This window comes from Bufo bufo, chromosome 1 (assembly GCF_905171765.1).
Source record: "Bufo bufo chromosome 1, aBufBuf1.1, whole genome shotgun sequence".
NCBI lineage: Eukaryota > Metazoa > Chordata > Amphibia > Anura > Bufonidae > Bufo > Bufo bufo.
Window position 1 is genome coordinate 536,165,559 of NC_053389.1, and position 144,179 is coordinate 536,309,737.

General features: G+C 44.6%; 2 protein-coding genes across 2 annotated transcripts; one reads left to right on the plus strand and one right to left on the minus strand.

Annotated features, from left to right (window-relative positions):
* Positions 1-52,050: 52,050 nt before the first annotated feature.
* Positions 52,051-79,228, minus strand: CRELD2 (cysteine rich with EGF like domains 2). The gene is made up of 10 exons (XM_040412156.1): positions 78,978-79,228; positions 75,899-75,981; positions 73,852-73,962; positions 63,305-63,396; positions 62,986-63,162; positions 61,698-61,793; positions 59,746-59,829; positions 56,118-56,213; positions 54,549-54,689; positions 52,051-52,349 (listed from the first exon to the last, which is right to left on the minus strand). The coding sequence occupies exons 1-10, from the start codon at positions 79,107-79,109 to the stop codon at positions 52,273-52,275; spliced, it is 1,089 nt and encodes a 362-aa protein (XP_040268090.1). The 5' UTR covers positions 79,110-79,228; the 3' UTR covers positions 52,051-52,272.
* A 144-nt stretch (positions 79,229-79,372) lies between these two features.
* Positions 79,373-115,093, plus strand: ALG12 (ALG12 alpha-1,6-mannosyltransferase). The gene is made up of 10 exons (XM_040412169.1): positions 79,373-79,795; positions 79,875-80,007; positions 98,269-98,442; positions 99,898-100,092; positions 102,275-102,378; positions 107,705-107,928; positions 109,228-109,397; positions 109,522-109,597; positions 113,314-114,332; positions 114,612-115,093. The coding sequence occupies exons 1-9, from the start codon at positions 79,634-79,636 to the stop codon at positions 113,537-113,539; spliced, it is 1,464 nt and encodes a 487-aa protein (XP_040268103.1). The 5' UTR covers positions 79,373-79,633; the 3' UTR covers positions 113,540-114,332; positions 114,612-115,093.
* The last annotated feature ends 29,086 nt before the right edge of the window (positions 115,094-144,179 follow it).

Consider the following 144,179-nt stretch of genomic DNA (forward strand, 5'->3'; position numbering starts at 1 on the left):
AAAAATTAAAAGACGCGCTGGCGGTATACGAGGTCCCTGGGTCTCTGGAGGCTGCTATGTCTCTGTCCATAAGAATCGACAGACGACTCAGGGAGAGACTATTAAATTTTACGAAGGCCTCTATAGGGCAGGGATCGGTCTGTTATGGTCCAGTCGAACCAATGCAAATAGGGGGCGCCACTAGACGGGTGAATCCTCCTAAGTTCCGCCGTAGGTCAGAGGTTTGTTTTCGTTGTGGGGGGAGGGGTCATTTTGTAAAGGTTTGTCCCTCAGAACCCAAGAGACCACAAACAAAGGAGCCGCCGGAAAACTAGAGTCCCCAGATTGTGCGGAGGAGAACAGTCTGGGCGTATTCGTTTCCTCCATACGCATGTCTCGGTTTTTGTTGTCCGCTACCGTTGAGGCGGGCAATAAAACTGAGATCTGTTCCGTCTTTTTGGACAGTGGGGCGGGGGTCAACTTGGTGGATTCACGGTTTACTCAGGCTCTGGGTTTTACTCCGGAACCGGTATGCAGAACTATTCCTGTGTTTGCCATCGACTCCTCCCCTCTTACTCAGAGAGAGTTAACTCAGATCATCCATAATATCCATCTGCAGGTAGGGGACCTCCATAAAGAGCATATCTCTTGTTATGTCCTGAACGGTCTTCCGGCTCCTATGGTATTGGGGCTTCCCTGGCTGGTGACTCACAATCCAGTGGTGGATTGGCAGGCCGGGGAGATTGTGGAGTGAACATTGTAAGGACAACTGCTTGAGTAGTAGGTGCTCTAACACTCTCTGTAACATCTTTACCTGCTTTTCTGTCAGATTTTATGGATGTGTTCTCTGAGAAGGGTTGTCAGGGGTTACCACCTCATCGTCCATATGATTGCCCGATTAATCTACTACCTGGGGCCAAACTACCTAAAACCCGGTTATACAATCTTTCCGGCCCGGAGAGGAAGGCTATGAAAGATTATATTTCGGAGAGTTTGGCTAAGGGACACATCAGACCCTCTTCTTCAACTGTGGCTGCAGGGTTCTTTTTCGTTAAAAAGAAAGATGGGGGCCTACGTCCTTGCCTGGATTTCCGGGAATTAAACCGGATAACTATCCGAGATCCCTATCCTCTTCCTCTCATTCCTGACCTCTTTAATCAGGTTGCTGGTGCTAAATGGTTCTCCAAAATGGATCTCAGAGGAGCCTATAACCTGGTTCGCATCAAAGAGGGGGATGAGTGGAAGACGGCTTTTAATACTCCGGAAGGGCATTATGAAAATCTGGTCATGCCATTTGGTCTTACTAATGCGCCTGCGGTATTCCAACATTTTGTCAACAATATTTTTAGTCACCTTATCGGGAGATTTGTTGTGATATATCTTGATGACATCCTGGTCTATTCCCCGGATCTGGATACACATAAGATCCATGTGAGACAAGTGCTGCAGATATTAAGGGCCAACAAATTGTTTGCTAAGTTAGAAAAATGTGTGTTCGCCGTAAAAGAACTGCCATTTCTGGGGTATGTGTTGTCAGATTCAGGTTTCCGCATGGATCCAGAGAAAGTCCGGGCGATTATAGACTGGGATCTGCCTGAGAACCTGAAGGCATTGCAACGCTTCCTGGGGTTTGCCAATTTTTATAGAAAGTTTATAAAAAACTATTCCTTGGTGGTCAAACCACTGACGGACATGACCCGAAAGGGATCCGATTTTTCCAAATGGTCACATGCAGCCAAAACTGCCTTTGCATCTCTGAAGGAGAGATTCACCTCGGCCCCTATTCTCGTACAGCCAGATGTCTCGCTTCCTTTTATTGTAGAGGTTGACGCATCAGAGGTGGGGGTGGGAGCGGTACTATCTCAGGGCCCGTCCCCTGGTGAATGGCGTCCGTGTGCTTTCTTTTCGAAGAAATTGTCTACTGCAGAAAGGAACTATGATATTGGCAACAGGGAACTTTTGGCTATTAAGTTGGCTTTTGAGGAGTGGCGTCATTTTTTGGAGGGGGCGGTTCATCCCGTCACGGTGATTACTGATCACAAAAACTTATTATATCTGGAGTCTGCTAAACGTCTCACCCCTAGACAGGCTCGGTGGTCGTTATTTTTTACTAGGTTTAATTTTGTAATAACCTATCGCCAGGGGCAAAAAATACTAAGGCGGATGCATTGTCTCGAAGTTTTCCTAGAGGGGGTGATGTTAAGGTACCAGAGCCCATTTTCCAAAAGGGGGTGGTGGTCTCTGCATTACACTCAGGTTTGGAGGGGAGGGTGTTGGAAGCTCAGGGGGACGACCCGGCCTCCTGCCCCTCGGGTAAACTGTTTGTGCCAGAAAATTTACGACTGGAGATACTAAAAGAACACCATAACTCCACACTGGCAGGACACCCAGGTAGTAGGGCAACCTCTGAGTTGGTGTCTCGTCGGTTCTGGTGGCCTAAATGGCGCCAGGAGGTGTTGAATTTTGTGTCTGCATGTGCTACCTGTGCTCGTTCTAAGATAGATCCTACTCGTCCGGCAGGGCGTCTTTTACCTCTGGCCATCCCCAACAGGCCTTGGACGCACCTGTCAATGGATTTCATTACGGATCTACCAGTATCAGCGGGGAAGACTGTTATTCTTGTAGTTGTTGACAGATTCAGTAAAATGGTGCACTTTATTGCTCTTGCCGCATTGCCTAATGCTAACACACTGGCTCAGGTTTTTATTGACCACATCGTGAAGCTTCACGGGGTCCCTTCCGATATTGTTTCGGATCGTGGTACCCAATTCGTTTCTAAATTTTGGAAAGCTTTTTGTTCTCGTTTAGGGGTTCATCTGTCGTTTTCTTCATCTTTCCATCCACAGTCCAACGGTCAGACTGAACGTACCAATCAAAACCTAGAGACATATTTGAGATGCTTTGTTTCCGAAAATCAGGAGGAATGGTCATCTTATTTACCGTTAGCCGAGTTTGCCATTAATAATCGTCGTCAAGAATCCACCGATAAGTCACCATTTTTTGGTGCGTATGGTTTCCATCCTCAGTTTTGTACGTTTAGTGAGGGGGGGGCCGTCTGGGATTCCCGAGGAGGAACGATTTGCGTCTTCACTTTCTTCAGTGTGGCAGAGTGTGCAAGAAAGTTTGAAGAGAATTGGTGGTAGATACAAACGTGCGGCTGATAGGAAGTGCTCTGAAGGTCCGGACCTTGGGGTAATTGACTTGGTGTGGTTGTCTACCAGAAATATCAAGTTGAAGGTTCCCTCGTGGAAATTAGGTCCAAGATTTATTGGTCCTTATAGGGTAATTAAGATCATTAACCCGGTGGCTTTTCGTCTGGAGCTACCTCAGACTCTAAGGATCCATAATGTCTTCCACAGATCTCTGCTTAAGAGATATGTAGAACCTCCTGAACCATTGCCACTACCGCCTTCACCGGTGGTTGTTGATGGCAGTCTTGAGTTTCAGTTAGAAAAGATTGTTGATTCACGATATGTTCGCCGCTCTCTTCAGTACCTGGTGCACTGGAAAGGTTATGGTTCCGAAGAGAGAATGTGGGTTCCAGCATCAGAGATAAAAGCGGACAGACTCATTCGGGCTTTTCATAGCTCCCATCCGGAGAGGCCTGGTCTTGAGGGTCCAGGGGCCCCTCGTAGAAAGGGGGGTACTGTCACGACTGTGATTGATCCAGACAGGTCTGGGAGGAGAAGGTCGCAGCGACTTGCTACTCGCGATAGCTTGTGAGTTTGCTCCGTGGTTCAGGGTATGTCATCTGGGTTTTGCCTTGTGAACCTTTTTGTCCTGACTGGGAGTTTGTAGGCATCCTTCTCAGGTGAGTCCTGTCTGCCACTCCCAGCTACTATATTAGTTTCACTTTCACTTGCAGTCATTGCCAGATATAGTCCTTACTTCCAGTTCTATTCTGACCTTTGAAGGAGATCGTTTGATGGTGTTGCTGTGGAGCTCTTGTCCGGCGTGGACTGTCGTGATTGGGATCGCCTTCTCTGCTCGTGACTGGATAAGTCTATCTCTGATATAGTTTGTTTGTTGCTGTCTTCCCCTGCTGTTCTCCTAGACATGAGTGATGGTGACTAGTGCTCCCATCGGCCTTTTCCCACTCTAGGCTTTAGGGTGACTGAGGGTTTAGGCATCCTGCTCGCCGCACGGGTTCAAACCCCGTCTAGGGTATCAGGGCAGACAGGTGCTTAGGGTTAGTCAGGGGTGGCCATACTATTCCCATCCGTAGATAAGGGTCCCCCTACCCCTCCGTCTGGTGCGACACGACTGCTGCTGGGGTAGCGGTCGTGACATCGGCCAAGACGAGTGTCGAGGACAATGCCTAGGAATTCCATCCTCTGGCTGGGAACAAGGGGCGACTTGGAGTTATTCACCAGCCAGCCGAACTGGGACAGCATAGACAGGGTGATGTGGAGGCTGGACAGGTTGTCCTCCCGGGACAGAGCCTTCACCAGAAGATGGTCCAGGTAGGGTATTATGGCAACTCCCCTGGCACGGAGAAGTGCGATAAGGGGAGCCAGCACCTTGGTAAAGACCCTCGGGGCGGACGCCAGGCCGAAGGGCAACTCCACGAATTGAAAATGCAGAGCGTGGGAAACCCGTCATGCAGATAACTGCTTTGCAGACTGGGGTTTGTAAGGCGTAGAGCGGGTGTGCCAGGAGGGCTTGGCCTTGAAGGAAGGCCGAACCGTCTTTTAGTCCTGACGGGAAGAGAAATTTCGAAAGGAGCAAAAGCACTTAGATTGCGATGCAGACATAGGACGGCGGCGGCGGGGACGGCTCTGGGGCAGGAAAGAACTTTTCCCACCCATGGCCTCACAGATAAGCTCCTCCAAGCGTTTTCAGAAAAGCCTATCACTCAGGAAAGGGAGAGATATGAGCACCTTTTTGGAGGCGGCATCCACTGCCCAGGAACGAAGGCAAACAGTGCAGCGGATGGCCACAGAGTTGGCAGCCGCCCTGCTAGAGCGGAGTGCCGATTCCAGGGAATCATCACAAAGGTACCGGGATGCCTGGAGAAGATGAGAAGCGAGGAGATGGAGCTCTCACTGAGTAGAATCCGGGGATAAGTACCAAACAAGATGTTTGGCCCATACCACACAGGCCTTAGTCACTCATGACGCAGCAAAGGCGGGACGGATGGCGGAACCCGCTGTCACAAATGCAGACTTGCACAATGAGTCTGTCTTCTTGTCCAACGGATCGTGTCGGCCAAAGAAAGGGTGGTATCCTTAGCAAGTCAGGCCACTTGTGGGTCTACCTGAGGAGGGACAGACCAGATAGTAATGGACTCCTCGGAAAAGGGAAAGAGGACGTCCGAGCTTTTGGCGGGCTGAAGAAGCCTATCCGGATGACGTCACTCCCTGGCCAGGAGTGCATCTAGATCTGCATGGCTAGGTAAAACCAAAGCGGGGCACCGGAAACGTCGGAAAGATACGGATTCCTGAGCCGAAGAGGAGGGGTCTTCCTGCACGTGGAGAGCCTCCCTAACTGCCCTGATGAGATCCTGCATGGCCGCAGACAGGGATATGCTCTACTCTGATCCGGAATCAGAGCCAGAGGTGTCCCCCAAGGCGGCGGAAGGTGCGGCAGGGAGGATTCGTCGCCAGCCTCAGACATGTCCTGGGAGTGACCCGAGGATGAGCGGGACATGGTTGCGTCAACCCGAGGTCATTTGCGGGACCTGGTGTCTGAACGGGAGCGTGCCTCTTCCGCTGAGGAGTCCCTGGGAGGGACCGAGGTGGCTGCAATTTGGGCAGGCAAGCGGTCCAACGACTCAACCATGGTTTGGGAGAGTCGGGCAAGGTTCCGCCATGGCTCGGGACAGAGAGGCAGCCCATTCAGGAGGAACCGATTTAGAAGGGGTAGTCAGGGCGTCCTGAGAGGGTCTGGGGGCAAGGCACTGTGCAGAAACAGGCTCAGGTTGACTGCATGGCAACTTTTTATTACAACGGGCGCACAAATAAAATGTGGTGACCCCGAGGGAGGGCTGGGGATGGAAGTTTTCTCTGGAAGAGGACATGAGGACTGGTTGGGAGCCTGAAAAAAAAAGGGAAAGCAGCCAGCCAGAGGGGGCCCGAGGACAGGGCAGGGAACATGCGGCCCGGGAGATAGAGCACCAAGGGCCCGAGAGGCAGGGGGTTGCCAGGGATGATGCTAATAAAGAGGGGGGAGAGACGGGGAAGGGAACATGGGAACCAGACAGGCCCCCCGAATAAGGACTCCCACCCCCAGACCAAAGGAGGGGAACTAACCTTAAACCCCAAGGGGTAGGGACACAGAAAAAAGGTGGGGAGATACTCACTGTCCGGCGTCTTCAGGCGCTGCAGGGTCACCCCTTCGGCAAACTCGTCACTAGAGTTGAGCGAACCCGAACTGTAAAGTTAGGGTTCGTACCGAACTTTAGGGTTTTCGGCACCCGGACCCGAACATTTACGTAAAAGATCGGGTTCGGGTTCAATGATTTTTATGGCGCTTTTTGAAAGGCTGCAAAGCAGCCAATCAACAAGCGTCACACTACTTGCCCCAAAAGGCCATCACAGCCATGCCTGTGATTGGCCAACTGCAACATGTGACCCAGCCTCTATTTAAGCTGGAGTCACGTAGCGCCGCCCATCTCTCTGCTCGGATTAGTGTAGGGAGAGGCTGCAGCTGCTGTGAGGGAGAGATCAGGGAGAAATCTTATCAAGAACAGTTTTTTGTACTCAGCGATCTACAGCAAATGTGTTTTGTGGGTGCAGTGCACAATTTTTTTAAGCCTGCCCTGAGCCAACTACTACTGAAAACGAACTTTTTTTTCTTCAGTTAGTCAATATCAATACATAATCGGCAGCCATTTTATGCAACGATAGTGCACCAGCACAGGCTATCTGCATGTCTGCAAGTCCAGAAATACAGCTTTTTGCTTACTGGGGTTAAAAAAATACATCTGTTAAATATAGTGCACATCTGGGATTACACGTGCATAAGTGATTGTCACATTTAGGCTAGAAATACGGCTTTGGCATACTGGGGTGAAAAAAGCCTCTGATATACTGCACATCTGGGATTACACGTACATAAGTGATTGTCACATTTAGGCCAGAAATACGGCTTTGGCATACTGTGGTGAAAAAAGCCTCTAATATATTGCACATCTGGGATTACACGTGCAAAAGGGAATGTCACATTTAGGCCAGAAATATGGCTTTTTGGTTAGTGGGGTGAAAAAACCCTCTAATATACTGCACATCTGGGATTAGCCAAGCATAAGTGACTGCCACATTTAGGCCAGAAATACGGCTTTTTGGTTACTGGGGTGAAAAAAACCTCTAATATACTGCACATCTGGGATTACACGTGCAAAAGGGAATGTCACATTTAGGCCAGAAATACATCTTTTTGCTTACTGGGGTGAAAAAACCCTCTAATATACTGCACATCTGGGATAAGACGTGCATAAGTGACTGTCACATTTAGGCCAGAAATACGTTTTTTTGGTTACTGGGGTGAAAAAACCCTCTAATATACTGTGTCACATTTAGGCCACAAATACCGCTGTCATATAGAGTTTAAAAAAAATTTAGTCCAATATCGTACATCAGGGTTTTTATTGGCGGTTAATTATTTTTAACAGACTTAACCACTTTTTAATTTGCTTTCTAAACGCTAACTATGAGGCAAACATCTAATAAGGGACGCGGTCATGGTCATGGTGGTGGTGTTGGTGGAGCCTCTGGTGCAGGGAGAGGACGTGGCCGTTCTGCCACAGCTACACGTCCTACTGAACCTACTACCTCAGGTCCCAGTAGCCGCCAGAATCGACAGCGATATTTGGTAGGGCCTAATGCCGTTCTAAGGATGGTAAGGCCTGAGCAAGTACAGGCACTAGTCAATTGGGTGGCCGACAGTGGATCCAGCACGTTCACATTATCTCCCACCCAGTCTTCTGCAGAAAGCGCGCAGGTGGCGCCTGAAACCCATGCCCATCAGTCTGTCACATCACCCCCGTGCATATCGGGGAACCTGTCTGAGCCTCAAGTCATGCAGCAGTCTCTTATGCTGTTTGAAGACTCTGCTGGCAGGGTTTCCCAAGGCCATCCACCTAACCCTTCCCCAGGGGTGGAAGACATAGAATGCACTGACGCACAACCACTTATGTTTCCTGATGAGGACATGGGAATACCACCTCAGCACGTCTCTGATGATGACGAAACACAGGTGCCAACTGCTGCGTCTTTCTGCAGTGTGCAGACCGAAAAGGAGGTCAGGGAGGAAGACTGGGTGGAAGACGATGCAGGGGATGATGAGGTCCTAGACCCCCCATGGAATGAAGGTCGTGCCACTGACTTTCAGAGTTCGGAGGAAGAGGCATTGGTGAGACCGAGCCAACAGCCTAACAAAAGCGGGAGCAGGGTGCAAAAGCAGAGCAGCCATCGCCAAAACAGTTCGCCTGCTACTGGCCACCGTCACCAGGAACCGAGCACACCAAAGGCAGCTTCAAGGAGTTCCCTGGCATGGCACTTCTTCACACAATGTGCTGACGACAAGACCTGAGTGGTTTGCACGCTGTGCCATCAGAGCCTGAAGTGAGGCATTAACGTTCTGAACCTTAGCACAACCTGCATGACCAGGCATCTACATGCAAGACACGGGCTGCAGTGGAGTATGCACCTTCAAAACCAAGAAAGGGCTCAGGCCCCTCCTGCTCCCTCTTCTGCTGCTGCCTCGGCCTCTTCCTCCGCCTCTGGAGGAATGTTGGCACCTGCCGCCCAGCAAATAGAGGATGTGCCACCAACAACACCACCTCCGTCGCCAAGCATCTCCACCATGTCACACGGAAGCGTTCAGCTCTCCATCTCACAAACCTTTGAGAGAAAGCGTAAATTCCAACCTAGCCACCCTCGATCCCTGGCCCTGAATGCCAGCATTTCTAAACTGCTGGCCTTTGAAATGCTGTCATTCAGGCTGGTGGAGACGGACAGCTTCAAACAGCTCATGTCGCTTGCTGTCCCACAGTACGTCGTTCCCAGCCGCCACTTCTTCTCCAGGAGAGCCGTGCCCTCCCTGCACAACCAAGTATCGGATAAAATCAAGTGTGCACTGCGCAACGCCATCTGTGGCAAGGTCCACCTAACCACAGATACGTGGACCAGTAAGCACGGCCAGGTACGCTATATCTCCCTAACTGCACACTGGGTAAATGTAGTGGCGGCTGGGCCCCAGGCGGAGAGCTGTTTGGCGCACGTCCTTCCGCCACCAAGAATCGCAGGGCATCATTCTTTGCCTCCTGTTGCCTCCTCTTCCTACTCAGCTTCCTCCTCCTCTTCTACCACCTCCTAATCCGGTCAGCAACAGACCTTCACCACCAACTTCAGCACAGCCAGTGGTAAACGTCAGCAGGCCGTTCTGAAACGAATGTGTTTGGGGGACAGGCCCCACACCGTGCAGGAGTTGTGGCGGGGTATAGAACAACAGACCGACGAGTGGTTGCTGCCAGTGAGCCTCAAGCCTGGCCTGGTGGTGTGCGATAATGGGCGAAATCTCGTTGCAGCTCTGGGACTAGCCGGTTTGACGCACATCCCTTGCCTGGCGCATGTGCTGAATTTGGTGGTGCAGAAATTCATTCACAACTACCCCATGTCTGAGCTGCTGAATAAAGTGCGGGCCGTCTGTGCGCGCTTCCGGCGTTCTCATCCTGCCGCCCAGGGGAGGGCTGGCAGCCTTAGTCCTGGGGGGCAAATCCAGTCAAGTGGCCCATTTTAGCCCCGCCCTTTATTAAAAGCCCCTCCTACATATAATAGGCCACTCCCAACAAACACTGTACAGCTGACATTCTATGGTTGAGGCCTGTCTCTACACATCATACGGAGAGGGGGGGGTCTGTCCTGGCTGCACTGCCTGCTTCACATTATACAATAGACAGCAGGCTACAGCCAGGAAGCTCCTCCCCTCTCCTCCCTCCCCAGATCCTGCTCAAGGCCTGTGGTTCCCCTACCATCTGTCACCCGCCCGTGGCCGCTGCCGCCGTCCTCACCCAGCTCTGAATCCTTCTGTAAATGGCAGGGGGAGGAGCCGAGCATCTCCTCTCCTACATAGCGCCCCATACCTCTTACATCCAGTGATGTCACCTTTGTTGTAGACGTTCTCTTTCTTTATCTTCTCCATTCATACCAGACCGCCATGATGATTTTTCTGCCATCTCCCGTCTCTGCAGAGATTGAGAAACAGACATTAGTTTCCCACATTTCCATCATCTTCACATCTTCTGAACACCCCATCCTGCCACCCCAATACTATACTGCAGAAACAGTCCCCCTGGAAATACTACTACCACACAGATAGTGCCCCCAATACTGTGCCCGCTATGCCCCCAATACTATACTGCAGATACAGTCCCCCTGGAAATACTACTACCACACAGATAGTGCCCCCTTCAACAATTATTGGCACACAGTGCTCTAAAAAATAACTGCGCCCAGACACTAATAGTATAAAGATAATGTCCCCCAAAAATAATTGTGCTAAGCTGATACTGTGGCAGGGTGCCCCCAAAGTAACAGTGCTCCCCAAAATCCCACCAATAGAAATAATTCTCTGCCAGAGCACACTTAGTAGTAATAATGCCCCTATAATGCCAATACTAGTAATCATGTTCCTCATAGCCCCCCAGTAGTAGTAAAGCGCCCCATAATACCCCCTAGTAGTAATAACTCTCCCTATAATATGACAGTACATGAAATACCCCCGCTTAGTGCCCGCAGTTACGCTAATGTCCCCATAATGTATGCCAGTAAAAAATACCCCTATATAGTGCCCCAGTAAATGCCCTCATAGTGCTCCTCACCCCCTTCCCCATAGTGTCCCCATAATATGCCAGTAAAAAAATGCCCCTTCTTAGTGCCCCCAGCAGATGCCCCTATAGTGCTCCTCTCCCCCACAATGTGCCAGTAAAAAATGCCCCTTCTTTGTGCCACCATATGCCCCAATAGTGCTCCTCTCCCCCATAGTGCCCCCAAATAATGCCCCATAGTGCCGCTCTCCCCTATAGTGCCTCCCATAATGTGCCAGTAAAAAATACCCCCTTAGTGCCACCAAATGCCATAGTGCCCCCATAATGTGCCAATAAAAAAGGCCCCTTTAGAGCCCCCACTTCCCCATAGTGCCCCCAAATGCCCTATAGTGACACCAGATGCCCCATAGTGCCACTCTCCCCTATAGTGCCCCCATAATGTGCCAATAATTACTAAAAGCCCCTTTAGAGCCCCCAGATATCCCCATAGTGCTCCTCTCCCCCATGGTGCCCCCATAATGTGCCAGTAAGAAATGCCCCCATAGTGCCCCCCCATAGTGCCAGCTCCCCCCATAGTGTCAGCTTCCCCAATAGTGCCAGCTACCCCCCCATAGTGCCAGTTCTCCCCCATAGTGCCAGCCCCCCTATTGTGGCAGTCCCCCCATTGTGGCAGTCCCCCAATTGTGGCAGTCCCCCCATAGTGCCAGCTCCCCCCCATAGTGCCAGCCCCCCTCCATAGTGCCAGCCCCCCCGTAGTGCCAGCTCCCCCTCCATAATGCCAGCCCCCCTCCATAGTGCCAGCCCCCCAATAGTACCAGCTCCCCCATAGTGCCAGTTCTCCCCCCATAGTGCTAGCTCCCCCCCATAGTGCCAGCTCCCCCCCCCATAGTGCCAGCCCCCCTCCATAGTGCCAGCTCCCCCAATAGTGCCAGCTCCCCTATAGTGCCAGTTCTCCCCCCCATAGTGCCAGTTCCCTCCCCATAGTGCCAGCTTCCCCATAGTGCCAGCTCCCCCCCCTTACCATAGTGCCAGCCCCCCAATAGTGCCAGCTCCCCCATAGTGCCAGTTCTCCCCCCCTCATAGTGCCAGCTCCCCCATAGTGCCATTTCTCCCCCCCCCCCATAGTGCCAGCTCCCCCATAGTGCCAGCCCCCCGATTGTGGCAGTCCCCCCATAGTGCAATCCCCCCCTAGTGCCAGCTATCCCCCATAGCCATAGTGACAGCTCCCCCCCATAGTGACAGCCCCCCCAATAGTGCCAGCTCCCCCCATAGTGCCAGCCCCCCCTATTGTGGCAAGCCCCCCCATAGTGCCAGCTCCCCCCCATAGTGCCAGCTCCCCCAATAGTGCCAGTTCTCCACCCCCCCATAGTGCCAGCTCCCCCATAGTGCCAGTTCTCCCCCCCATAGTGCCAGCTCCCCCATAGTGCCAGCCCCCACTATTGTGGCAGTCCCCCCCCCATAGTGACAGCTCCCACCGCAAAGAAAGAAAAAAAAAAAAACACTCATACTTACCTCCATCAGCAGCGATGCAGGCCTCTTCCGGTCTGTGTTCCTGCTGTGTGCTGCCCGGCTCAGGCGGCGTGATGATAATGACGTCATCGCGCTGCCTGAGCCGGCCTCTGATAGGCTGCAGGCATTAGTGCCTGCGGCCTATCAGAAGAACAGGGGAGGGACACGCCTCTCCCTCCCCTGCCCTACAGCACAGCCATCTGTATCGCTGTCCTGAGGACTGCGATACAGATGAATATGGAGATGAGCGCTTCCACAATGGAAGCGCTCATCTCCTACTGCCCTTCCCCGGCTTCCCCACCGCTGCCGCAATTACATCCAGGGCCGCGCCACCTGTGATGATCGGTGGTGCGGCCCTGAGGAATAAAAAAAAATAATAAAAAAATTAATTTGTTAAAGACGGCCCAGCGGCCGTTTTTTTAGGGCGGCCTGGGGGGCAATTGCCTCCCTGCCACCCGGCCCAGCCCACCTCTGCTGCCGCCGCTCGGCTGTCTACTCTACAGCGTAACTTCGGGCTTCCCGCTCACCACCTCATATGTGACGTGCCCACCAGGTGGAACTCCACCTTGCACATGCTGGAGAGACTGTGCGAGCAGCAGCAGGCCATAGTGGAGTTTCAGCTGCAGCACGCACGGCGGAACAGCACCACTTCACCACCAATGACTGGGCCTCCATACGAGACCTGTGTGCCCTGTTGCGCTGTTTCGAGTACTCCACCAACATGGCCAGTGGCGATGACGGCCTTATCAGTGTTACAATACCACTTCTATGTCTCCTTGAGAAAACACTTAGGGCGATGATGGAAGAGGATGTGGCCCAGGACAAGGAGGAGGAAGAGGGGTCATCTCTAACACTTTCAGGCCAGTCTTTTAGAAGTGGCTCAGAAAGAGGATTTTTGCAACAGCAGAGGCCAGGTACAAATTTGGCCAGCCAGGGCCCACTACTGGAGGATGAGGAGGATGGGAATGAAGCATGTTCACAGCGGGGTGGCATCCAACGCAGCTCAGGCCCATCACTGGTGCGTGGCTGGAGGGATACGGAGGACGCAGACGATATGCCTCCCACAGAGGACAGCTTGTCCTTACCTCTGGGCAGCCTGGCACACATGAGCGACTACATGCTGCAGTGCCTGCGCAACGACTGCAGAGTTGCACACATTTTAATGTGTGCTGACTACTGGGTGGCCACCCTGCTGGATCCCCATTACAAAGACAATGTGCCGTCCTTAATTCCCTCACTGGAGCGTGATCCGAAGCCGGGGGACAAGTGGAAGCACAAGGCGAAGGCAGGGGTGGAGGAAGAGGTCGCCAACGCAGCTGTGACAGCGCCAGCACCTCAGAAGGCAGGGTTAGCATGGCAGACCTGTGGAAAAGCTTTGTCACCTCGCCGCAACAACCGGCCCCAACTGCTAGCAGGAGGCAGCATGAGGCAGCAGGAGGCAGCATTTGAACAACATGGTGGAACAGTACGTGTGCACATGCCTACACGTACTGACTGATGGTTCTGCCCCATTCAACTTCTGGGTCTCCAAATTGTCCACATGGCCAGAGCTTGCCCTGTATGCCTTGGAGGTGCTGGCCTGCCCTGCAGCCAGTGTACTCTCTGAACGTGTATTTAGCACGGCAGGAGGCGTCATTACATACAGACGCAGCTGCCTGTCCACAGCCAACGTGGACAAGCTCACGTTCATTAAAATGAACCAGGTCTGGATCCCTCAGGACTTGTCTGTACCTGGTGCAGAATAGACAGTTCTAACAGCCTCAACCATCCACAATTGTACTCAAGTGCACTTATTCCTTTTTAATTTTTTTATATGTCCCAATATTTTGGGGGATACCCCTATGTAAAAATGCTAAATAACACACATCTGTGTTGGCTACCTATTCCTCCTTCGCCGCCGCTTCCACCTAGACCGCCACGTGAGCCTACACGGCCACATCCACCCATTCACCGCCTCCTCAACCTCTTCCTCCTACATCATTCCTAATTGTTATTTTTTTAAGGTCTTTTATGTTTTTTTTATTCATTTCCCTATCCACATTTGTTTGCAGAGCATTTGCCATGCTCTTAAGCACATTCTGCTGTCTTTTGCAGCCCTCTAGCTCTTTCCATGACATTTTTACAGCCATTTTAGTGCTCAAAAGTTCGGGTCCCATTGACTTCAATGGGGTTCGGGTTCGGGGTCAAGTTAGGGTCCCGAACCCGAATTTTTTTTTCAAGTTCGGCCGAACCTGCTGAACCCGAACATCCAGGTGTCCGCTCAACTCTACTCGTAACAGATGTGGGATTGACGGCATGCCACTGTGGATGCAGTAAAGGGGGACTGGGTGAGCAGCAAGGGACGCGCCGGCAGGGGGTGCAACTAAAGTGGATACCCACGATGGAGCCCCATCCTGCTGCAGCAGAAGAGAAGAAAAAAGAATAAAATAAAAAACAAAAAGCAGCAAAGACCTGCAAAAATCAGAGCAGGTCATGTCTGCCTCCTACGGACACTAGACGTCCCCCAATGCCATTCACGAGAAAGATGATTTTCTTCAGATTGCATGATTGGTTCTTACAGGCTGAATTCACTTGAGCATTCAGCCTTTCCGTTCTCCTGCTCCATGCAAGAGAACGGAAAGGACGGATTTGGCACATAACAGAGTCGAACAGAGCCCACGGGCCCCATAGACTATAATGCGGTCTGTTAGATTTCCGCTCACTGGAAGATTTTTGAAGTGATGCAGGAGAATAGAAAGGCTGAACGCTAAAGTGAACTCAGCCTTAAAGGTAGGCAAGAAGCAGCTCTACCAGGCTTTGTAGACAGTTTAAAAGGGAATTTGGTGCTGACAGATTCACTTTAAAAGGTATTCACAGGGGCGTGGTCTGCTGGGCATGGAGTGAGGACGTGTGCTGAACGAGCTCCCCAGCCATCCTGAGAATATCCTGCTATATTCTGCTTAAACAATACCCTGAAAGAGTGTATCAGCTGTGGGGGTCATTGTAGAGACACCCAGTGAGGCATTTTGGGTGAGTGGCAGTGTCCCTGAGGTTCCAGTGACCAGAGAGGAGGAAGACTGCTTCTTCTCTATTACGGAGGACGGCCATCTTGGAAAGAGAGAAGGCGAGGCGGCGGGCTCGGATTAAACGCTGTGGCTATAAAAGCTGAACCTAACATCGTCCCACAACCTGGGACACCAGATGAGAGGACGGGTGGCCATATACCAGTGGATCTCATACAAGTTGACGAGCGCAATTGTTAGCGCAGCAATGGAGATCCGACATCTTACCTGCTGAAAGCAGTAACACGTGTGCAGGAACCTGGGTCGCTTCGGTGGCTGCAAGTCACGAACACTTCTGCTGAGCAGTTGGAGTGTCGCTAACGGGGGAAACATCTCGGTGGTGAGAAGCCGAATACCCTTTCAGCACGAGGCGACATATAAGCAAAGGGGAAGAAAACAACCCCTGAAGAGGTAGGAGGGTGAAGGGGGTCCGCATTTTTACCCTTGGAGGGTGGTGAAGCAAGGGGCCCAGTCAACACACTGAGCACTCCATTGTAATATAGGCTGAGAAGCCGCAACGGACATCCATCTGCGGTAGCAATCTGCATTAAGGGGAACCCTGCCACCTGAGACTGCTTCATCCCGATAAAGGACTGTATTGCTGTCCAGGCCCCCTCCTATGGTGTGACTATCACTGGTGACTGCAGCAATTTCTTATTTGAAGTTTTTGGAGACACCGATTATAACCCCTCCCCAGGAATTGTAAACATTAGAAGCCACTTGTCAAATTTACTTATGGGCCGCAAAACCGTGTCATCTGCGAGCTCTACACCAGCAAAAGAAGTAGTAGATAATATGAGCCAGACTGAGATGGATTTAAACCAGAGTCGCGCTGCGAGTGCTGAGCTCCAAACTGACAAGATAATGACCGCTATAGCTGCATGTCAGGCGGCTCTAACAACAAAAATTGATCACTTACAGAGCGACAATAATTGTCTATGACACGATATGGATAAAATGAGGGACCGCACTAAGGAGGTTGAACGCCGCCTGGGCGATGTGGAGGACTCTGCAAATACCACGTCTGAAACTACCAGAAACCTGCAACAATAGGTGAAAATCCTGCTTGTCAGAGTAGAGGATGCGGAAAACCGTAATAGAAGAAATAATGTCAGAATCCTGGGATTACCCGAAAGGGTGGAAGGTTCCGCCCCAGAGATATATGCTAAGCAATTGATTCGCACTATATTGTGTCCTATTGAGTTGTCATCCAGTTTTGTGGTGGAGAGAGCCCACAGGATCCCTACAAGACCACTACCATCAGGGGCTGCTCCCACGCCTTTCATAATGAAAATATTAAACAGGGATTGGGATGCTATTCTGGCGGCTGCCAGACAAAAGAAGGACATTCACATTGAAAATGTGAAGCTATCCTTCTACCCTGATTTCACAGCAGAAGTTCAGAAGCAACGGCGACAATTTTCAAATGTCAGAGCACGTCTTCGTATGCTGGGAATCAAGTACGCAATGATATACCCGTCCAAATTGAGAATCCAAGAGGGAGACAGAGCCAGATTTTTTCAAACTCCGGAGGAAGTGGCTGACTGGATTGATCAACAATGTCCGAGATGAAGAGAAGGACTATGAGATTGCAGAGAACTGCTACAAGTGTCTTACTCTCCTAATGGGACTCTGGTTTTACTAATCTGGACCTGCGGAGCACCTCAGTTACTGCTAGGCGGATATGATTCTCCGCGCAGATAGTAGGATAGCCTAATAATGTTGTAAAGTATTGTTTCTGACAGGGGTTAATCTCAGTTCAGAGTTACATTTCTGGAATTGAATAGTTTTGAGGGACTTAGGTCTTATACTATGTTTTAGTATATATGGGCAGATTGTGTCTCCCTTAGTTTACACCAAAAGGAATAGTCGGTTAGGGATATAGAAGCTTAGATGGGTTGGGGATGTCTGGGCAGGGTGGGAAGTTCTACACTAGTTGTAAGCGGGAATGTGTGTGTGTGTGTGGGGGTGATTGGGGCAGTGACGCTGAAGGATCTGGAGGAGAATGGGCTATATTTCTTGAGCAACAATGGCTATATGTAAGCTAATTTCCTGGAATGTCCGGGGGCTGAATGACAAAGTTAAAACAGCGCTAGTGTTTAATTACATTAATTAAGAAGTATAACCCAGATGTTCTTATTTTTCAGGAAACTCATCTTCGGGGTCAAAAAGTGTTGGAGGTTAAAAGACCATGGGTGGGATACGTTTATCATGCGACCTACTCTAACTATGCTAGAGGGGTATCCATACTGGTCAGTAAGACTCTTCCGTTTCAGCTGATGTCCGTGCACATTGATCCGGCAGGGAATTATGTAGTGTTGCAGGCTAACATTAGAGGGTGTGAATTCTTAATAATAGGTATCTATGTGTCCCCGCCGTTTGAGAGGGAAGTGATCGACCCGATCATGGCCCGAGTGGTTACTCTTCCTGCGGTTCCCTTGTTTATACTGGGAGATTTTAATGCCACACTAGATAACCATCTTGACAGACTTAGGCGATTTCCCAGGCATAACCCTGCACTACTATATTGGGCACAAGCGCATCATTTGAAGGAGATATGGAAGGATCTTCACCCTAATGCAAGGCAATACTCCTGTCACTCGGCCTCTGTCAACTCATTATCCCGATTGATTTGGCCTTTACAAATCAGGCGGGGCTAATATGGGTGAAAGCAGCGGAATACCTACCGAGAGGTATCTCTGATCATGCTCCCCTGCAGATAATCCTCACACTACTGAGCGGTAAGCCGCGCTCTACGTGGTGGTTGAATCCGGCTTGGTTGGAGGTTCTTCCTGTGAGGGTGGCATGTAAGGAAGTTATCTTGTCCTATTGGGAAGTTAATGAGGGCTCCTCCAATTCACTGGTGGAATGGGACGCATGCAAGGCAGTCTTAAGAGGTGTACTAATAGCGGCGATAGCAACACATAGAATGGAATTGCTCTCCTCACGGGTGAAATTAGAGGAAAAGTTAGATCTTGCAGAAAGAGCATATGTAGCTGACCCCACATCAGAACGTCAATCCCTTTGGCTTTTAGCTCAAAGGCAGTATACTCTATATTTAACGGAACTTACGCAGAAGCGCCTCTTAGTTCAGAAGCAAAACATCTTTGCTGAGGGGGATAAGAGTGAGAGAACCTTGGCGTATCTGGCTATAACAGAAACCCCACAAACAGTAGTACCAGCAATTAGGAATGGGCAGGGTGTACTCTTTACTGCACCAGAAGAGGTATGTGACCAGTTCGCCAGTTATTACTCCTCCCTATATTCCTCTAAAGCTAATAGATCTGCAGAGGAAATAACGCTTTTTCTGGATACTATCCCTGTGGCTGAGTTAGCACATTCAGAGAAGCAATTATTAGATGGCCCCATAGTCCCGCAGGAAATCCAACTTGCAATATTGTCCATGACAAAGGAGAAGACCCGGATGGCTTCCCGGTGGAGTGGTACAATTTTCAGATTGAGGAAGTGAGTCAGAGGCTCAGTAAACTATTTATGTATGCTCTGGAGGGTGGGGCCTTGCCGGCATCATTCCATGAAGCTACTATAGTGGTCATACACAAAGCAGGGAAGCCTCCGGATCAGTGTGGCTCATATAGGCCCATATTGTTGATAAATTCAGACACTAAGCTATTGGCTAAGGTGCTGGCCAGTAGATTATCGTCAGTCATTTCATCTGTAGTAGGCATGGATCAATCCGGTTTCATGCCCGGAAAAACTACGGACATAAATTTGAGACGCCTCTTTACAAACCTACAAATCACGAATGATAACGCAGGCAGCAGAGCGATCGCCTCGCTGGATAATGAGAAGGCGTTTGATTCGGTAGAATGGGGATTTATGTGGGAAGTCTTAAAGAAAATGGGGGTTCCCAAAAATTTCCTCCAGTGGCTACACCTGCTATACTTACAACCAACGGCTAGGGTAAGAGTCAATGGATACTTGTCCAAGTCATTTGCACTAAAAAAGGGGTACCAGACAGGGTTGTCCTCTGTCACCCCTTCTGTTTGCTTTAGTAATGGAACTGTTATCGGTGTACATAGCGGGTAGTAATAGAATACAAGGTTGGGATATTTCAGGTATTTCCAAAAAAATCTCACTTTATGCGGATGACATGCTGATATACTTAGGGGATGTAGGCCCTTCTCTGGAAGCCTTACAAGAGATAGTTTACCTGTATGGATCATTCTCGGGACTACATGTCAATTGAGCCAAATCGGCATTATATTTGGTTGACGAGTGTCCCCCCTCGGAGTGTTTCATCCAGGTCATCGCTTCAGGTGGTGAATAATTTCATGGATAGTTATACATAAAGATGTCACCCAATTTGTTGCTTTGAATGTAAACCCGGTAGTAAAATACATCTCGCAAAAACTGAAAGCTTGGGAGGCGTTAACGCTATCTCTGATAGGACGCATCAATGTATTTAAAATGGTTCTTCTTCCTAAGCTACTATTGCAGCGTACTCAAGTTGTGTTTGGAAATGTTCCTGGGTGTTGTAGTGCAATGGACACTGACCTGAGACGCTGACTCTCTGTAAGGGTAGGGGATGATAGGAAATGTTTGTGACGCCAGTGCCAATTAAACGGTGGCACGCCGTTTGCTGATAGCAGGAATAACTGAGGAACACGTGAGGTTAAAGCAGAACTCCAACTTTAGTAGTTATCATGAATACAGGACAATAACGGAAACGCAGTTCCTTTGCATACAGTCGATCTTTCAATACGGTTGATGCAGGCAATACAGTTACAGCAAGGTGACTTCAGAGTGTTAAACACAGGACTTGCAGTACAGGCAGCTTGCACTCTATTCCTGACTGATCCTGGAACATAGAAACTCTTCTCCAAGGTCCAATGCCCTAGCTCTGGCGTATATTCTTGGTTTTATCTTGATAAAGTACCTCCTCTGTTGTCTTTAGTACCTCTTGCTTTCCTTGGCTTGCCTCTGTCCCTCTCAGCTTCCTCAGGCTCTCTAGATGAGGTATTCCTGCTTCTACAGCTGGGATCTCAGGAGGGGAACCTTCTCCGTGGATTTGGAACCCGGTTACAGGGACTACAATACCCTCTCCTGGTCCGCAGGCTTCAGGCCTGGACTTGTCTCTGACATAGTCTAAGCTCCAACTTCAAACTGCTGTAGACTGACTTTAGACTAGACTAGACTGCCTTTCCCTTCCTTGACTGGGCCTTATATAAACTAGGGCTCCCTAGCTCCCTCTAATGACCAGAAGCTGGAATGACACCCCTAGCAGGCCTGTACATGCAAGTTTCACAGTAACAGGGAAATACATAGCATTACATTCAATTACAAGTTATAACCAACCTCCCCATAAATAAGGGGACACGACAGCACACAAAGTGACACTTTTGTAGTGACGGGCCTTACCGTCCTCGTACACTACACTATACTTATATAGAGCAACCCCCCTGACTTTGCTAAAATCTCACTCTCAGACCCTAGATCGTATACTAAGGTCCTTTTTATGGAATAAATCAGTTCCCCGTATAGCTAGAGATACTTTGAGGGCCCCATATGAGAGAGGAGGTTTGGCACTTCCAGATATGTATCTATACTACATTGCGACACAACTAAACTATGCAGCCTGGTGAATTAGGGCAGACCCTTGCAACCCGGTGGTGGTATTGGAGGCGGCCCTCATGGGCTCATATGAAGCGATGACAAACTTAGTGTATAGAGCAGGGAAGTACCCGGTAAAGCATCTTACTACACTAATGGTGGGGGTGATCAATGCCTGGAATGCCTTGGCGGTGGTGAGGGAGGATGGAGAGGAAAGCAATATTACTATCCCCAGTAATGCCCTTGTGGCGGAATCACAAATTGGTGGAATTGAATTCTCTGCTTGACTTTGAGTTCTGGCCGCGAACAGGCATCAAATATCTTACTCAAGTCTACGAGGAAGGATTTTTTAAAACGTTCTCAGCCCTACAGACGGAATACAACTTACCACAAGCATCCCTCTTTAGATTTTTTTCAACTGAGACATGCTTGAAAATCCCAGTTTGGGGCAGGTCCTTTGAGGCTAGAATACAGTGAAGTAGAGAAAATTGCCAGACGGGCAAATCATACTAAGATGGTGTCATCTTTCTACGGTTTCCTTTTATCCTCCCGGCCTTCGCCGATGGCGAGGGCTTTTCTTAAATGGAAAGCAGACATCCCTATATTGGAAGCTTATCATGAGAAGGAGCTGTCGGCCTCCTGGAGGAAAACGGTGATTTGTGCACGGGATCAGCTGATTCAGGCAAAATGGTTACACAGAGTCTACTTTACTCCAGTGAGATTGGCACGCATGCATAAACTTGCTTCAGATACATTTTGCTGAATTGGAAGCCCCCCAAAAATCCAACACTGTCACATTGGATTCAGCTTATTAATGCTACATTATCAGTATATAAGCTAACCTATGAAGCCAGGGGTATACCGGAGAAATTTGGGAAGATCTGGGATATTTGGCTGATTGCAAACTCGGTTACAGTGTAATTGGGCTGGAGAAGTTAAGAGAAGTCCAGGTTGCTGCCAGTATGAATGTGTGTGTGAATGGGGACAGGCTCTAATGAAATAACTCTGCTTTGCGACTGATGTGAATCGCATTAGCAACTCTTACACTTGAAGATACATCATTTATATGTAATCCTATTATCTGGTCTGTCAACTTGAATGTGATGGTTGAGGTTTGTACCTTGTTATGGGGGTTGTTCTCCCCATTTAATGTGTTTCTCTTTTCTTTGTGAAAATGAAAAAATAAAGCCTTTAAAAAAAACAAGGTATTAACGACTAAGCACTACAGTTTTTACCATTTGTTTCAAGTACATTCATTAGATTATTCTCCAGAAAGCCATCTAGATGACATGTGACAGCACTACTTATGTCCTAGTTTGCACATTTAATAGAGGTATATTTTTATAATTATGGAACCAGTAGTAAGTGTGGTAAGTGCTGTCAGTTAAGCAGTTTCAATGTTCAATGAATTAATCAATGAAATGTGTTACTACAGTAACTCGCTATTTCCCCTTCCGGTGCACAGAGTAAACAGCTACATAATGCCTGCTGGCAGTATCAATCGTTAACTGTAAATGTTTAATTATTATATCAGGTAATTATCTTATATCTTGAAAAATGCTTGGACTGAATATTAATATGAAACTGGCTGACCTGTTACATGTGCGCGTGGCAGATGAAGGCGTCTGTGTTGGTCCCATGTTCATATGTGCCCGCATTGCTGAGAAAAATGAGGTTTTGATATATACAAATGAGCCTCTAGGAGCAATAGGGGCATGGCCGTTACACCTAGAGGCTCTGCTCTCTCTGCAACTGCCACTCCCTCTGTACTATGATTGACAATCAAAGCGCAGGGTACATGGCAGTTGCAGAGAGAGCTGAGCCTCTGGGCTACTAGAGTCTCATTTGTATATATTAAATAGTGTTGATCGCGAATATTCTAATCGCCAATTTTTATTGCGAATATTGGCACTTCGAGAATTCGCGAATATCTAGAATATAGTGCTATATCTTCGTAATCGCGAATATTCTAGATTTTTTTTTCATCAGTACCCATGATCCCTCACTGCTTCTTGCTTGTGGGCCAATGAGAAGGCTACAATATATTGGACTTTAGGAGTAGTGTTGTTCGCAAATTTTCACAATCAAGAAAATAATGACTGGAGATCACGAATTCTAGAATATATGATGAATATTCACCCAAATCCTGCCGCTCATCACTGATATTAAAACCTCATTTTTTTCAGCAATGTAGGCACATATGTACAAGGGACCAACACAGATGTCTTCAGCTGCCAAGTGCACATGTAACAGGTCAGCCAGTTTCATGGGTACAAATCTGCTGCCTTTAACTGCTTCACAGGAACATTCATTTTTAATGTCAGGCTTGGACAGCTACACTATTACAGTAGTGTTCAAAAAATAGCAGTCCAACATCATTAGGCTACATGCACACGACCATATGCATTTTGCGGTCCTCAAATTTCGGATCCGCAAAGAAAAGGATGACATCCATATGCCATCCGTTTTTTTTGCGGATCCATTGTAACAATGCCTAAAACGGACAAGAATAAGACATGTTCTACGGAACTGACATGGTGTGCTGTCCGCATTTTTTGCGGACCCATTGAAATGAATGGGTCCGCATCCTATCCACAAATAAAACTGAACGGACACAGAAACAAAGTTTAGTGTGCATGTAGCCTTAGGCCGAATGCACACGGTCGTGTTCCCCGGCCGAGAGCGGTACGTGGTATGCCGGGCTGCATTCCTGTTCAGAGCAGGAGCGCACGGCGTCATTGGTTGCTATGACGCCGTGTGCTTCATGCCGCCGCTGCACTACAGTAATACACTCGTATGATCTATACGAGTGTATTACTGTACAGTCAGTAATACTGACTATACCCCTCCCCATCAAAAAACAAGAACACGGCAAACATCAAGACAATCGCCGATATTACAAACACAGATGCACACTCGACAGACCCCACCGAGACACAATCCCCCGTACAATTTGAGACAACGTCATCACAACTCAGATTCCCATCACAACATGGAACAATATCAAAACACTCGAGACACGAGGAACTCAAGGACACAGTGAGTGGTGCAGCTCCGGTCATACACCTTGTGTCTCCGCATATCATGGGTAATTTATGTTTTGCTTTACACATGTCTAGTATGTTATCTTAGTGTTATTGCTTACACATACCACTCTTGTTTCACCTGTATTTAGTTACTATGTGCATTGGCTGTCTGTATTATACGTGATGGCCACAATAGTTACTAGTGTTATTCTGGGTGAATCTACAGTTCTCCCATTAATATGCGGTTCTACACTTAGTGTTTTATGACACTTTTCCTTGTTAGTCTGGTATATGTGAGGGTGGGGGTTCACGGTCCCGTTACATGGGGCGTCCCATCCCCCTTTTACTTTGTGCCTTCGTGTTATGGTATATTTAGTATTTTTCGCCCTAATAAACTACATATATTTTATATGAGTGTTTTCTCATTCTTTAATGGGGTTATTGGTCTCTTTTCTCTTGTTGGTTTCAAACCAATTTGCTAAACAAGGGTCTTAAGTTTGCGCCAACTAATAAATTGGATAAGAAACACCGAGAGGAAATGCACCAACAAGAAATGCTACTGACTATACTGGGAAGTCATAAATGCAGGTATTAAAAGCTGAGACTTTCGCCAATATGTTCCAGTCAGGAAAATATCGGAGCCCATCATGCACCACGTCACGGTCACTCAGCATGGCAGAGGGTCCTAGCCGCTGCTCTAACTATGGTGTGAACACGGTCTGGGGGTGATATAATTCAGCTCACAGCCAAGCTTCCACACAAAAGCCCAGCATGAATACTGTGGTAGTACAATGTGAATGAGGCCAGGCTGTGAGCCACACCCATACCAGACCATGTGATGGAGGTTACCAGGTGCAACAGAGTGTCCAAACACACCCAAATCTAACAAGACAGAAACACAGAAATGAAGTGGCAATTCTGGAGGAGCTGCTCAGCCCCTGACACTGTGGCGTGTCTTTATATTGGAGGAGCAGCCCCACCGCATGTGGACCGCAATAATCGACTAACCCCAGCAAAATATGCATACAATGGAGGAAGAATATCATAAAAAACGTATCCAACTATGTGAAAAGGGTAAACAACTAACTATTCTATCAGAACAGGAGGGCAACTACATTCAAAGTACACAACAACGTATTTCAGTTTTTTACTGTCTGCCTAAATTGCATAAAGACATCATGAACCCGCCGGGACGACCTATCGTCTCTGGAATACTGTAGGATCCATTACATCCAATTTGTCTGAATATATTGATAACATTCTCCAGCCTACGGTTAAGAAAATTCCTTCATACATCAAAGACACTACCCAAGTGATCCAAATTTTAGAAAAGATTAGCTATGATCCCAACTGGATCATTGGAACGTTAGACGTACAATCACTATATACCATTATAGAACACCAATCCGGGATCCAGTCAATGGGGACACAGCTAAGAAAAGAAGGTCATACACCGAATGAACAAATTGAGTATGTAATGGAATGTGTATCATTCATACTAAATCATAATTATTTTTATTATGAGTCAGACTTTTTTCTGCAGATTTGCGTGACCGCCAATGGGAGGACGAAATCATTCAACCAAGACTGGGGTCGGACCTGGTGCTCTGGCGTAGATACATCGATGATGTGATTTTTATATGGAAAAATGACAAAAACGACAATATTACGAAATTAATAACAATCAATATAACTTACAATTTACAGCAACCACTAGCCAAACTTCTGTAATGTTTTTAGGCATAGAAGTTTTGGCTAATACCAATAAACTTTACTGTAAAACTTATAAGAAAGAGGTCTCTAAAAATAATTATATACGTTTTGATAGTTGCCACTTACCACAATGGCTATTAAACATCCCTCAGGGACAGTTCAGACATATTAGGAGAAATTGTACCCACATTGAAACCTTTGAGATGGAAGCATAGAAAATGAAGGATCAATTTCAGAAGAAAAAGTACCCACTACCATTATTAGAAAAATCAATAGATAAAATTTGTTAGGTGGACCGTCAATCCTTTTTTGAAGAAAAAGTGAAAACTAATGAACTTCAAATAGACAGTGTGGAAAATACCATCAGACTAATATTACCATTTAGTCCCCAATATAAAAAAATAAAATTGATTATTCAAAAACATTGCCACTTTATTCAAAGCGACAAAGTGTTGGACCATTGATGTCCCCTATACCAAATATCATATTTACTAAGGCTCCCAATTTAAATATATTGGTAGCCCCTACAGTGAAAATGAAAAATACCATTACTGCAAAAACACCCACCTTGTCAAGTTGGATGGGTCTTTCGGGCTTTCATCGGTGCGGCAGATGTGTGGGGTGCCGATTGACCAAATTTCCAAGAATCACCCACTCCATCACATCTTCCGCGAACAGTCATGTGCATAAAATCAAGGACTTCATAACATGTGACACCAGTAGTGTAATATACTTGTTTCAATGTCCGTGCAAATTACAATACGTGGGGAGGACCAAAAGACCTCTCAAAAGACGTATTGCTGAACATATAAACAATATAAGAAAAGGGTATGAGACCCATTCTTTATCTAAACATTATAAAACACATCACAATCAGGATCCTGCAGGTTCAATGTTCACGGCGCTCGAAAAGGTCCCTATACATTGGAGAGGAGGCAACCACATCTTTAGAATGTCTAGACTTGAATCCAAAAGAATTTATGAACTGGGCACCCTCCTCCCCAATGGACTTAATGCTGACCTCGAAATCTTCGGATTTCTATGAACCCGATATTGATGTGGTATGCTCTTTGCTGACGAGAAATAGCAGTCAGGCTGTTGTACCAGCACTGCTATCTCCCTTCCGCACTTAGCGTCCACATCCATTGCTTCTGTCAAAATATCAGTACAACAAAGTGAGATCAGCTCAATCAAGATTATTGCCTGAAAATATGAGAAATTCAAATAAACAGAATTACCTATACAACTCATTTATATACACCATTTTTGGGCTTTTATTATGTAACAATATGGTCAGAAAGTATATGTTGTGCAACACATCATTATGTGATAATATTTTTTACAGATATCATTTTTTATAAAAATATTTTTATATATATATTTTTTTTTTTTACATTTTTATATATTTTCAAATGATTTTGTTTTCAGCATCTCTATAGAATTGTGCTATAACTATATTATAACACTGGACAATACCAATTATATAGAAAAATCGCAAAACAAAACCGCAATATGCTGTATAAAGCACATGTATAGTCACGCTATCTATAGTGGAAGCATGAGTCCACAACAGGCTTTCCAGCTAACTTGAAATCCTGATCCAATAAGACTATAAAAGGTGTACCAGATCCGGGGGTCTCCTAACCACTGAGGAAGGAGACAGAGATCTCTGAAACGTGCGTCTGGTGTAAAGAGGACCCCCAGCCTAATGCTATTTATTGATATAGGATCCCCAAGTCCTTAGGAGAGCTCCAAGTATTCTTTTGATGCATCACCTTCTGCTACCTACAGCTGTGTGAAGTGAACCGGCATCTTCGGGCTTTGCAGCTATTCCACACTCTAAAAGGTACAAACACCGCCGCCTCCGTGAGCACGTGGGACGCCGCGGCCACAGAGAAAAACAAAAATCAGCCTGCTGTTACAGAGTGGAATTATTAAGCCGTCTATATTAGAACCTTTAATCGGGGTCAACTAACCGTGAGTAGCAGATACAATACATCAACCTTTAGGTGAACTAAGTGGCCTGTACATTGACTGAGAGCATAGGATCGTATAACGGCACCTATATTTAAAGGGCTTCTGTCAGCCCACTAAACCTTTTTTTTTTTTTTGCTTACTTATAATCCCCACACTGCGATTTATGCCTACATAATCAAATTAATCATTTTGGTCCTGTAGATTTTGTTTAAAACATGCTTTTAAAATATGCAAATTACCTTGCTACCAGCAAGTAGGGCGGCTACTTGCTGGTAGCAGCCGCATCCTCCGATCCTAATGACGCCCCCTCCGCATTGTGATTGACAGGGCCAGGGAACGTAATCGTTCTCTGCTGGCCCTGCCTGTTAGCATTCAAAATCTGGCGCCTGCGCCACGGCTGTACCTGTCTTCAATCGGCGCAGGCGCACTGAGAGGCGGCCCTCCATCCTCAATGCGCCTGCGCCAGGTGTAGATGTGACGTCATCGGCGCAGGCGCATTGAGGATGGAGCGGCCGAGCGAGCGGCCGCCTCTCAGTGCGCCTGCGCTGATTGAAGACAGGTACGGCCACGGCGCAGGCGCCAGATTTTGAATGCTAACAGGCAGGGCCAGCAGAGAACGATTCCGTTCCCTGGCCCTGTCAATCACAATGCGGAGGGGGCGTCTTTAGGATCGGAGGATGCGGCTGCTACCAGCAAGTAGCCGCCCTACTTGCTGGTAGCAAGGTAATTTGCATATTATTTTTTTTAAGTCAAATGTTTTTTATTAAGATTTTCAAGAAAATAACATTAATGAAAGAGAATAGGAAAAGTAATATGGCATATACATTAATATGGCATATACATTAAGGTGGACGCAGCCACTCAATAAGAGCATAAATTTGGTTATAATCCACCATGCGCAGGGCGGAATCTATATCCATGCCATTATAGGAAGATGGAAAACAATAAAGATACAGGAACATACAGTATAAACCAATACTACTGATGTTAAAGAGACTAATATAGTATTCAGCTCCAAATTAGCACACATTTTTGCACAGATATATTAACTGATGTACAGTAAGGTGCTACCATGAATGACTAACATATACTCAACAAGAAGAAGTATGAATGCCTCCATGGGGAATAGAGAAAACACAGAGAGACCCACCTAGTATCAATTAATATTATGAAAGATTCAAGTATATACTAGATTGGATAAGAGGATGTTGTTGATATTTTAAGGGGATTACATTTCTGGAGATTCTTCATGTGAAGTGTAAGCTATCTGGAAAAGTAAGGGTGAGAGGTCCAGGGAGACCACTTGTTCCTATATCTCACATGGGAGATTATCGTAGGTGGGAGTAACCTTTCATATCTGCAGGATGTATTCAACTCATTGATCACCTCTGAAAGTTCAGGGGGGGTTTGAGTTTTCCAATGACGGGTCACAATCAATTTGGCACTAAGAAAGATTTGTCCCACTATTGGCCTAAACGTAGGATGGATGCGATGGATACCTACAAATAGAAGAGCAAGCTCTGGGGATGGCAATATGGCTTGATTAGCCAATTCCCCAACCAATATGAAAATTTGTTTCCAGAAATTGTCAATAATTGGGCATGTCCAGAGGATATGAAAGAGTGAACCCTCGCATCCGCATCCCCTCCAAAATAAAGGGGAGGTAGAAGGATATATAATGTGTAGTCTCTGAGGAGTAAAATACCAATTTAGGAGAGTTTTAACTCCCGCCTCGTAATGAGTGATGCACTTGAAGTTAGATGTTAAGAAACCAATAGCATATGACCATGAGTCATCTGAGAATGAACGGCCTATTACCTGTTCCCACTGTTTGAAAGGTTTCGTTTTGATAAATTTGGTTTTGTCACCTAGGAAGTTGTAAATACGACCCGTCGCCCCTTTCCTCAATAAGCCTGGGGATTGAAACAATTGGAGGATCCCTTCATGAACCCTGGGTGGTGTCTTAAGGATAGTTGTAAGGAAATGTTTAATTCTAAGATAATTAAATATTTCTCCAGGCGGTATTTGAAATTTTTGTTGGATAACAGGGAAAGAGTGTATTCCATCCGCAGAAACCAGCTGGGCCACTTTTTCTATCCCACCATCTCTCCATTTAGATAAATTAATATTTTGTAGAGAGGACTCTAAAGTATGTGTGTCAGAGTGGGAAAATACGAAATCCTTAGAATCCGAGGAAGATTCATGTGTTTGAAGCCATAATTTTCCTACATGTTTTACTGTCAAAAGGGTGAGATCAGGAATCTTCCTATTCCATATAATTCGGATCAGAAGGTCTCTCAGGGACCCTCCACCAATCGAGTGTGACTCAATTTGGTGCCAAGCTTTAGTGCAATCTAGCATCCACCATTCCCTAGCTAGTGAAAGACCTATTGCTTTGTAGTAGTCTTGGATATATGGAAGTCCAATTCCCCCAGCACTTTTCTTCAAGAAAAGTTGTCTTTGCGCAATCCTAGGTTTGGATGTCTTCCAAATATATTTGGATAAACATGTTTGTGCTTTTTTTAAAAATACTTGAGGGACCGGGATCGGGAGAGCACGTAGGACGTATATCAATTTAGGTAATGTCATCATTTGGAATGCAGCTACTCTTCCTATCCATGAAATTTCTCTCATTGAGAATTGAGTAAAGTCGGAGGACATAGTCGAAAGAAGGGGCTCATAATTAAATTTATATAAAAGCGAACAAGGGGATGTGAGTTTTATTCCTAAGTATGGAAGCTCTGTTTCCTGCCAGTCTAGTGAATGCATATTCTTTAGAAGCGCAATTTCATCTTGAGGGATATTGATCGGTAGGACTTGTGACTTGGAATTGTTGATTTTATAATATGATAACAAGCCGAAATGCTTTATAATATCTAAAGCATAGCCCAGGGATGTGAGGGGGTTTGACAGAGTGAGAATAATATCGTCTGCGTAAAGTGAAATCCTGTGGTCTCGCCCACCTATTACTGCACCCTGTATGAGGGGAGAATTTCGTATGTGTTGAGCAAGGGGTTCCAAGGCTAAAATAAATAAAAGGGGTGATAAAGGGCACCCCTGGCGTGATCCATTAGTAATATGAAATGGACTTGATAGTACTCCGTTCACCCATACTTTGGCCATAGGAGAATGGTATAGACTATGAAAGGCATTCATTATTCTTCCACTAAACCCCATCTTCTGGAGGACCGAAAAAGCGAATGACCAGTGCAAGCGGTCAAACGCTTTCTCAGCATCAAGTGTTACAGCTAGTAAAGGGATATTTTTCTGTTCGGCATAGTTAAATAAATTCACCAATCTCCTAGTGTTATCCGATAAAATCCGGCCTTTGACAAAACCTGTTTGGTCATCTTTGACTAGAGATGGCAGTATGGGAGATAATCTACTGGCAATCAGTTTGGCGAATATCTTTATGTCCGAATTAAGTAAAGAGATTGGCCTGAAGTTTTTGGGTGTATCTGGAGTTTTTCCAGGCTTGGGCAGAGTGACAATTAAAGCTGTGAGCATTTCTGAAGGGAAAGGGGTTCCCTCTAAGGCTTTATTAAAAATTTCTGAAATGTAAGGTGCCAAGGTAGGGAGAAATTTCTTATAATATTCATTTGACAATCCGTCCAGACCTGGGGATTTACCCTGTGGAAGAGACAGGATCAGCTTATGAAGTTCTGCAGGAGAGACGGGAGAATTTAACAATTGCAATTGTGTTGGGGAGACAGTAGGAAGGTTAGATTTTATTAGGAAGTCCTCCACCAGACTAGGGTAATTTTCCGGTGTAGGAATATCATCTTTGAGATTGTACAAGGTATGATAATAAGAACGAAATTGTTCCGCAATCTCTCTAGGATCCAGCAACTTAGTATTAGATGATGGATGCAAGAGATATGGTATTTTTGTTTTTGATTGACGAGTATTGATTTGATTGGCCAGAAGTTTACCTGCTCTATTGCCCTGAGCGTAGTATCTCGATTTCATTCTGAGCAAGTTTCTAGAATAATTATGGGAGAGCAGGCATCTTAATTTATCCCTTTCTGCCCTCAGTAAGTTAGAGATGTGAACTGTCGGTAATGCCTTATTAAGATTTTCAAGATCTGCAATAGATTTCAATAGTTGTGAAGATTCTTTTTCTCTAATCTTTCTCAATTTATGTTTTACTCTAATCAAGGAGCCTCTTATAAATGCTTTATGAGTTTGCCACACAATGTAACTATCTGAGACCGATCGCTCATTAAAAGAGAAAAACTCCTGCAATTCTTTAGACAGCTCCTCAACAGCTTCCAGATTGTGGTAAAGAGTTACATCATTTCGCCAAATGGGAGCTCTTGAGGATTGGTAAAGATTTTCCAGGGTTAAAGTAATTGGGGCATGGTCAGACCACTGAATAAGTCCGATATTTGAGTAGAGTTGTTGCGATACCAATTTTTTTATTCGGTTTCGATACCATGAAAAAGTATTGCGATACTCGATACCATTCGATACCACGTGAAAAAAAAAAAAGCCACATGCATTCTGCATTTTAAAAAATGGCGAATCGCGCAGTATTTTTTTATTTTTTCTGTTCTGGCGTTCACCGCATAGATTTTTTTTATATTTTAATAGTTTGGACTTTTCTGACGTGGCAATATGTAATATGTTTATTATTTATACATTTTATATGTGAAATTGGGAAAAGGGGGTGATTCATACTTCATATGTTGGTGGGGTATTTTTTTCCTTTTTTTTTTACACTTTTTATTTAATAACGATTCCCCCCCCTAGGGGCCAGAACCTGGGATCTTTTCATCCCTTGTCCTATTCACCCTGATAGAGCTCTATCAGGGTAATTAGGACTTCACACTGTCCCTGCTGCTCTGTGCTCTGTGCACACAGCATCACGGATGTTACCATGGCAGCCAGGGCTTCAGTAGCGTCCTGGCTGCCATGGCAACTGATCGGAGCCCCAGGCTTACACAGCTGGGGCTCCGATCAGAAGCTGCCACTGCACCACCAATGAGGGGGAGGGGAGAGGACCTTGTGGCCACTGCCACCAATGATTTTAATACTGGGGTGGTAGAGAGGGGCCGGCACCAATGATTTTAATGGGATGCGGGGTTGAGGGGGGGGGGGAGAAGGGGCACACTGCACCACCAATGATAATTACCCCTTAATACAGGAGGCGGGTGTCAGGGGCAGGATGCCGGCAATGCGATTCTGCTACCGGCACCCGCCTCCTGTATTATGGGTTAAAGTCTACTTTTCCTGGGTCCAGACTTTCAGTATTAGGCTACACAGAGCGGCGCCCAGCGATGTCCCAGCACTTACTATTATTCCTGGGCGCCGCTCCGTTCGCCCGCTGTGCCCCATTACTGTCTCCTCTCCTGCTCCACATGCTGATTACTATCGGAGGGATGGGGAGGAGACATCAGCTTCACTAGTGGGCGTTCCTTCTCCCTGGCTGTAGCGCTGTCCAATCGCAGCGCAGGAAGGAACGCCCACTAGAGAAGCTGATGTCTCCTCCCCATCCCTCCGATAGTAATCAGCATGTGGAGCAGGAGAGGAGACAGTAATGGGGCACAGCGGGCAAACGGAGCGGCGCCCAGGACTAATGGTGAGTGCTGGGACATCGCTGGGCGCCGCTCTGTGTAGGAAAAGTACTATCATTGATGGCGCAGTGCGCCCACCCCTCCTCCACCCCTCTCTTCTCATTGGTGGCAGCGGCGGCAGCAGCACAGGGGGAGGGAGAGACTGCTTCCTTCTCCCCGTGCTGCTGAGAGAACATGAGCGCGCTGAGAGCAGCGCTCTCATGTTCAGAGATACTAGACTGCGCAGAAGCGCAGCCCAGTATCGAAAAAATGGAAATCCCGGTATCGTATCGATACCGGGACAGAAGTATCGATTGGGTATCGAAATTTCGATACCCGCAACAACCCTATATTTGAGGATTTTGTATGCATCAAAGTGGGATGGTCGATTAAAAACATGTCTATGCGGGAGTATGAAAGATGGGGCGGCGAGAAGAAGGTATAGTCCCTCTCCGCACTGTGCTGGGCTCTCCAAACATCAATAAGACCCTCAGACTGCAAGAGAGAAGCGATCCCTCCCTCCAGCCGCCTTGTAGAGCAGGTAGAATCCAGTGATCGATCCATAATCATGTTAAAGTCACCGCATATAATAGTTTTTCCTAGTTTCATGGCATTAACCTTTTTAAGTAGTTTACGCAAAAAGGTAATTTGATGGGCGTTGGGAGCGTAAATGTTGACTAATGTATAAGTAACATTATTAACGGAACATACCAGGATGATGTACCGGCCGTTAGGATCCACCTTAGAAGAGATCATTTTAAAGGCGACTGAGTTCTTAACGGCTATAAAAACCCCCCTAGATTTCTTGCTGAAATGAGAATGAAAAACATGAGGAAAAGAATGATGATAAATGCGCTTTGCATCCTCTTGCAACAGATGGGTCTCCTGGATGCATACTAGATCTGCTGCTGCTTTATTCACCTCTCTCCAAACATATGACCGCTTCTGAGGACAATTAAGCCCTTTAGCGTTGAGTGATATGATTTTGAGGTCCATATGAGTGAGGAGAGGCTGCAATTACTATATGGATAAGACAGATATTAAACAATTAGCTAGACAGCCGTATGTTAATGACACTTTTCTCACCAGAGATATACTTTCTAAGTGAGTCTAATGCAATAAATGGTAAATGAACAATAAAGAAAGAAAAAGGTACAGAGGGATTAACACAACTGGGAAAGAAAGGGTGTTACTACAATACCAGGCGGTTATGCCCGTTTGTGTGGTTTAAGAGACGTAAGTCCACAAGAAAGGCCGAGGGAAGGCACAACCGGTGTAGATATTCACTCAGGTATATTGCACCTAGATAATAATGGGGAGATATATAAAATCCCTCCAATTTAGTGCATTTATTCACAACCGTTTCTTAACCCCTCTAAAGCAAGTAGCAAGACATTTTATGGGCTATATATAACTCCCATCAATTCTGATTCTGTTAGAGAAATCAAGTGTCCCTTATACTAGAGGAAGAAAGGGGGTCATTTCGCCTCTGGTTTCCGTGTCTTCCCACAGAAAACCGAATGTCCCATAAATGGAGGAGATTTTGCCCTTCTTCAACTGATTTCACCACATGGGTCTTGCCATCCCTTCGTATTAGGAGTTTCTGTGGGTATCCCCATTTGTATTGAATGTCATTATCTCTGAGAGCGACAGTAATAGGTTGCAGCTCTCTTCTTTGCCTTAGCGTCGCCATAGATAAATCAGCAAACAACCTGACTGATTGAAAAGGAGCAGGTAACTGATCGCAGTTTCTAGCCGCTAACATCAAGGCCTCTTTTGTGTGAAAAAAATGGATGCGGGCTAATGTGTCCCTTGGGATATCAGCGCCTAAATGAGCTGGCTTAGGGATTCTGTGAGCTCTGTCTATGATCATATCAGGAACAGGTATTTTCGGCAAAAGTGCTTTAAATAGACTTTTGAGATATGTTTGCAGGTCCCTAGGAGCCACATCTTCTGGTATACCCCGGAATTTCACATTGTTCCTCCTGGAACGATCCTCCATATCTGCGATTTTGTACTTTAGAGATTCAAGCTCATCTGCCAGATCATTGTGCGCATCTATGATGTTATTTTGTGAGGTCGCAAATTCAGCCATTTTACTCTCCACATGAGCTACCTTGCTTTCATTTTCTTTAACTTTGGCAGCTAATGGATTGATCATTCCTGCTATGTCCGCACGTAGTGACTGGTGCAGTGCAAGGAGCATGTTTTTTATGGAGTCTTCACAGAGTGGCTTATCAGAGGTTTGGTATGTAAGTATAGGGGCTATATGGGAAGTCTCTGCTGGTATCACCCATGTTGCTGTACTAACCTCTTGGTATGTGGAGGATTCTAATCTCGGTCTCTGCTTTTGAGGACTAGCCGAAGGTGAGTGGCTCAGGTTTGCCGCGGCGCCATTTTCTGGATCTGTGGTCTCTAAGGCCTTGAACTCGCCTGGCGTCGGAGGGAGCGAAGGGAACTCTGCCTCGTTCAAAGAAAAGACCTCGGGCTCCGGAGGAGGTGAGTGTGAAGGTGAGCTGTATTTCGGCGAGGTGCTGCTGCAGGGCGACGGCGGGTAAGTGCCGCTGTGCGATCCGGCGCCATCTTTAGCCGGTCCTCTCTCAAAGAAGCCGTCCAGGTTCCCGCTCTGCATTTTAGGCAGTTGTCTTTTGGACTTCCCCATGTCATCGAGGATGATGTCCAGCTTCTGCCTAGGGTAATCGGGTAACGGAGAGGGTGATGTAAGCTCTGGGAAGCTCGATTGTGGTCGCTCTGGTGCAGGAGCTCTAAGATCAGGCGGCCATTCCTCTCAGCGGCCAAGCCACGCCCCGTAATTTGCATATTTTAAAAGCATGTTTTAAACAAAATCTACAGGACCAAAATTATTAATTTGATTATGTAGGCATAAATCGCAGTGTGGGGATTATAAGTAAGCAAAAAAACAAAAAAAGTTTAGTGGGCTGACAGAAGCCCTTTAAGGAATACGGCAGGTCACAAGTTCTGGCATATTGGTACAATTGCAATATAATTGAAAGGAAGATACACAGCAACTCATTTAGAAATAATTTACTGCAACATATTGAGACTAACCAAAGCTGGATAGGTCTGTTGAATGAATTAACCCTTGATATACCACAGTGCGGTTTCTTTACTAGTGCTGTTTTTCTGGAGGAACTACTTCTTAATAACAGTACTACTGGATCAAAAATTACAATACTGTTGGACACAACCATGTCCAATACAGTATAGTTAATCACAGTTGACTTACTGCCGCAAAACGGTCGACCATCATTCTCTCCATTGACTATTGTGGCGATTGAATTTGATAATTTCTCGATTATATGGTGCCTTTTTGAGGATTTTGTTATTGTTGGATCGAATGCTATTGTCCATTGTGGTGTAGTGTGCCCGACTGCAGACTCGCTGGGCACAGTTCACTATAAAAATATACTCCCATTGTGGTTTTACTATTTCCGTACTGCGTCTGCACTATATAGCTGTTCACATTTTGCTCCCACACTTCTCATTTTTTATTGTGTATTATAATGAGTGTTATTCACTTTATACACAAAATCTAGGTGATCTACGTTTTAACCCTTTGTTTACAGGTCACAGTTTTTTGCTTTTAGATTTTTTCATCTTTTTGAAGTGATAGTGTGAACACATACTCACTTGTAATCATTTTTATTTTTTTTATCTTGATATATTGTGTCTTCACAATTATTTACAATATATTTATAGATTGCATCAAAAATCACGTTTGGGATTGAACCTTTATCATAGGTACCAAATATGAAGATGTCCTGCTGACACATTGCGCAACTATTAAGTGTTTTTATATACCTTTTTTTAACCTGTGTACAATAAATATCGAGTATCTATCCAAATAAGTCCTGATATATATGTTATACTCCATATGAGGTGTGCACAACCAATCCATAACTCTGTTCAAATACTTCTGTTCAGCAGTGCAAGACAAATAAATTCTTTAAAAATCATACAATGTGATTTCCTGATATAAATTTTTTTTTATTCTGTCTCTCTGAGTGGGAATGCACCTACAATGTGAATTTCAGACCCCTCCATGATTTCTAAGTGGGAGAACTTGCAAAATCGCAGGGTGTTCAAATACTTCTGTTTCTCACTGTATATGTATTTCAATTCTTTTAGTATGATGATAGGTCTTTGTTAAGACAGTGGGTACACATGCAAGTGGAGGGGGAGGACAAAGAGTTAATTTCCCTTAGAGCACCAATGGGGGAGATTTACTAATGTTGCCTAAAATTGGACTAAATAGTCAGAGCCAGAATTTTAGTGCCATTTTGAGGCACAATGACTAACTGTCACTAATGCCTCAGGGTCAGTTCTCTGTACTCACTTTCCACATGGCTAAAAAAAATTAATTTTCTTGGAAGGGGGGTAAATTCATTTAAGGCGCGGCATAAATGTACATGATCACTGCTTCAATACCAGCAGTTTTTAATTTCCAGGCAAATTTGGGGTCAGCATCATACCACCAAGGCCTCAATTGTCACTTTCTGTGTACTCACTTTCCACACGGTTGAAATTTTTATATTTTCTTGGGGGAGTTAAATTTGTTTAAGGCGCAGCATTGATGTACAAGATTACTGCATCAATACCGAAATTTTCTTACAGTCCAGGCAGGCTGAATGCAATCAATAGACCTCTCCTTGCTGCTGGTGCCCCCATCTTGCCACTCTTCTGCCTACATTGTGTACGGCTGCTGCATCGTGCCACTTGTCAACCATCACGTTCCCACAAGCACACTATTTTTTTTTTATCAGATAACACCATGTGTGTTTAAACATCATCTGCCCCCGATCAGGGACAATTTTTGGAAGTTTCAGAATATGAAAAAGCATGAGATATGTGACACTATTACTGTCATTGCGTTCCAGAGCTTAGGAGGAGAAAAAAAATCATAAAAAATAAACAAAAGAGATAACAAGTTTTCCTAAGAATGTCAAATCCTAGGAGGCTAGAGGGGGTTATATACCAACTAGTACAATTAATATACCAACTTGGGCAATTGGAGCAACTTCGGTTCGTCCCGAACCGATTTGAGTCCGAACTGAACTTTTTTTTTAAAATTGGTCAACCGGACCCGAAATGAATCTCGATTGGTTCGCTCATCTCTAGCTTGTAATTTAAAACCATACAGGGTAACAAATGAACCCATTTCACTGGTCTACAAACTTGTGCACTGCGGATTCCAGAGCCCTCCACTCATCCTTCTGATTTTACTCTTACATTTGTCTTTTTTATAGCAACCACTACTTTACTAGTTTTGAGACAATTAGAGATGAGCGCACTTCGTTTGTTGGTAAAATATGAATTGCGTTATGGATTCCGTTACCTCTAAAGGCATTCCGTTATGCATTCCGTCATAGAATTGCGTTATGGTCCGTGGTAACGGAATCCATAACGCAATTCACCTTTTACCAACAAAGTGTGAACCAATTTCAAAATATGAAATTCGCTCATCTATAGCATAAATAGCACATATTGGAGAACCCCCCCCCCCTCCCAAGTCGTGTGCACACCATTCACACATAATAGAAAAGGCTATGAAAAAGTATGGTAATTGGTTAGCAATGTGGGACATAGTACTGATCAATCCACTGAGAATCGGAGAATGCTACTCATAGATAACATATTATGCCGTTTATTATGTTCTGAATAGACCACACAAAACCCATAGCATTGTGAATGAGGCTATTACGTCTACTTGAATGTGCCCTTTTAGGTGAATAATATAAGTTATTAAGTAAAATTCTATTTTATGCTTTCTCTCAGAAGCAGATTGCTTCAGTTATTAAAAGCGATCCCGTATCTATGTGTAGCTTTCAGAAATGTCAGGTAGCAAGCGTGCCAATTTTCAGCACTTTATTTCTTGTGGGATTTCAGATTATTCTATCAGAGAACATGATAATCATTTCATGTGACCATAGAGCTGTTGAACATGGAATAACTGCATTCAGTAAAAGCCAAGGGAATGTTCTAAATCAGATTTGCTGATTTTCTTTGATGTTGGAAGAAATTGGGGTGACAGATATACAGGGTGGGCCATTTATATGGATACACCTTAATAAAATGGGAATGGTTGGTGATATTAACTTCCTGTTTGTGGCACATTAGTATATGTGAGGGGGGAAACTTTTCAAGATGGGTGGTGACCATGGTGGCCATTTTGAAGTCGGCCATTTTGAATCCAACTTTTGTTTTTTCAATAGGAAGAGGGTCATGTGACACATCAAACTTATTGGGAATTTCACAAGAAAAACAATGGTGTGCTTGGTTTTAACGTAACTTTATTTTTTCATGAGTTATTTACAAGTTTCTGACCACTTATAAAATGTGTTCAATGTGCTGCCCATTGTGTTGGATTGTCAATGCAACCCTCTTCTCCCACTCTTCACACACTGATAGCAACACCGCAGGAGAAATGCTAGCACAGGATTCCAGTATCCGTAGTTTCAGGTGCTGCACATCTCGTATCTTCACAGCATAGACAATTGCCTTCAGATGACCCCAAAGATAAAAGTCTAAAGGGGTCAGATCGGGAGACCTTGGGGGCCATTCAACTGGCCCACGATAACCAATCCACTTTCCAGGAAACTGTTCATCTAGGAATGCTCTGACCTGACACCCATAATGTGGTGGTGCACCATCTTGCTGGAAAAACTCAGGGAACGTGCCAGCTTCAGTGCATAAAGAGGGAAACACATCATCATGTAGCAATTTCTCATATGCAGTGACCCCCTTAGACTTTTATCTTTGGGGTCATCTGAAGGCAATTGTCTATGCTGTGAAGATACGAGATGTGCAGCACCTAAAACTACGGATACTGGAAGCCTGTGCTAGCATTTCTCCTGCGGTGTTGCTATCAGTGTGTGAAGAGTGGGAGAAGAGGGTTGCATTGACAATCCAACACAATGGGCAGCACATTGAACACATTTTATAAGTGGTCAGAAACTTGTAAATAACTCATGAAAGAATAAAGTTACGTTAAAACCAAGCGCACCATTGTTTTTCTTGTGAAATTCCCAATAAGTTTGATGTGTCACATGACCCTCTTCCTATTGAAAAAACAAAAGTTGGATTCAAAATGGCCGAATTCAAAATGGCCGCCATGGTCACCACCCATCTTGAAAAGTTTCCCCCCTCACATATACTAATGTGCCACAAACAGGAAGTTAATATCACCAACCATTCCCATTTTATTAAGGTGTATCCATATAAATGGCCCACCCTGTATATTTAGTTTAATAATGGAGGATAAGCATAGGGAAAAATGGCTTGAAGATGGGTTTAGCATGGTAAGAGCACATACAACATAAGGCACAAATATTTTTATATCACACTGGTATAGAATCTTTCAAAAAACATATGATATGCCTCCCCGCAAAGTCAGAAGCGCTTCCAACAGGTTAAATTTAAATTCACCAAATTTAATTGTTTTTACAAATTTGGAACTAACAGTCAGAAAATCAAATCAATATCTGCTATGAGCAGTTGTATATTTGTGCCAGAATTTGCACCAATTTCAGCCTTTTGTGATAAATTTGGCTTAAAATATTCCTTGGAATCCATGGCCACTGTAGGTGAGCGATAAGTAAAGTCACCATTTTTTGTGCAAATGTGTCACAAGTCATAATTTGTGACTTTAAGGTCTAGTTCAGGCATGCTCAACCTGTGGCCCTCCAGCTGTTGCAAAACTACAACTCCCATCATTCCCAGACAGCCTACAGCAGGGCATGGTGGGAGTTGTAGTTTTACAACAGCTGGAGGGCCGCAGGTTGAGCATGCCTGGTCTAGTTCACACTTCAGTTATTTGCACAGTGATTTCCATCAGCGACTGTGAGCCAAAACCAGGAATGGAGCCTCCACAGAGAAAAGGTATAAGGGAAAGGTTTCCTCTTGTTCTGTGGTTTTGACCGGCACTTGGTTTTGGCTCGCAATAAATGATGGAGATTAGAAATGAGCGATGTTATGGAAAATTCGATTCAGCCGCTTTGCTGAATTTCACAAGGAAATTCGCTTTTTGACGAACTACTTCGCCATGAAGTGCATTTCTTTGTAAGTAGCGGGCGTAATGACTGGGAACGGCAATCGTGACGCCCCGTCATTGAACCCCTCAGATGCCGCATTCTTTGCTGTATGAAATAAAGAAAATAGAAATGTCAGTCCTGTGTCCCAGATCACGGACAATTACTTGCGCTGCTGGTTCCGATATGGTGTGGTGGGTAATTCACACTCGGGAGTCATGCAATGAAAAGGTTTGAAACCGCGCTGCTTAAAATTCAGTCGAACGCTGCACAGGTGAAAGAATCAGGGTATTAGCCTCCGTCCTCCTCTCTCAAGGGGCTCGATCCTCCTCAGACCGCCTCCTCTGTAGGATTAAATGACCGGCATATAGTGAAGTACCCTCTTAGTTGTTAATAAAAAAGGTTTTATTCTACTCACAAACAATGGTAGATAACAGGCATGTCACAGTAAAATCAATTCAAACTCCTGCCCGACCCGGGTTTCGCTCTCTGGCTTCCTCAGGGGCTACAACAATGCATTTGTGAGACGGATCCACATCCGGATCCATCTCACAAACGTATCCGTTTCAACAATTAACCTAAAACTTTAAGTATAACACATTGTATAAATCCTGGAGAACCAGAATCCAGTGCAGCAGGCGGACAGACACTTTATTCAAATATATTTTAGTGCTGGTAATATGGGTCTGCAATGTTGTGTCTTACTATCACTTGGACACAACTACACAGGCAATTTTGCCGTGACTTATATGTAAATGCATGAGATCTAAAAAATAATGTTCACTTATCTAGATTATATATTATAGCCCTTAACGACACTCTTTCCATGTCTCGATGTGCCTATTCCTTACTCACTTATCTGCTAAAAATGCATTTATTCTATATATAGATTATATATATATATATATATATATATATATATATATATATTTATTTATTTTAGTTCTAACAGTCCTGCATAGGTTATTGCCACCCAGCAGCAAAGAGGATGGAGCTAGAGTTGAGCAACTGAATTGATTTGTCTCATTAGCAAGAGTTTTTCACTTGGAAAAGGCTGTCACACAGGTGAAGAAGTGCCCACCTGCCTGCTGATTGACAGGACCAGACATGGCGCTTGCGCTGCCGCTATGAGTAGCGGTGCAAGAGGCTCTACTTCTACAGCAGCAGCTGTTCATGCGCCGCAACCCAGAAGACAGGGCCAGGTGAGATGACCAGCAGGCAGGTGGGCGCTCCTTGAACTGTGGGAACAGCCTCTCACAGGCTTTGAGTAATCAGTAACATTATTCAGAATTCATTTTAAATGCTATTGACGCAGTTGTTAGTTGTTTTTTTTTATTATTCACTTGCTTCCTAAATGCAAATATAAGCAACTATAAACAATTTTCCTACCATTTTGCTTCGGCAAAGTGTGTGTAACGCCTTCACCTAAATGTGCAACTTTTTTTTTACTCAAGGTAACCATTAACATTTGTGAAAAAAATCTTTTGTTTCATGTCAAGGGTGTTTATAGCCTTTAAACACATCTGTTACTGAAATGTACCCCATTAGATAATTGCAGTTCTGGACCATTGGAGTCAATAGTTCACCCCTCCCACCCAAGTTATCACACGAGAGAGGACCCTGCCTTTTATTAAAAATAAATAAATGAATGATCGGTCTTAGCTATATTGCCTTGATAATGTAGACAGTACAGGCTAGACCAGGGATGTGCGAACTCGGCCCTCCAGCTGTTGTAAAACTACAAATCCCATCATTCCCAGTCCCATTCCTACAGCAGGGCATGATGGGATTTGTAGTTTTAAAAGTTTGCCTATCCCTGGGCTAGACAGTGCTAGACTATTGTAGCAAATCCAAAATGAAATCACAGAAATATAGTGGCCAATATGGGGGAACTGCTCAGACCCCAAACACTGTAGCGTGTTTTTCATTGGGGGAGCAGCCCCACCGCATGTGGACCGCAGCAAACGACCATCCCCAGCAAAAAATGCATACGGTGGAGGATGTCGGCGCGGTCCACATGCACCACAAAGGCATCCTACACAAAACGGAGCATTGTGCGGATGAAAATATAATTATATAAATCACAGAAAACGGATATGCCACTGCTGTCCAGGCATGCTGGGAGTTGTAGTTTTGCAACAGCTGGAGGCACATTGGTTGGGAAACACTGGACTATACTAGCTAGTCATACAAGCAGATATTAAAAGCTGAGACTTTTGCCAATATACAGGGTGGGCCATTTATGTGGATACACCTTAATAAAATGGGAATGGTTGGTGATTTTAACTTCCTGTTTGTGGCACATTAGTATATGTGAGGGGGGAAACTTTTCAAGACGGGTGGTGACCATGGCGGCCATTTTGAAGTCGGCCATTTTGAATCCAACTTTTGTTTTTTCAATAGGAAGAGGGTCATGTAACACATCAAACCTATTGGGAATTTCACACGAAAAACAATGGTGTGCTTGGTTTTAACGTAACTTTATTCTATCATGAGTTATTTACAAGTTTCTGACCACTTATAAAATGTGTTCAATGTGCTGCCCATTGTGTTGGATTGTCAATGCAACCCTCTTCTCCCACTCTTCACACACTGATAGCATCACCGCAGGAGAAATGCTAGCACAGGCTTCCAGTATCCGTAGTTTCAGGTGCTGCACATCTCGTATCATCTGAAGGCAATCGTCTATGCTGTGAAGATACGAGATGTGCAGCACCTGAAACTACGGATGCTGGAAGCCTGTGCTAGCATTTCTCCTGCGGGGTTGCTATCAGTGTGTGAAGAGTGGGAGAAGAGGGTTGCATTGACAATCCAACACAATGGGCAGCACATTGAACACATTTTATAAGTGGTCAGAAACTTCTAAATAACTTATGAAAGAATAAAGTTACGTTAAAACCAAGCACACTATTGTTTTTCGTGTGAAATTCCCAATAAGTTTGATGTGTCACATGACCCTCTTCCTATTGAAAAAACAAAAGTTGGATTCAAAATGGCCGACTTCAAAATGGCCGCCATGGTCACCACCCATCTTGAAAAGTTTCCCCCCTCACATATACTAATGTGCCACAAACAGGAAGTTAATATCACCAACCATTCCCATTTTATTAAGGTGTATCCATATAAATGGCCCACCCTGTATTCCTGTCAGGAACACATCGGAGCCCATTATGCACCACGTCACGGTCTCTCAGCATGGCAAGGGGTCCTACCACTACGCTAACTATGGTGTGAACACGGTCTGAAGGTGATGAAATCCAGCTCACAGCCAAGCTTCCACACAACCGCCTAGCAGGACAACTAGTGCAATGTGAACAAAGCAAGACTGTAAGCCACACCTATATCAGACCGTGTGATGGAGGCTACCAGGTGCAAAGGAGTGTTTAATGCCAGGTGAAGGCACATTCAATACATATGGAACAAAATCACAGAAATATAGTGTCAAATATGGGCATGAGGGGCTCCGATGTGTTCCTGACAGGGATATATTGGCAAAAGTCTCAGCTTTTAATATCTGCATTTATGACTAGCCAGTATAGTCAGTGGCATATCCGTTTGGTGCATTTTTTTCTGTAATTTATATAATTATATTTTCATCCGCACAATGCTTCGGTTTGTGTAGGATGCCTTTGTGGTGCATGTGGACCGGCATCCTCCATTGTACGCATTTTTTGCTGGGGATGGTCATTTGCTGCAGTCCTCATGCGGTGGGGCTGCTCCCCCAATGAAAAACACGCTACAGTGTTAGGGGTTGAGCAGTTCCCCCATAATTGCCACTATATTTCTGTGATTTTGTTTTATATGTATTGAATGTGCATTTACCTGGCATTCAAACACTCTTTTGCACCTGGTAACCTCCATCACACGGTCTGATATGGGTGTGGCTTACAGTCTGGCTTTGTTCAAATTGCACTAGTTGTCCTGCTAGGCGGTTGTGTGGAAGCTTGGCTGTGAGCTGGATTACATCACCTTCAGACCTTGTTCACACCATAGTTAGTGTAGTGGTAGGACCCTTGCCATGCTGAGAGACCGTGGCGTGGTGCATGATGGGCTCCGATGTGTTCCTGACAGGAATATATTGCCAAAAGTCTCAGCTTTTAATATCTGCTTGTATGACTAGCCAGTATAGTCAGTGGCATATCCGTTTGGTGCATTTTTTTTCTGTGATTTATATAAATCCAAAATGAATAAGCCATATTTTAACATTATTTATTTTATTTTTTTATAAATTAACCAGAGGAAAAAAAACTATTTTGCATATACATGCGCTTAAAATACTGTAGATTGCCACATTTTTAAATATGATATATGTAGATATTGACTATATACCAGTAACAGCAAAGCAGACGTTAGAGCTGCAGCGTGTTAACTATGCTCTATGCACTTATAGTTCCATGTTTCTATTGAGTTGCAGTGGTGTATCAACAGGAGCTGGAGGCATACCGATTGTCAATTTGAAAAATATTCTAGACAGAAAATCATAGAACATGCTGACAAGATTTTGGTATTCTGGTAATCTTCAGTTCTGGAGAAGCTAATTCAAAGGTGGCGCCTTCTATGACTGGATAGTGCTTTTGCAAAAATGGTTGGAACCAAAAAATGTCATATATATATATATATATATATATATATATATATACAGGGAGTGCAGAATTATTAGGCAAGTTGTATTTTTGAGGATTAATTTTATTATTGAACAACAACCATGTTCTCAATGAACCCAAAAAACTCATTAATATCAAAGCTGAATATTTTTGGAAATAGTTTTTAGTTTGTTTTTAGTTTTAGCTATTTTAGGGGGATATCTGTGTGTGCAGGTGACTATTACTGTGCATAATTATTAGGCAACTTAACAAAAAACAAATATATACCCATTTCAATTATTTATTTTTACCAGTGAAACCAATATAACATCTCAACATTCACAAATATACATTTCTGACATTCAAAAACAAAACAAAAACAAATCAGTGACCAATATAGCCACCTTTCTTTGCAAGGACACTCAAAAGCCTGCCATCCATGGATTCTGTCAGTGTTTTGATCTGTTCACCATCAACATTGCGTGCAGCAGCAACCACAGCCTCCCAGACACTGTTCAGAGAGGTGTACTGTTTTCCCTCTTTGTAAATCTCACATTTGATGATGGACCACAGGTTCTCAATGGGGTTCAGATCAGGTGAACAAGGAGGCCATGTCATTAGATTTTCTTCTTTTATACCCTTTCTTGCCAGCCACGCTGTGGAGTACTTGGACGCGTGTGATGGAGCATTGTCCTGCATGAAAATCATGTTTTTCTTGAAGGATGCAGACTTCTTCCTGTACCACTGCTTGAAGAAGGTGTCTTCCAGAAACTGGCAGTAGGACTGGGAGTTGAGCTTGACTCCATCCTCAACCCGAAAAGGCCCCACAAGCTCATCTTTGATGATACCAGCCCAAACCAGTACTCCACCTCCACCTTGCTGGCATCTGAGTCGGACTGGAGCTCTCTGCCCTTTACCAATCCAGCCACGGGCCCATCCATCTGGCCCATCAAGACTCACTCTCATTTCATCAGTCCATAAAACCTTAGAAAAATCAGTCTTGAGATATTTCTTGGCCCAGTCTTGACGTTTCAGCTTGTGTGTCTTGTTCAGTGGTGGTCGTCTTTCAGCCTTTCTTACCTTGGCCATGTCTCTGAGTATTGCACACCTTGTGCTTTTGGGCACTCCAGTGATGTTGCAGCTCTGAAATATGGCCAAACTGGTGGCAAGTGGCATCTTGGCAGCTGCACGCTTGACTTTTCTCAGTTCATGGGCAGTTATTTTGCGCCTTAGTTTTTCCACACGCTTCTTGCGACCCTGTTGACTATTTTGAATGAAACGCTTGATTGTTCGATGATCACGCTTTAGAAGCTTTGCAATTTTAAGAGTGCTGCATCCCTCTGCAAGATATCTCACTATTTTTGACTTTTCTGAGCCTGTCAAGTCCTTCTTTTGACCCATTTTGCCAAAGGAAAGGAAGTTGCCTAATAATTATGCACACCTAATATAGGGTGTTGATGTCATTAGACCACACCCCTTCTCATTACAGAGATGCACATCACCTAATATGCTTAATTGGTAGTAGGCTTTCGAGCCTATACAGCTTGGAGTAAGACAACATGCATAAAGAGGATGATGTGGTCAAAAGACTCATTTGCCTAATAATTCTGCACTCCCTGTACACACACACATATATATATATATATATATATATATACACTGCTCAAAAAAATAAAGGGAACACTTAAACAACACAATATAACTCCAAGTCAATCACACTTCTATGAAATTAAACTGTCAACTTAGGAAGCAACACTGAGTGACAATCAATTTCACATGCTGTTGTGCAAATGGGATAGACAACAGGTGGAAATTATTAGGGATGCCCCGATACCGATACCAGTATCGGGACCGATACCGGGCATTTGCACGAGTACATGTACTCGTGCAAATGTCCCCGATACCACTGCCGATACCTGTGCGCCGCTTCTGTGTCCGTCCGCGGCCCCTGCACCTCGCACAGCTATCAGCTTCAGAGGCAGCAGCAGGCAGTGTAATAGGAGCCTACAGTGGAAGCTAGCCCCGCCCCTCCCCGCCCTCCAACTAATCAGAGGCAACCAGCACTGACTCACAGTGCAGGGACTCAGAGAATCGTCTGAGAGTTTATTAGTTAAAAGAATCGTCACCGAGTCCCTGCCAGACGTCCTGCTCTGCGGCTTCCTGTAAGTCCGTCCGGGGGAAGGGGGGGCATTATTAGCATAGCATGTAGTGGAGCTGTGTGTGTACAGGGTGCATGTAGCAGAGCAGGAAGTCTGGCAGGGACTCGGTGACCGTCTCTGACTCATTCGATTCTTTTAACTAATAAACTCTCAGACGATTCTCTGAGTCCCTGCAATAACTATACATTGTAATTACATCAGTCTGCTCCACTGCATTCACTGCAGCAGAGCTGTGTTTGCCAGGAGCGAGTCCCTCTAAAGGTGATAGTGTCTGTCTTCTATGGCCCTGGTCCTTCCCTTCCTGCCTGCAAGCTGCACATTGATCTCTAAAAAGCAGGCATTAGGGCAAGAAGAAATATACATTACTGTATGATGGCCACAAGACTATTATACTGAGGAGGGGGGGCTTCAAAAATTGTTGTCCTGACTCCTTACAGTAGCGTCTCCTTGTGGCCGTCCCATACAGTATAACGTCTCCTTGTGGCTGGCCCCATACAGTATAACGTCTCCTTGTGGCTGCCCCCATACAGTATAACGTCTCCTTGTGGCTGCCCCCATACAGTGTAACGTCTCCTTGTGGCCGCCCCATACAGTATAACGTCTCCTTGTGGCTGCCCCCATACAGTATAACGTCTCCTTGTGGCTGCCCCCATACAGTGTAACGTCTCCTTGTGGCCACCCCATACAGTATAACGTCTCCTTGTGGCTGCCCCCATACAGTATAACGTCTCCTTGTGGCTGCCCCCATACAGTATAACATCTCCTTGTGGCTGCCCCATACAGTATAACGTCTCCTTGTGGCTGCCCCCATACAGTGTAACGTCTTCTTGTGGCCGCCCCATATAGTATAACGTCTCCTTGTAGCTGCCCCCCATACAGTATAATGTCTCCTTGTAGCTGCCCCCATACAGTATAACGTCTCCTTGTGGCTGCCCCCATACAGTATAATGTCTCCTTGTAGCTGCCCCCATACAGTATAACGTCTCCTTGTGGCTGCCCCCATACAGTATAATGTATCCTTGTAGCTGCCCCCATACAGTATAACGTCTCCTTGGAATGTTATAGTTCTGTTTTTGGGCCTTTTGGTTGGTCAGTGGTCAGAAAATACATGTGTGTGTATTTTATTGTTAAAATTAGTATCGGTAATTGGTATCGGTGAGTACTTAAATAAAAGTATCGGTACTCGTACTCAGTCTTAAAAAAATGGTATCGGGACATCCCTAGAAATTATAGGCAATTAGCAAGACACCCCCAATAAAGGAGTGGTTCTGCAGGTGGTAACCACAGACCACTTCTCAGTTCCTATGCTTCCTGGCTGATGTTTTGGTCACTTTTGAATGCTGGCGGTGCTTTCACTCTAGTGGTAGCATGAGACGGAGTCTACAACCCACACAAGTGGCTCAGGTAGTGCAGCTTATCCAGGATGGCACATCAATACGAGCTGTGGCAAGAAGGTTTGCTGTGTCTGTCAGCGTAGTGTCCAGAGCATGCAGGCGCTACCAGGAGACAGGCCAGTACATCAGGAGACGTGGAGGAGGCCGTAGGAGGGCAACAACCCAGCAGCAGGACCGCTACCTCTGCATTTGTGCAAGGAGGAACAGGAGGAGCACTGCCAGAGCCCTGCAAAATGACCTCCAGCAGGCCACAAATGTGCATGTGTCTGCTCAAACGGTCAGAAACAGACTCCATGAGGGTGATACGAGGGCCCGACGTTCACAGGTGGGGGTTGTGCTTACAGCCCAAAACCGTGCAGGACGTTTGGCATTTGCCAGAGAACACCAAGATTGGCAAATTCGCCACTGGCGCCCTGTGCTCTTCACAGATGAAAGCAGGTTCACACTGAGCACGTGACAGATGTGACAGAGTCTGGAGACGCCGTGGAGAACGTTCTGCTGCCTGCAACATCCTCCAGCATGACCGGTTTAGCATTGGGTCAGTAATGGTGTGGGGTGGCATTTCTTTGTGCTCGCCAGAGGTAGCCTGACTGCCATTAGGTACCGAGATGAGATCCTCAGACCCCTTGTGAGACCATATGCTGGTGCGGTTGGCCCTGGGTTCCTTCTAATGCAAAACAATGCTAGACCTCATGTGGCTGGAGTGTGTCAGCAGTTCCTGCAAGACGAAGGCATTGATGCTATGGACTGGCCTGCCCGTTCCCCAGACCTGAATCCAATTGAGCACATCTGGGACATCATGTCTCGCTCTATCCACCAACAGACTGTCCAGGAGTTGGCAGATGCTTTAGTCCAGGTCTGGGAGGATATCCCTCAGGAGTCCGTCCGCCACCTCATCAGGAGCATGCACAGGCGTTGTATGGAGGTCATACAGGCACGTGGAGGCCACACACACTGAGCCTCATTTTGACTTTTTAAGGACATTACATCAAAGTTGGATCAGCCTGTAGTGTGTTTTTCCACTTTAATTTTGAGTGTGACTCCAAATCCAGACCTCCATGGGTTAAAAAATTTGATTTCCATTTTTTTATTTTTGTGTGATTTTGTTGTCAGCACATTCAACTATGTAAAGAACAAAGTATTTCAGAAGAATATTTAATTAATTCAGATCTAGGATGTGTTATTTTTGTGTTCCCTTTATTTTTTTGAGCAGTGTACATACATACACAGTGATCCCTCAAGATACAATGGCCTCGGGATACAATATTTTCAACATACAATGGTCTTTTCTGATCCATTGTAAGTTGAAACTAGACTCAACATACAATGTCTCAGAGTCAGATCTACCCAATCAAGGCCACTTCTCTGGTAAAATAGTTGTTTTAGTTGCTAGTGATCAGCTGTTCCATGACTGGTATATGTAAGGATCTGCCCTAGCTTATTTTTCTTAAATCTTTATTTTCTCTCATCTTGGATGACATTTTGCGGCTTTGGAACCGATTACTCAACTTACAATGGTCGTCCTGGAACCAATTAATATTGTAACATGAGGGACCACTGTGTAATTTTATATATATATATATTTTAACTTGTGATTTCGTAAATATATGTTCAGTTCAGAGTGGTAATATTCTCTAAAAACATTTGATATCTTATTATTAAATTGCAATGTTAGCCCTTTAGTTTTCCTTCTCTGCAATGAACCTGAATGATTAATCTTATCTGTGTGACCAACATAATGCACATCAATAACAAATCTTGCTGTTTGGTGCCACCATGTGGTGACTTCCAGTATTTCTCTGTAATTTCTATCAGAATTTGCAGTAGCTAAAAATCTGCTCACAATGTGAAAATGATAGTCAATTATTTTTTTTGCTCTCATGAACAGGGCCCAACGTGAACAAAGAGCAAGCCATGCATTTATTAGAACAGTGGGCAACTTTTTAAATATTGTATTTTTCGTCTCCATACAAACGCATTTTCCCCCCTTCCCCCAAAGTGGGGGGGAAAATGTCAGTGCGTCTTATGGGGTGAATACTAATGAGCGCTTCCACTATGGAAGTGCTCATTAGTAGAGGAGGCCTAGGAACCAGTGAATGCATGGCTCCCCGGGCTCTGTACTCACCGCTTCCTGGTCCTTTGCCGTTGGCTGTGCTGCGACTGCGTACAGTGTCAGGACACTTTGTGACCTAACGCTGTGTGCGTTGGGTCACAGCACATCGCATGGCAGGAAGAAGAAGAGAGATGGATCCTCGGAGCCACGGCGTTTGGAGCTGGAGAGGTAAGTTGATTTTTATTTATTTTTTCATTTTATCTGACCCTCACGGGAGTCTGATTTGAGGCATAGGGAGCTGGTCTGAATGGGGGGTGTTATTTATATTGGGGCTCTTATCTGGGGTCTGATTGGGGGGTCATTCACATTGGGGCCTGAGCTGAGGTTTTATTGGGGGTCTTATTAACATTGGGAGTCTGATCTGAGGTCTGATTGAGGATCTTATTAACATTGGGGATCTGATTGGGGCTGTGAGCTGAGGTCTGATAAGAGGTCTAATGAAAATAATTTTTCTTCCTTATTGTCCTCCTCTAAAACCTAGCTGTCACTATATCCCCAGGTTGGTCTTCCCAAATCACAACACAATTATGAACAGTAATTATTTTTACATGTATAATCAGTGAAAGGGTCTCTTTAAATGGAACAAGAGATTGTGAGGAATGACAGATGTGTATACTGAATGAACGTTTATTAGAAAGTATTATATCAAAATAAAAGACACATCTCACTTTTATTGAAAAGGGGCATGTACAACATTTAGGGCAAATCCAATCTGAATACCAGATAAAGGGCATTTATTTCAGGTTAACAGAACCTGTAATCCACAGTATGCTGAGTGTAGAGATGGAGTCCAATAACTTAAAACAATACTTAAATTAATGTTAAGCCGCTGTCCGTCATAAATCTTCGTGCACATTCATAGAATCTTCTACTGCATTGGAGGACGTGTTCTGTTCTGCCTCCTCTTCCTCTTCTAAGCAGTAAACAGATGGTTAATAACTGAGCATTAATATCTTCTACTTGACACAGGACACTATCAGATACCGGTATTAACATCTCACAATCGTGGCGATAAAGTGCGCAATGGTCAGACAAACTCATAAACCTGCGTAACCATGTGCATGGGATAGCCTCAGGGTTCAGAGTCACCAGGGATCTATCCAGCAACTCATCCCAGAGGAGTCCTGCTGCTAGAAAGATGTTCCCCTATAGTGAGGGAATACGCCGCCATGCGTGGTTCAGATGATAATGCGGGCGGTTTCCAGCATTTTATCTGAGGCCCTGCTAAAAGTCACACAACAGGAAGTCTTACCTCTCAGGTCCAAACCCGATGATAGGGAAATAGAGCTGTCTATCATGACGAAAGAGGGAATAACCCATAGATGGCCTTGGAATTTGCCTACCGTTTCCACAGGGGGTATAAGTTGCAAGATATACTACGGGTGACTCCGAACCCTGAGGCTATAGATTGCACACGGTCATGCAAGTATATGAGCTCAGAATATTATCGATATCAGTGAGCTGTCTTTGGTGCACTTTATCGTCTTGACTGTGAGATGTTAATGCTGGTATTTAAAATGGGTCATATCTAGAATCCAGTACATGTCAGTGATTTATGTCTACTTCAGGGATACATTGAGTTCTGGTAGATCGTTACATTGTGGTATTTACATTGCTCTTTGGCCCCAAATGCATCATCAGCAGAACTATCTTGGTGCACTGTAGTTCCATATGTCAATAATCCACAGGGTCTTTACAGCTCGGCGTTTCCCTCCTCTATAATACTGGGTGATCTAATCAGTTAGCATTTTATTATCTACAGTTGAGTGGCTATGGCTAACTTTGATATGGTGATATAATCTAATTGAGCTATTCATTTGCACCTTGTGATTTGTGTCCCCTAATGAACTGTAATACGTACATTGCAGGGAAACGTGTTGCGATTTGGACTGTGAGGATTTAGAGTTGTATATATCCCTTTAGGAGTATTGCTATGGCAGCAGGGAGTCTTTTGTGCTTGCTTGTGGCACAGCTTAATAGGAATGCAGCATTTTTATCATACACAGCAATGGTAAACCATTGCAGTCTATGGAATATGCAACCTAACAATCACATGTTCAGGGTGGGGACTAAAAATAGAGTTTAAAAAAAAAGGTAAAAAAAATAAAAATTAAATTCTAAATATAAAACAAGCCTAAATGAATTAGAAATTAAAATCACCCCCTTTCGTAGTGTTATGAATAAAAATGAAAGCATATAACATATTTTACGGTTTCTAAGATGCATTTTACCCCCAAAAGTGGGGGAGGAATGGCAGTGCATCTTATAAAGTGAATGCTTCCATTATGGAAGTGTCCTCTAGTATCCAGGAGGTGTGGCGAGCAACAACTGTAGCCCTGCCTGTATTCGCACAGCGTTAGGACATAATGTGCAGACTCTGACCTGACATTGTCTGCAGTCAGGTCCCAGTGCAGCGGAGCAGGAGAAGGAAGTTAATTTATGTTAGTTTGATCTGATGTCTGACATGGGGGTCTGATCTGATGTTTGACGTGTGGGTCTGATCTCAGGTCTGAGCTGAGGTTTGAACAGCTGGTATAAGATGTTTGTGCCGATATGCTGTGCTTGGTTTTTGCCAAATGTGGCCCTGTGCATTATGGTCAAACATGTTCAGTATTTTTCCAATTGTACAGTCATGAACATTAAACATGTTAACTGAAGCCTGCATAGTCTTCGATCTAGCTCCTGTGATTTCCCAATTTCACTTAACATTGCATGGTCTGAACTTGGGGTGAATTTGCTGGGACATCCACTCCTGGAAAGACTGTTGTCTGTCTGTTTTCCGCTTGTGAATAATCTTTCTCACTGTTGAATGATGGACTTTGAAATTGTTTGGAAATGGCCTTATAAGCCTTCCCTGATTGATGGGAAGCAATGATTTCTTCTCTAAGATCATTGCTGAGGTCTTTCCTCTTTGGCATTGTGTAACACACCTGAATGCTCCAGACCAGCAAACTGCCCAAACTTCTGCTGTTACAGAGGTGATGACACTTGCTGAGGATCAGTTAATCAAGGGTAGTTAATTAGCAGCACCTAGCTGTTTTTTTCATGACTTTGACACACAGCAAATTCAAGGACATATCTTGGAGGGCAAATGTCCTCTACTAATTATTACCTGTCTTCGTGACCTCCTCACATTTTCCATCTCGGTCTTCAAATCCTTCTGCACAAACACATTTATAGCTTCCATGAGTGTTCACACAATTCTCATTGTCTCTTAAACAAACCTTGTCAGAACTGTCACACTCGTTGATATCTGGAAGGGAAAGAACCATTACATATACATTTATAAGACAATAAAAAATGTCTTATCCCGAGATGGAACCGTTCTTTAACGCCCAACTCCCAAACCAATTTTCAGCTTCACATATTTCAATGATTCAACAGTTGCATTAAAATAAACAGATGGATCAGTTATTGATGTAAAAATGTATGTGTAGGTATGTATGAATGACCATGTATTACAATGGCGGTTCATGGCCGTGGTTGTTCTGTGCGCACGGGCGCCTGCTTCCTGTGTGTGAATAAGGGCAATTGTTTGTAGTAGCTCTCCTCAGTTGTAGTACTGCAAGGGTTAACCTTCTCTTGCTCTGTTCGCTGCTGTGAGGCTGTTCCCAATTGCTGATCAGCCTAGGCTATATAAGCTTTGCTGTTTCCTCACTTCCTTGCCTGAGCAATTGATCTCTGTAGATTCTGCCAGGTGTCTCTAGCCTGCAAGAATCTGTAGAGAGCTATAATCCATTTGTCTGTCAGTGTACTGTCTTCTGCCCGTTCCCTAGATCCTGACTCTCTGGTGCCTCACCTGCGGTCGTTCACCATACTGATCCTGTGGACTGTTCCGCGGATTTGGACGTACTCTGCCTGCCCTGACCTTTGTCTATTTATTGACTATGTATATGGCCGATCCCAATGGACCTTTGTCTATTTATTGACTATGTATATGGCCGATCCCAATGGATCAGCAGCCAGCCACACCCAGACAATTATAAGAGGTAACGGCCTGGTGGCTGTCAGTGATGTAGGCCAAATACCTGTATAGAAGTTAAATGGTGAAAACCAAGGGAATGCCAGGACTAGCCCAAAGTAAAACTGGTTAATTAGCACAGTGGGCCCACACTCACTTCCCATAACAGTATATATAAGCGCTTCTGGATACAACCTCTTATGAAAGACAACATTTGGTAAAAAACAAACGTTCCGTTAAAGGACTTGTCTGACTTCAGCAAATGGCATTTATCGTGTAGAGAAAGTTAAGACAAGCCACTTACTAATGTATTGTGAGTGTCCATATTGTCTCCTTTGCTGGCTAGATACATTTTTCCATTGCATTATACTCTTCTTGTTGCCAAGGTTACGACCACCCTGCAATCCAGCAGCGTTGGCCATGTTTGCACACTATAGGAAAAAGCACCACCCTCTCTGGTGGCCGGGACCATGGGAGCACACATAGGACAGCGCTTTTTCCTATAATGTGCAAGCACGGCCATCGCTGATTGATTGCAGGGTGGTCATAACCCTGGAAACGAGCAGCGTATAATGCAATGGAAAAATAAATCAAACCAGCAAAGGAAGCAATATGGACAATCCCAATACATTAGTAAGTGCCTTGTATTAATTTTCTCTACATGATAAATGTAATTTGCTGAAGAGAGATAACCCATTTAATAAGTAAATGTATACTTGCCTGTACATTTGTCCTCTTCTAACACATATCCATTCGCACAGTCTTTACATTTATCTGGACCCTCCCCGGAGCATCCTGCACAACTTTCATCACATCCTAGCATGACAAAACAATTATTACTAGGTATGAAATACTACTTCATTTATAGACTCAAATTTAAAATCTTCATGAAGCGGCATAATAATTAAATGGATTGTCCAAGTTATCTTTTTTATGGGTACTTTCACACTTGCGTTGTTTGATTCCGGCAGGCAGTTCCGTTGCAAACGCATGTCATTTTTTCTGACTGATCAGGCATTTTTCAGACTGATCAGGATCCTGATCAGTCTGAAAAATGCCTGATCAGTCAGAAATATGCATTGCAATACCGGATCCGTTTTTCCGGTGTCATCAGGCAAAACGGATCCGGTATTCATTTTTTTTCTCATTTTTAAAGGTCTGCGCATGCGGCATTCAGGCAAGTCTTCAGTTTTTTTCGCCGGAGATAAAACCGTAGCATGCTACGGTTTTCTATTTTGCCTGATCAGTCAAAATGACTGAACTGAAGACATCCTGAACGGATTACTCCCCATTCAGAATGCATGGGGATATGCCTGATCAGTTCTTTTCCGGTATAGAGCCCCTAGGACGGAACGCTATGCCGGAAAAGAAAAACGCTAATGTGAAGCAAGTCTAAGTCATGGATGTCATTAGAATAAAAAAAATAGTTTAAAAGCCCCTACCCACTCTCTCACTTCAGTGTTTACAAATTACCTTAGTGGGTGATATCAAGTATTTTCCCTAATTTATATTATATATATATATATATATATATATACATACATACATACACACACACACATATACATACACATACATGAAAAATATATATATATTATTTTTTTTAAAGTATTTAATTCATACTTATTACCAGTACATTAAGGGAGGGAATATACAAGCCGTCATGGTGGACTCAAGGAAGGAAACAGAATTCCCATTAAGTCTAATTACGGTTTTCCATTTCATCCACCATGACGGGTACAGATCAGTACTAACAGATTATACTGTAGGGGGGGCTACTGCTTGCAGAACTTTCTGGCCAAAGGCCAAACCTGTAGAAGCAGAGATATTTAGACGATAATCTTTGATGAATGTATTGATACTAGACCAAGTAGCTGCCTTACATATCTGATCAAGAGACACACCAGCTTTCTCTGCCCATGAAGAAGCCATAACTCTGGTGGAGTGGGCTTTTATTCTAGTAGGACAAGCGTGACCCATTAGGGAGTAACAGCAAGATATAGTGGATTTTATCCAGCGACCTATGGATGCTTTGGAAAGTTTATTTCCCTTATTGCAACCTGCAAACTGAATCAATAGATTATCATCTTTCCTAAAAGCTTCTGTGGCCGTAGGGTTGTTGCTGGCATCAAAATATCGATATTCAATCGATACTTTTGTCCCGGTATCGGTTCGGTACTGGGATTTGCCTTTTATCGATACTAGGCTGTGCTACTGTGCAGCCCAGTATCAGAGAACGTGGAGAGTGCTGCTGTTAGCGCGCACCATGTTCCCTCAGCAGCACAGATTAACAGACCCTCTTGTCTGAGGGGAGATATCATTTCTACCACCAACTTTGTGAAGATTCTTGGTGCTGAGGAAATATCGAATGCAAAGGCGGAGAATTGAAAATGGTGCAATATGCCCCCGGGATCTTTTAGTGCAAATCGGAGATACTTTTGTGAGTTTAGATGGATAGGATTAGGATAGTAGGCATCTTTGAGATCGATAGATGTCATGTAGGCTCCCTTTTTGATTAGGGGGACAATGGACGAAATTGATTCCATCTTGAACTTTCTGTATGTTATTGAATTGTTTAAATCCTTTAAGTTTATGATGGTATGGAAGGATTAGTCTGGTTTTTGGACTAGGAATAGCCTTGAATAGAACCCTTTCCCTTTTTCTGCCTCGGGTACATTTTTTTACTACACCAGTTTTTTTAATTCTAGAATTCCCTGCCATATTTTTGATAGAATGGTGGAACTGTGGGTAGTGGTCTGAAATCTTTTTGGGGGGGTTTGAGGCAAATTCTATTTTGTAACCGTTCTTCACGATGTCTAATGCCCAAGGGTTTGATGTTACAGATTCCTACTGGGTCAGAAAATTCCTCAACCTCTCCCCTACTCTGGCGTCATTGTTTTTCGTTCTGCTTATTTTGGGAGTTTAGGAGGAATCCTCTACCTTCTGCCCCATTCTGACAGCTCCAGCGCAGTTTTTCCTTTTCCCCTATAGGGTCTGGATTGTGAATTGAATGGACGAAAAAATGGTCTTTCCTTTTTCTGGAAAGCCCTTCTTTTTATCGGCTGCTTTTTCTAGGATATTATCTAATACGGGGCCAAACACATTCTCCTGAAAAAAGAAATGGAGCATAATTTTGCTTTGGAAGTTCTGTCACCCCCCCCCCCCCTTATAATGTCTTATAAGGGTGCATTCATGTAGATCCGCCAAAAATATGATGACATCTGTGTTGCATCCATTTTTGTGGACCCACTGTACCAATACCCATCTTTGTCTGCAAAACTGACAAGAATAGGACATGTACTATCTTTTTTGTGGGACTCAGGAATAGACACATGGATGCTCAGAGCACACAGTGTGCTGTCCCATTTTATACAGTCCCATTGAAATGAATGGGTCTGCATCTTATCCGCAAAAAAATGTGAATCGGATGCGGACCAAAACAGTGGACAGTTGTGTGAATGGGGTCTAAGAGAGCGTCTTTCATATACAGTGTTGTGGCACACATTTTTAATAGAAGGTTGGACACAATGGACAGATTTATCAATGTAATTGTACCTGTTTTCTGGTGTAAATACAGTACATTACAAATATGGCAAAATACCATAGTAATAAAGTTACTGCTCCACTTTTTCTGGCATTAAGGAGTGTGGGCTTCACAGTCACACTCAGTGCATTTATCCATACAAAAAACAATGTCAAGTCTGAGTGTCCCCACTGTCTTTGAATGACCCTGCATCTCAGCTAGCCTCAGAGAGAAAGGCTTCATTTCTCTGCTCACATTCAGCGCTGTCCTTAGACAGGTCACTCATTCCAACTTGTACAGTCAATAACAAGCTTAGGCTACTTTCACACTTGCGTTGTTGTTTTCCGGTGTTGAGATCCGACAGAGCATCTCAATACCGGAAACAAAGTGTCCGTTTAGTCCTCATGCATTCTGAATGGAAAGAGATCCGTTCAGGATGCATCAGGATGTCTTCCGTTCCGGCAGCATTCCGTTTAGCGGTTTTGTGTCCGGTCATAAAAACGGATCTGGCGCTAAAAACAATGATGGATCAGTTATTTTCCGTTTTGATTTAACACAACCACATCCTAACGGAATGGATGCATCCGGATGTGTAAAATCAAAACAGATCCGTTTAATTGCCTCTGCCGGAACTCAATAGCCTTAGAAATGCACTGAATATTCTGACTGGTTCTTCTGTTTTCTAACAACCTAAATAAATGTGGAAAAACCAGACAAGTAGAAGATGAATGTAGGAAACACTGAGGTTCTCCGATCCTTACATATGCAAGCTAATCACAGGAAGATGTTACAAAATTACTTATTAGGAACATAAAATATACTCACCTATGCAAGAAAAAGATCCTTCTGTGTTCACACAATACTGATCCTCTTTACATGGAAGGTTCTCTGCTGCACATTCATCAACATCTAAAGAACCAAACAATAGAGGATATTGAAAATGCTTAGAAATATTAAAGTGGTTTTTCAGAAGTTAAATATTGATGGCCTGTCCCCAGGATAGGTCATAAATATTTCATCTCCCAGAACCCCCGCCGATCAGCTGTTTGAGGGTGCCACAGCTTCATCATAAGTGCTATACATGGTAGAATGGCTGTGCTTGGCATTGCACCTCAATCACATTTATAGGAATGAGACTTAGATGCACAAAGGCCATGTAACTGAGGCCGCAGCACTTGGCCCTTTCAACCAGCTAATAGGACCCCCACCGGTCAGGTACTTATGATCGATCTTGACGATAGGTCATCAACATTCAAGTCCTGGTCAACCCCTTACAAATGTTCGCCATTAGGGCTGCACGATAAATCGAAAAAATAATCGAAATCGCGATAATCGGCAAATGCGATATGGCGATTTGGCCGACCCGAAAATGCTGCGATTATATATGAAGGGGCCCCGCGCACATAACTGGCTTTGCGTGTAAAGTATTTTACTAGTGTGTGAAACAATCTCTCCTATTGATAACAGGTCCAGCCTCTGTACTCACTGTCACGATGAATGCACTGCAGCGAACTGCAGCGAGCGGGCCGGCCAGCACGTGAATGACGTCACTTAGTAACGCTCCTGCTTCCTGAAGTGGGAGGAGCGTTACTAAGTGACGTCAGTCACGCCCCGGCCGGCCAGCTCGCTCCCGCTCGCTGCAGTGCATTCATAGTGACAGTGAGTAACAGAGGCTGGCCATGTTATCAATAGGAGAGATTGTTTCACACGCTAGTAAAATACTTTACACACAAAGCCAGTTATGTGCGCAGTTTAGGACACATGAGGGGACACATAGGGCCATGAGGGGGACCAGCATAAGATGCTATATGTCTCATGCTGCCCCCCCCCTCATGGCCCTATGTGTCATAACACACATCCTCTATAACAGCGTCCTCCACAGATCCCCCACAACACAGCGTCCTCCACAGATCCCCCCACAGCACAGCGTCCTCCACAGATCCCCCACAACACAGCGTCCTCCACAGATCCCCCCACAGCACAGCGTCCTCCACAGATCCCCCCACAGCACAGCGTCCTCCACAGATCCCCCACAACACAGCGTCCTCCACAGATCCCCCACAACACAGCGTCCTCCACAGATCCCCCACAACACAGCGTCCTCCACAGATCCCCCACAACACAGCGTCCTCCACAGATCCCCCACAACACAGCGTCCTCCACAGATCCCCCACAACACAGCGTCCTCCACAGATCCCCCACAACACAGCGTCCTCCACAGATCCCCCACAACACAGCGTCCTCCACAGATCCCCCACAACACAGCGTCCTCCACAGATCCCCCACAACACAGCGTCATCCACAGATCCCCTATAACTATGTCATACCCAGCCGCATCAGCGGCTCATATGGGAAAATCCAAGCAAATAGACCTCTAGCACAATTCCCTTAAAATATCGCATCGCATATCGTTATCGCAATTTTTAGGGCCCTAATCGCAATCGCACAAAATTCCCATATCGTGCAGCCCTATTCGCCATCAACATTTAGCTAGTCCCAAAATGACTATGATACAATTAAGTGTTGTCATGAGGACACAGACAAAGCAGTCTCGCAGTCAGCCAGTCAACTCCTAACAGTGGTGGCTTTCCACTAAGTTGCAGACTTTACTTTTGGGTGGATGACCTAGAAAGCGAACATTCAGGAGAACCCAATCAAGCATTCTTTAGTGAATCTCAGCACAATTACACTAAATGCTCCTCCTAAATACTTTAAATGAGCAGTGTGCCTTCTTTTATTTAATCCAAATGAAAAGTACACCACAAAGAGAAACTAACCCACACAGCCGTCATCTCCTTTGGTCCATCCTTCCTCACATTCTTTGCAGCCTGTGTTAGATGGGCCATCACATGTTTTACAGGATTCGTGGCAAGCTGAATAGAGGAAAGATGACGGAGAAGTTGACTTTTAGAAGTATTTGTTTGAAAAACCCATGACCATCCTCTTCCTATTGCTACTGCAAAATCATATACATACATTGTCAATGCAAGAATTATAACATTTTACAATATACCAATTTGGCTGGGACTTTTAACAGGGAGGTCGATTTGCATTTAAAAATCAGTTCCACTTTGTATTCTTGACTTTCATTTATAACGTATAGATTTAAAGGGTTTCTATCACTTCATATGACATAATTAGCTGGCAGACACTAGCGATCTGCTAGTGTCTGCTCTGGCCAACCATCCTACTATAATCACTTGTGGGGCAGCGGTTTTGCTAAAAAACTAACTTTTATAAATATGCTAATGAGCCTCTAGGTGCTATGTGGGCGTCATTAGCACCTAGAGGCTCCGTCTACCTTCATACACAGCGGCCGCCCAGCACGTCCCTCCAGCCCGCCCATGTCTTCCTCCGTGTGACGCAGCTGCCGAATTCTCGCGCATGCGCCGTGCGCGGCTGTATTTAGCGCATTAGAGATGTCTGAGCTCGGAGCGGTCAGACATACAATGCGCATGCGCGGCTGTATTCGGCGCATGCGCATTGAATGTCTGACCGCTCCGAGCTCAGACATCTCTAATGCGCCGAATACAGCCGCGCACGGCGCATGCGCGAGAATTCGGCGCTGCGTCACACGGAGGAGGACATGGGCGGGCTGGAGGGACGTGCTGGGCGGCCGCTGTGTATGAAGGTAGACGGAGCCTCTAGGTGCTAATGACGCCCACATAGCACCTAGAGGCTCATTAGCATATTTATAAAAGTTAGTTTTTTAGCAAAACCGCTGCCCCACAAGTGATTATAGTAGGATGGTTGGCCAGAGCAGACACTAGCAGATCGCTAGTGTCTGCCAGCTAATTATGTCATATGAAGTGATAGAAACCCTTTAAATGATATACCTCCTGACAAATACATTTAGTTAGGAGTCCAGTGGGAAGTCCTAATCAGTGATTGACTGCCTTCCATACATAGATAGCTGTCAATCACTCACTAGGAATGCTCACAGTAGGAAGACCAGAAAAAAAATCATTTCCCAAAAAATCTGCCCAGTTCTTTCTGCTCTGAAACAATCTGAAGGGTTTCCTTTAGGTTAATCTGCATATAAAATATAGTAGAAATAGCCATTACCAGTACAAACAGAGTGAGTGTCATTTTTTTCTGAATTGAAGTATCCATCTGCACATTCAAGGCAAAATGGCCCAGTATACTCTGCCTTGCAACTGCACAATCCATCTCCACGTCTGGTACCGTCACCACTACAAAATCCATTCCCGTGACATGGCCGTTCTGCTCCACCTAGACAAGCTAGAAGATTTTTTTTTTAAAAACACTGATTATGCTTAAAATGGAAGTTAAAACCCTATTTAGGAGTGTAAAAAAAATAAAAAAAATAATCAGGTACAAAGTATGCAAAATATATAGATTATTTTAATCCACTGCCCCTTACCTAAGCATTCAGGTCCATAAGTCCCAGGAGGACAGCACACTTCAATCGTTTCTATGCAAAACCATTTCAGTAAATCTGGATACTTTTTCTTCCTGTCACGCACCAAAAGACCAAATACCAATTTAAATTACAAAGTAAAAGGAAATTAAGATTAATCAAGAAATATAGGAAAAATCATCCATCTCTTTTTTCATGATACGTCAACATCAAGCGCACAGCTCATCATACAAAGGGTTATTAAAAACTCTAAAGGATCACAGTTCTGAATTCAAAATAAACCAACCCCTTTTAAAAGGAACGTATCACCGATATCGTTTTACTAATTAAACACTGACATACATTCTTTTTGTTTCTTATCTGTTGTTCATTTTGTATTGTAGAACTTTTGGATTCAATTTTTCTGTACTTCATTGCGAAGGCAACCATCTTGCCTGATTTTCTGCACTGCCCCTGTTAACAGCAGTTCAGGTGCTTTACAACATCCACATGGACTATAGGAACCTGTAGGATAGGTCATCAATATCAGATAGATGGGGGTCCAACACCCGGCACCCCCACAATCAGCTGTTACCTGCAGCCACCAGAACCATACTGGATGCACAGCTCCATTGAAAGTGTAGTGCCCGTATGTGGTTACTGCAGCTCAGCTCCCTTACAGGCAACAGCTGATTGGTAGGAGTACCAGGTATTGGAACTCCACCAGTATGATATTTAAGAACTATCCTTAGGTTAAGTAATCAATATTGCAAGCCTGTTAAATCCCTTTAAATGAGTTGTCCCATTACAATGTATCCCTTATAGATGAGATAGGGCAGGGGTGGGGAACCTTTTTTGCTTCCGAGGTCCATTTGGATATTTTGAACATCGTTAGCAGGCCATACAAAATTCTCAACTTAAAAATTTGACTGCTAGATTTGGTCAGCTTCAGATCACACTCCCATCAGACCTCTCAGCCTCAGATCAGACCACTATCAGACCCTCCCTAGCTTTAGATCATTCCCCATCAGACCCCCCCAGCCTCAGATCAGACCCCATCAGACCCGCCCCCATGAGAAGCCTCGGATCAGACTCCCATCAGACCCGCCCCCATGAGAAGCCTCGGATCAGACTCCCATCAGACCCGCCCCCATGAGAAGCCTCGGATCAGACTCCCATCAGACCTCCCAGCCGCAGATCAGACCCCCATCAGACGCTCCCCAGCCTCAGATCAGACCCTCCCTAGCCTCAGATCAGTCCCCATCAGACACTCCCCAGCCTCAGATCAGACCACTCCCAGCCTAAGATCAGACCTCAGGTTTGACGCTTAAAAAAATAAATTAAAAACTTACCTCTCCAGCTCCAGATGGCGCTGCCACTTGGCAGAGTCACTTACCCTCCCTGGTCTTCTTCCTGCCGCTCTGTACTGTGACCTGTATGTGTCAGGACACAAAGCGGGGCTGGAAGAAGACCAGGGAAGATGAGGACAGCCAGTGCAGTGCTGTTCTCACCTCCCTTGCCTCCCGCATGCTAATGACCGCTTCCATAATGGAAGTGGTCATTAGCATTTTCACTATATGTTCTGGCAGAGGGCCACATAAATTGATCCCAGGGGCCGGAGGTTCTCCACCCCTGGGATAGGGAATAAGTGTCTGAATGGCAGTGGTCCGACTACTGAGGCCCTCCACTGATCTATAAAAATAGTGGCCCGTTGTGCTCCGGTTTGAATGGAGTGGCAGACATGCATGCGTGCTGCCACTCCATTCAACTCTATGGGGCTGCCAGAGATAGCCAAGTGCTTGTACCAAGAGAGAAATAAGATATTCCTTTTAAAGATCTTTTGCAATCTTCAAAATTTAAATGGGTTGTGTCAGGTTCTGTATAAGTAACTACATGAATTCACAGATTATCCCTCAGAAAACATAACCTTTATTATAATCTAAATTGGTAAAACCTCCCAAAAATGACAACCCAAAATAACAACTAGACAATTTATCACGGTCCAATAGGATATGGTCCACCGTCTTGAAGGTAGGGTGAAGATGATATATACCTCGGGCACTGTCCCTATATCTGACCTTAAGACTGTACACCCTGCCTACAATGACGGAATAACCGCCCCGATAGGTGCGATCCCGTATCAGGAACCTCCTAAATTCCCTAGGACGGCCCTAATTTGGGTTATACCTATTATGGAGATGACCTGTCACTAAATAATAGACCCAACTAGACACATTGAAACAGAGAATGTGTCGCCAGATAAGAACCATTTGGCCCATCTAGTCTGCCCAATATACTGAATACTATGGATAGCCCCCGGCCCTATCTTATATGAAGGATGGCCTTATGCCTATCCCATGCATGCTTAAACCCCTTCACTGTATTTGCAGCTACCACTTCTGCAGGAAGGCTATTCCATGCATCCACTACTCTCTCAGTAAAGTAATACTTCCTGATATTACTTTTAAACCTTTGCCCCTCTAATTTAAAACTATGTCCTCTTGTAGCGGTTTTTCTTCTTTTAAATATTCTCTCCTCTTTTACCTTGTTGATTCCCTTTATGTATTTAAAAGTTTCTATCATATTCCCTCTGTCTCGTCTTTCTTCCAAGCTATACATGTTAAGGTCCTTTAATCTTTCCTGGTAAGTTTTATCCTGCAATCCATGTACTAGTTTAGTAGCTCTTCTCTGAACTCTCTCCAAAGTATTGATATCCTTCTGGAGATATGGTCTCCAGTACTGAGCACAATACTCCAAATGAGGTCTCACTAGTGCTCTGTAGAGCGGCATGAGCACCTCCCTCTTTCTACTGGTAATGCCTCTCCCTATACACCCAAGCATTCTGCTAGCATTTCCTGCTGCTCTGTGACATTGTCTGCCTACCTTTCAAGTCTTCTGAAATAATGACCCCTAAATCCCTTTCCTCAGATACTGAGGTTAGGACAGTATCACCGATTGTATATTCTGCTCTTGGGTTTTTACGCCCCAGGTGCATTATCTTGCACTTATCAACATTAAATTTTAGTTGCCAGATTTTTGACCATTCCTCTAGTTTTCCTAAATCCTTTTCCATTTGGTGTATCCCTCCACGAACATCAACCCTGTTACAAATCTTTATGTCATCAGCAAAAAGACACACCTTACCATCGAGGCCTTCTGCAATTTCACTGATAAAGATATTAAACAATATGGGTCCCAGAACAGATCCCTGAGGTACCCCACTGGTAACAAGACCATGGTCTGAATATACTCCATTGACTACAACCCTCTGTTGTCTGTCCCTCAGCCACTGCCTAATCCATTCAACAATATGGGAGTCCAAGCACAAAGGCTGTAATTTATTGATAAGCCTTCTATGTGGGACAGTTTAAAAAGCCTTACTAAAGTCTAGATAAGTGATGTCTACTGCACCTCCGCCATCTATTATTTTAGTCACCCAATCAAAAAAAATCAATAAGATTAGTTTGACATGATCTCCTTGAAGTAAACCCATGCTGTTTTTCATCTTTCAATCCATGGGATTTTAGATGTTCCACAATCCTCTCCTAAAGTATGGTTTCCATTAATTTCCCCACTATTGATGTCAGGCTTACTGGCCTATAGTTGCCCGATTCCTCCCTACTACCTTTCTTGTGAATGGGCAAAACATTTGCTAATTTCCAATTTTTTGGGACGACTCCTGTTACCAGTGATTGGTTAAATAAATCTGTTAATGGTTTTTCTAGTTCACCGCTAAGCTCTTTTAATAGCTTTGGGTGTATACCATCAGGCCCCTGTGACTTATTTGTATAAATTTTAGACAGCTGACTTAGAACCTCTTCCTCTGTAAAGACACATGCATCAAAAGATTCATTAGTCTTCCTTCCTAACTGAGGTCCTTTTCCTTCATTTTCCTTTGTAAAAACTGAACATTAGTATTCATTGAGGCAGTCAGCTAAGGGCTCTTTCACACCTGCGTTCTTTTCTTCCGGCATAGAGTTCCGTCGTCGGGGCTCTATGCCGGAAGAATCCTGATCAGGATTATCCCCATGCATTCTGAATGGAGTGAAATCCGTTCAGGATGCATCAGGATGTCTTCAGTTCCGGAACGGAACGTTTTTTGGCCGGAGAAAATACCGCAGCATGCTGTGCTTTTTGCTCCGGCCAAAAATCCGGAACACTTGCCGCAAGGCCGGATCCGGAATTAATGCCCATTGAAAGGCATTGATCCGGAACCGGCCATAAGCTAAACGTCGTTTCGGCGCATTGCCGGAGCCGACATTTAGCTTTTTCTGAATGGTTACCATGGCTGCCGGGACGCTAAAGTCCTGGCAGCCATGGTAAAGTGTAGCGGGGAAGCAGCATACTTACCGTCCGTGCGGCTCCCGGGGTGCTCCAGAGTGACGTCAGGGCGCCCCAAGTGCATGGATCACGTGATCGCATGGACACGTCATCCATGCACATGGGGCGCTCTGACGTCATTCTGGAGCGCCCCGGGAGCCGCACGGACTGTAAGTATACTACTCCCCCGCTCCCCGCTCCTACTATGGCAACCATGACTTTAATAGCGTCCTGGGTGCCATAGTAACACTGAAAGCATTTTGAAGACTGTTGCGTCTTCAAATGCTTTCAGTACACTTGCGTTTTTCAGGATCCGGAGTGTAATTCCGGCAAGTGGAGTACACGCCGGATCCGGACAACGCAAGTGTGAAAGAGGCCTAACATAAGTACATAAAATAATATAATAAACAATAAAATGTGCAAATGTGAAAAAAAATCAAATGTGAAAACACAGTTAGTATATACAAAGAATACCCCAACTCAAGCTACAATGGTATAACCGCACAATCTAAGTTGTCCATCCATCTATGGTTGTTGGTAAGATGATATAAATATAGTTTATTCAGATACAAGATCTCTAAATATATGGTCCCTGTTCAATCTAGGGCTCCTCAGGGGACAATAAAGCTGTACACCGCAATCAGTGTCACCAACACAAATTCAACATAGGCCCAGTGTGTGGTTAATTATGCCCGGATGTCAGAACCTTGACAATATAAGCTGGGTACATACTAAATACATATCTAGGTTCAAATACGTGCTGAATACATTTCTAGATCACATTGTGTAAGCTAGCTAGTTGCTGATTACATATTAGGCTGATTACATATCAAGGTCAAACTGATGCAGGTTAAATCAAAAACCTACACCAATTTTCTTCACAGTAACCTGATTACATACTTGTGATCCGTATAAGTTACAAAGATAAAGCTGACTACAACTCTGCTCCCGACGATATAACAAATATATAGTTAGTCCTCCAAGATGAGCAAAAATGTGACTGTATGAGACCCAATGAACTCTCTGAGCTGATTATATCCCGATTATAAATATGTCACATATGTATCTTACGTCCTCCAATGAAGGTAGCCTATGTGCGCCCACTTATGCAAATCTGCTCCTGGGCTGGTGGGAAGACACTGTCGTATTCTCCGAGTCTATGACCCACTGGACCGAATACATCCAGTTATGGTCGAGGTTTATAGACGATATTTTGTTGTTGTGGTCCGGAACTGAGGAAGAATTCACATTGTTTATGGAGGAAATAAATGTGAAACATATAGGTTTATTTTTTACTTTTGAACTGCACCATGATTCTATCAATTTTCTTGATACGCGGATTCAAAGGGGCGAGAACAACTGTATTAAAACAACCCTATACCGTAAAAAAACGTCGACGAACAGCCTACTAAGATGGGAGAACTTTCACCCAAAGGCATTAAAAAGAGGGATTCCGAAAGGGCAGTTTCTCAGAATTCGGAGAAACTGCTCTGATCATAATGATTTCACCAGGGAAGCGTCTAGACCAGGCATCCTCAAACTGCGGCCCTCCAGCTGTTGTAAAACTACAACTCCTACAATGCCCTGCTGTAGGCTGATACCTGTAGGCTGTTCGGGCATGCTGGGAGTTGTAGTTTTGCAACAGCTGAAGGGCCGCAGTTTGAGCATGCTTGGTCTAGACTATTCCATTGCTTCAAACAAAGAGGGTATCTGGACTCCTGTCTCTATGAGGCGTGGGGAAATGCTAACATCATAGATAGAGGTAGACTACTCTAGGGGTGGGCGGTATAGGCGATATGCGATATAAATTTGGGCCACGATATGGATTTTCGCCATATCGCCGGACCGCGATAGGATTGCGCTCTCTGCTCGCACCATTTACTCCTGAGCCCGCCGGCCGGCACAGTGGAGGGAGAAGGAGGGAGTCCCTCCCTCCCTCCCCACTGTGCGCGGCTGCCGCTGAACACCAATGAGGAGAGGACAGAGTAGGAGGAGGAGGGGAGGGACTGTGGCCGGCCATATCCCACAGGGTCCCCCTCCTCCCCCCCTAGTTCATTGATGGCAGTGGGCAGTTCCAATCGGAGTCCCAGCAGTGTAATGCTGGGGCTCCGATCGGTTACCATGGCAGCCAGTAGTCACGCTACTGAAGTCCTGGCTGCGATGGTATGTTAGTGAGCAGCATTATACTCACGTGCGCCGTGGCCGCCGGTCGCTCCTTCTTCTGTCTGTGCGGCGCATTGCTAATTCTTATAGCATTAGCAATGCGCCGCACAGACCTATGAGAAGAAGAAGCGCCCGGCGGCCACGGCGCACGTGAGTATAATGCTGCTCACTAACATACCATCGCAGCCAGGACTTCAGTAGCGTCCTGGCTGCTATGGTAACCGATCGGAGCCCCAGCATTACACTGCTGGGACTCCGATCGGAACTGCCCACTGCCATCAATGAACTGGGGGGGGAGGGGAGGAGGGGGACCCTGTGGCCACTGCCACCAATGATTAATACTGGGGAGGGAGGGGGGTGGGTTTGAGTTACCATAGGGGGGCATATAAGAGGCTGGGGGGGGGGGAGCAGATAAGAGGCTGGGGGGGGGGAGCAGATCAGAGGCTGGGGGGGGGGGCGCAGATCAGAGGCGGGGGGGGGGGGGCGCAGATCAGAGGCTGGGGGGGGGGCAGATCAGAGGCTGGGGGGGGAGCAGATCAGAGGCTGGGGGGGGAGCAGATCAGAGGCTGGGGGGGGAGCAGATCAGAGGCTGGGGGGGGAGCAGATCAGAGGCTGGGGGGGGAGCAGATCAGAGGCTGGGGGGGGAGCAGATCAGAGGCTGGGGGGGGAGCAGATCAGAGGCTGGGGGGGGGGGAGCAGATCAGAGGCTGGGGGGGGGGAGCAGATCAGAGGCTGGGGGGGGGAGCAGATCAGAGGCTGGGGGGGGAGCAGATCAGAGGCTGGGGGGGGGAGCAGATCAGAGGCTGGGGGGGAGCAGATCAGAGGCTGGGGGGGAGCAGATCAGAGGCTGGGGGGGAGCAGATCAGAGGCTGGGGGGGAGCAGATCAGAGGCTGGGGGGGAGCAGATCAGAGGCTGGGGGGGAGCAGATCAGAGGCTGGGGGGGGAGCAGATCAGAGGCTGGGGGGGGAGCAGATCAGAGGCTGGGGGGGAGCAGATCAGAGGCTGGGGGGGAGCAGATCAGAGGCTGGAGGGGCACATGAGAGGCTGGGGGGGGGGGCACATGAGAGGCTGGCTGCCATGGTCAGCTCCCTGCTGTTGTGTGCACAAAGCACAGGGCAGCAGGGAGAGTGTAAAGTCCTATTCACCCTAATAGAGCTCTATTAGGGTGAATATGACAAGGGTTCTAGCCCTTAAGGAGGCTAATAGTTATTAAATAAAAAGTAAAAAAAAAAAAAAGTTTAAACACCCCCCCAATATAGAAAACAATATATCGCAATATATATCGCATATCGCACATGCTTAAAATTATATCGCAATATAAATTTTAGGCCATATCGCCCACCCCTAGACTACTCCAACCCAAAGAAAAGAAAAAACAAACTGAGGTGATCCGAATAATAGGGACTTTTGATACAGCATCCCATCAAATCTGGGAAATTCTTGGCCGGTATTGGTCCCTGTTAAAAATGGATCCAGATTTGGAGGAAGTCCCCCCTGAGTTCCCAGCAATCACCTTTAGACGTGGACGGAGCTTAGGGGACTCCATAGTACAGAGCCACCTTGAAACCCCCACTAAAAGTACATGGTTGACCAATAAAAAACTTGGTACAGTCAAGTGTGGTATATGTAAAGCCTGCCAATACATCCATACGGGTGATACCTTCTCGGACAGCAAACAAATAAAGATCTTTAGGGCCCGTTCTTTCGCCAACTGGAATACGAGTGGTGTTGTTTATTTGGCCCAATGTGACTGTGGACTTAAATATGTAGGCAAAACCTGCAGAATATTCAAGAATAGGACTTATAGGAGATATTCGGAATAAACGCGATAAGCCATTATCCAGACATGAGGTACATTACCACTTGGGTGATCCCAAAATGTTACATTTTTCAATGATTGAGACCATTAGACAAGCTATAAGAGGGGGCGACGTTAATAGGTTGCTAAAACAAAAAGAGTCAAAATGGACCTATACACTTAATACGGTCATCCCTTCAGGTCTCAACGAGAATATAGATTTTTCATGCTTCCTGTAAGAAACCAGCGTATTTTCCTTCTTTCTTTATACTAATAGTAATGTATTGCTAATATATGTAATAAAAACTTCATTTTATATCTAATAAACTTCCTTCATCTTCAAATAACCTAACAATTAGAGCTTTTTACATCCCATTATGGATGTGATAATATCAATCTGACTACTGTATTGCTAATATAGAAAGATGTGCAGGCTGATACTACCCTCTTCCGATTCACCCTCCAACAGTATGATTCGAGCTGGGCATCTTATATCCTATATGGTGTCATGGTTACCATGACGCCAACTCTCCGGTCATGTGATCTTAAACTTGGTCTTGTGACGGCAGGTCACCAGATCAGGAAGTCTCGATCAAGAGCGAGTCATGTGATCTTGGTTTGTGCATTGGCACTATATGTAAACAGCTCACCGCTAATTAGACCCGCCCTCCACTCTATCCTGCACGCGGGTACTACCGCTACTCTGGCGTCCTCATTATATCATGTTGGATATCCGCTGTAAGGTCTCCCGCTGTTACAATATGGATTCATCCCTGGCGGCACGCAAGTAACCGGCCGTGTTCGCTGAAACTAGTATCCTCTAGCTATTTAATGGCGTTGCATAAATAGCGGTCTCTCCTGTAGATTGTTTACAGTGTGGGCATATGTACATCTTTGATCGCTCAGTGTTGTGCAGCAATATATCTGCATGGGTAACTGCCTTATATTACAGAATGCATCTATTCACTTACGGCTTAGGTGGCAATATTGTGTTGTAGCTGTGGGACGCTGTGTAGTGTCCCCAGGATACTTACATCTGCATCCCTTGACATTCGGCATCTGCTCTATGTCTCTATCGGATGATTACTTGACCTGGCTTTGATTCCTTCATTGGAGGAAGTAAGATACATATGTGACATATTTATAATCAGGATATAATCAGCTCAGAGAGTTCATTGGGTCTCATACAGTCACATTTTTGCTCATCTTGGAGGACTAACTATATATTTGTTATATCGTAGGGAGCAGAGTTGTAGTCAGCTTTATCTTTGTAACTTATACGGATCACGAGTATGTAATCAGGTTACTGTGAAGGCACTTGGTGTAGGTTTTTGATTTAACCTGCATCAGTTTGACCTTGATATGTAATCAGCAACTAGCTAGCTTACACAATGTGATCTAGAAATGTATAGAGGACGTATATTTGAACCTAGATATGTATTCAGTATGTACTCAGCTTATATTGTGAAGGTTCTGACATCCGGGCATAATTAACCACACACTAGGCCTGTGTTGAATTTGTGTGGGTGACACCGATTGCGGTGTACAGCTTTATTGTCCCTAGATTGAACAGGGCGAAACGCGTTGGTACTTGGGACCATATATTTAGAGATCTTGTATCTGAATAAACTATATTTATATCATCTTACCAACAACCATAGATGGATAGACAACTCAGATTGTGCGGTTATACCATTGTAGCTTGAGTTGTGGTATTCTTTGTATATACTAACTGTTTTCACATTTGATTTTCTCACAATAGTACATTATTGTTTATTATATTACTTATGTCTAGTTGGGTCTATAATTTAGTGACAGGTCATCTCCATAATAGGTCTATCCCGAATTAGGGCCGTACTAAGGAATTTAGGAGGTTCCTCATATGGGATCGCCCCTATCGGGGCGGTTATTCCGTCATTGTAGGCAGGGTGTACAGTCTTAAGGTCAGATATAGATACAGTGCCCGAGGTATATATCATCTTCGCCCTACCTACAAGACGGTGGACCATATCATATTTGACCGTGATAAATTGTCTAGTTGTTATTTTGGGTTGTCATTTTTGGGAGGTTTTACCAATTTAGATTATAATAAAGTTTATGTTTTATGAGGGATAATCTGTGAATTCTGATTACTATATTACCTCAATGATTACACCCTTTGATGGGTAATTGTCCTAGCTGTGAATTCTTAGTAACTACATGACCTACTGTCTGCCATCATATGTCTCTCTGGCATTTCAGGTAGGATATAAAGCAGGAAATTATTTCTAAAATCCCCAGAAAACTTACATTTTGAACCACCATTTCTCAATTTGCTCTTCGTGTTCTTCTACCATGACATTGCACTCAAAGTCACTGCTGTCACATAGATTTTCAATAATCTCCACAAGGCGGATTTCACTACAAGAAAAGTAGACAAACAACATTAACAAAATAACAATAAATTTACCTTAACCCCTTCTACCCCGGGCCAGTTTTTACCTTCCTGCTCAGGCCATTTTTTGCAAATCTGACAAGTGTCACTTTATGTGGTAATAACTTTGGAAAGCTTTTACTTATCCAAGCCCTGCTGAGACTGTTTTCTCGTGACACATTGTACTTCATGACAGTGGTAAATTTGAGTCAATATAGTTTACCTTTATAAAAAAATAATAATAATTTACCAAAAAGTTTGAAAAATTCACAATTTAAAAAATTTCTATTTCTCTGCTTTTAAAACAGAAAGTGATATATTTTTAATTGCTCTATATTACATTTTTTGGAGAGACAAAGGTAAGCAAAAAATTGCTGTTTTGGCACCGTTTTTATTTTTTACAACATTCATCTGACAGGGTAGATCATGTGCTATTTTTACAGAGCAGGTTGTTACAGACACAATGATATTAAATATGTCTACTTTCTTTCTTTGTTTCAGTTTTACAGAATAAAGCATTTTTGAAAAAAAAATTATGTTTTTGTGTCTCCATTTTCTGATCGCCTTATTTTTTTATTTTTCACCTGAGGGGTTAGGTCAAGTGATATTTTTATAGAGCAGGTTGTTATGGACACGGCAATACCTAATATGTCTACTTTTTTTTAAAATTCATTTTACTTTAACACAATAAAAGCAATTTTTGAAACAAAAAAAATATGTTTTAGTGTCTTTGAGCGATTGTCTTATGTAGGGTCTCATTTTTTGCGGGATGTGGTGACGGTACGACTTTGTGGGATATACGCCTTTTTGATCGCTTGGTGTTCCACTTTTTGTGATGTAAGGTGACAAAAACGGCTTTTTTTGACACAGTTTTTATTTTATTTTTTTATAGAGTTTAATCAAACGGGGTGGATCATGTGATATTTATAGAGCCGGTCGTTATGGATGCGGTAATACCTAATATGTGTGTTTTTTCCATATATTTTTTCTTAAAAAAATCAGGGGAAAGGGGCGTTTTTTTTTTTCTTTTTTTACTTGAAACTTAATTTTTTTTTTTTTATTAAAAACACTTTTTTTTTTAAACCTTATTTCTGTCCCACTCTGGGACTTCAACTTTTGAGGGTCTGATCCCCTCTGCAATGCATTACAATACATCTGCGTGCTGCCCGCAAAAAAAAAAACAGAACGGACACGGAGACAAAATACGTTTGTGTGCATTTAGCTTAATACTGTGAGCTCAAGTCAGAGGAGCAGTGGTCAGTCTAGGAATTACAGCAGTCACACGGCTTTTCCCTGGACTGAAACTGGCCGATGTCTGAATAGGCAGAGAAATGTAACTTTCTAAGACTCTCAGCGTCAGTGGTCACACAAAGAGGGGAAACAAATGTTATGGGTAACGGAATAAATGGTTGACATATGTGATGGTTAAGAGCCATAGCTATCCACATCAAACGCCATGATAACTGAAATGTAGTAGACCACAGACATCCAGAATGTAGGTACATCAGGGCGAATTCAGGTTCAGCCATACTGGCTAGGTCGTCCTTCCAGAACTTCTGCATTTGGTGACTAGGTACTTTCATCCATTTCCAAAAAAAACTAAGTGCTGTCCCTAACAGTATCTGAAGAGGTGGTCACAGACTACTGCTGCTGGGCAGACAGAACACGGACAGCCTTCCAGTCAACAGCTACTCCATGTGGTCCTTCTCTATCAATGTCCAATAGCGGAGACTGATGGAGGAAAAGGCAGCTACATCCACTGACTACTGAGGGAAGTTCCCTCTGAATACATGGCCTCAGACTGTGTAAGGCTTGGCTTACAGGTGCATCTTAGGGCAGTCCTCCTACTTTTAATAACTAGCTCCAAGGCCTCTAGTTTACGGATACATGCGACACATCTGTAATCTAGACATACTGCAGTACCTAGATTCATATTTGGATAGTGTTTTTTCCTCCCAAGCAGTATTTCCTCCTCCAAAATTCTTTTTTGAGGTCTGTTCTAGTCCCTGCAATAACAAAAAATCCAAAGATTAAAAGATACCTTGAGCAGAGATAAAAAGAAGTAAAAAAACTAAATTAAAGGGGTTCCGCCAATTAAGTTGCTGGCTGCGTCTCCCGACAGAAGTTTACAAGCAATGGAGGGAGAGGCAGAGACGTCTGGCAGAGAAAGTGGTTGGAGGCACCTTTTATAGCAAATCATGTGACTGCACATATCAATACTTACACTAAAGTATAAAGCCAAATAAAACAAATACCAAATAAAAACTACATCAAAATTTCCTCTCTTTACAATTATGTAGTGGAAGGTGCAAATTGGGCCGAAGGATTTCTCCTTTACTTTATCAGTACACTCAGTGGTCCCAATATCAGCTGGTGACATTACTGATACATTATGTAATGGGCCCTTTAAAGGGAACCTGTCATCAACGTTATACTGACCTCACCGAGGGCAGCCTAAAATAGTGACAGAAATGCTGATCTCAGCGATGTGTCACTCATGAGCTAAAAGTCAGTGGTTGCTGAGAACCAGCAGAATAATCATTGCAGCCCAGGCCTGGAAAAGAGTCAAATCTACCTGAGAAGAGTCCTGGTTATCCATAATCTCCTGCTCTCCAGCCCATCCGCTGATGATTGGCAGTTCTCTACTAGAGAGAAAGGGAGACAACTAGGTAGAAGCCTGTCAGTCATCAGCAGGTGGGTGAGAGCAGGAGATTATGGATAACCAGGACTCTTCTCAGGTAGATGTGACTCTTTTCCAGGCCTGGGCTGCAATGATTATGATGCTGGTTCTCAGTAACCACTGACTTTTAGCTCATGAGTGACACACTGCTGAAATCAGCATTTCTGTCAATACTTTATGCTGCCCTCAGTGAGGTCAGCATAAAGTTGATGACAGGCTCCCTTTAAATAAGTTATCCAATATCATAAACTGACCCCCATATGCCGGCCCCTCCACAGGGAATATACTTACCCCACGCCGCTCCTGGTCCCTGCACCGCCGCTGCTGCTTCTCCTCCTCATCCAGTGTCAGGGGGGAGCAGCTAATGGCAGGCGGAGATGGAGACTACCCTCCCTAGCATCACGGGTGACGCTGAGGAGGCTCGTCCCTGCCTGCCATTGGCTGCTCCCTCCCCCGCACAGAATGTTTTCATCCACACACGGGGAGAAGCAGCAGCGGTGGTGTGGGGACCAGGAGCGGCACAGGGAGCGGGGTAAGTTAAGGCATGTCAAGGAAAATAAGTAACAATTCAGATCTTTAGATTACAGACAATCACCAAGATTGCATTTCATTTAAAGAGGACCTTTCACCTCTCCTGACATTCCTGTTTTAATAGCTACCTGCATTCCCCATGTAATAACAATTCTGGAACATCTATTCTTATGACTATGTTGTGCCATTCCTCTAGTATTTCTACTAGAAGTTGTGAATGAATTGCTAGCAGTCTGCAGTAAGGGTACAGAGGGGCGGTAACAACTGATTCTATCCAATCAGTGCTGCCATGTTCAGACTGTGCAGGTTTACCCTCCTCCCCCCCCCTCCCAAACTGATTACCCCCCTCTGTACACTTACTGAAGGCTAATAGCAATTCATTCATAACTTTTAGTAGAAATAATAGAGGAAACGCTATTAAAAAAGAAATAATAAAGGAATGGCACAACATACAGACATAAGAATAGATGCTCCAGAATTGTTATTACATGGGGGAAGCCTGAAGCAATTAATACAGGCATGTCAGGAGAGATGACATGTCCTCTTTAAGAAGCTTTGTCCTCTTAACATGTGGTCCAAACAGGTAGGAAATCTGAGGCCACCTTAAAGGGTTTGTCTCATCATGGACAATGTGAGGAATATCGCTAGGATATGCGCCTATTGTCTTATAGGTGCGGGTCCCATAGCTGGGACCCACACCTATATCGAGAACGGAGCCCCGCAAGCTGGTGGCTGGAGGACTCCGGTCCGGCCACCACCAAGCCGGCTCCCCATAGAAGTGAATGGGGCGTACTGCGCATGCGCGTCCCCCGCTCCCATTCATTACTATGGGGCCGACGGAAATAGCCAAGCCAGCACTCAGCTATTTTTGCCAGTCCCATAGAAAATTAGTGGAGGGCGGTTGCGCATGCGCAGTGCGGTACCCTGTTCTCGATATAGGTGTGGGTCCCAGCACCAATAAGACAATGGGGGCATATCCTAGCGACATGCCCCCATTCTCCATGATGAGACAACACCTTTAAAGGGGTTATCCAGGATTTTCAGATTGATGGCCTAGACTTGGGATCCTGAAGATGGACCTCTGCCAATCAGCTATTGATGGCCCGACACCCCGCACCCCCACAGATCAGATCGGTGGAGAAGCTCTGGTGCTGGAAGTTGACAGCTGTTGGCTGTGTAATGAACAGAGCTACATTGAATGGGAGAAGCCTTGAAGTAACCAGCTCCGTCCTTGGCACAACAGACAGTGCTATGTAGCTCTGGCATCAGAGCCACTTCGGAATAGCTGACCGGCAGGGGTGCGGATCAGATATTGATGAGTTGTCCTGAGGATAGGCCATCAATATAAACATCCTAAACAACCTCTAGTGCCTAAGGAGGGAGGGAAATAGGGAGAGCGTGGAGCAGGTCTAAAACCTTAGACAAATTGATCCTCTTGAGAAGATTTATTCTTCCAATCCAAGATCTAAACGGGATCTGCCAAGAGGAATAATCCAACATCAATTAAAAGTGGGATGTAACTGAGGTCCTACCAGAAGGAAGGGACATGGAGTGTGATCCCTGAGGATTGAAAAGATCTAAAGGCAGAGGGCACTTACCTTTTAGATCCCTTCCTGCTCCAGCACTGATGGCTGGTCTCTAATTTCACCCCCACATCCCCTGTGGCTAAGGTGGCACTGGGCACCCTCAGGAACCAGGGCAAGGGCTCCCCTGCTACCTGCAGTCCAGATCCTATGGACTGGTGACAATGACCCTCAGCTGTCACTGCCCAATGGCTGCATGTGGCTTTACCTTGTGGAACCTGTCCACCAAGTTTTTGCAGGTATCACACGGGTTCTTCTCTGCAGCTTTAGATGGAGTAGAGCAGCACAGCATCAGCATCCAGAGCAGCGCCTGTAACGACACAGCAGCTCTGAGAAGCATAGCGGGAGGCGTGCAGCTCGCTCACGTGTCAGGATACATACACGGACGGAGCACCGCTGTCAGCGCCGCGCACAACCACATCACATTCATTCCAAGCGGCATCCCAGCCTCTCACTTCCGCGTCCTGCCCGCGTCCCCTGATTGGCTGGCTCTTCTAGTCAGTCAGGATGTGGACCAATGGGCGTTCGCCACGCTCGGGCCAATCGGCTCCCCACGCGTACTGAGATGATGTCAGTGTGGAGTGCGGAACTGGCCGCCCCAGCATGCACTGCGCGCTTATAGCTGTCACTGAACCGCTTGAGCCGGGGAATAGAGATAGAAGCGCCGCTGCGGCACTAGCTAACATGCTCACCGCTACGAGGGGCGCAGGGAGGGAACTGTGCACATACATTGCGTCATTGTCATGGACGGGGGTCGCAGCTGCCATTCCTGTCCAGCAGGGGGCGCTATGACATAAGGCAAAATGGTGTGGTAAATACCACCTTGCCAAGGGGGCGTGTCTGTCTAGTGTCTTGCCGTCCAACATGGCGGTGAAGAGGGGCTCCAGGAGACAAGTTCTCCTGCTGCTCCTGTTCGTGTCCGTGGCGGCTGTGCATCTCATTGCCTGTCCATTCACCAAGGTGGAGGAGAGCTTCAGTCTGCAGGCGTGCCATGATGTGCTGTACCACAGGCTGGACCTGGACAAGGTAACCCCCGCCTGGCACGGGGAGTTGGGTGGTCCCTGGCAGTGGCGCTCTATGTACCATGTGTTTGTTTCCCGGACAGTACGACCATCAGCAGTTCCCGGGGGTCGTCCCCAGATCGTTCCTCGGGCCGCTCCTCATCAGCGCGCTGTCTGCCCCCGGCGTCCACCTCCTCTCCCGCCTACAGGTGGACAGGCTCTACTCGCAGCTCCTAGGTATGGACCGGGCGGCGTGCCGGATTTTTATCTAATGCAGCTCAGTTTTTTATGTTCAAAACATTTAGGAACCCGCTTCTCACCCAAGGGATCCAAAGCTGAAGAACGTCCAGAATCTTCAGTATCTGGTCTAGGTCCCTTCAGGGTCCCCTGGTGACGTCTGCATCCATCTTCTCATGATGTAAGAAGCCACATCTTATGCCAGTGAATGAGGTTTCTGCAACTCCATTGTTAGAGAATTGAGGTTGTGTGGGACCTCCACCTTAAGGCTCCATTCACACATTCGTGTGTGTTTTACGGAGCAGCAAAACACGGACACCGGCAACGTGCGTTCCGCATTTTGCGGACCGCACATCGCCGGTACTAATAGAATATGCCTATTCTTGTCCGCAATTGTGAACAAGAATAGGGCATGTTCTATTTTTTTTCGGGAACGGAAATGTGGAACAGAATTGCGGACGTGTGAATGGACCCTCAGTTCCCCCAGCGATTCTGATTATTGTAAAGAAGAATGCAGACGCACATTGGTCCAGATTCACTAATCGTAAAGATGGCATAAGCTTAAAGGGGTTCTCTGGGAATAAAGAAAATAAAAATTTAAATATTACTTCATCATAAATATATTCCCAAATACATTTCATTAGTTATAATGGCTCGTTTTGTCTAGGGAGCAATAATTAAAGGGGTTATCCAAGACTATTAAATCCCCCCCATAGGCCGGGCCCCTCACAATGAATCTACTTACCAGGCTTCCTGCGCACGGGGAGAAGCAGCAGTGGCGCGGGGAGCCAGGTGTAAGTTAGATTCATTGTGAGGGGCCCAGGCATATGGGGGACATTTGTTAGCCCAGGATAACCCCTTTAAAGAGCCAACGTCCTATTAGTACACACACAACCTGTCCTAATCACAGAGCAGCACAAGTTACTTCACAACACTGAGCTAAAGCGCTGTCTCATCCTCCTCTCTGCTCTACTTGTCAGGGATTATGATCCTGAATAGAGATGATAAGATCTTCAGCTGAATCTCTGTAAAAAATGGAGTTTATGAGGAGACATGAAGTACAGAGAGGATGGACAGGACAGACTGGTAAAGCTAGCACTACATGACGACATTTGTCGCGTGACAATTTTTATAATGGCACTGCGACACGACAGTCGCTAAGAACCCATTCAAGATAGATTTTTCTGCGACTGTTGCAGTATGTCGCAGTCCGACACCATAGACTACCATTATAAAAATTGTCGCGCGACATTAAAGGGAACCTGTCACCTCCAAAAACCATCCCAAGCCGCCAGCAGTACCTGACAGTAGCCAGCAGCGTGTTTCTGACAATAATTTTCTTCCTGAAGGCCGATGCAGCTAAAGCTCGGAAAATGTTTTTATCCCCTGTCTGTGTGCTTCTCTAGTCATGCTCGAAGTTAAGGGGGCAGCGGCCTCCTTGCTTCAAGTCAAGATAACCAGGCCCCCTTCCTTGCCCCTTCGCTGTGACTGACAGCGCATATGCAGAGAGTTCGGCAAAGCCAGCCAAACTGCCGACTGTCAGTCACAGCAAAGGGGCAGGGAAGGGGGCCTGGTTATCTTGACTTGAAGCAAGGAAGCCGCTGCCCCCTTAACTTCGAGCATGACTAGAGAAGCGCGGCGGCAGGGGATTAAAGAAAGTTTTCTGAGCTTTAGCCGCATCGGCCTTCAGGAAATTATCATCGGAAACACGCTGCTGGCTACTGTCAGATACTGCTGGCGGCTTGGGATGGTTTTTGTAGGTGACAGGTTCCCTTTAATGTCGCGCGACACATAGGGCACAACTACACTGCAACATGTGTCGCGCGACTTATTGTCGTCGTGTAGACCATGCCTAATGGAGACTGCATACAAGTGCTGCTGCTCATTAGCCACATCCCCACCCTCTTCTACAGCCAGGTCCATAAATATTGGGACATCAACACAATTCTAACATTTTTGGCTCTATACACCACCACAATGGATTTGAAATAAAAAGAACAAGATGTGCTTTAACTGCAGACTGTCAGCTTTAATTTGAGGGTATTTAGATCAAAATCAGGTGAACGGTGTAGGAATTACAACAGTTTGCATATGTGCCTCCAACTTGTTAAGGGACCAAAAGTAATGGGACAATTGGCTTCTCAGCTGTTCCATGGCCAGGTGTGTGTTATTCCCTCATTATCCCAATTACAATGAGCAGATAAAAGGTCCAGAGTTCATTTCAAGTGTGCTATTTGCATTTGGAATCTGTTGCTGTCAACTCTCAAGATGAGATCCAAAGAGCTGTCACTATCAGTGAAGCAAGCCATCATTAGGCTGAAATAACTAAACAAACCCATCAGAGAGATAGCAAAAAACATTAGGCGTGGCCAAAACAACTGTTTGGAACATCCTTAAAAAGAAGGAACACATCGGTGAGCTCAGCAACACCGGAAGACCATGGAAAACAACTGTGGTGGATGATCGAAGAATTCTCTCACTGGTGAAGAACACACCGTTCACAACAGTTGGCCAGATCAAGAACTCTCTCCAGGAGGTAGGTGTATCTGTGTCAAAGTCAACAATCAAGAGAAGACTTCACCAGAGTGAATACAGAGGGTTCACCACAAGATGTAAACCATTGGTGAGCCTCAAAAAAAGGAAGGCTAGATTAGAGTTTGCCAAACGACATCTAAAAAAGCCTTCACAGTTCTGGAACAACATCCTATGGACAGATGAGACCAAGAGCAACTTGTACCAGAGGGATGGGAAGAGAAGAGTATGGAGAAGGAAAGGAACTGCTCATGATCCTAAGCATACCACCTCATCAGTGAAGCATGGTGGTGGTAGTGTCATGGCGTGGGCATGTATGGCTGCCAATGGAATTGGTTCTCTTGTATTTATTGATGATGTGGCTGCTGACAAAAGCAGCAGGATTAATTCTGAAGTGTTTCGGGAAATATTATCTGCTCCTATTCAGCCAAATGCTTCAGCACTCATTGGACGGCGCTTCACAGTGCAGATGGACAATGACCCAAAACATACTGCAAAAGCAACCAAACAGTTTTTTAACCACTTAAGGACCACAGGTTTATACCCCCCTAAAGACCAGGCCCTTTTTTACAAATCGGCACTACACTACTTTCACCGTTTATTGCTCGGTCATGCAACTTACCACCCAAATGAATTTTACCTCCTTTTCTTCTCACTAATAGAGCTTTCATTTGGTGGTATTTCATTGCTGCTGACATTTTTACTTTTTTTGTTATTAATCGAAATTTAACGATTTTTTTGCAAAAAAATGACATTTTTCACTTTCAGTTGTAAAATTTTGCAAAAAAAACGAGATCCATATAGAAATTTTGCTCTAAATTTATAGTTCTACATGTCTTTGATAAAAAAAAAATGTTTGGGTAAAAAAAAAATGGTTTGGGTAAAAGTTATAGCGTTTACAAACTATGGTACAAAAATGTGAATTTCCGCTTTTTGAAGCAGCTCTGACTTTCTGAGCACCTGTCATGTTTCCTGAGGTTCTACAATGCCCTGACAGTACAAACACCCCACAAATGACCCCATTTCGGAAAGTACACACCCTAAGGTATTCGCTGATGGGCATAGTGAGTTCATAGAACTTTTTATTTTTTGTCACAAGTTAGCGGAAAATGATGATTTTTTTTTTTTTTTTTTTTTTTTCTTACAAAGTCTCATATTTCACTAACTTGTGACAAAAAATAAAAACTTCTATGAACTCACTATGCCCATCACGAAATACCTTGGGGTCTCTTCTTTCCAAAATGGGGTCACTTGTGGGGTAGTTATACTGCCCTGGCATTCTAGGGGCCCAAATGTGTGGTAAGGAGTTTGAAATCAAATTCTGTAAAAAATGACGAGTGAAATCCGAAAGGTGCTCTTTGGAATATGGGCCCCTTTGCCCACCTAGGCTGCAAAAAAGTGTCACACATCTGGTATCTCTGTATTCAGGAGAAGTTGAGGAATGTGTTTTGGGGTGTCTTTTTACATATACCCATGCTGGGTGAGATAAATATCTTGGTCAAATGCCAACTTTGTATAAAAAAATGGGAAAAGTTGTCTTTTGCCAAGATATTTCTCTCACCCAGCATGGGTATATGTAAAATGACACCCCAAAACACATTCCCCACCTTCTCCTGAGTACGGCAATACCAGATGTGTGACACTTTTTTGCAGCCTAGGTGGGCAAAGGGGCCCATATTCCAAAGAGCACCTTTCGGATTTCACAGGTCATTTTTTACAGAATTTGATTTCAAACTCCTTACCACACATTCGGGCCCCTAGAATGCCAGGGCAGTATAACTACCCCACAAGTGACCCCATTTTGGAAAGAAGACACCCCAAGGTATTCCGTGAGGGGCATGGCAAGTTCCTAGAATTTTTTATTTTTTGTCACAAGTTAGTGGAAAATGCTGATTTTTTTTTTTTTTTTTTTTTTTCATACAAAGTCTCATATTCCACTAACTTGTGACAAAAAATAAAAACTTCCATGAACTCACTATGCCCATCAGCGAATACCTTGGGGTCTCTTCTTTCCAAAATGGGGTCACTTGTGGGGTAGTTATACTGCCCTGGCATTCTAGGGGCCCGAATGTGTGGTAAGGAGTTTGAAATCAAATTCTGTAAAAAATGACCTGTGAAATCCGAAAGGTGCTCTTTGGAATATGGGCCCCTTTGCCCACCTAGGCTGCAAAAAAGTGTCACACATCTGGTATCTCTGTATTCAGGAGAAGTTGAGGAATGTGTTTTGGGGTGTCATTTTACATATACCAATGCTGGGTGAGAGAAATATCTTGGTCAAATGCCAACTTTGTATAAAAAAATGGAAAAGTTGTCTTTTGCCAAGATATTTCTCTCACCCAGCAGGGGTATATGTAAAATGACACCCCAAAACACATTCCCCACCTTCTCCTGAGTACGGGGATACCAGATGTGTGACACTTTTTTGCAGCCTAGGTGGGCAAAGGGGCCCATATTCCAAAGAGCACCTTTCGGATTTCACAGGTCATTTTTTACAGAATTTGATTTCAAACTCCTTACCACACATTTGGGCCCCTAGAATGCCAGGGCAGTATAACTACCCCACAAGTGACCCCATTTTGGAAAGAAGAGACCCCAAGGTATTCGCTGATGGGCATAGTGAGTTCATGGAAGTTTTTATTTTTTGTCACAAGTTAGTGGAATATGAGACTTTGTATGAAAAAAAAAAAAAAAAAAAAAATAATCATTTTCCACTAACTTGTGACAAAAAATAAAAAATTCTAGGAACTCGCCATGCCCCTCACGGAATACCTTGGGGTGTCTTCTTTCCAAAATGGGGTCACTTGTGGGGTAGTTATACTGCCCTGGCATTTTCCAGGGGCCCAAATGTGTGGTAAGTAGGTAAATGACCTGTGAAATCCTAAAGGTGCTCTTTGGAATATGGGCCCCTTTGCCCACCTAGGCTGCAAAAAAGTGTCACACATGTGGTATCGCCGTATTCAGGAGAAGTTGGGGAATGTGTTTTGGGGTGTCATTTTACATATACCCTTGCTGGGTGAGAGAAATATCTTGGCAAAAGACAACTTTTCCCATTTTTTTATACAAAGTTGGCATTTGACCAAGATATTTCTCTCACCCAGCATGGGTATATGTAAAATGACACCCCAAAACACATTCCCCAACTTCTCCTGAGTACGGCGATACCAGATGTGTGACACTTTTTTGCAGCCTAGATGCGCAAAGGTGCCCAAATTCCTTTTAGGAGGGCATTTTTAGACATTTGGATACCAGACTTCTTCTCACGCTTTGGGGCCCCTAGAATGCCAGGGCAGTATAAATACCCCACATGTGACCCCATTTTGGAAAGAAGACACCCCAAGGTATTCAATGAGGGGCATGGCGAGTTCATAGAAATTTTTTTTTTTTGGCACAAGTTAGCGGAAATTGATATTTTTAATTTTTTTCTCACAAAGTCTTCCGTTCCGCTAACTTGGGACAAAAATTTCAATCTTTTATGGACTCAATATGCCCCTCACGGAATACCTGGGGGTGTCTTCTTTCCGAAATGGGGTCACATGTGGGGTATTTATACTGCCCTGGCATTCTAGGGGCCCTAAAGCGTGAGAAGAAGTCTGGAATATAAATGTCTAAAAAATTTTACGCATTTGGTTTCCGTGAGGGGTATGGTGAGTTCATGTGAGATTTTATTTTTTGACACAAGTTAGTGGAATATGAGACTTTGTAAGAAAAAAAAAATAATAATTCCGCTAACTTGGGCCAAAAAAATGTCTGAATGGAGCCTTACAGAGGGGTGATCAATGACAGGGGGGTGATCAATGACAGGGGGGTGATCAATGACAGGGGGGTGATCAATGACAGGGGGGTGATCAGGGAGTCTATATGGGGTGATAACCACAGTCATTGATCACGCCCGTGTAAGGCTTCATTCAGACGTCCGTATGCGTTTTGCGGATCCGATCCATCTATCAGTGCATCCGTAAAAATCATGCGGACGTCTGAATGGAGCTTTACAGGGGGGTAATCAATGACAGGGGGGTGATCAGGGAGTCTATATGGGGTGATCACCACAGTCATTGATCACGCCCGTGTAAGGCTTCATTCAGACGTCCGTATGCGTTTTGCGGATCCGATCCATTTATCAGTGCATCCGTAAAAATCATGCGGACATCTGAATGGAGCTTTACAGGGGGGTAATCAATGACAGGGGGGTGATCAGGGAGTCTATATGGGGTGATCACCACAGTCATTGATCATGCCCCTGTAAGGCTTCATTCAGACGTCCAGGTGCGTTTTGCGGATCCGATCCATCTATCAGTGGATCCGTAAAAATCATGCGGACGTCTGAATGGAGCTTTACAGGGGGGTAATCAATGACAGGGGGGTGATCAGGGAGTCTATATGGGGTGATCACCACAGTCATTGATCACGCCCCTGTAAGGCTTCATTCAGACGTCCGGATGCGTTTTGCGGATCCGATCCATCTATCAGTGGATCCGTAAAAATCATGCGGACGTCTGAATGGAGCTTTACAGGGGGGTAATCAATGACAGGGGGGTAATCAATGACAGGGGGGTGATCAGGGAGTCTATATGGGGTGATCACCACAGTCATTGATCATGCCCCTGTAAGGCTTCATTCAGACGTCCGGATGCGTTTTGCGGATCCGATCCATCTATCAGTGCATCCGTAAAAATCATGCGGACATCTGAATGGAGCTTTACAGGGGGGTGATCAGGGAGTCTATATGGGGTGATCACCACAGTCATTGATCATGCCCCTGTAAGGCTTCATTCAGACGTCCGGATGCGTTTTGCGGATCCGATCCATCTATCAGTGCATCCGTAAAAATCATGCGGACATCTGAATGGAGCTTTACAGGGGGGTGATCAGGGAGTCTATATGGGGTGATCACCACAGTCATTGATCATGCCCCTGTAAGGCTTCATTCAGACGTCCGGATGCGTTTTGCGGATCCGATCCATCTATCAGTGCATCCGTAAAAATCATGCGGACATCTGAATGGAGCTTTACAGGGGGGTGATCAGGGAGTCTATATGGGGTGATCACCACAGTCATTGATCATGCCCCTGTAAGGCTTCATTCAGACGTCCGGATGCGTTTTGCGGATCCGATCCATCTATCAGTGCATCCGTAAAAATCATGCGGACATCTGAATGGAGCTTTACAGGGGGTTGATCAATGACAGGGGTGTAATCAATGACAGGGGGGTGATCAGGGAGTCTATATGGGGTGATAACCACAGTCATTGATCACGCCCCTGTAAGGCTTCATTCAGACGTCCGGATGCGTTTTGCGGATCCGATCCATCTATCAGTGGATCCGTAAAAATCATGCGGACGTCTGAATGGAGCTTTACAGGGGGGTAATCAATGACAGGGGGGTAATCAATGACAGGGGGGTGATCAGGGAGTCTAAATGGGGTGATCAGGGGCTACTAAGGGGTTAATAAGTGACGGGGGGGGGTGTAGTGTAGTGTAGTGGTGCTTGGTGGGACTTTACTGAGCTACCTGTGTCCTCTGGTGGTCGATCCAAACAAAGGGGACCACCAGAGGACCAGGTAGCAGGTATATTAGACGCTGTTATCAAAACAGCGTCTAATATACCTGTTAGGGGTTAAAAAAAACACATCTCCAGCCTGCCAGCGAACGATCGCCGCTGGCAGGCTGGAGATCAACTCTCTTACCTTCCGTTCCTGTGAGCGCGCGCGCCTGTGTGCGCGCGTTCACAGGAAATCTCGGCTCACGCGAGATGACGCCTATTGGCGTTAGCGTAGCCTGGGGGAGCCGCCGCGATGACGCCTTTCGGCGTTACAGTTGCGGCAAGTGGTTAAGGGAAAGAAGTGGAATGTTATGCAATGGCCAAGTCAATCACCTGACCTGAATCCGATTGAGCATGCATTTCACTTGAAGACAAAACTGAAGGGAAAATGCCCCAAGAACAAGCAGGAACTGAAGACAGTTGCAGTAGAGGCCTGGCAGAGCATCACCAGGGATGAAACCCAGCGTCTGGTGATGTCTATGCGTTCCAGACTTCAGGCTGTAATTGACTGCTAAGGATTTGCAACCCAGTATTAAAAAGTGAAAGTTTGATTTATGATTATTATTCTGTCCCATTACTTTTGGTCCCTTAACAAGTGGGAGGCACATATGCAAACTGTTGTAATTCCTACACCGTTCACCTGATTTGGATGTAAATACCCTCAAATTAAAGCTGACAGTCTGCAGTTAAAGCACATCTTGTTTGTTTCATTTCAAATCCATTGTGGTGGCATATAGAGCCAAAGAAGTTAGAATTGTATCGATGTCCCAATATTTATGGCCCTGGCTGTATGTACTTCATGTCTCTTCATTAGCTCCATTCCTACAGAGATTCAGCTGAAGATCTTATCATCTATCTTCAGGACCATAATCCCTGACCAGCAGAGCAGAGAGGAGGATGAGGCAGCTCTTTAGCTCAGTGTTGTGAAGTAACTTGTCCTCATGTGTGAGTAGGATAGGTTTTGTGTGTGGTAATAGGACAGCAGCCATTTTATTTCCTACGATGATTGTTTCCTAGACAAAACAAGCCATTGTAACTAATGAAAGGTATTTGGGAATATATTTATAATAAAGTAGTATTATAATAAAGTAGTATTTAAGTATTTTTTTGATTCCCAGAGAACCCCTTTAAGGGTACGAATGCTCGTTCCCAATAATCTTCCCGTATAAAGGTGCCACAGATCACTCGGTGAGGGAGCAAACCTTCGTTCATCAGGTGAAAGTATCATTGAAGATACTCATCCTCATACAGAGGAGGTGATTGCTGTATGTAAATGTAGCTCTTTACTCTGGCACTTTCCTGATAATTACCTGTTTAGTGCTCCAGATTTAAAAATAAACAGGAGCCATTGGCTGAACTGAAAAATTTAGGAGCCAAATTACATTTTTAGTCACCAAATTAAAAATACATATAATTAAAAAAAGACTTGGAGAAGATGAGACGCAGGTCACAGTAGTGAGCCAGCTCTACATATAGGAGAATACAGCACCACATACGTCTTACATCCAGTGACATGTTCTGTTTCCTCTTCTAATCCATTTGACCCAGACCTCCATGACAAATTCTTTCAGCCGCATCTCGTCTCTACAGAGTTTGTTACAGACGCGTTAGATTTCAAAATTTTTCCATCAACACCCCCCCCCTCCCATCCTGTTGCCCCGACACTGTCATCCTGCTGCCACCCCAATATTCTGCCCATTGTGCCCCCCAATGCCCCAGGTACTATAGTGCTGAAAAAATAGTGACCCCAGTAGAAATAATGTCCCTATAGTGTCTACCTCAATTATAAATGCCACCTAGGGTGCCCCCAGTAATAATAATAAAACCTTAGATTAATTCCCCCCCACACTGCCCTCACATAGTGATTTCCCCCCACACTGCCCGCACAGTAGTAACTTCCCCCCTCACTGTCCTCGCGTAGTAATTTTCTCCCACACTGCCCCCATATAGTGATTTCCACACACATAGTAATTACTGCCCCCACAGTAGTAATATGCTCCACAGTAGTAATTTCCCCCCACACTGTCCTCACATAGTGATTTCCCCCCCACACTGCCCGCACAGTAGTAACTTCCCCCCTCACTGTCCTCGCGTAGTAATTTTCTCCCACACTGCCCCCATATAGTGATTTCCACACACATAGTAATTACTCCCCCACAGTAGAAATATGCTCCACAGTAGTAATTTCCCCCCACACTGCCCTCACATAGTGATTTCCCCCCCACACTGCCCGCACAGTAGTAACTTCCCCCCTCACTGTCCTCGCGTAGTAATTTTCTCCCACACTGCCCCCATATAGTGATTTCCACACACATAGTAATTACTGCCCCCACAGTAGTAATATGCTCCACAGTAGTAATTTCCCCCCACACTGTCCTCACATAGTGATTTCCCCCCCACACTGCCCGCACAGTAGTAACTTCCCCCCTCACTGTCCTCGCGTAGTAATTTTCTCCCACACTGCCCCCATATAGTGATTTCCACACACATAGTAATTACTGCCCCCACAGTAGTAATATGCTCCACAGTAGTAATTTCCCCCCACACTGTCCCCCCCCCCCCGCCCCTCCGGCGAGTAATGTCCGCCCCCAGTGCCCCCCTTCCGGTCAGTAATGTTGGCACAAAAATTAAAAAGTTAAAATCTTATACTCACCTGTGTCCTTTTGCTTGCGCTCACTAGCTGCTGGTATGGCCCGGGTTGGTGCGAAGCAGACGCGCACACCCCCACTGCCGTTCGTCCCGGTACAGGTGGGCGTGATGACATCATCGCGCCCACCTGCGCTAGGATTTCGCTATCAAATAGGCCTCAGGCCTGTAGCCTATGACAGCGTAGGTGATAGCGGCTGGGCAAGGAATTATGGGCTCCCGTGCCCCGCCGCAATATTCAGCTACAGCGCGGAAGCCCTGTCGCAAATCGCGACAAGGCTAAAAAGTCTTGTCGCCATCTGCAAATTTTAAGGCACATTGGCGACCGTTTTGGTCGTCATCTGGAGCGCTGCTGTTCCATCAGCACATGTAAATGCACCTTTAGACAGGCTATGTAGACCTGCACCAGATTTATCACAGGGGCTCAGGCTGCATGAGAAATGTGGTGCAGGGATAGACACTGTCTACAGTCGTGGCCAAAAGTTTTGAGAATTACATAAATATTGGAAAAGTTGCTGCTTAAGTTTTTATAATAGCAATTTGCATATACTCCAGAATGTTATGAAGAGTGATCAGATGAATTGCATAGTCCTTCTTTGCCATGAAAATTAACTTAATCCCAAAAAAACTTTCCACTGCATTTCATTGCTGTCATTAAAGGACCTGCTGAGATCATTTCAGTAATCGTCTTGTTAACTCAGGTGAGAATGTTGACGAGCACAAGGCTGGAGATCATTATGTCAGGCTGATTGGGTTAAAATGGCAGACTTGACATGTTAAAAGGAGGGTGATGCTTGAAATCATTGTTCTTCCATTGTTAACCATGGTGACCTGCAAAGAAACGCGTGCAGCCATCATTGCGTTGCATAAAAATGGCTTCACAGGCAAGGATATTGTGGCTACTAAGATTGCACCTCAGTCAACAATTTATAGGATCATCAAGAACTTCAAGGAAAGAGGTTCAATTCTTGTTAAGAAGGCTTCAGGGAGTCCAAGAAAGTCCAGCAAGCGCCAGGATCGTCTCCTAAAGAGGATTCAGCTGTGAGATCGGAGTGCCACCAGTGCAGAGCTTGCTCAGGAATGGCAGTAGGCAGGTGTGAGCGCATCTGCACGCACAGTGAGGCGAAGACTTTTGGAAGATGGCCTGGTGTCAAGAAGGGCAGCAAAGAAGCCACTTCTCTCCAAAAAAAACATCAGGGACAGATTGATCTTCTGCAGAAAGTATGGTGAATGGACTGCTGAGGACTGGGGCAAAGTCATATTCTCCGATGAAGCCACTTTCCGATTGTTTGGGGCATCTGGAAAAAGGCTTGTCCGGAGAAGAAAAGGTGAGCGCTACCATCAGTCCTGTGTCATGCCAACAGTAAAGCATCCTAAGACCATTCATGTGTGGGGTTGCTTCTCATCCAAGGGAGTGGGCTCACTCACAATTTTGCCCAAAAACACAGCCATGAATAAAGAATGGTACCAAAACACCCTCCAACAGCAACTTCTTCCAACAATCCAACAACAGTTTGGTGAAGAACAATGCATTTTCCAGCACGATGGAGCACCGTGCCATAAGGCAAAAGTGATAACTAAGTGGCTCTGGGACCAAAACGTTGACATTTTGGGTCCATTGCCTGGAAACTCCCCAGATCTTAATCCCATTGAGAACTTGTGGTCAATCCTCAAGAGGCGGTGGACAAACAAAAACCCACTAATTCTGACAAACTCCAAGAAGTGATTATGAAAGAATGGGTTGCTATCAGTCAGGAATTGGCCCAGAAGTTGATTGAGAGCATGCCCAGTCGAATTGCAGAGGTCCTGAAAAAGAAGGGCCAACACTGCAAATACTGACTCTTTGCATAAATGTCATGTAATTGTCTATAAAAGCCTTTGAAACGCATGAAGTGCGTGTAATTATATTTCACTACATCACAGAAACAACTGAAACAAAGATCTAAAAGCAGTTTAGCAGCAAACTTTGTGAAAACTAATATTTGTGTCATTCTCAAAACTTTTGGCCACGACTGTACAACTATTGGTTGGCAAATTTTTATGTCTGAATTAGGGTTATTGCAAGTATCGAAATTTTGATACCCAAGCAATACTTTTGTCCCGGTATCGATTCCCTTTTTTTGATACTGGGCTGCGCTGCTGTCAGCTCGCTCATGTTCCCTCAGGCACTGTATGCTAATTACTACTATCGGAGCAATGGGGAGGAGACTTTAGCTTCTCTCCTGGGCGTTCCTTCTCCCTGGCTGTAGCGCTGTCCAATCGCAGCGCAGACCGTATGTAGTAAATCTCAGCGGACGTTCTCTTCTTATATCAATATGCTTATTTTTATTCCAAAAATAAGCATAAAGATGTAAGAAGAGAACGTCTGCTGAGATTTATTACATTAAAATCATTGGTGGCAGTGGCCACAGGGTCCCCTCCCCTCCTCATTGGTGGTGCAGTGGCAGCTTCTGATCGGGGCCCCAGCAGTGTAATCCTGGGGCTCTGATCGGTTACCATGGCAGCCAGGACGCTACTGAAGCCCTGGCTGCCATGGTAATCTCCCTGCTGCTGTGTGCACTATGCACAGGGCAGCAGGGAGAATGTGAAGTCCTATTCACCCTAATAGAGCAGTATTATGGTGAATAGGACAAGGGATTAAAGATTAAAAGATCCCAGGCTCTGGCCCCTAAGGGGAGAAATAGTTATTAAATAAAAAGTGAAAAGATAAAAAAGACACCAAAATATTAAGCATATTTAGCTATATACAGTTGCAAGAAAAAGTATGTGAACCCTTTAGAATGATATGGATTTCTGCACAAATTGGTCATAAAATGTGATCTGATCTTCATCTAAGTCACAACAATAGACAATCACAGTCTGCTTAAACTAATAACACACACAGAATTAAATGTTTCCATGTTTTTATTGAACACACCATGTAAACGTTCACAGTGCAGGTGGAAAAAGTATGTGAACCCTTGGATTTAATAACTGGTTGAACCTCCTTTGGCAGCAATAACTTCAACCAAACGTTTCCTGCAGTTTCAGATCAGACGTGCACAACGGTCAGGAGTAATTCTTGACCATTCCTCTTTACAGAACTGTTTCAGTTCAGCAATATTCTTGGGATGTCTGGTGTGAATCGCTTTCTTGAGGTCATGCCACAGCATCTCAATCGGGTTGAGGTCAGGACTCTGACTGGGCCACTCTAGAAGGCGTATTTTCTTCTGTTTAAGCCATTCTGTTGTTGATTTACTTCTATGCTTTGGGTCGTTGTCCTGTTGCAACACCCATCTTCTGTTGAGCTTCAGCTGGTGGACAGATGACCTTAAGTTCTCCTGCAAAATGTCTTGATAAACTTGGGAATTCATTTTTCCTTCGATGATAGCAATCCGTCCAGGCCCTGATGCAGCAAAGGAGCCCCAAACCATGATGCCCCCACCACCATACTTCACAGTTGGGATGAGGTTTTGATCTTGGTGTGCTGTGCCTCTTTTTCTCCACACATAGTGTTGTGTGTTTCTTCCAAACAACTCAACTTTGGTTTCATCTGTCCACAGAATATTTTGCCAGTACTGCTGTGGAACATCCAGGTGCTTTTGTGCAAACTGTAAATGTGCTGCAATGTTTTTTTGGACAGCAGTGGCTTCTCTGTGGTATCCTCCCATGAAATCCATTCTTGTTTAGTGTTTTACGTATCGTAGATTCGCTAACAGGGATGTTAGCATATGCCAGAGACTTTTGTAAGTCTTTAGCTGACACTCTAGGATTCTTCTTCACCTCATTGAGCAGTCTGCGCTGCGCTCTTGCAGTCATCTATACAGGACGCCCACTCCTAGGGAGAGTAGCAGCAGTGCTGAACTTTCTTTATTTATAGAAAATTTGTCTTACCGTGGACTGATGAACAGCAAGGCTTTTGGAGATACTTTTATAACCCTTTCCAGCTTTATGCAAGTCAACAATTCTTAATCAGCAGTCTTCTGAGAGCTCTTTTGTGCGAGGCATCATTCACATCAGGCAATGCTTCTTGTGAAAAGCAAACCCAGAACTGGTGTGTGTTTTTTATAGGGCAGGGCAGCTGTAACCAACACCTCCAATCTCATCTCATTGATTGGACTCCAGTTGGCTGACACCTCACTCCAATTAGCTCTTGGAGATGTCATTAGTCTAGGGGTTCACATACTTTTTCCACCTGCACTGTGAATGTTTACATGGTGTGTTCAAAATGGTAACATTTAATTCTTTGTGTGTTATTGGTTTAAGAAGACTGTGATTGTCTATTGTTGTGACTTAGATGAAGATCAGATCACATTTTATGAAAAATTTGTGCAGAAATCCATATCATTCCAAAGGGTTCACATACTTTTTATTGCAACTGTATATGCATGCATAGGTCTTCTAATGTGTATTAAAAACATATAAGTATAACCCCTGTCCACCTTATAAATACAGCAAAATCATGGTTGATAACCTGATGTAATCGCTCTTCTTTCTGCCCAAGGGGCGGCGTTTCAGCTCCACATGGGCGCACACACGCGCCCCAACCACCGTTTTCAAGCACCGCCCAGCTCATCAATATTCACTTCGCTGGGCGGCTTCTGCTGTCCCCGACGTTCTGAGATCCCATAGCTTTCTTTTGGACATGCGCGGGATCTCGGAACGTCGGGGACAGCAGAAGCAGCCCAGCGAAGTAAATATTGATGAGCTGGGCGGCGCTTGAAAACGGCGGTTGGGGCGCGTGTGTGCGCCCATGTGGAGCTGAAACGCCGCCCCTTGGGCAGAAAGAATAGCGATCACGTCAGGTTATCAAACATGATTTTGCTGTATTTATAAGGTGGACAGGGGTTATACTTATATGTTTTTAATACACATTAGAAGACCTATGCATGCATATATATAGCTAAATATGCTTATTGGGTCTGTCAGTGTCCCTTTAATACAAACGCAGGCTGCGGGTGCCGGCCATATCCCATACCCGGCACCCAGCCTCTATGACTGCGCGCTGCGATCCGCCGCTATTAACCCCTCAGGTGCGGCATCTGAGGGGTTAATAGCGGCGGATCGCAGCGTGCAGTCATAGACGCTGAGTGCCGGGTATGGGATATGGCAGCCTGTGTTTGTATTAAGCATAAACGATATTCATTGGTGGCGCAGTGCGCCCCCAAGTATTATCATTGGTGGCAGTTCCAATCGGAGCCCCAGCAGTGTAATCCCTGGGGCTCCGATCGGTTACCATGGCAGCCAGGACGCTACTGAAGCCCTGGCTGCCATGGTAAGCTCCATGCTGCTGTGTGCACAGAGCACAGAGCAGCAGGGACAGTGTGAAGTCCTATTCACCCTGATAGAGCTCTATCAGGGTGAATAGGACAAGGGATGAAAGATCCCAGGTTCTAGCCACTAAGGGGGTAAATAGGTATTAAATAAAAAGTAAAAAAATATTAAGTTTAAATCACCCCCTTGCCCAATTTTACATATAAAATATATAAACAATAAAAAAAATTACATATCGCCACACCCGAATAAATGTGAACTATTAAAATATTTAAAAATATCTCCTATGCGGTGAACTCCGTAGCAGAAAAAAAAAAAAATGCAATTTGCCATTTTTTTGACACCTTGTCCCAACAAAAATTAGGATCGGACTGTTCTATTATGTTCCAGACGTTCCATAAAATCTGGAATGCACGCAGCTTTTTTGGTGTTTTATTTTTTTCACATGGTATCTAGTATCGCAATACTTTTTTATGGTATCGAAATCGAGTCAAAATTTTGTTATCGTGACAACCCTAGGTAAGACGTGTGTTTTTTTAATTTATTATACCGTATTTTAAGTTTGGCGACTAAAAATTTTAGTTTGGCTCCTAAATTTTTCAGGTTAGCAGCCAATGGCTCCTTGATATTTTTTTTTGTCTGGAGCCCTGCACGTGGCTTTTTTAGTGTTTTTTTTTTTCGCATTGTATAGAGTATCGCAATACTTTTTTATGGTATCGAAATCAAATCAAAATTTTGGTATCGCAACAACCCTAGTCTGAATTGTGCCGAAAGTTTGGTGCAAAATAATGGTGTCCTAGGCCCCACTCCCTTTCCCGTGAAGCTCTGCCACTTTCTACCAAGCTTCGCCTTCTTGTCGAGCATGTCAGATAAAAAGTGTAGAAACCCCTTGCAAATTTGCATCATTTAGCTTAACTTAGATTTGTGTCACAGATCCGTTAGTAAATCTGGGCCGTTCTAAATTCTACAAAAGTCTGACAATTTAGAACAAGAATAGCCAGCCTCTTCTATTTATTGGCAAGAAAAGCTTAACAGGAGGGTTAAAGGGACACTGACAGGCCAAAACAGCATATATAGTTAGATATATGACATTACAGGTCTTATACAGTCTTTTAAAAGCATATAAGTATCCCCCCTGTCCACCTTATAAAGAGCGAAATATAAAGTTTTATAACCTGCTTCTCCGGTCAGCAATCTGCCCAAGGGGCGGCGTTTCATGTGAAAATGCGCCCAGCCAGCCTTCCCAACTGCCGTTTGAAGCCCCGCCCAGCTCATCAATATTCACTTCGCTGGGCGGCGGCTAGAACTCTCCCCAGTCCCGATCCTGCGCCTGCGCAATTCAATCCTCCGGGCATCGTTCATGCCCAATCTTCTGCGCCTGCGCCCCGCCGTTAGATCGCGCCTGCGTACACACACCAGCTGCAGCTGCCTCGAAGACGCAGGCTGGTGTGTGTACGCAGGCGCGATCTAACGGCACGGCGGGGCGCAGAAGATTGGGCATGAACGATGCCCGGAGGATTGAATTGCGCAGGCGCAGGATCGGGACTGGGGAGAGTTCTAGCCGCCGCCCAGCGAAGTGAATATTGATGAGCTGGGCGGGGCTTCAAACGGCAGTTGGGAAGGCTGGCTGGGCGCATTTTCACATGAAACGCCGCCCCTTGGGCAGATTGCTGACCGGAGAAGCAGGTTATAAAACTTTATATTTCGCTCTTTATAAGGTGGACAGGGGGGATACTTATATGCTTTTAAAAGACTGTATAAGACCTGTAATGTCATATATCTAACTATATATGCTGTTTTGGCCTGTCAGTGTCCCTTTAAGTGTGACACATTTTATGTAGTTTGCATAGTTTGGCGAGGTTTTATTGTCATCGCAAATCAAGCGTAAGAAAAACATATGAATATATTAATGCCACATGCAAACCAGATATACTAAATATTGTTACAAAAACTTCTGTAACTACATTTTACTACCACTGCTTTGCCATGCAGATGTTTGTTCTCACCATGGTATCATGCTCCTTTTGTCTGCATGAAGAGGCCGAGGATCTCCTCCCGAAATGCACACTGGATGAAATTTTGACTCCTAATCGTCATTTTGCTAAGTTCACAGCATTGCACATTTGATATAGGGTAGATTGTGGCTTAATAACTAATATCTGTGGCGGTGAAGGGGTTAAAGGTGCGCTGTGTCCCTGGCATTTAACGGGCTATGCTGGAAAAACCTGAGGAATATCTTTAAAGGTATGAAGTGTGTTGTGGGTGACTGTTTTCTGCCTTTTATATCCACAGTACGAGCCTCTCTGGGTCTGATGGCCCTTTTTGCCCTATGGCAGCTGCAGAAAGAAGTGAGGAAGCAGTTTGGCGCTCATGTGTCTACATATTTCTGCCTGATAACAGCCACTCAGTTCCACGTGATGTTTTATTGCACTCGCACCCTCCCTAATATATTAGCTCTCCCTATCGGTATGTATGGTTTTATTATTGCATTTTAGTGGTTACACAGCTTCTGTTATATTCTGCCAGCATGCAAAATGTTCTCTGTTTTCTGTGCCGCACACAAGAATGGCTCCAGAAAGAAGAAAAAGTCCATACAAAGGAAAGCTGACGTCTCTCCTTTATATCCATCCCTGTGTATGGCTCAGAATTTGCACGTATGAATCTAACCTCACAGATCGCTCTGTATCTTCTATGACTTTGGTACTGTTTAGCTCCCTTGGATACAAAGGATCACGTACGTACGGACTCCAACTTGCCTGATCCTTCTTTCCTGCAGCACCAGATGTCAAGGGAAAATCAGGTTGCCCTTCATATTAGGCCTCATGCACACGGCCGTTGTTTTGTTCCGCGTCCGAGCCACAGTTTTTGCGACTCGGATGCGGACCCATTCACTTCAATAGGGCCGCAAAAGAGGTGCTGTCCGCATCTGTTTCTCCGTTACGTGGCCCCGCAAAAAAAAATATAACCTGTCCTATTCTTGTCCGTTATATCAATGGCTGTACGTGCCGTTCCGCAAGTTGCGAAACGCACACGGACGCCATCCATGTATTGCGGATCCGCAATTTGCGGATGTAGCCTTAGGCCGTGTTCCATGGCCGTGAACGCTCTGTGGTATCCCGGCCTGGCATCCTGCTGAGAGCTTCTGCTCTCAGCAGGATACCACAGAGCGTTCACGGCCATGGAACACGGCCGTGTGCATTCGGCCTTAGACTGATGGTGTAGCCCTTTTAAGGGGTTATCCCATGACTAATGTAAAAAATGAAAATCAGACATAAAATAGTACATGACAACATCTTTCTAACAAAGCTAGAACCAGCCCTGGACCTGACATGGATCCAGAGATCTCCATAATCACTGCTCCAATTGCTCTGCTAGATTATCTTCAGCCTGATAGCTCAGGGGGTGCGTCCTCTCTGCTGCAGCTCTTCCCCTGTAATGGCCACAGACAAAACAGAACATATGGCTGGTGGTGGTTGAAGATTTAAACTGAGCACGTTCAAGCAGCTCAGTGAGACAGACAAAAAAAAAAGGAAAGGACAAACAGCAGGTGGCGCTATACAGATACAGCCATTTTAAACTACATGAAATTACAAAAGTATTTAGATCCAGGTGCTGGATTGAAAAATGTAGAATATGCTTTGTGTGATACAACCCCTTTAAAACTGGCATCATCATCAAAAATGTATCTGTATTGTGGAATTAGAAATACCCAGCATGCCCTATCTGTCCATTACTTTTGCATTTGCTATGGTTTTCAACCTTGACGTTGCATGTGATCAGGGCCTTACTTTACACCTCTCTCTATATAGAAAATCTGGAAGCCAAGCTAGCGTTTGGTAAATGCACATATGGATAGTATTGTCTGCGTTTATCGTGTGGGAGACGTCTCCGCTAATTTGCCTCCTCTCTCTTGTCTTTTAGTCCTGCTTGCTGTCACCTTCTGGATGAAGCAGAAGCATGGTCCATTTATTTGGCTTTCTGCTTTGGCCATTATCGTCTTCAGGTCTGAGTTGTGTATACTGATGGGGCTGATGCTGCTGCTGTCGCTGAAGAAGGGAAGTGTCTCCGTTTTTTCAACTCTCTTGCATGCAGTGCCAGCGGGAATTATATGGCTTGGTAAGTCTTATTTAGAGCAGTATTTGTACATAATTTCTTAAAGGGGTTCTGCACTTTCATTTAACTGATGATCTATCCTCTGGATAGATCATCAGCATATGATCGGCGGGGGTCCGACACCCGGGACCCCCGCCGATCAGCTGTTTAAGAAGACAGCGGCGCTCCAGCAGCGCCGCGGCCTTCTCACTGTTTACCGCCGGCCCACTGACGTCACGACTAGTATCAACTGACGTGGGCGGGGCTAAGCTCTGTTCACTTGAATGGAGCTTAGCCCCGCCCACGCTAGTTGATACTAGTCGTGATGTCAGTGGGCCGGCGGTAAACAGTGAGAAGGCCGCGCCGCTCCCTTCTCAAACAGCTGATCGGCGTGGGTCCAGGGTGTCGGACCCCCGACGATCAGAAGCTGATGATCTATCCAGAGGATAGATCATCAGTTAATGGAAAGTGCAGAACCCCTTTAAGTGTAACAAGTCGTAGATATAAAGTGTCCATATCAATGAATCTTTCGTTTTCCAGTCCTAGGGAACTCCTATAAAAGTAGCTGATATGGAAGCACTGTTTAACACCGCACAATACCATAATAACAGTTAAGCCTCCCCTATGGGTACGGCTACACATGGCATAAATGGTACAGATTTTCTACAGGGGATTTTAGTGCAGAAAATTGGCAGTATTGTACGCACAAGCAAAGTGAATGAAATTTCAGAAATCTCACCCACATGCTACGGAGAAAACCACTTAAACTTAGGTCTGAGCTGCAGCTTTCAGGCTGGGTTCACACCTGAGCGTTTTACAGAGCGTTCCTACGCGCTGTAAAACGCTCAACAGGCAAGAACCAATGTTTCCCTATGGGAATGGTTCTCACCTGAGCGTTTCACAGCGCGTACGATCGCGCTGTAAAACGCCCGACGCCCCAAGAAGTACAGGAGCTTCTTTGGGGCGTCTTGTCGCGCGTTCCCGTACATAGACTTCCGGGAACGAGCGACAATGGGCGTTTGCTTGTTCCGGAGCCGCGTCTGTAAACGCGCATAAAATCGCGCATACAGAGCGCTCCATCCCGTACGCTCAGGTCTTAACGCAGCGTCAAGCTTTGCATTGTAGTAGCAATGTTGCTGTGGATTTTCTGCTACATGTGGCAGTACCCAAAAGATCCACACAGGTCATCAGTATCTGATCGATGGGGGTCCTACACCTGGGACCCCGGTCAATCAGCTGTTTGAGAAGGCATTTGTGTTCTTTGCAGCTTACCAAGCACAGCACCGTACATTGTATAGTGGCTGTGCTTGATATCGTGCTCAACCCCATTGAAGTGAATGGAGTGCACAGGAGCATCGGTGCCTTCTCAAACAGCTGATCGGTGGGTGTCAGACCCCCACCGATCAGATACCGATGACCTATCCTGAGGGTAAGTCATCAGTATCAAAATCTCGGAAAAGAACTTTAAAGGGGATTATCTCCGGGAATTAAGAAAATACCTAATTATTGCGTTATTATAAACATGGAAAATTATTTCCAAATTCCGTTCATTAGTTATAATGGGTCGTTTTGTCTAGGGAGCAATTATTAGGAGAAATAAAATGGCCGTTATCCTATTAGTACACACAAAACCTGTCCTAATCACACAGCAGGACAAGTTACTTCACAACACTGAGCTAAAGAGCTGCCTCATCCTCTGCTCTGCTTGTCAGGGATTATGATCCTAAATACAACTGATAAGAACTTTAGCTGAATCTCTGTAGGAATGAAGTTGATGAGCTTCTAATGAGTTTCTAGAGAAAACAGTTGACATTGCGGGGAGCAGGTCCGATTGCAGCTCCTCCATTCCCATTTAGTTCAGTAGGAAGTTGGCGACGGAGTGTAACAGCTCCTTCCCATTGAAGTGAATGGGAATGGAGGAGCTGCAGTGTCGACAACGAGCAGGTAAATAATGGAGACTTCAAACTGCTGATTTGGGGGGGGGGTTGCCAGGAGTCAGCCCCCCAATGATCTGATATTGATAACCTGCCCTGAAGATAGGTCATCAATATAGAAAACCAGCCAACCACTTTAATACCGACAATAAAATGCTTTTTATGCTTTAATATGAGGAAATATTTCTCCACATTTGTTTGTTTTGTGTGTAAGATCAGCACATTGTGGTCCAGTGGGTTTATGAGCCTGTTTTCTGTATTGATTATATTAGGTTTGACCGTCCTGGTGGACTCCTTTTTTTGGAAACGGCTTGTTTGGCCTGAAGGAGAAGTTCTGTGGTATAACACTATTTTGAATAAAAGCTCAAACTGGGGCGTATCCTTCTAAAAAGTATTTTTTACCATTCACTCCCATTCTTTATCTTTAGATAAACTGTGCCACATCAACATCTAAGGGTCCCCTACACTGGCCAAACATCAGCCGAATAATCGCTAACAAACATTCGTAGCTACTCTCGGCAATTATCTGATGGTATAAAGGTGCTAGTTTGTTGGTTAATGCAATCACATAAATCATCGTTTGTTCCATGATTCTGTGTGGGGAGGAGCGATCGCTAATGCCATACTGTGGAGGAGATCTGCATGTAAATGCAGCGCTCTCCTTCACTGACGAGCAGAAGCTTGCTGAGAAGGAACGCTTCTTTCCCAACATTGTCTGCTACATTGTGCAGTGTAAAGGGGCCTGTAGACCCCCATGCATAGCTGGTGCTGCAGCAAAGAGAAATGCAACCCGCTCAAAAACATGTGTGTGCGCTTGTGCATGTAATATCAAGGGGTACTGGTCATCAGATTAATATCTCTCCTTGCATGGTTTGATCATCACTTCTGGCTGAAAATGTATATAGTCAAGAGCCAGGCTACATAAATAGATAGGCATAGTCATATACACCACAGTTTGGTTTAAAGGGAATGTCTTACTTGTCAGTGTAAGGCTACTTTCACATTAGCGTTTTTTGCGGATACATCATGGATCTGCAAAAACACTTCTGTTACCATAATTCAACCGCATAGATCCGTCATGAACTCCATTGAAAGTCAATGGGAGACGGATCCGTTTTCTATTGTGCCATATTGTGTCAGGAAAAAACGGATCCGTCCCCATTGACTTACATTTTGTGCCAGGACTGTTCCGTCTTGCTCCGCAACACATCGCGGACAGAAAAACGCTGCAGGCAGCGTTTTGGTGTCTGCCTCCAGAGTGGAATGGTGACTGAACGGAGCAAAACTTATCCGTTTTGGACCGCTTTTGAGAGCCCATGACGGATCTTAGAAACGGAAAACCAAAACGCTAGTGTGAAAGTAGCCTAATTCTGAGATGGCTGCTGAAAAGTTACCTGCACAGAGCAGGAAATAATCACCTAGTGGCCAGTGTGAAAATTGTAGAATTATATACTTTATTACAATTAGTAGAATGCAAAAAAATTTTTTAAAATCTTCATAAATAACAATTCTTTAAAAATGTGATTTAACAAAAATGATTTTGTTGCCCTGGATATTGTACACGGTTAGCTCTTGCCTTGCTTGGATGAAAGACAGTGTTTTTAATTTGATTGATCGATTGATCGATTGATTAATGACCTGATATGGGGCAGGAAAAGGGTCCGCATTAAGTTGCAATATTTGCGACTGGCTGGAAGTAATGGTGGTCTTGGCCTCCCTCATTTTCAAAGCTATTATCTATGCTCACAGCTACAGTGGTGTATCAACACGGGGGATGGGCTATTAATATCCCATATTTTAGGACAACATCAACAGCCCACACATAATATATTTAGCATATTGGAATCTGGATTCCTGGAGCGTGTGGACTACTCTTGTCCCATTGGCTCATTGCTACAGAAGGTTTGGAATAAAACTAAGGAACTTATCCAGGCCCCCCATGCTCTGGAGTTCACCCAGTTATGGGATAACCCCTCGCTAACGGAATTCCTGGCCCTTAACGAAAAAGACTACTGGACTCGGAGAGGCATTACGTTATTCTCACACATATGCACAAAAGGGAAAATTAAACCAATAGGGGAAATGCTCCAGCAGACACCAATCACCGCATTAGAACACTATACACTGCGTGCAGAATTATTAGTCAAATGAGTATTTTGACCACATCATCCTCTTTATGCATGTTGTCTTACTCCAAGCTGTATAGGCTCGAAAGCCTACTACCAATTAAGCATATTAGGTGATGTGCATCTCTGTAATGAGAAGGGGTGTGGTCTAATGACATCAACACCCTATATTAGGTGTGCAGAATTATTAGGCAACTTCCTTTCCTTTGGCAAAATGGGTCAAAAGAAGGACTTGACAGGCTCAGAAAAGTCAAAAATAGTGAGATATCTTGCAGAGGGATGCAGCACTCTTAAAATTGCAAAGCTTCTGAAGCGTGATCATCGAACAATCAAGCGTTTCATTCAAAATAGTCAACAGGGTCGCAAGAAGCGTGTGGAAAAACCAAGGCGCAAAATAACTGCCCATGAACTGAGAAAAGTCAAGCGTGCAGCTGCCAAGATGCCACTTGCCACCAGTTTGGCCATATTTCAGAGCTGCAACATCACTGGAGTGCCCAAAAGCACAAGGTGTGCAATACTCAGAGACATGGCCAAGGTAAGAAAGGCTGAAAGACGACCACCACTGAACAAGACACACAAGCTGAAACGTCAAGACTGGGCCAAGAAATATCTCAAGACTGATTTTTCTAAGGTTTTATGGACTGATGAAATGAGAGTGAGTCTTGATGGGCCAGATGGATGGGCCCGTGGCTGGATTGGTAAAGGGCAGAGAGCTCCAGTCCGACTCAGACGCCAGCAAGGTGGAGGTGGAGGACTGGTTTGGGCTGGTATCATCAAAGATGAGCTTGTGGGGCCTTTTCGGGTTGAGGATGGAGTCAAGCTCAACTCCCAGTCCTACTGCCAGTTTCTGGAAGACACCTTCTTCAAGCAGTGGTACAGGAAGAAGTCTGCATCCTTCAAGAAAAACATGATTTTCATGCAGGACAATGCTCCATCACACGCGTCCAAGTACTCCACAGCGTGGCTGGCAAGAAAGGGTATAAAAGAAGAAAATCTAATGACATGGCCTCCTTGTTCACCTGATCTGAACCCCATTGAGAACCTGTGGTCCATCATCAAATGTGAGATTTACAAGGAGGGAAAACAGTACACCTCTCTGAACAGTGTCTGGGAGGCTGTGGTTGCTGCTGCACGCAATGTTGATGGTGAACAGATCAAAACACTGACAGAATCCATGGATGGCAGGCTTTTGAGTGTCCTTGCAAAGAAAGGTGGCTATATTGGTCACTGATTTGTTTTTGTTTTGTTTTTGAATGTCAGAAATGTATATTTGTGAATGTTGAGATGTTATATTGGTTTCACTGGTAAAAATAAATAATTGAAATGGGTATATATTTGTTTTTTGTTAAGTTGCCTAATAATTATGCACAGTAATAGTCACCTGCACACACAGATATCCCCCTAAAATAGCTAAAACTAAAAACAAACTAAAAACTACTTCCAAAAATATTCAGCTTTGATATTAATGAGTTTTTTGGGTTCATTGAGAACATGGTTGTTGTTCAATAATAAAATTAATCCTCAAAAATACAACTTGCCTAATAATTCTGCACTCCCTGTAGATATTTGCAATTACAACATGCATTTGCATACACGCTTAAAAAAGCACCTTCGACAATTGGCACTCCGCGATTTCTATCATATTGTTATAATTCATTAGGAAATAAAGTTAGGGTTGCACTAATCTATAGGAGATTAATAGAGGAACTCAGCACGGTCACTAAATTTAAAAGTGTAGATAAATGGAAGGCAGATATAGAGGAATGTAACCCTCTACAATGGCAGGAAATATATAAAAATATCAAGAAGGCCTCCCTTTCAAGACAGCACCGTTTGACTCAATTTAAAATAATACACCGGTTATATGTTACTCCGAGTCTCAAAATGTATGGTAACAAGGGAAAAGAATTCCGTTGCTTGAAATGCTCCTGTATAGCTGCAGGGTACGTTCATATGCTATGGGGCTGCCCAGTTATCAAGACCTTTTGGGATAGTATATTTCAGGAATTGGCGGAACTAACAGGGAATAACCCTCCCCTAACTATTCAAGTAGCTGTGCTTGGACTCTTCCCCCCCCGAGTATAAAAACAAAATAACCAAAAGTGAGCAGGTCCGTTGGTTGAAGGGACTCCTATTGGCCAAGTTAATAATTCTTAGACATTGGGTGAAGGAAAGACCACCCACAATATACGAATGGCAAAGCCTAATGGCAAGAGTAACAGATTTCGAGTGCATGAAACGTCGTGGCGAGAAATAAATAATAGAAACAGGGGTACAGCCGCGGAGAAATGACCAAAACAGATGCATCACCGGGCTGGAACTGGTGATCTACCAGTTTCCGAACATAACCTTTATATAAAATAACTTTCAATAATCTTTAAATTAAAAATTGTCCTATGATTGTCTGGGAGACACCCAGAAGGACGGCGCGATGCGCCTGCCGCCCCTCGTGGCGGCCATACCAGGCCAGGTACAGTGGGGGGGCGGGCGGGGAGGGATGGTTTTGTTTTGACATGGGTGACAGAGAACTGGCTCCGAGGTGTTCTCGGTCTTGATATTTGTGAGTCCATATATGTGTGGTTTGACACCACGGGTAATATTGTATAAATGTACTTGTTGTGTCCATTCTCTGTGATCAGATACCCTTTTATATTGTCATGTTCTAAGAAAATTAATAAAGATATTGAAAAAAAAAAAAAAAAAAGGGATTTAAACCATAGGTATTTTTCTGATGACATTCTCTTTAGTGTGCCTAAGCTTTTATCTAAACTTTATTAAATCCTACTCTAAATGTGCTTAAAATAACTTTTGTAATACACCACCAGAGTGCCATGTTGTCCATTGTTTCATTTATGCTCCTGTTCCTTCTATCTATCGTACCTGTGCACCACCAGAGTGCCATGTTGTCCATTGTTTCATTTATGCTCCTGTTCCTTCTATCTATTGTACCTGTCCACCACCAGAGTGCCATGTTGTCCATTGTTTCATTTATGCTCCTGTTCCTTCTATCTATCGTACCTGTGCACCACCAGAGTGCCATGTTGTCCATTGTTTCATTTATGCTCCTGATCCTTCTATCTATTGTACCTGTGCACCACCAGAATGCCATGTTGTCCATTGTTTCATTTATGCTCCTGGTCCTTCTATCTATCGTACCTGTGCACCACCAGAGTGCCATGTTGTCCATTGTTTCATTTATGCTCCTGATCCTTCTATCTATTGTACCTGTGCACCACCAGAATGCCATGTTGTCCATTGTTTCATTTATGCTCCTGATCCTTCTATCTATCGTACTTGTGCACCACCAGAATGCCATGTTGTCCATTGTTTCATTTATGCTCCTGTTCCTTCTATCTATCGTACCTGTGCACCACCAGAGTGCCATGTTGTCCATTGTTTCATTTATGCTCCTGTTCCTTCTATCTATCGTACCTGTGCACCACCAGAGTGCCATGTTGTCCATTGTTTCATTTATGCTCCTGATCCTTCTATCTATTGTACCTGTGCACCACCAGAATGCCATGTTGTCCATTGTTTCATTTGGGGCCACAAGCGTTTCCTTAACTGTCTCCTTAGACCTCTCCATTCCTGTGGTATTTTTATTCAGTAGTGCCGCGAGCAATGGCCTTTAGCTTATTCTTTCTGCCATTTGGCCTCTTTGATAAAAGGATGCGCCTACTGGTTGCACCAGTTGTGGCTTTCATATTTTTATACTCCTTCCTTCCTCACAAAGAACTTCGGTTTATAATTTACACATTTCCTCTGTTAAACATAGTGGCTTCTAAAGGATGTTCATATATGTAAGTATAAAGGAAGCTTGCCAAATACTATTGCCTCATACGTGACTAAGGCTACTTTCACACTCCCGTTTTGTGCAGATCCATTCAGATAATACAACCGTCTGCATCTGTTCAGAACGGATCCGTTTGTATTATCTTTAACATAGCCAAGACGGATCCGTCTTGAACACCATTGTGCCAGATTGTGTCAGGGAAAACAGATCCGTCCCCATTGACTTACATTGTGTGTCAGAACGGATCCATTTGGCTCACTGCAAGCAGCATTTTGGTTTCTGCGTCCAAAGCGGAATGGAGACGAAACTGATGCATTCTGGGCGGATCCTTTTCCATTCAAAATGCATTAGAGCAAAACTGATCCGTTTTGGACCGATTGTGAGAGCCCATGACGAATCTCGCAAACGGAAAGCCAAAACACCAGTGTGAAAGTAGACTAAGGCTACTTTCAAATCTGCGTTTTTCTTTCCAGTTTTGAGATCCGGCAGAGGATCTCAAAACCAGAGGAAATTGCTTCAGTTTTGTCTCTGTTCATTGTCAATGGGGACAAAACTGAACAAACTGGAACGGAGTTCACCAGAATGCATTCCATTTTGTTGCGTTCCCATGCATATGCAGCATGGGAAACTGAACATCCAGCATCGAAAACCAAGTCAGGGTGGGTTCACACTAGCGTTATGGCTTTCCATTATAACGGAACATAACGGAATCTATAAGACAGGAGGATGGATCTGTTTTGCTGCCCATAGACTTGCATTATGACGGAATGCAAAACGGAAGCCTTTAAGAGGCATTCAGTTTTGCTCTGTCCTAATAGAAGTCTATGGGAATTAAAAGGGATCCGTCTGGTTCCTGTTATGCAAGACTGAAAACAAAGTCCAGTCGACAGGACTTTGTTTTCCGTCTTGCATAACGGGACCTAGACGGATCCGTTATGTTTTCCCATAGACTTCTATTAGGACGGAGGAAAACGTTTTGCATTCCATCCTATGGATTCCGTTATAACCCTGTTATAACGGAAAGCCATAACGGAATCCCTAACGCTAGTGTGAACCCACCCTCAGTGGTGCCGTATCTGTCTTTTTCTGACACGTTTATTTCCGATATGATACAACTGGATCCGTTCTGAACAGATGCAGTCGGTTTATTATTCAAACTGGTGCGTTTTCCTCCGTCCGGTTTTGAGATCCTCTGCCGGGTCTCAAAAATGGATAGGAAACCGCAGATGTGAAAGTAACCTAAGACTTTATCTGAGTTATTGAACCTTTCACTGTGGACTGCATTTCTTCTCCATACCTTTTGCAGACTGCAGAATTATCAGAAATCCTGGATATTCAAGTTAGGCACTGTTTTTGTCATAGCCCATCTTTTTGGAAACGCAGCATACTCTGCTATGTCTTTGTACGTGTCCCATTTCAATTATCCTGGAGGTACTGCAATGGCTGAACTTCATAAAATGGTGGACCCATCCACAGGTACTTTTCTTGTTACTACCCCCGGAATTTGTTTTACAATGTCTTCTTGCTGTATGACTGCACTGTTTCTAACTAGAACAAGTACTGAAACATTTATCTATATATATTACGGTATATCTTTTAGATGTGTCTGTCCACATAGATGTGGCTGCTGCTCAAACTGGAGTTTCACGATTTTTACAGTCTCATTCACATTGGAGGTAGGTTTGAAAGGGTTGTTTGTTTTGTGTTGTGTTTCTTTTTTTTACCTGCTGTCTAGATTCCAGGAAAGGGAAACATTTGTGTAAGTTTTAGGCATGTGAAATTTCCTTTGGTAATGACTTTTCACGATGTGAGAAGAACCACTATATATTAATGTTTTACATTTTGTATTGATGGGATAGGAGAAAATGCTGTCCCTTTAGGAGTTTGTGTGCTGTTGTGGGATAAAGTTGGCTTTTTATGCTATTTATACATATATAATTGGGCTCAAGTAAGCCAGGAGCATATATGTACGACTACATGTCCAAATATACATATTACTAATGGGTAGCCATATTGTAACTATACTGTCAATCCCTCTTAATAGGGACATTTAAATTACCTAAAATGTTATTTGTGATACTGTATGCAATAGTGGCACAACTGCAGAAAAACAAGACTGCATAAAGCTACGGAAAAAGTGTGGGAATGTGGATAGTAGAGACTGAAACTTCCTCTGGTCCTTAACTCGTTCTCTGCCAAGGACTTATCACATACATCCTTGCAGGCTGACAATTCAGTAGCCAGGGACGTATCTTGTATGTCCTTCCTACTGATAGCTGGATCTCAGACTATGACAGCTAGAGATCCAAGCCAGGTCTTGTTTTAAAGCTGACAATCTAAGCTTTGAAATGCTAGTCACAATTAGGGTCCATTCACACGTCCGCAAAATGGGTCTGTATCCGTACCGCAATTTTGCGGAACAGGTGCAGACCCATTCATTTTCAATGGGGCCAGAATGTGCTGTTCACATTTGCGGATCCGCACTTCAGTTCCGCAAAAAAATAGAACATGTCCTATTCTTGTCCGCAATTGCGTACAAGAAAAGGCATTTTCTATGAGTGTCAGCGATGTGCGGTCCGGAAAATGCAAAACGCACATTGCCGGTGTCCGTATTTTGCGAATCCGCAAGATACATACGCATGTGTGAATGGACCCTAAGTTGCATGTTACATCCCTTTGAAAAGGGTCTCAATGAAAGCTGCATATACTTGCAGCTCACTCCTTACACAATTTCCAAGCAAAGCTTTCATTTTCCAAGAGCCCAATAAGAATTGAAAGTAGAGCTGACTGGTTGCAACGGGCAACAAAGAAAGATTTACTTTTAGACGGTTTCACAAATTGCCACATAGATTTGTGTACCTAACTCCTTGGGTAACTTTTCATGTCCCCAGGGAAAGGTTAACATGGACTTCTGTTCATGTTATCAACTCCCTTCACGAATAAATCAGAGAGCATACTTGTTCTGATTATCACTGTCCGCATCCGCACTTCCGTTCCACAGCACCGAACTTCCGGTCTGCAGCTCCGCAAAAAAAATAGAACATGTCCTATTCTTGTCCGCATTACCGGACAAGAATAGGCATTATAGTGCCGGCCATGTGCACATGGCCGGTGTCAGTGTTTTGCGGATTCGCAAAACACTTATGGACGTGTGAATGGACCCTTAGCCTGATCAAGTGTAAATAACAATTGAAATCTACTAAATTCTAGGCACACGGACTGACAGAGGATGTGCCTATTTTATGACGAGTCGTGTGCCTCGTCATACATTAGGCTCATTCTCTGGAAGTGCAGGGGCTATCAAAAGACTGCCATAAAATGCTGGTCTTTGATAAATGACCCCCAATCTGTTAGCATTTTGGCCAAAATGCAACATGCAAAAGACTGGCACTAGCAGGTAAGGCTCTGTCGATTTTATTCAGGGAGAAAAGTATCCAAATGATAGATTATAAATGTCTGATCGCTGGGAGCCCAGTGCTCCAGACAAAAAAAAATTACCAGGAGCCATTGGCTCCTAAACTAAAAAATTTAGGAGCCAAATTAAATTTTTTAGTCGCCAAATTTAAAATGCATATAATTAAAAAAAAAAGGACTTTGAGAAGATGAGACGCAGGTGACAGTAGTGAGCCAGCACTACATATAGGAAAAAACAGCACCACATACCTCTCACATCCAGGGAGATCTTCTGGGGGACAAGGTGACTAAAAATGGCGAATTGCGTGGTTTAGAGTTTTTTTTTCTGTTACGGCCTTCACCGAGCGGGAATATTTTTTCATATTTTAATAGCTCACATTTTTGGGGACGTGGCGATATGTAATATGTTTATTCTTTATTGTTTGTAAATTTTATATGTAAAACTGGGAAGGGGGCCATTTAAACTTTTAGTATTTTGGTGGTTTTTTTTGTTTTTTTTTACTTTTTATTTAATAACCATTTCTTCCCTTAGGGACTAGAACCTGGATCTAAGTGCACTTACTATTATTCCTGGGCGCCGCTCCGTTCGTCCGCTGTGGCCCCCGGTATTTTCAGCATTCAGAGGAAGGAGGAGACGCCAGTGTCTCTCCTTCTCCCTGACAGCAGCGCTGTCCAATCACAGCGCAGAGCTCAGAGCCAGGGAGAAAAAACCTCCCTGGCTCTGAGCTCTGCGCTGTGATTGGACAGCGCTGCTGTTATGGAGACGGAGAGACACTGGCGTCTCCTCCTCCTTCCTCTGAATGCTGAAAATACCGGGGGCCACAGAGAACGAACGGAGCGGCGCCCAGGAATAATAGTAAGTGCACTTAGATCCCTGGGCGCCGCTCTATGCAGCCTGCTGATAAGTTCTTATTCTTTGGACCCACGAAAGGTCCTCTTTCATACAATTGTCTGCAGCGGTATAACAGACCCGTCACCCGGCCTCAATAACAGGGCATGCGATCTGTGGCACCTGAGGGGTTAATGGCCGCGGATCGCATGCCCTGTTATTGAGGCCGAGTGCCGGGTCTGTGATACCGCTGCCTATACTTATGTTTTACATTCATTGGTGGCGCAGTGGCGACAGCTCCTCCCCTCCTCCTCCCTGCTATATCCCCATTGGTGGTAGTGGCGGGCGCGTCACAGTGGAGAGGGAGGGACTCCTTCCTTCTCCACTGTGCAGTGTCCTACTGAACTTAGGCTGCGCAGGAGCGCGACGGTACAGTCGCAAATGGCGACAAGACTAAAAAGTCTTGTCGCCATCTGCAAATTTGAAGGCGCATTGGCGACCGTTTTGGTCGCCATCTGGAGCCCTGGAGCCCCACTGTAGCAAAGTTCACATTCTTAGTTGCTGCATAACTAGGGCGTGGGAGATTGAGTGGTGGTTAAACGTTTGCCATGCTGCTCCATTCATTGTCTCCGGTATAAAAAAGCAGCTGATTTCGGTAATAAATGTTTATTGTGAAAAACCCTGATCTGCATAGTAAGTCACTGCTTTCACGTCTGTGGCTGGGGCTTCCAGCCGGCAGGTCTGGCAGACTGTGCCTGGCATTGACCAGACAAAAAACACTGCGTGCAGCGGTTTTTGTAAGGCCAATTCTCTGCATATTTGCCAGGTAGCAGGCAGATCTCTGCCAGTTATAGTTAATGGGGTCCGCCGGTAGTGTCTATGCTGGAACAGTTCTCTGCAGGCGATGTGGAACTAGCCTAAGAAAGTAAAACTAGATTATGAAAAGTGTCATTGCCCGGATGTATTAGCGCCTGGCTTATTGACCAATGACTGCAGTGGTTAGGACCATATGTCTTATTGACCAATGACTGTTGTGGGTATGTGCATGTGTCTTTTACTGACCAATGTCTGCAGTGTTTGAGCGTGTCTCTTATAACCACTGCAGGCACTGGTCAGTAACTGATTTAAGTTTTGTTTGTTTTTTCATAGGTATGATAAAAGAGAAGACCTTTCGCCTGAAGAAAAAGCAATGGCTTCTTATACTCATATCATTATGGAATTTGACGCTTCTAAGTTGCATCACTACAGAAACACTCATAAAATACTGAGAGAAATACCTGGATTTGACAGGCTTGGCTTCAATGCTACTTTTCCACCAATTTATCTGAAATTATTAACAAAATTAATAATTTTACAAAGGACCCACCTCCTTTAATTTGTTTTCAGTATTTTTTTATTATCTTGAGATATGACTCTCTGAAGGGATCCCAAGTTGATCACTAGGCATTGTGCTCCCTCAAATTTAAAGGGTTATTCCGGTTACATTAAGTTATCTCCTATCTACAGGATAACTATCAGATCAGTGAGGGCTCTACCACTGGGACCCCCACTGATCATAAGAACAGGGGCTCATACCCCCTGCAGTCCCTCTGAAATGAATGGAGCGGCCGGTTGGGCATGCGTGCGACCGCTCCATTCATTTCTATAAAAATTCTGGAGATAGCCAGGTACAGAGCTCAGCTATCTCTATAGACCCCATAGAAATAAATGGAGTGTCCACGCACATGTCGACCTGCCGCTCTGTTCATTTCAGGGGGGCTGCAGTGGATACAAAGCCCCTGTTCGTGTGATAGGTGGGGGTCCCACAGGATGGGGGATAACTCAATGTAACCAGAATATCACAGAAAAAAACAGAATATCCCTTTAATCTCAAAGTTCTCAATCTTTTCAAATGTCTCCAAATTAATGTTGACTTCAAGAAGCCTGTACCGCACATGCATAAAGCAGTCCAATTGTACTCCATGTTACTGTTGCCATCTACACGCTGATAGCTAGGGCAGACCGTTGTGAGATCCAGCCCATGATTCCCTTCAAGGTGTGATTTACTATATCAGAAATTAAAAAATATTTAACCCCCTTCTGCTGCAAAATCTGTGGGGAGTATATGGGTAAATTCAACATAGCAGATTTTTTTTTTTGAAATTTCAGTGACTAACAATTCATTTAATGTAAAAAAAAATGGCACCGGCAGCATCTAACATCTTCCAATCTTTTATTGCGACCCCCAGACAAGTAAAAACATGTGGATGTCATTAGGCTTGACAAAGGCTGAGTTTCAGCCGAAATGTTTGGAAGATGTTAGATGCTGCCGGTGCCATTTTTTTCTACATTTACTATATGGCCTGTTGGATCAAGGGTCAACGGTGAGGCTGCTGCATTGTTTTTATACATCGACGAAGGATCGCATAGTGCTGCTTCTATTTACATTTATTGACAATTCATTTAAGTCATCCGAATGGGATTGTTTTGGTGGCAAGCACATTCAGATGAACAAATCTTGTGCATGTGACTTTATCCTAAAGGTCCTTTTACATGGGAAGATTTCTTGACTGTAACATAAGACTATACCAGAGATTTATCAAAACTGGTGTAAAGGAAAACTGGCTTACTTGCCCATAGCAACCAGATTCTACCTTCAATTTTCCAAAGGAGCTATAAAAGGTGAAATGTGATTGGTTGCAATGGGCAACTAAGCCAGTTCTACTTTAGACCACTTGATAAACCTCCCTTTATGTGCTGCTGACATCCTATTTTAACATCTGCATAGAAGATGCAATTAATGACAAGTGTACCTTTTTCTTGTTTGTCAGCTAGATAGGTGGACATGTTTACACTGGGTACTTGCTTTGCGTCGGCCCTTTTAAAAAGGAACTTTTGTCACGTGAGCAGTTATTGTCTTTATGTAAATAAATTAATTTGTAAATTTTTTGTCTGATGCATTGATTTTAGGTTGTAATGACACATGCAGTTTTGGTGCCTTTTTATTTTAAGTGTACCTTACCTTTCAACAAACTTTGCATTAATCAGTAGTACAGTGTCTGTACATGAGGAATAACACTATTTCTGGCAACTATATGACTTATCTGGTATTCTTTTTTTAGCAGTTTTCCCCTGTGCATGCTAAATGTAGTTCTCTCAGACCTAGTGGGTGGAGACTAGCTGCCATGCACTGCACACACAAAGTAAAGGAGAATCTACTTCATAACCTTCTCTTAGTCAGATGCAGCTTTAAGATGATGGAGGACATTACAGAGAAGTACTGACCTGTATGGTTATAAATAAATCACTTCCTATGTAGCTGCAGCAGTGTCTCTGGAGTCATGTCTCCCTCAGCTCTTGCTCACCTCTCCATTGACTTGTATGGGATGATGTAATCTGATCCTTCAGTGTGGAATGCTTCAAGTGATATTCAAAGGGAAAAACATTTAGCAGGGAAGAGGGAAACAGCTGATAGGAGATTATACCTGTATATTGCAAAATTTCTTCCGATTCCTTGTACTATTGATTTGTTAAAAGTTGGTAACCATTTAAGGCCTCATGCACACAGCCATATTTTGTATCCATGTCCAATCTGCATTTCTTGCAGATTGCACACTGACCCAATTGTTTCTATGGGTCTGCAAAAAATGTAAAATGGACAGCACACTCATATCAACCATGTGTCCATTCCTGCTCTTCCTGAGGCTTTCTCTACTAAGTGGGCTTCTTATTAAGTGGAGTTAAAGAAAGGGAGTTTAAGACAAGGAGTTGGAAACTAAGGTTGGATATAATTTCCTTTTGTGTTGTTGGCTTGATTCTAGCTAGTCCTTCAACTACAGCAGAATCATATTTACGGTTTTACTTTTTTTACTGTTGTAATCCCCATTTAGTATGTGTTGCACAATTGACAACGCAGTCCAGTGCACATCTTGCATGATGTATGCAGTCCTGGAACAGCCGTTCGAGGGTGTAAATCTTTGTTCAAGATGTAAGCAAATTACCCGTTTGGAATCGCAAATCGAGTCTCTAAACGGGCAAGTTGCAACACTGAGAGGCATTGACAATTTGCAAAAGAGTTTGCTTCTCACCGAGCAAGCACTCTTTGGGGTAGATGAGGGGGAGGGTGACAGAGAGGAGGCTGAGGAAAGTGAGGTAGCTAGCTGGGTAACAGTTAGAAAGCGGGGTAGAGGGAAGAGTGCCGGGGAGGCTAGCCCTGATCTGACACACCCCAACAAGTTTGCGCATTTGGCAGATGAGGGGATGTCAGTCCAGGGACAGCACTGCTGCAGCCGGACACTTTCTCTGCCAGTCGGGGGAATGTCAGCTCCAGTAAGCAGGGAACCAGGAGAGCAGGGCAGGCCAGACATGTGCTGGTAGTGGTAGACTCCATTATTAGGGGAACAGATAGGGAAATCTGTCACAAAGACCGTGATCGCCGAACAGTGTTCTGTCTTCCTGGCGCTAGAGTTCGACACATTGTGTATCGGGTTGACAGATTACTGGGAGGGGCTGGAGAAGATCCAGCGGTCATGGTCCATATCGGATCCAATGACAAAGTTAGAGGTAGGTGGAGAGTCCTTAAAAATGATTTCAGGGATTTAGGTCAAAATCTTAGGGCAAGGACCTCAAAAGGTAGTATTTTCCAAAATACTGCCTGTACCATGAGCCACACAAGAAATGCAGTGGGAGATTAACAAGTGGCTCAAGAACTGGTGTAGGAAGGAGGGGTTTGGGTTCCTTGAGAACTGGGCCGACTTCTCTATCGGCTACAGGCTCTATCGTAGGGACAGGCTGCACCTCAATGGGGAAGGGGCAGCTGTGCTGGGGAGAAAGATGGCTAGAAGGTTGGAGGAGTGTTTAAACTAGGGACTGGGGGGGGAGGGAAATTACATTATAGGAGGGGAAGATAGGGCAGATAGAGACCAGGGGCAAGGTAGTGGGACGGGGGGAGGAATGGAAGGAGGGACTGGGGAGCTGGAATTAGTGATGTGTGAGGAGAACTATGACATAGTGGGAATAACAGACATGGCTGGATGATAGCTGACTGGGCAGTTAATGTACAAGGTTAGAGTCTGTTTAGAAAGGATCGTCAAAACCGGAGAGGGGTAGGGGTTTGCCTTTATGTAAAGTCTTGTCTAAAGCCCACTCTCCGTGAAGATATAAGTGAGGGACATGAACATGTGGAGTCACTCTGGGTAGAGATACATGGAGCTAAAAACAACAATAAATTACTAATAGGAGTTTACTATAAACCACCTAATATACCAGTCCACAGAAAATCTACTACTAAACGAGATAGACGAGGCGGCAAATCATAATGAGGTGGTTATTATGAGGGACTTCAACTACCCAGATATAGACTGGGAAACTGAAACTTGTATATCTCATAAAGGAAACAGGTTCTTGGCAATAACCAAAGACAATTACCTCTCCTAACTGGTTCAGGACCCGACTAGAGGGACGGCCATACTGGCCTGACAGAACCGCAGACGTGCAGGTTGGGGGACACCTGGGAAATAGTAACCATAAAGTAATAACCTTCCAATTATCATTCAAAAGATCGTTTCTACAGGGAGGAACAAAAATATCAAACTTCAAGAAAGCTAAATTTAGCCAACTAAGGCCATAGGCCATTCCTGCTAGTCAGACCATGCATGGAGTACTGTGTACAGTTCTGGGCTCCTGTAAACAAGGCAGACATAGCAGAGCTGGAGAGGGTCCAGAGGAGGGCAACTAAAGTAATAACTGGAATGGGGCAACTACAGTACCCTGAAAGATCAAAATTAGGGTTATTCACTTTAGAAAAAAGACGACTGAGGGGAGATCTAATTGCTATGTATAAATATATCAGGAGTCAGTACAGAGATCTATCTCATCATCTATTTATCCCCAGGACTGTCACTGTGACGAGGGGACATCCTCTGCGTCTGGAGGGAAGAAGGTTTGTACACAAACATAGAAAAGGATTCAATGTTTGCCTATTTGAAAACAAGGTTGTTGACTTAATCCATTGAAAGGGATCTTCTGTTAATTAGGAGCAGCACGGTCCTATAATCGAGATTTACGCATTGTGTGAAAGAAACCCACTTCAATTTGGGACCTGCAGCGCCATCAAATGGCAACATGACCATCTTATTTTTTTAAAGAAAATAAAGTTTTGGCTAAGAGAATAAAGAATGTTCATTGTGCAGATGTTCCTTATCTTCCTCATATGCCAAGAAGCTATGCCAGCAGCGTATAGAGAAGACTGTGGTGGAGGAATCTCAGAGTATTTTGAAGAATATTGAATCACTTATCAGGTCAGAAGTGAAAGTTTCCTTGCAGTCATGTAATCAAAAGAAAACCGTAGAAGACTGGGGGTCAGAGGCGAATTATTCAGCTGATAGGAAGTCATAGAAACATACGACTCGGAAGATGAGATGGAGGGTAAATCATTGTTTCCTGGGGAAGATACTGACAAGTTATTGAAGGTAATTCATTCCACTTTGGACTTAGAGGATGTTTAAGATAATAAATCTGTGGTTGATTCAGTGTTTGAGGGACTTCAAGAGAAGAGACCTAGATGTTTCCTGTTGCATTAGAGTGTGTTGGCCCTCATTGACAGAGTGGAAAAAAATGGATAAGAAAGCTTTTACTCCTAAAGGGTTTAAAAGAAAATATTCCTTTGAGGAAGGACCCTCTTCCTCCTGGGATAAAGCTCCAAAGATTGACGTATCTATATCTAAGAGGTCCTCTCTACCGTTTGAGGATATGGGGTTCCTGAGGGACCCATTAGATAAGAAAGTAGATTCCCATCTAAAAAACACCTGATAAGCGGTGGATCCATGATTATCTGGTTGGACCGTTTAGAATGTCAGATTAGGGAAAAGTGTCCAAGAGAGCAGATTCTAGCCTCTTTACCTACTTTACAGAAGGCAGCTGATTTTATTGCAGATGCTTCTGTAGATTCGGTCAAACTGGTTGCGCAGGCATCCTCCCTGTCCAATTCTGCTCGCAGAGTGCTCTGGTTGAAGATTTTGAGAGGTGGGGATTTGTCCTCAAAAGCAGAGATTGTGCAGCATTCCTTGTCAGGGTCAGTTTCTGATTGGGCCCGATTTAGATTCCCTTTTAGAAAAAGCAGCGGATAAGAAAAATAAGTTTCCTGGACTCTCTTCAGGTTCCTCTTCTACCCCCTTTTCCAGATCCAGACTTTCCTTGCGTTCCTCATCTAGATTTCAAGTTAGGGGCCAATTTTGCGACAAAAGCCAAAATTCTAGATTGAAAGGGCTTCCTGTTCGAGGTTCCTCCTCCCAGCCTAAAACAACACCCCAGCAATGATGCCAGGAGTTCTGTGGGAGGAAGACAAATTTTTTTCCTTCCTGCATGGGAAAAGGTGGCAGGAGTTATGGGTCAGAAGACTCCTAAGTGAAGGTTTAAAATTAGATTTTCGGGCAAGACCTCCTCAAAGATTCCTATTTACAAAGGCCCAGGGTTCTTCGGTTATGGAGGTAGAAGTCTTAAAACTTAGATAAACAGGTGCTAATCCCAGTTCCATTGGCAGAACAGGGGAAGGGGTTCTACTCTCGTTTCTGATAAAGAAACTAGCCAACTCTTTCCGCACAATTATAAATCCGAAGCAACTAAACAAGTACCTTCTGTTAAAGAAATTCAAGATTGAGACAGTAAAATCAGCAGTTCATCTACACTCACCTAAAGAATTATTAGGAACACCATACTAATACGGTGTTGGACCCCCTTTTACCTTCAGAACTGCCTTAATTCTACGTTGCATTGATTCAACATGGTTCTTTAGAAATGTTGGCCCTTATTGATAGGATAGCATCTTGCAGTTGATGGATATTTGAGGGATGCACATCAAGGGCACAAAGCTCCCGTTCCACCACATCCCAAAGATGCTCTATTGGGTTGAGATCTGGTGACTGTGGGGGCCATTTTAGTACAGTGAACTCATTGTCATGTTCAAGAAACCAATTTGAAATGATTCAAGCTTTGTGACATGGTGCATTATCCTGCTGGAAGTAGCCAACAGAGGATGGATACATTCTGTTTACGCCAAATTCGGACTCTACCATTTGAATGTCTCAACAGAAATCGAGACTTGTCAGACCAGGCAACATTTTTCCAGTCTTCAACAGTCCAATTTTGGTGAGCTCGTGCAAATTGTAGCCTCTTTTTCCTATTTGTAGTGGAGATGAGTGGTAGCCCATCCGCCTCAAGGTTGTGCGTGTTGTGGCTTCACAAATGCTTTGCTGCATACCTCGGTTGTAATAAGTGGTTATTTCAGTCAACGTTGCTCTTCTATCAGCTTGAATCAGTCGGCCCATTCTCCTCTGACCTCTAGCATCCACAAGGCATTTTTGCCCACAGGACTGCCGCATACAGGATGTTTTTCCCTTTTCACACCATTCTTTGTAAACCCTAGAAATGGTTGAGCGTGAAAATCCCAGTAACTGAGCAGATTGTGAAATACTCAGACCGGCCCGTCTGGCACCAACAACCATGCCACGCTCAAAATTGCTTAAATCACCTTTCTTTCCCATTCTGACATTCAGTTTGGAGTTCAGGAGATTGTCTTGACCAGGACCACACCCCTAAATGCATTAAAGCAACTGCCATGTGATTGGTTGACTAGATAATTGCATTAATGAGAAATAGAACAGGTGTTCCTAATAATTCTTTAGGTGAGTGTATATCCCAGATGTTTTATGGCAGTCTTGGATCTGAAAGACGCATATTTTCACGTCCTCGTACACCCTTTGCATCAGCAGTTCCTGAAAGTGGCAGTGGCTGTCGAAGGAAACATTTGTTACCTTCAATTTCAGGCGCTTCCGTTTGGCCTCTATATGGCCCCCAGAATTTTTTGCAGAAGTAGCCTCATTTATAAGTAAGGAGAACGTTTTATTCCTGCCCTATCATAGCAAGCTCTCAGCAGGCCTGTATGATGGCGGTGCAAAGGGTGATGAAAATTTTGGCTTGATGATAAATCTCAAGAAATCTAGATTTGTGCCAGAGACTCGTCAAGCGTTTTTGGGTCTTCTCCTGGATTCGGTAATCCAGAGTTCTTCTAACCGAAGAGAATATATCATGTGTCCATGCAAAGCTGCAGTCCAGAAAGCTATGTCGGTCCTGGGGTCACTAACCTCCTGTATTCCGGACTTCATGCACGACGGCTACAGGCAGAAATACTTCTAGCACTAAAGACAACTGGCGAGGAGCATGGGAGCGTCTGACGTGTGACGCTAGGCTCCCCCCCCCCCCCGCCCGAGGCCGCCCGGATTGCCTGCTCACGGAGTTTGCGGTGCTTTGCAGCTGGTGACATCCATGTACGGGCTGTGGATCCTTGTCTGCCGTTGCCGGGAGCTACCTGTCGGGTGGTGAGTCACTGCGGTAACTGCCGCTGAAGATCGGAGGAGCGGCGTGATCCCGTGGCAGAGATGGCGGTGAGCTAAGGGTGCCGGAGTGTATGAGGCTGTGTCAGGGGTGAAAGATGGGGGCCCCACTGTTTATGCAAGCCTTGTGGGGTGGTCTGCCCCCCTTTCTCCGTGGATTGAGCCCAGCGCTTCCTTCTTCTTGTAATGCCGGTTTCTATGGTTGCCCCCCACTGTGTAATAAACACTGTGTAACAAACAGTGTTAGAGACATTTAAAAAGGGGTGAAGAAAGAAAGAAAGAAGGCAGGCGTGAATATTGAGGGGCTGGAAATCAGAGTCTGGAGGGTGTTGGAAGCTGGCTTTGGTGTAAAATTGAGGGGGTTGAGAGTCCTTATAATTGGTGGAAGAAAGAGATAGAGTCTCTCTATAGGACTAACTCCAAATCTGTCTAATACCCCCAAAACCTCCTGGATTAAGCAGGGACTAATGACTAATTCATCTAACATTACCCACCTCTACCTCTATCCCCATATTCAATATTTAAAGGGACATCTGTTTTTGACGAATATCTGTGATGTTTCCGTTTTCCTCTTGGTGGAATAGTGGATACTACCTTCCCTGATTATACTTGCGCGACCGTTCTGGATAATACGAAAACAAGCAATTTGGTTGCTGGACTTTCTGTGCTCTCTTCTTTCTCCGCCCCCCTCTCCCCCTAGGAATATTAACTGACTTTTGTTGATAACAAATTGTTTTTGTTTTTCTCCTGCGATTAAGTTGAAATGTGCGGTTATGTAAAATTTCTGTAATACTGTAATTTAGCAAATTCAGTGCTACTATAACTTTATAGATTTATTGTATCTCAGAATAATTACATTTTGGCAGTACGGAAGTAAAGTGGGAGAGGAATAGGGATTTCAAAATGCCACCCAAGAAAAAAGAGGAACAGCGAGGATGGAAAATGTAATGGCTAATATAGTGACGCAGATCGGGGCAGTGCAAATGGATGTCAGTGTAATACAGGACGAGATGGAAAAAATAAGGCAACGTTTACATGAGATGGAGAAAAGGATTCCTGTTCTGGAACACTCTGTTCAGAAGTTAGAGAAGGAGTTGGTATTTTTAACCCCTTAAGGACACAGCCTTTTTACACCTTAGGACCAGGCCATTTTTTGAAAATCTGACCAGAGTCCCTTTAAGTGCTGATAACTTTAAAACGCTTTGACTTATCCAGGCCGTTCTGAGATTGTTTTTTCGTCACATATTGTACTTCATGACACTGGTAAAATGGAGTAAAAAAAAAAATTTTTTTTGCACCAAAAAATACCTAATTTAACAAAAATTTGAAAAAAATTTGCAAATTTCAAAGTTTCAGTTTCTCTACTTCTGTAATACATAGTAATACCCCCAAAAATTGTGATGACTTTACATTCCCCATATGTCTACTTCATGTTTGAATTGTTTTGGGAATGATATTTTATTTTTTGGGGATGTTATAAGGCTTAGAAGTTTAGAAGCAAATCTTGAAATTTTTCCGAAATTTACAAAAACTCAATTTCTAGGGACCAGTTCAGGTCTCAAGTCACTTTGCGAGGCTTACATTATAGAAACCACCCAAAAATGACCCCATCTAAGAAACTACACCCCTCAAGGTATTCAAAACTGATTTTGCATACGTTGTTAACCCTTTAGGTGTTGCACAAGAGTTATTGGCAAATAGGGAGGAAATTTGAGAATTTCATTTTTTTGTCTAATTTTTCATTTTAACCCATTTTTTCCACTAACAAACCAAGGGTTAACAGCCAAACAAGACTGTATCTTTATTGCCCTGACTCTGCCATTTACAGAAACACCCAATATGTGGCCGTAAACTACTGTACGGCCACACAGCGGGGCGTAGAGTGAAAGGTGCGCCGTTTGGTTTTTGGAAGGCTGATTTTTATGGACTGGTTTATTTACACCATGTCCCATTTGAAGCCCCCTGATGCACCCCTAGAGGAGAAACTCCCTAAAAGTGACCCCATCTAAGAAACTACACCCCTCAAGGTATTCAAAACTGATTTTACATACGTCGTTAACCCTTTAGGTGTTGCACAAGAGTTATTGGCAAATGGCGATGAAATTTGAGAATTTCATTTTTTTGCCTAATTTTCCATTTTAACCCATTTTTTCCACTAACAAAGCAAGGGTTAACAGCCAAACAAGACTGTATCTTTATTGCCCTGACTCTGCCGTTTACAGAAACACCCCATATGTGGCCGTAAACTACTGTACGGGCACACAGCGGGGCGTAGAGTGAAAGGTGCGCCGTTTGGTTTTTGGAGGGCTGATTTTGCTGGACTGTTTTTTTGGCACCATGTCCCATTTGAAGCCCCCCTGATGCACCCCTGGAGTAGAAACTCCATAAAAGTGACCCCATCTAAGAAACTACACCCCTCAAGGTATTCAAAACTGATTTTACAAACTTTGTTAACCCTTTAGGTGTTGCACAAGATTTAATGGAAAATAGAGATACAATTTCAAAATTTCACTTTTTTGGCAGATTTTCCATTTTAATATTTTTTTTCCAGTTACAAAGCAAGGGTTAACAGCCAAACAAAACTCATTATTTATGGCCCTAATTCTGTAGTTTACAGAAACACCCCATATGTGGTCGTAAACAGCTGTACGGGCACACGGCAGGGCGCAGAAGGAAAGGAACACCATATGGTTTTTGGAAGGCATATTTTGCTGGACTGGTTTTTTTGACACCATGTCCCATTTGAAGCCCCCCTGATGCACCCCTAGAGTAGAAACTCCAAAAAAGTGACCCCATTTTAGAAACTACGGGATAGGGTGGCAGTTTTGTTGGTACTAGTTTAGGGTACATATGATTTTTGGTTGCTCTATATTACACTTTTTGTGCGGCAAGGTAACAAGAAATAGCTTTTTTGGCACCGTTTTTTTTTTTGTTATTTACAACATTCATCTGACAGGTTAGATCATGTGGTAATTTTATAGAGCAGGTTGTCACGGACGCGGAGATACCTAATATGTATACAATTTTTTTTATTTATGTAAGTTTTACACAATGATTTCATTTTTAAAACCAAAAAAATGTTTTAGTGTCTCCATAGTCTAAGAGCCATAGTTTTTTCAGTTTTTGGGCGATTATCTTCAGTAGGGTCTCATTTTTTGCGGGATGAGATGACGGTTTGATTGGCATCTATTTTGGGGTGCATATGACTTTTTGATTGCTTGCTATTACACTTTTTGTGACGTAAGATGACAAAAAATGGCTTTTTTTACACCGTTTTTATTTTTATTTTTTTACGGTGGTCATCTGAGGGGTTAGATCATGTGATATTTTTATAGAGCCGGGCGATACGGACGCGGCGATACCTAATATGTATACTTTTTTTTTATTTATGTAAGTTTTACACAATGATTTCATTTTTGAAACAAAAAAAATCATGTTTTAGTGTTTCCATAGTCTAAGAGCCATAGTTTTTTCAGTTTTTGGGCGATTATCTTGGGTAGGGTATGATTTTTGCGGGATGAGATGACGGTTTGATTGTTACAATTTTGGCGTACATGCGACTTTTTTGATCACTTTTATTACCTTTTTTGGGAAGTAAGGTGGGCAAAATTTCAATTTCATCATAGTTTTTTATTTTTTATTTTTATGGTGTTCACCGTTCGGGTAAAGTAACATGACCGTTTTATAGATCAGGTCGTTACGGACGCGGCGATACCAAACATGTGTAGGGAATTTTATTTTTTTCATTTTTTATCAGTGATAAATGTGTTTTTTGATTTTTACCTTTTTTTCACTTTTATTCACTTTTTTTTGACCCAGACCCACTTGGTTCTTGAAGATCCAGTGGGTCTGATGTCTGTATAATACAGTACAGAACAATATATATTGTTCTGTACTGTATTTTACACTTGTCTGAACAGATCTATGCTTTTAGCACAGATCTGTTCAGCACCATGGACAGCAGGATGCCTGAGAGGCGTCCTGTTGCCATGGTAACCTTCCCCGTCTGCTCAGAACTTCGCAGACGGGGAAGGGTAAGGAGGGGATCTCTCGGGGGGCTGTCTGGGGGCTCTCTCCCTCTCCATCGGGGGGCTGCAAAGGCACAGCAGCCCCCCGATGGGAGAGGGAGGGAGCTCCCTGCGCTGTTAACCTTTTCCATACAGCGGTCCGTACGGACCGCTGTATGGAAAGGGTTAAACGGCTGACATCGCATCGCAGATGTCAGCCGTTTATACCAGGGTGCCAGCAATGTGCTGGCACCCTGGTATCCCCACTAGACACCAACGATTATACAAGGGGAGGCGGGCGGGGGATCGCGATCCCGCCTGCCGCACCGCCCGCCGCCCACACCGCCCGCAACCCTCCCCCTGCACCTCCCGCCACCATAAAAATCATTCGGGGGTGCAGGGGGGGGTGAATAAAACTTTTTTTAGACATATAAAGTTTCTGATCCCCGCGGTCAGGGACCGCAGGGACCAGAAACTGCAGAAATCGCAGCAAACCGCAGGTCTGAATTGACCTGCGGTTTGCCGCGATCGCCGACATGGGGGGGTCACGGGACCCCCCCGCGCATTTAGCCTAGGTGCCTGCTCAATGATTTGAGCAGGCACCGGGTTCCGATCACTGCCAGCCGCACGGCAGTGATCGAAAATACACAGGGCGTACATGTACGCCCTGTGTCCTTAAGTACCAGGGCACAAGGGCGTACCTGTACGCCCTATGTCCTTAAGAGGTTAAAAGAGTTGAATGGTAAGATGGAACAAAAATGAATAAATCAGGAAGATAGATCAAGAAGGTCCAATATAAGATGTGTAGGGATTCCAGAGCGCACAGAGGGAGACAATTGCACTGAATTTATGGAGAGATGGATAAGGGAGAATTGTAAGGAGGGCACTCACTCCCCGTTGTTCGCTATCGAAAGAGCACATAGGGTCCCTACAAAAAAGAGGGTCCCAGGGGACTACCCCAGACAGATATTGGTGAAATGCCTACTTGCAAAGGACCGTGACACAATAATATCAGATGCCAGGAACTCCGAAAAATTCCAGATACAGGGCGAAAATATAAGATTTTTTCCAGATTATTCAGCTAATACCAATACCCGTAGGAAAGAGTTTATAGTAGTTAAAAAGAGATTAAGGGAGGCAGGCTTAAAATACAGCTTACATTTTCCGGCAAAATTAAGGGTGGAATATAAAGGAAGGACTGTTTTTTTTCCAGACCCCGGAGGAGGTTAGCGAGTGGGCGGACGGGAAGGCCCTATGAGGCTGGGGGAGGCGGTGGAGGGGAAAGGAGCCATTATGCTAAGATATGGAGTCGCCCCGACTGATGGCAAGCAGTGGGGGAGGGGCTATCTAGGGTGGAGGGGGATTTATGGGATGAGGGAGAGGGGACGGGTTTCCTTTTTTTTTTTCTTCCCTCTCTGCTAGATGGTTAGGAGTCTTTCGTTGAATGTGAGAGGTCTGCGAGAGAGAGTAAAGAGATATGCTATCCTTGAGTGGATGAAGAGGTTCTTGCCAGCCATCATCTGCCTCCAGGAGACACACTTGGATAAGGGATCTTTAAGGTGGTTGGAGAAGAGATGGATAGTGGAAGGGTACCATTCTGTATATACTACCTATTCCAGAGGGGTTTCAATTTTGATACATAATAAGATTAAATTTGAGTGTTTGGCATGTGAGGCCGATGACTATGGCAGGTACCTCTTTTTATACTGTAATATAGAAGGGGTTAAAATGGTAATTGCAAATATATATATTCCACCACCGTATAAGCCAGATGTCTTGTATCAATTGCATAGATTTATGCTGAATAAACAGGAATGTACAATGATAGCGATAGGAGACTATAATGTGGTGATGGATCCACTTAGGGATAGAACGTCTAGAAGAGGGGGAAGAACACAAAAAGTTGATTTTTTTTAAACTAGCCCAGGAATTTAATTGGGTTGATGTTTGGCGTTTTCTGAACCCGGACGAAACCATGTATTCCTGTTATTCCAAAACACACCAAACTTGGTCAAGAATAGATATGGTCCTGGGAAATAAAAATTTAATGTCCCAAAACAGGCTTAAGATAAAGTACTTGCCCATGGCCTTATCAGATCATATTGCAGTGTTAATGGAATTAGACTTGAATAAAAAGAATACTTTGCCACTGTTTAAGTTTAATTCCCACTGGCTACCGCTGATTCCAGATAAAGAGATTATAATGGAAGAACTAAAAAAAATAATTCAGGAGAATAACGATTCCGCTAGCAGGTTAATTGTTTGGGATACTGCTAAGGCATATTTAAGAGGATTGCTGTTTAAAAAAGTGAATTACTGGAAAAAAAAAAAGCACTAGAGAGAGAGGTAATCTATTGGAAAAAAAATTACAAGAAGCAAGAACAATATGTATAATGCATCCCACTGACTATAATAGGAAAGTATGGGAGGAAGAACAGGAAAAGTTAAAAATACATCAACTAGACAGAAGCAGGAAAGATTTACTTTTTCAAGGTATCCAGTTAGCCTCAGAGGGAGAAAAGGTTGGCAAAATTTTAGCAAGTATAGTAAGAAATCAAAGAGGGAAATCCTGGATTGGTGCTATTAGAGATAAAATGGGCGAAATAATTAGTACACCGGAAGGAATTAAAGTGTTTCTGGAATATTTCCAGGAACTATATAAGTCTAGGGTACAATATTTAAAACAAGACTTGGACCTATATCTAGACCAGATTCCTTTAAGAGAGATATCCCAGCCCCAAAAAGAATACTTAGAAAAATAAATATCAATGGTAGAAATAAATGAGGTTCTGGGGAAGGTAAAATCTGAAAAAGCACCAGGATGTGATGGGCTCCCCTTTGAAATATACAAAACCTTCTCTCAGGTGTTAGTGCCAGAACTAAAAAAAACACTGAATGAGGCCCAAAAAATAGGTGATTTACCAGATTCCATGAAAGAGGCAATTATTACACTGATCCCAAAAAAGGGTAAGGAACAACTAGATCCCGGGCCATATAGGCCAATATCCCTCCTAAACACGGACGTTAAAATTTTGGCAAAGGTTTCGGCTGATAGGCTGTCGAAGGTGATTAAAGTAGTAATAAACGAAGATCAAACAGGTTTTATACCCGGTAGAACGATATATTCAAATATAAGAAGGTTGTTTCTTAATATTGAAGCCAATAGATCAGAAGCAGGGGAGAAAGCGGTACTTTCACTGGATGCTCAAAAGGCATTTGATTGTATTGAGTGGGAGTATCTATGGGCAGTATTAAAAAGGGTTGGTATAGGGGAGGGATTTATAAGATGGATTCAGCTTATATATTTCAATCCAAGGGCTAGAGTGATGGTGGATGGGAGCTTGTCCCTGCCTTTTGCCCTCTATCGGGGCACTAGGCAGGGATGCCCTCTCTCCCCATTACTATTTGCCATCGCGATCGAGCCCCTGGCAAGTTTAATAAGAAATTATAGGGAGATTAAAGGTTTTCAATATGTGGGTGGAGAAGAAAAACTGTTAATGTATGCGGATGATATATTATTATTTATGCACAATACTGGGGATCAGTTTAATAGAGTGATAGATATAATAGATAAGTTCGGTTTCTTTTCCGGTTTAAACATTAATTAGGGGAAATCACGTATGTTGATATTAGGAGATGCACAGTTACAGGGAGATTTAAGGGCGCACGTGCTTGAAAAACACGAGAACTTTAAATACTTAGGTATACAAATTTCTGGAAATATAGAAGCATATGAAAAATTAAATGTACTCCCCCTAATAAAAGAACTTAGATCCAAAATACACATTTGGAAAAGATTACCAATGTCAATACAAGGTCGCGTAAACCTAATAAAAATGGTCTTCCTGCCAAAGATACTCTACGTCTTACAAAATGCCCCATTGAGATTACTGCAGAATATCTTTAAGTTACTTGATAGTCTAATGGGGGATTTTATTTGGAAAGGTGCTATCCCAAGGATAAAGAAAGAAGTGCTCCAGCTCCCAGTGAGAGAGGGTGGCTTAGCTGTTCCGAATTGTTTTTTTTTTTATTATTTAATAACACAATATGGTCATATAAAAGGTAGTTTAAATGGGTTAGTGGGTAGGCAGGAAGTAAATAGACTGGGGTGGAAAGAGGAATGGGATCCCCTAGAGGTGTTGGAATCAGGTACACTGGGGAAAAACAATATAGGAAATAGAATATTAAATTCACTAGAGTATATTTGGGTGGAAATTAAAAAAATATTAGAGATTAAAGGGTTTTTGCACTATACACCTATTTGGAAAAACCTTAACTTAAATGAACTGCAAAAGATTAGGAGTTATATAGATTGGGAAAAAAAGGGGATGGAATATCTGGGCCAGATATTTGAGGAGGATAAATTGAAAGATTTTAGCACATTGGTTAGGGAGTTTGGGATCCCCCAAAAGGATATTGTTGAGGAACGGTTGAGACGTGTGCATATATATCCATGCATGCCTGCAAACACGTGCGGGCATGTATGGTATATATATGCATACATTAACCACCGCATCATGGGGTGATGCCCATGGTGATCCCCAGGGGCTCATGGTGGCCCCTGTGGGAAATATGTGGTCCCTGGAAGCTGTGCCCCCTTATAATCCCCCTTATATTATTATATATATGTGCCCCCTTATATATGTCCCCTGGATGCCCCAGATATATGCGAGGATGTGTGTATATATAGATATGTGTGTATGTATTTGCACACGTGTCTATGTATATACACTTATGTCAGCATGACAGTATGTATGTGGGCTTATTTCTGCCCATTCATACCCCCGGTTTTGTATGTGTTTATAGATGAGCCCCCAAGCATCTGTGGATATATATATGCATATATGCAATTCCAACTGTTATCTACAGAGTTGTTTAGCCTGTAGGATAACAGCTGATTAGCATCTAGTCCCCTTTTGTTCAGGCCCAAAGCAATCAGACGCTTTGGCACCATTTGTGAGGGGACCTTCTAATCAGAGAACCTGTTTTCCACACCTCTGCCCATGGCTAAAACTCCATCCCACTACTCCCAGCATCTTTGGGACTAGGGGGGGGGGGACTCTGGGGATTGTAGGCAGGCATACGTCACAGTGACACTATGATGTCACATCCCTGAGGAAGGAGGAGGGGTTGCTTTTGGGCTATAAAACCCCGAACCGGCCAGAGGTGCGGTCTCTTGCAACCAGACTAGATTCAGAGACGCATAGGAGAGAGGAGCTCCATGATGACCTCCTGGATAAGGCCTAAGTATCACCCCTGGTCCTGTAACCCCTATATTTGTGTCCTTGATGTGATGTGACCCTGGGCCCTGATTTACCCTTGCCGTGTTACTGGACACCCTGACCCCCCAAACCCTTGCCTTATTGTATTCCCCTGTTGTACCCCTGATCCTGTGGCCCTATTAGTACCCCTGATTACCCCCACTCCCTGCTGTGTCCCTGATCCCTGCTGTACACCCCTGGTCTCCCCTGGTTACCCCTGTTTCCCTGTGTACCTGCTCTCCCCTGGATACCCCTGATTACCCCCACTCCCTGCTGTGTCCCTGATCCCTGCTGTACACCCCTGGTCTCCCCTGGTTACCCCTGTTTCCCTGTGTACCTGCTCTCCCCTGGATCACCCCCCATAGACCCCTGAACCCTGGTGGCCCTGATTAACCCCTGGGTTACCCCAACCCCTGGTTCCCTGGTCCTCTGTAGAGCAGGCCTCTGCTCTGCAAACAAATCCTTTGTAGAGCATGCTTCTGCTCTGCAAACAAATCCTTATAACCCTTCGTCATACCCCGTAGGGACAGTGTATAGTCAGGTGGGGTGGATTGTGATATACTTGTATGTGTGAATTGTATAGTCAGGTGGGGTGGATTGTTATATACTTGTATGTGTGAATTGTCTAGTTAGTTGATGGGTGGAATTGGGAATGTGTAGTGTAGTTTAGGATTGTATATTTAGTGCTGTATTGTAGTGTACTGCGTGCGTAGTGTATTGTTAGTGTATTGCTTGGTGTAATAAATACTGTTATATTTGTACCCTTTTGTGTAGCGTGTACTTGTTAGCGGTAGCGAGTTAGTAAGGCGCATGCAGTTAGCATAAGTGATCAGTGTAGAGCATAGCGAAAGTATTGTTATTATTATATAAAGGCATAAATAGGCGGAGTTATCACTAGATGGCTCCTCCCATTTATGAATATTAATTATCGATATTTGCATAAATATTGGTGATTAATATTCCCCCTTTACATTGGCGAGCCAGGCCCACTGCGTGGATTTTGCGCTTGTTTTTGGTCTGAAGGCTGAGGGTCGCTAGTACTGTGAATTAGCGGGCAGGAGAGACGCGGTCAGCGGAGTGTCTGAGCGTCTAGGACCCGATAATTCGTACAGGAGAAGCGATACCTCCCTTAGAGTACCAGAAATAAAACAAAATCTTTTGCAGAGAATCTATAATTGTTCTGTGAATTAATACTTTTGTATTTGCTTTACACGGTCACCGTCGCTGGGGTAAGAGAAGAAGACACGGAAAAGTACAGCACCAACAAGCATCGCTCAAGTGATTGCAAGGGAGAAGACACATCACTGAAGGAGATCCATCTTCGGGGGAGCGGCGTACAAGTCAGGCTGGTCGGGAAGAGGCGATCCGGGAAAATGGACTTCTTCCAAGCAGCTGCGAGATACGGCGCCAAGGAGAAGATGGACACTCATCAAACGGTGAGTATGGACTTCCCCACACTGCAACACTTGAGCAGACACAGCACATTTAACCCCATCCTCCCCACTACATACAAGTCAGCAGAAATGCTGTGGTCCGATTTGTTAGCACAGGCTTGTAGTTACGACAAGCTTTGTGTTAACAAACGGACGGTTTTGAACAAGGCCACCAAACGGCTTCGGATGCTAGCCAAACTCGTTCATACGTTTGAGGCTAGCATCTGTAAGCCAAAGGAAGTGGCGCTGGTGTCTCAGTCAACGGAGACAATTCCTCCGGCCATTCACTGCCAATGCTGTGCCAGTAATTCGGACCAGGTTTCGACATTGCAGGCGCAGCTGGCAGAGAATGTGCAGTCTACTGTTGACCGAGATGCGCAGGTGGCTAGGATAGAGTCACAGTTGGTAGAGCTGCAGAGGCAGAAGGAGGAAATTGAGGCTAAGTTGACTCAGTCTTATACTGAAGTCAAAGCCTTCAAGGAGCGGACTGCCTCTACTGACGTGACGGTAGCCAAATTGAAGGCTCAGGTTGCTGTAAGGTCCCAGCTAATGTCTGGCATGCAACAGGTAATCACCAAGTTGGTGCCGGCCCTTTCTTTTTCAGTAAAGCCAGGGTCGGAATCTCCCAAAATGTTGCCCTGTGCAGGGCCACAAGGGGGGAGAGTAGTCTGTGACCGGTCAAATCATCAGGTCAAGCCGGTCCAGACTAACAGAGATTTTTCCCTGACTTTGGGAAAAAGAACTGTGTTGAAGAGTGCGTCCCTGAGGATGGTACAATTCAGGAGAAGGGAGCACGGATGCAGTGTAGATGGACCTGGGCCATGCAGAGCAAACATCAGATGTTTTGCATGTGGTGGCCTAGGTCACATAGCGAGACACTGCAAAACACACAGGACAGGAAACCAAGTCACGTGTTTCAGGTGTGGGAACAAAGGACACATTGCAAGGAATTGCCCTTGTGCAAGTAATTGCAATGTGTCCAACAGTAGAATTAGCCAGGTAACAAATTGTGCAGTGGGGTCTAGTCAGCCTGGCCATAACGGGGTTACCTCTCGGCAGCATCACCAGCTGCTGAGAGGTCAGAGTGGCCAAGCTAGGCTAGGCAACATTTGACACCCCTGTACTATTTGTTACACAGTTTGTTCCCTGTGTATGTCCATGTTGTGTGTTTTTGTTATCTGTTTGTAAGTTTTTCTTGATGTTGATGGTGGTAGTCCTTGTCTACGGATGTGTTCTACCATGCTGATTTATGTAGTGTTGTAAGTCCCGTCTGCTGTCTTTGTTTCATTCTGTGTCCCCTTGGAGTGGAACAGTGTTATACTGTGGATCGAGAACGTATAGGTTTGCGAGCAGATAATATCACACGGGAAATCCTGCTGGTCGGGAGAAGGCATGGACCTTCTCCATGCAGCACACAAAGGATGATGTGATATTATTCTGGGCAACCAGGGTCTCAGATCGATACGGGTAACACTGTTGTGCTCAAGGTTTTCGGTAGGGCTGTGTTGCGCTGGGGACTGAGGCGGACAGACAACATTGGTGTAATGTTGTGCTGCGCACTTACTAGTCCGGTCAGGTAGCACAGCTCTGATAGGGATTGGACGCAGAGTGTTTGGCAGCAGAGTGTGGACTGTGTTCTTGTGTTGTGGGGTCCTGGGGAGCCAGGGCATGACTATGCCATTGGTTCTGCGGGCCTCCACAAGGCGGGATCACAGGGGGAAATCAGCCTGGGTACACGTGAGTGGACGGGGATGCGGTGCCATCAATAACAAGATGGTGCTTTGTCCACAGAACTCCAGTTATCCCAACCTAGTAGGGTGGCCATCCTTATCTGTTGGTGCAGAGGGATGTGCAGCAGAGGATGCAATCCTCTGAAGGTAGGGTGTTCAGACACCAGTGTTGGGGTAACGAGGGGTCCTGTGAGATAAAGGGCAGCTCAATACCTTTCTCTACCCATGGGTCAAAGGTATTGGTGCTGGAAATTTTCACATTAATTGCACTGTTAGGGGAGAAAATTCCCCTGGGAGCGCCTGGTGTTTTCTTCTGCCATAGGTGTGATTTTATATGGAGCGGAAGAAAAACCTAGGAGACGCCACAGAAGAGACCAGCTATTCCCCCTGACACTGTTGTGAAGCTCCAGAGGATCCCACTGGATTTTGGCAACTAAGCGACCTCTGCCTAGAGGTGTTCTAGTGAAGATTGTGCCACTATCCAGCGGGAGCATTATTTAAGGCTCTGGAGGAAGACTTGGGAAACGTTCGGGTGGAAGAACTTATCACTTGTTTCACCCAGTGAAACTTCTTCTGGTTCTGGTCATCGTAATCGGAGGGTCAAGGGACTTACTGACCAAATACACCAGAACCAGACAGAACTTTACAGAACTATCCGGAGGAGGAGGCTCAGGACATAACTCCAACTTTGTCCTGTAGCCAAATATTTTATGGACACTTTGTTTCCTATGAGGGTTCGGGACGTATAACTTGTACTACCCCGAAACCCCATAGCACATTGTATTTATTGATTGATTGTGTTTGTTGCTCGATGGTGTACCCATGGACACTCTAGGTACAAATGTGTGACAGCCTATATTCGGCTGTACACATTTGCATCCTATAGTCGTTTCCCATTGACACAGGGGTCTGCGATCTACCTGTGTCTTTGGAGGTGTAGAGATATGCCAGGTTGCATGAGTCTCTATGGGTACACATACATATAATAATTTTGGTGGTGTTGGGAGGGATGTGACATGTGTTTTGTGTGAATGGGGATAAAGTTAGGTCACGATAGGGACAGGCATCATTCATTTGCCACCTTGAACCCTGGAACGGTGAGGTTCTTAAGGGAAGGGCTGGAGGTGTAGTGTGGCGGAGGTGTTCTCCGCAGTAGAATTTAGGTACTGTGACATCGCCGCTTGAGAGTCTGACCTGCCTTGTAAAGACCTATTAATCTGTCCACGGGAGAACCGCACCCATCAAGATGGAAACAGACGTTGGATAGAAGAAAGTTGGGACAAAGACTGTAAGGGTGAACCCGCTCCAGAATTGGGGGGGGCGAAGATACCTGAAGATCGGCAGAATTACCGAGAGACTGTGGGGGTGTGGTCACTCCAAAGTGGGGGTGGCCGACACCAAGAGACTGTTATAGAAAGGTAAAGACTGTAAGGGTGAACCCGCTCCAGAATTGGGGGGGACGAAGATACCTGAAGATCGGCAGAATTACCGAGAGACTGTGGGGGTGTGGTCACTCCAAAGTGGGGGTGGCCGACACTAAGACTGTTAAAGAAAGACCAGCTAACCAAGAGACTGTGGGTGTGTGGTATCCTAAAGATGTCAAGAAGAAGACAGAAGGGCAGGTCGGAGGAAGCTGGATTGGGGATGTCTAAGTACCTAAAGATCAGTGTGCACTACAGTCCTTCCTGAACTTCCACCAAAGATGGGGTTGAAGGGGGGCAAACATATCTCAACCCGTTCCCCCATTATATTGTCGTATTATATTCCGACAACAGGGGGATTGTTGAGGAACGGTTGAGACATGTGCATATATATCCATGCATGCCTGCAAACACGTGCGGGCATGTATGGTATATATATGCATACATTAACCACCGCATCATGGGGTGATGCCCATGGTGATCCCCAGGGGCTCATGGTGGCCCCTGTGGGAAATATGTGGTCCCTGGAAGCTGTGCCCCCTTATAATCCCCCTTATATTATTATATATATGTGCCCCCTTATATATGTCCCCTGGATGCCCCAGATATATGCGAGGATGTGTGTATATATAGATATGTGTGTATGTATTTGCACACGTGTCTATGTATATACACTTATGTCAGCATGACAGTATGTATGTGGGCTTATTTCTGCCCATTCATACCCCCGGTTTTGTATGTGTTTATAGATGAGCCCCCAAGCATCTGTGGATATATATATGCATATATGCAATTCCAACTGTTATCTACAGAGTTGTTTAGCCTGTAGGATAACAGCTGATTAGCATCTAGTCCCCTTTTGTTCAGGCCCAAAGCAATCAGACGCTTTGGCACCATTTGTGAGGGGACCTTCTAATCAGAGAACCTGTTTTCCACACCTCTGCCCATGGCTAAAACTCCATCCCACTACTCCCAGCATCTTTGGGACTAGGGGGGGGGGGACTCTGGGGATTGTAGGCAGGCATACGTCACAGTGACACTATGATGTCACATCCCTGAGGAAGGAGGAGGGGTTGCTTTTGGGCTATAAAACCCCGAACCGGCCAGAGGTGCGGTCTCTTGCAACCAGACTAGATTCAGAGACGCATAGGAGAGAGGAGCTCCATGATGACCTCCTGGATAAGGCCTAAGTATCACCCCTGGTCCTGTAACCCCTATATTTGTGTCCTTGATGTGATGTGACCCTGGGCCCTGATTTACCCTTGCCGTGTTACTGGACACCCTGACCCCCCAAACCCTTGCCTTATTGTATTCCCCTGTTGTACCCCTGATCCTGTGGCCCTATTAGTACCCCTGATTACCCCCACTCCCTGCTGTGTCCCTGATCCCTGCTGTACACCCCTGGTCTCCCCTGGTTACCCCTGTTTCCCTGTGTACCTGCTCTCCCCTGGATACCCCTGATTACCCCCACTCCCTGCTGTGTCCCTGATCCCTGCTGTACACCCCTGGTCTCCCCTGGTTACCCCTGTTTCCCTGTGTACCTGCTCTCCCCTGGATCACCCCCCATAGACCCCTGAACCCTGGTGGCCCTGATTAACCCCTGGGTTACCCCAACCCCTGGTTCCCTGGTCCTCTGTAGAGCAGGCCTCTGCTCTGCAAACAAATCCTTTGTAGAGCATGCTTCTGCTCTGCAAACAAATCCTTATAACCCTTCGTCATACCCCGTAGGGACAGTGTATAGTCAGGTGGGGTGGATTGTTATATACTTGTATGTGTGAATTGTCTAGTTAGTTGATGGGTGGAATTGGGAATGTGTAGTGTAGTTTAGGATTGTATATTTAGTGCTGTATTGTAGTGTACTGCGTGCGTAGTGTATTGTTAGTGTATTGCTTGGTGTAATAAATACTGTTATATTTGTACCCTTTTGTGTAGCGTGTACTTGTTAGCGGTAGCGAGTTAGTAAGGCGCATGCAGTTAGCATAAGTGATCAGTGTAGAGCATAGCGAAAGTATTGTTATTATTATATAAAGGCATAAATAGGCGGAGTTATCACTAGATGGCTCCTCCCATTTATGAATATTAATTATCGATATTTGCATAAATATTGGTGATTAATATTCCCCCTTTACAGATATCTATAAATATTTCCAGCTTAGGAATGTGTTGCGGATAGTGAAGCAGGAAGAGAAATATAGAAGGGAAAAATCAGATAGGCTGCATAAATTTACTAATGGAGGTGAAAGAGGAGGAACAACCGCAAAAAGATATAGGATCTTGATGGAGGAAAAAAAAAAAAAACGGATTATAATACTTGCCGGGAAAAAAATGGGAAAAAGAATTACAATCTTTTACGGAAGAGAAATGGAAAGATGCTCTTAGAAGTTATGCTAGGGTCTCGGATAGGGGTTCACACAAGATTTCACAGTTTTTTATAGTTCATAGATTACATCGATCCCCATGGATGGGGCCTCAGACAAGTGTCCAAGATGCAGGGGAGATAGAGCAGACTTGATACATTGTTTCTGGAGATGTCCCAGATTGTTCAGATATTGGACAGAAATAGCAGTGACTGTATCTCTATTTTTGAAGGTTGAAATATCCGAAGACCCAGTAACCTGTATATTAGGGGCAACTGAACATTTGAAGTTAAATAAAAAGATACGACTGGCTCTGAGCAAAGTATTATTCCAAGCTAGACTTCTTATACTTAAGAAATGGGTAAAGATAGATCCTCCGACAGTGGGACAATGGAGAAAAGCAGTTGATAATTTGATTAAAGAAGAACGGGTGACGGAGGGCCATAATAAAAAATCACTAAATCTTGACGAAGTTTGGAAAAGATGGTTACTTTAGGGCTGGATAGGCTGTTGTTTTTTTTGTTTGTTTTTTAAAAAAAAAATTTTTTTATTTTTTTATTTATTTTTTTTATTCTCGTCCCCCTCCTTCCTCCCAAGGTGGTGGGTGGGTATTTGGGATAGAGTGAAGGGGAGAAAAAAAAAAAAAAAGAGAATTTGTAATTGTAATTATTATTGGCTAAATGGACTTTTTTATTGTTGGGTTGATGTGTTTCGGGTACAAATGTACATGTCTTTATGAAATTGAAATAAAAGATGTAATGGGGAAAAAAAAAAAAAGACAACTGGGATCTTTGGACTCAAAAATGGTAATCTCGTTAGAAGGTCTGTCCTGGTGGGAAGACAGCGCGAATCTGAGTCAGGGGGTTCCTTGGAGTTACCCAGAGCCAGTAGTTTTGACGACAGATGCCAGCCCTTGGGGATGGGGGAGCACATTTTTTTTTTTTTATCTGATCGATCAGGGTCGGTGGTCTCCTGTACAGAGAACATTTTCCTCAAACAGGAAGGAGCTGCTAGCTACAAGACTGGCCTTGGAGACAGCAATACCTTTCATTTGTTAAAGCATGTGAGGATAATGTCAGACAATCAGTCACCAGTAGCCTACATAAATCATCAAGGAGGGAAAAAATCTGTTTCCTTCATGAAGGAAGCAGATCTGTTCCGGAATCTGTAAGGGAAGGTCAGTCATCTTTCTGCTCTCCACATAAGAGGCCAGGAGAACTTCCAGGCAGATTTCCTGAGCAGTCAGCAATTGAGACTGGGAATGGTTCCTGAACCCTTCAGTTTTTTCGGAGATAGTCAGGCGGTGGGGCACTCCCTCCATCGACCTCTTTGCCACCAGAGAGAACAGAAAGGTAGGGAGGTTTTGCTCTCTCAACCCAAAGGAATTCCCAGATGGGGTGGATGCTCTCCTTCAGAAATGGAATTTCCCTTTCGGCTATGTTTTTCCTCCCTTCCAGCTCATTCCTCTAGCCCTCAGGAAAATCAGGGACGAGGGTGCAAGAATAATTATGATAGCCTTTTTCTGGCCAAGGAGAGCATGGTTCTCTCTCCTGAGATCCATGTCAGTTACAGATCCCTGGACTCTTCCGGATATTCCAGACCTTCTGATGCAGGGAGTGTGTCATCCAAATATCAGGGGTCTGCACCTTACGGCCTGGAATTTGAACGGTCATTACTGATTAGACAGGGGTTTTCAGAAGCTCTAGTATCTACCTTACTAATAAGTAGAAAAGCTGTGACAGTTTCCATCAATGCTAGGGTTTGGAAAAAGTTCTTAGAATTTTCAGGGATTAAGGCAGGTTCTTTGCCCTTTGAGACTTCAGTCATTCAGATCCTGGAGTTTCTCCAGAATGGATTGTCTCTAGGGTTAGCAAAGAGCACCCTAAAGGTTCAGGTTTCGGCCCTGTCAGCCCTCTGGCAGAAGAATTTCGCCTTTGAACCTTGGGTGGTAAGGTTCCTCAAGTCAGTAGACAGAATCGTTCCGGTTAAGGCAGCCAGGTTTCCCCTGTGGGATCTAAATTTAGTGTTAAATGCTTAAACTAGAGATCCCTTTAAACCGTTGTCGTCCTGTTCAATGAAGCTCCTTTACCCTTAAACTAGTCCTTTTGGACTAGTTTAACCTCTGCAAGGAGGGTTAGCGAAATTCAAGCTCTCTTATCAACCCTCCTTTTAGGTCTATTTTGGATGATAGGGTTATTTTCAGACCAGATCCTAGTTTATCGAAGGTTCCTTCCAAGTGTAATAGGCTTCAGGTAATAGTCCTCCCGACATTTTTTGTCAAACCCAAGAACCAGGAGGAAAGGGATTTCCGCTGCTTAGATGTGAGGAGATGCCTTATGCATTATCTAGAGGTAACCAAGGAGTGGAGAAGGTCCTCTGTGTTTTGTTCTTTTTTTCTGGCATAAATAAGGGTAAGGTGGCCTCTAAGAGTTCTTTAGCCAGATGGATTAGGACGGTTATTGCTCTAGCTTACACCTCTTCTGGAAGTTCTCCTCCTATTTCTCTGAAGGCACATTCTACTCGTGCAGTCTCTAAGTCTTGGGCTGAAAGAGCGAATGTTTCTATTTAACAAATCTGTAAGGCTGCCACCGGTAATCAGATTTTCTAGACCCCACAACAGTACCCTTCCTTATTCCTTTCCTGGTGTTTTCATGGTTTCTGGTAAAGTTGCACTGGATGTAGCAAAATAAAAAAACTGGGATAAACTAACCTAGGTTGGAGTCACTGTCACGCTCTGTAAACCACTGAGGTGGGATAGAGGCTCCACCTTTTTATTCTACAGGTTTCCTGTCCCTGGGGGCAGATCCTGTCACTCTGTGGTGCTGTCGTGGGGTCTGGAAAATCCGATTACCGGTGAGTGTAATCATAATTTTCTCCATACCTGGGGAATAAGGCAAAATGGAGGGAAGGCATAACCTAACTCTTGGCTCCAGTCCTGTGCCAACTAGTCGACTGCTAAAAGGCTGTCCAAATGATTGAGGGAGAAGAACCTTTCCACTTTCCTGTTGGCTCTTGAGGCGAACAGATCCACCCACTGTAGGCAGGCCATATATTTGCATTATCTTCAGAAAGAATGTTTAGACACCACTCTCCCTGTTTTATGGAAGTGCAACTGAGAAAGTCCACTATCAAATTATGCTTCCCCTTCAAATGGACTGCTGAAAGAAAAAGCATTCTTTCTTCCGCTATGTAAAAAATCTCCTGCCACAAACGTAAGAGTCTGAACTCTTGTTTTTCCCTGACTGTTTGTTTATATAGGCCACGGTCGTTGAATTGTCTGAATAAAATTTTTGCCCCTTTGTCTGGAATAGCTAGTTCCAGAGCCATTTTTACTGCTTTTAATTCCTTGAAGTTGGAGGATGTCTTCCTTGAATCCAGATCCCACCTCCCCTGACAGTACCTGTTCTGAGAGTGAGCACCCCAACCCCAAGGGATTGTAGCTGTAGTGATTACAGTCTGATCCCTGAATGACCATGGAACCCCTGCAGACAGATTTTTCTAAATTGCCCACCGTAAACGAAATACCTGGCTCTTGAGGATAGGTGGAATTTTTGGTCCAAGGAATAAGGTGAGCCGTCCCAGGATCTCAGAATGTCTGCTTGTAGCTCTCTGGAGTGGATCTGTGCATATGCCACTGCTGGAATAGAGGATGTCATCTGACCCAGCACCGCCTCTCTGAAAGTACACTGGTAAGAGTGAAAGATTGACAAAATCTGCTCCCTGATTGATTTCCTCCTCTGAATTTCCAAAAACACACAAACTTGAGGAACTAGGTTTGATTTCTTCCCAGCCTAAGTCTTTCAAGGTGAGGCAAAGGAAATTTATATATCTTTTTCTAACCCCTCTTTTAAATGAAAATATTATTTTAAAAAAATTCCAAATAAGATAAAGTTATTCCTGATAGCAGCATTCGGAAGACTCTCTGCTACCACCTTGGTAAAGACTCTTGGAGCTTGAGATATGCCAAAGGGAAGCGCCCTGTATTGGATGTGTAGCAACTTCCCTTCTAACCAAACCGCTGTTCTTAAAAACTTTTGGGAACAAGCATGAAACGGAATAGGATAGTACATATCTTCCAGATCCAGGCTTGCCATCCAGCAATTCTGAAAGAGTAGATTTGTAGTTTTTATGGTCTCCATACAGAATTTTTTGTAAGTTAGGAAGTTGTTTAGCTTATTTGGTTTCAATATTACTCTGAATGTCCCGTTAGTTTTTTTTCATTAGAAACAAAGGGGTATAGAAACCCTTCCCTACCTCCCTCTTGGGAACCAGGCAAACCACCCCCTTGTCTAGAAGGGCAAATACTTCAGATTCTAAAGCTTGCCTCTTTTTAGGGTTCTTGGGGCAGACTGGGTGAAAAATTCCAGGGGACGGGAAAGGAATTCTAAATTGAAAACCCTTCTCTATAACACTTAGGATCCATTTGTTTTGAGAAATGGACACCCAGGCTGGAAAAAACTAAGATACCCTTCCCTGCCCCTACCCCCCCCCCCCCCCCACCTGACTTCTGATGTCATTGTTGTTTGTCTTTGGATCTATTTTCTTGGGGCTTGAACAAAAAAAAACACTAGATCTTGTAGGAAATCTCTCTCTTCTGTCACTCTGCCTACACCTCTGCCTTCTAAAATTGGACTGGGGTTTAAGAAAAAAAAAAAAAAAAAAAGGCAGCCTCTGGGGAACTGGGAATCCCTTCTTATCTGAAGCTCTTTCTAGGATGTCATCTAATGCAGCGGTCCCCAACCGCCGGGCCGCTGCCCAGGACCGGGCCGTGGAAGATTGTTAGCCGGGCCGCGGCGATCAGGGCAGTCTTTAACTCTATAAAGTATATAGAGAGGCTGAGAACTCTCCACCTGGACCACACAGAGACTGACACAATAGGTACTGATGATAATATTTATTACACCTAAATGAAGATCGATTTCTAAAACTGTAATAGAACAATAATATATTCAGAATAAAATACAAAGTAAAACAGCATAATAACTAACTGGGCATACAATAAAATACAATGGGTACTTTGTAAAACTCGGAATAGTTAATATATAAATAATCGATGGAAGTTCAATGAATAAATAATCGAAGATATGAAAAAGATCGAGAGGTATTCTATGTCTAATAGCTACTCGAATATTCCGGTAAATGTTCGGACACAGTTCGATAAATTTCTTTCGATTATTTCATTAGATTATTTCAATATATTCGACTAATATTCCCTGTCTGGCAGAATAATGCCAAAATAATGATCACACTTGCGATTGCCGTCTGACTAAAGCACAGTGGCGTCCCACGTGGCTGAAAATGTCAGATCCGGCAGTACCTGGTTATGATAATTCAGCTGGAGCGGTGCAGGCAAGTTAGCAGCCCTCGATGTGAGTATTCTCCAGTAGATATTCTCCAGTGATTGTCTCGGTTTTTTCAGGTGTAGTAGCAGTGTGGATCGAATGTAGCGTTGAATATATGCCAGAAAAGTTTGTCAGGGTAAAATTTCCAATCCGGGTATATACTTTATATCTCTTTTTTGACTGGGTGAGTCATTAGGCTTGTTAGCACCCATCCACAGCTATAAGCGGAGTGAGCCACCATATTTTCTATACACAGTCTTTAACTCTGTACTAATGAAGCGCTTCCTATTAAGGACCAGGGAGCGGTGAAGGATCTGTACTCACCACTTCCTGGTCCTCGGCTATCGGCTGTGCATGGCTGCGCACAGCGTGAGGTCTCTCTGTGACCTCACGCTGTGCGCCGCTATACACAGCCAGCTGACAGCAGAATGAAGAATGAATAGGATCGCGATGGTGACCAGGAGCAGGAGAGGTAAGTGTTTTGTTTTTTTATTTGCACTGGGGGCTGATGGCTGACCTGGGGGACATTGGGCTGACATGAGGGGCTAATGGGTGGCTTATGGCTGACATGAGGGGCTAATGGGGGGCTTATGGCTGACATGAGGGGCTAATGGGGGGCTTATGGCTGACATGAGGGGCTAATGGCTGACATGAGGGGCTAATGGGGGGCTTATGGCTGACATGGGGGGCTAATGGCTGACATGAAGGGCTAATGGGGGGCTTATGGCTGACATGAAGGGCTAATGGGGGTCTAATGGCTGACATAAAGGGCTAATGGGGGCTTATGGCTGACATGAGGGGCTAATGGGGGCTTATGGCTGACATGAGGGCTAATGGGGGCTTATGGCTGACATGAGGGGCTAATGGGGGCTTATGGCTGACATGGGGGGCTTATGGCTGACATGAAGGGCTAATGGGGGGCTTATGGCTGACATGAGGGGCTAATGGCTGACATGAGGGGCTAATGGGGGGCTTATGGCTGACATGGGGGGCTAATGGCTGACATGGGGGGGCTAATGGCTGACATGAAGGGCTAATGGGGGGCTTATGGCTGACATGAAGGGCTAATGGGGGGCTTATGGCTGACATGAAGGGC

Coding starts and splice junctions, on each gene's coding strand:
- ALG12 (XM_040412169.1), top strand. CDS start 79,634: ATGGCGGTGAAGAGGGGCTCCAGGAGACAAGTTCTCCTGCTGCTCCTG. Junction 98,443..99,897: donor TATATTAGCTCTCCCTATCG/GTATGTATGGTT, acceptor CTTGTCTTTTAG/TCCTGCTTGCTGTCACCTTC. Junction 100,093..102,274: donor AGCGGGAATTATATGGCTTG/GTAAGTCTTATT, acceptor TGATTATATTAG/GTTTGACCGTCCTGGTGGAC.
- CRELD2 (XM_040412156.1), bottom strand. CDS start 79,109: ATGCTTCTCAGAGCTGCTGTGTCGTTACAGGCGCTGCTCTGGATGCTG. Junction 63,163..63,304: donor TTATGGACCTGAATGCTTAG/GTAAGGGGCAGT, acceptor AAAATCTTCTAG/CTTGTCTAGGTGGAGCAGAA. Junction 52,350..54,548: donor TGAGGAGGTCACGAAGACAG/GTAATAATTAGT, acceptor TTTACTGCTTAG/AAGAGGAAGAGGAGGCAGAA.